At 40.7% G+C, this 110853-nt stretch overlaps 10 protein-coding genes and 1 long non-coding RNA gene across 18 annotated transcripts; 7 read left to right on the forward strand and 4 right to left on the reverse strand.

Moving 5' to 3' along the window:
* The first annotated feature begins 1078 nt into the window (after positions 1-1078).
* LOC133842625 (paired box protein Pax-3-B) lies at positions 1079-11987 on the forward strand. 2 transcript variants are annotated; one of them, XM_062275808.1, is made up of 6 exons: positions 1079-1838; positions 5607-5858; positions 9414-9554; positions 10502-10891; positions 10954-11138; positions 11325-11787. In XM_062275808.1, exons 1-6 carry the CDS (start codon positions 1532-1534, stop codon positions 11643-11645), a joined length of 1596 nt encoding a protein of 531 aa, XP_062131792.1. In that variant the 5' UTR covers positions 1079-1531; the 3' UTR covers positions 11646-11787. The 2 variants fall into 2 exon arrangements, with proteins under 2 accessions (XP_062131792.1, XP_062131791.1); XM_062275807.1 differs by having other exon boundaries at positions 1081-1838; positions 11308-11987.
* A 6480-nt stretch (positions 11988-18467) lies between these two features.
* Positions 18468-21602, forward strand: LOC133842278 (ADP-ribosylation factor GTPase-activating protein 1). 2 transcript variants are annotated; one of them, XM_062275316.1, is made up of 5 exons: positions 18469-18851; positions 19366-19949; positions 20011-20215; positions 20661-20720; positions 20817-21602. In XM_062275316.1, exons 1-5 carry the CDS (start codon positions 18792-18794, stop codon positions 21336-21338), a joined length of 1431 nt encoding a protein of 476 aa, XP_062131300.1. In that variant the 5' UTR covers positions 18469-18791; the 3' UTR covers positions 21339-21602. The 2 variants fall into 2 exon arrangements, with proteins under 2 accessions (XP_062131301.1, XP_062131300.1); XM_062275317.1 differs by lacking the exon at positions 20661-20720 and having other exon boundaries at positions 18468-18851.
* A 618-nt stretch (positions 21603-22220) lies between these two features.
* LOC133846000 (mitochondrial adenyl nucleotide antiporter SLC25A23) lies at positions 22221-34450 on the forward strand. Its single transcript, XM_062280699.1, is given in 11 exon segments — positions 22221-22368; positions 23170-23956; positions 24655-24781; positions 24841-24928; positions 24997-25108; positions 32344-32412; positions 32582-32740; positions 32805-32912; positions 32914-33108; positions 33110-33380; positions 33445-34450. Coding segments are annotated over 10 exon segments (1887 nt in total). The 5' UTR covers positions 22221-22368; positions 23170-23434; the 3' UTR covers positions 33681-34450.
* Positions 34451-35990: 1540 nt separating this feature from the next.
* On the forward strand, positions 35991-38420 carry LOC133845999 (SET and MYND domain-containing protein 4). Its single transcript, XM_062280698.1, has 4 exons — positions 35991-36765; positions 36824-37175; positions 37232-37990; positions 38046-38420. The coding sequence occupies exons 1-4, from the start codon at positions 36192-36194 to the stop codon at positions 38353-38355; spliced, it is 1995 nt and encodes a 664-aa protein (XP_062136682.1). The 5' UTR covers positions 35991-36191; the 3' UTR covers positions 38356-38420.
* An 88-nt stretch (positions 38421-38508) lies between these two features.
* Positions 38509-43786, forward strand: LOC133845998 (RNA polymerase II-associated protein 1). The gene is made up of 14 exons (XM_062280697.1): positions 38509-38716; positions 38784-39067; positions 39125-39362; positions 39421-39838; positions 39895-40368; positions 40423-40586; positions 40649-40809; positions 40881-40966; positions 41742-41976; positions 42043-42200; positions 42278-42815; positions 42875-43013; positions 43078-43490; positions 43548-43786. The coding sequence occupies exons 1-14, from the start codon at positions 38590-38592 to the stop codon at positions 43719-43721; spliced, it is 3609 nt and encodes a 1202-aa protein (XP_062136681.1). The 5' UTR covers positions 38509-38589; the 3' UTR covers positions 43722-43786.
* On the reverse strand, positions 40773-41744 carry LOC133846003 (general odorant-binding protein 69a). The gene is made up of 4 exons (XM_062280700.1): positions 41439-41744; positions 41290-41378; positions 41122-41224; positions 40773-41063 (listed from the first exon to the last, which is right to left on the reverse strand). The coding sequence occupies exons 1-4, from the start codon at positions 41605-41607 to the stop codon at positions 40963-40965; spliced, it is 462 nt and encodes a 153-aa protein (XP_062136684.1). The 5' UTR covers positions 41608-41744; the 3' UTR covers positions 40773-40962.
* Positions 43787-46772: 2986 nt separating the features above from the next.
* LOC133845911 (bumetanide-sensitive sodium-(potassium)-chloride cotransporter) lies at positions 46773-90914 on the forward strand. Of its 6 annotated transcripts, none has more exons than XM_062280568.1 (21): positions 46773-46893; positions 47412-47604; positions 57720-58251; positions 60296-60472; positions 60537-60651; positions 61803-62061; positions 62121-62374; positions 62443-62557; positions 62619-62746; positions 62810-62978; positions 63057-63199; positions 63261-63370; positions 63966-64101; positions 64162-64755; positions 64825-65053; positions 65258-65308; positions 65776-65832; positions 66593-66690; positions 66758-66987; positions 67397-67620; positions 67688-73468. In XM_062280568.1, the coding sequence occupies exons 3-21, from the start codon at positions 57995-57997 to the stop codon at positions 67930-67932; spliced, it is 3591 nt and encodes a 1196-aa protein (XP_062136552.1). In that variant the 5' UTR covers positions 46773-46893; positions 47412-47604; positions 57720-57994; the 3' UTR covers positions 67933-73468. The 6 variants fall into 6 exon arrangements, with proteins under 6 accessions (XP_062136552.1, XP_062136553.1, XP_062136551.1 ...); XM_062280569.1 differs by having other exon boundaries at positions 46812-46986; XM_062280567.1 differs by having other exon boundaries at positions 46812-46971.
* On the reverse strand, positions 72844-73638 carry LOC133845916 (uncharacterized). Its single transcript, XR_009894828.1, has 2 exons — positions 73354-73638; positions 72844-73080 (listed from the first exon to the last, which is right to left on the reverse strand). It is a non-coding gene; the product is annotated as an uncharacterized LOC133845916 (long non-coding RNA).
* Positions 90915-91009: 95 nt separating the features above from the next.
* LOC133845913 (gonadotropin-releasing hormone receptor) lies at positions 91010-101273 on the forward strand. Its single transcript, XM_062280573.1, has 6 exons — positions 91010-91872; positions 97154-97304; positions 98382-98414; positions 98519-98727; positions 99694-99845; positions 99927-101273. Exons 1-6 carry the CDS (start codon positions 91018-91020, stop codon positions 100378-100380), a joined length of 1854 nt encoding a protein of 617 aa, XP_062136557.1. The 5' UTR covers positions 91010-91017; the 3' UTR covers positions 100381-101273.
* A 1401-nt stretch (positions 101274-102674) lies between these two features.
* On the reverse strand, positions 102675-103448 carry LOC133845915 (U6 snRNA-associated Sm-like protein LSm2). Its single transcript, XM_062280576.1, has 3 exons — positions 103298-103448; positions 103170-103237; positions 102675-103089 (listed from the first exon to the last, which is right to left on the reverse strand). Exons 1-3 carry the CDS (start codon positions 103298-103300, stop codon positions 102873-102875), a joined length of 288 nt encoding a protein of 95 aa, XP_062136560.1. The 5' UTR covers positions 103301-103448; the 3' UTR covers positions 102675-102872.
* Positions 103449-103992: 544 nt separating this feature from the next.
* On the reverse strand, positions 103993-110637 carry LOC133845914 (LIM homeobox transcription factor 1-alpha). Its single transcript, XM_062280574.1, has 3 exons — positions 109800-110637; positions 104748-105635; positions 103993-104685 (listed from the first exon to the last, which is right to left on the reverse strand). The coding sequence occupies exons 1-3, from the start codon at positions 110416-110418 to the stop codon at positions 104432-104434; spliced, it is 1761 nt and encodes a 586-aa protein (XP_062136558.1). The 5' UTR covers positions 110419-110637; the 3' UTR covers positions 103993-104431.
* Positions 110638-110853: the final 216 nt, after the last annotated feature.

Consider the following 110853-nt stretch of genomic DNA (forward strand, 5'->3'; position numbering starts at 1 on the left):
AAAGGGGAAATGGAAATGGAAGTGTTGCGGCAATGGGAATATGAACAAATAAATCAATTAGGCGCGTCGCATCGCATCGCCCACAGTCCACCACAGAGTGTCGCAGCTCTCACTCTCCCTCGCTCTCGCTCGCACTTGCTGCGAAACAGTAGCAGAAGCAGTTGTAAGTGTGGACACGTAGCGTCATGATTTTTGCGCACTCGCTTGCGCACTCTCACTCAGCTAGCTGCCTCTCACTCTTGCACATGGTTAGGCAAGCGCGCGCGCATTCTCTCATTGGAGTTGAGTGCTTTGTGGGGTTGGTTTAAGCCTTAATCGGTTACTGTTTGGCCAGTCGCTAGCCAATTCGCTGGCGAATTCTTAACCACCTTTGTTGCTTTTTTTGCGGTATGTTCGTTGCTCGACTTCCCGTTCATGTCGCAGCTCTAATACGTTTTTTGCGCACCCTCGACTAGCCTTTGCCTTTGTGGCGCACAGACAGTGGACAGAGGAAGACAGCCAGCGACCATGAATGCTCTCATATATCATAATCAAAGTGTGCGATTAGCTTCCGTTTCGCCTGAGCAGGCGAGTTATCTGCCGATCCATTTTGCTAGCTACATATTTGTAGCAGATATGTGTGTATTTTTTTGGTTGTTTTTTACAACTTTTACCAAGTCACACATACGCCCCGTATTACAAAACAAAATCACTCATCAATTAAAAGTGGACGAAAAAGTTGTTGAGCTTAGCGGACTCTGCATTGGTAGTCAATTATTTATTGAACTTTTACTACTGTTTGAAAACAGAAACTCGCCGAAGCGCTCAATTGTGCGACGCTCATCGACAGCTAGAGCTCGAGCTCAAAACTACACACGCACAAACTCACACACAAACACACACGCACACATTCAAGCACGTGAACAGACCCCAATGCTCGCTCGATGGCAACCACAGTCACAAGCAGCAGAAACAGCAAAAAAGCAACAACAAGAGCCTCGATCTCAGCGAGGGCGACAACGACAGCGGCAAAGCAACAACGGCAAACGACAAAGGCAAAGCCGAAGAAAAAGCAAACAGCAACAACACTGTGGGCAAAGGCAAAGGCAACGCAGAGCCAGCCAGCAAGCAAGCAGAGACCGAGCCTGAGACTGAGTCCGAGCTCGAGACTGTTTCGCTGTCTCAGTCTCAGTCGGCGTCAGCCAACAGCGTGAGTGAGTGCGCGTCGAACGGGAACGTTTGCCGTTCGCTTTCGTTCGTTACGTTTTGCGTTGTGTTTTGTCTCGTCTCTCGTGTGTTTCGCTCGTCGTTGTGTGAGTGTCAAAGCGCCGACGGTTAAGCACAAATCAAATAAAGAAATTCGCCCAGGCGAATTACGCGTAATTCGCCCTTTTTTTGGCCCTCGTTTTTGCCGTCGCACAACTGCCAAAAATATCAACACAAATAAGTGGCATAAATAAAAATAAAATTCTATAATTAAAAATTGACATACATATATAATTGAAAATAAACACACACGTTGTTGACTCGTTCGATTCTTGTTGTGCGGGGCATGGCGACAACTGCGGCAAGTGCAGCCCCCACAAGGACCACAAGCAAGATAACAACGGTAGCCACATCCCAACTTGCCGCTCCATCATCTGCAACCGATTATACGCCCACAGCAGCAGCAGCAGCAGGAGCAGCAGCATCAGCAATGACATCGGCACAGGTGATGCCCACTGTTAGTTTGCCCCTCGGCATGCCAACGTTGCGTCTGCCGCCACATCTGCCACCGCTGCTGGGCGGCGGCATAGATTATGCGGCGAAAACTGCTGCACAGCCGACGGCAACTGGCGTTTCGCCCACACCCCCCACAGGTGAGTAAGAGAGGGAGAAGGAGGGAAAGACAGGGCAAAAATGACGCATTCTGCCGAAATTCTTTGAATTGACAAGGATACGACGACGAGAGACAATTTGGGCCGCCGCCAAAAAGCCAAGACCAAAAGGCAGTCTCAAGCTGAGCTGCTGATCGAGTCAAGTCGTAGTCTCAGTCGGAGTCCGAGGGGCAGCGCATAGGAAAAGCGCAATGATTTGGAAATTTCAACAACAGCAACCAACGACAACAACTTTGGCTGAGTTGCAGCGCTGGCAACGCTGGCAACTGCCAACTGTTTTGGTCTTTCGCACATCAGTGGCAATTTGTTTTGCACAAGTATGGGTTGTCAAATAAAATTAGTTCACGTCGTCCCAGGCCAAAGCAACCATCGAGTTGGCCATGTCGAGATGCGACTCGATGCCACAGTCTAGGGGATGGGGGAGCAGAAGGGGGGGCGAAGTAGAGGAGAACAGCACAACACAGACTAAAGCTTTGACTTGTCTCTAAAAGGTGTTGGAAGTTGCACAATAAATAAATAATTATAAAAAAGTGGTAAGGGGGCCAAAACCAACACACACAGTGAGTGAAAGAGAGAGCAAGAGAGGGCATAAGAGGAGAGGGGAGGGAGGGGAGCATACATGGAAGTTTAAGCACTGGGCAGAAACCATACTTAAGGGTCTCGGGTTTCGTGGTGCGTGTACGTGTTGTATATATTCGCATTATTCTTAGAAAGCCGACCGTATAAAAGGTGTCCACAATGATTTTCAAGTGCTCCTCTTGCTCTCTTGGCCACATTGCCGTCGCCTCGATTGAGCCATTGCCGTGCCATAACTTAACTGTAGTCGTTTCATATGTATGTATTATGCCCCTTATGTGGATCAACAGCCAAATTTGGTGCAGTCCGGAAATCAGCTATTCACGCCCTTGACGTTGACGTTGGCGTCGACGTTTCAAGTAATGCAAGTCACATTAGAAATACGCGAGGATATCACTTAAAATTAGCCACAGTCGAGTGTGCACGATAGCCAAATACCTGCTGTTGTTATGCCACATATCAAATTCATTTGATAGTCTTAATTAATATTCGAAATTTGGCTGTGGTAAGATCTTGAGCTATTGCAAACGCTTAGGCGTATGGCTATTTAGCTAGTGGTTCTTTATAGGATCTGAAACACATATGTAGTGGGTATTGCATTACAAAGGTACCCTGTAAAATGTAGTGTAGATCTATTGTAATAAACACTTTTTATACAATACTGTGATTAAATAAAATAGGAAAGCTTATAAAGAGCTACTTTCTATATTGCACTTAAGAGATTTAATATTGAAATTCATCTTATTCTTCAACAAGCTTTCTATAAATAAAATTCTAAGATTATTATTTCGAAACATTTATTTTTAATCTATTCAATTTGACTCTTGAATGCGTTTTTAATTTTATAGACATCTAAGTCTAGTTTGATACTTAATAGATACAAGACTCTGTTCCTTAAATTATAGTCCAAGTAAAAAAAAAATAACAATCGTTCATGCCCCAACAAATGAACAGAACAAATATTATATTTTTTGAGTTAGGTATGCAAAAATATTATAAATTTCTAGCTAAGAAGGTGTTGCCTTTTTAATATACGTCTTTTATAGAATATATTTATACCGCTCCAGATTAAAGAAACATTTGAAATAGCAAATAGCCGCCCCTTTTGTAGCCGAAGTATGTTAGTTAGATTAAGTGCAGTTTCTGTTTAGGAAGCATGATGAGCAAATTACGTCGGTTAAGCCAACTTAATTGCCTAGTCGTGCATACCCAAAATGGAGTGAAAATCACAAGATTACGCATTGAAAACCAGAAGCCCCTAGACAACGTCTAAATGGGCTGCGCGCGACAAACAAGATCAGCGAGCACGCGGTTTGCTGCTGCGGGTTCGGTTCGATTCAGCTCGAGCGGGAGCCAAAGAAGACAGAGGAAGAGCGTTGCAAAAAAAAAAATAAATAAATAAAATAAAAAGCGTTCAAGTTTAATTTATATGCAGTGCTGCTGGCAAGGCTGGCAGCAAGGGGCACAAAAACTCACCGGTAGCAATAAATCAAACTATCAATTGAATTCCGAGGCGATCATCACTTGTGCCAGACATTCGCATTGGACGGCGATCTGGATCTGGATCTCGCGCTCTCTCTCTCTCTCTTGACTGTGGTTGGAGCTGTGGCGGCGTCGCTTCTTGTTATAAGTCGCACGGTGACGTGCGAGTGCGTCGACGGCAAGCAGACAGTGTGGCGGACTCTTGTGGCGGCCTCAACAGCTGCCTCTTCTTCATCGGCCACTCTCAAGAAGACTGCGCCAAGTCGTGCGATTTTAAGCCGATTTTGCAATTGACTGAGGTTCGTCGTGAGCGCAGCCGGAGCTGTCGCATTGCCCGGCCAGAGAGGTAGTAAATCATCGCTGGACTACCGAGTACCGACCGATTCCACGACTCTCTGCAACATTCTGTGGCAAGCAGCGCGGTTGACATCCGTGGCATAAGCGCAGCCAGCGAACTACTCCGATGTGAACGTCAATTGTGTGTGGAGCGCGCGGCATAAATCAGGCATAACCATAACCATAACCACGACCACAACAGCGACTTCAACTGCCACTGCAACTGCAACAATTGGTGCAACATGCGGCTGCAACAAATTGTCGACTACCGCGCGAAGCGGCAGCTACCGCAACGCTTTTAATTAGCGCGAAAGCAAAGGGTCGCGATGAGGTCAAGTGCATACCAAAGCATCCCGCTGATCAGGATGATGAACAGAGAATCAGGAAGGCAACGAAACGAAGGGAGAGCAAGTTTGGGAGGCATCAAAGAAGTGAGAGGGCGGCAGGAAGACAATAAAAGAGTTAAAGACGGTCAGAGAGGGAGGGAAAATGTAAGAGGAAGTCTTAGGAAGCGAGGGAAGCAGCTGAAGATTCTCAGGAAGTAAGGGAGGAGGACAGCTAAAGAGTGACAAGGAGTCAGGGCAACTGGCTAAGGAGTGACAAGGAGTTAGTGAGGTTGCTAAAGAGTGACAGGGAGTCAGGGAGGCAACGCAAGATTCAGCGACCAAAAAAGAGGTGTTAAAATGTGTGCAGTTCTCGCGATCAGATAAAATGTCAAAATGAACATAAAAGCTTCTACATCTGAGGAATTGGTAATCGCTGCCACAACAAACAATCCGAGAGTCCAGTTGCACCATGGTTCGAGAGGCCGATGTGCGCGATCTCGTCGAGATCCCAGCAACAAATTGCCTTGCGAGACATCAGGAATTTCATAAATTCCAGCTCAAATTAGCAGTTGGCACTCGGCACTTGGCTTGGGCACAACTGATTCACGACGACGACAACTTCCACGATTGCGGACAACTGCGACTACCGTCTTCGACGGTAATGGACCACACCACGACCACGACCACTTGACACGCCATTATGACCATAAACGTTGACACTTCCGCCAGCAGCTTGTTGTTGTTGTTGTTCCCGTCGTCGTCACTTGGCTTCAATGTCTTCGTCTCTGATCAGCGTCTGTTGTCGATCAAAAACAGACCGAAATTTGTCCAATCATCAACTGCTTCCCCCTCTACCGAACTCAACTCTCTGACCTTAGCTACCTTCGGGGAGCTACAAATTTCTTGGTGTTTGCGTGCCATGCGTGGAATGCTGGCAGCAGCTTCGTTTAAATTCCAATTGACATTTAATGATTCTCTCCCCATCTCTGTCACACAATAACACCTCTCTTTGCCTCTTCTTTATGCGCAGCTCTTACGCACAGTCACTGCTCGCCCAACTCGTTGGCTCCAGGCACACCACCCGCTCCCACGTTGGGCCTCTTTGGCGGTGGTGGTCCCGGGGCAGGCAGCGGTAATGGACCTCCGGGATCGGCTGCTGCAACCAATCTGAGCGCCCTGGCCTCGCAGCATCGGCTGCTGGAACTGTCACGCTTTGGACTGCGAGGATACGATCTGGCGCAGCATATGCTCTCCCAACAAGGCGCGGTCTCCAAGCTGCTGGGTAAGTGCGAGTCTTTGATTTGAAACCGCGCTTAGGCTGATTGGACAGCGAAAAGGGCAAATTGACTAGGCGTGAATAGAAAAGGTACTGCACTTGAAGGCGAAGGGAAAGAAGCGTTTAAAAGTAAAATAACATGAATGCGGCAAGCTATAGAAATCAACATAAAAGGCATTACACTATGGTTACTCTTCCATCGACAACAGGACACTTGGAATAGCGCAAGGAATAAGGGACTTAAATGAGTTTTATGTGCGAATCGAATTAGCGAACAAAAGTGTTAACAAGTTACAGACTTGTCTAAGCAAAACTAGGGGTTAGTGAAGGGAGAGATATAGTGAGGTGCTAAGTGAAAGGTAATTTAAGGGTTGTCGACTATATAATGCCGTTGATAAGGGAACTTAAACGGAAAGAATAACACAAGAAAACCACGCTGGATAATGTATTCACTAGATTAAGTGAGTAGATTAGTGAATGTAGATAATATAATCGTCTAGAATTTTTTTATAGAGAGGGCTCTTTAAATGGCATATGAATAAAAATTATAGTATGTGTTAAACTCTATATACATTTTATTGCGATGTAAGTTTAGCCTGAAGAGCTACGTATTACATTTGCCTAGGAGGACTACGTTTCAAGGAAAGAATTGATTGAACCTTGGAGCTCACATTACAAATTATTTGTGTTCTAAGAGCTTTCCGGTGAATTAAATGAAGTGATCACTCTGTTGCCTCCAGGTTTTAAAAAAAAAGACCAGAGTAGAAGGATAGGTTAAAGGTATGTGGAAGGATACGTTCAATAAACTACTATAATGAAATTTTCTAATGCAAATAGTTATGGAAGTAGGTAAGTTATATAAAGCGTTAGATAAGAGCTTTGCGGCTTGCTTTACTCATTGGCTAGCAATGTTAGCTCAGCCTGACCAATGTAATCAGCGCTTGCGACATCTTTTTGCATAACGCGGAACCACAAAACACGCGCTCCAAATGCAATTGCCATGTGTCCCGCCAAATTAGGGGCTCAAGCGTCCGTAATCGATTTGAACTGCAACTGCAACTGTAAGTCCGCGTTTGAATGCGAGGCCAAGGTTACGTATACACGACAAATCGATTGCACCTTACCATGCCCAAAGTGACACCTGGCCAAACTCCATGCACAAATGTAATTCCAGCGTGTGCAATTGAGGCTGCTCTCAATACCTGAACACCTGTTGCCATCCAAGACAAATCTTTTCGCTCCAAATTGCAATTCTGCGCACTCGCCGAGGCGTAGTAACAAACAAATTTCTAAGGGGAGAGAAAAATAGAGGAGAAAATAGCAAAGTAAGTTATGGAATGTTTAGGGGAGCAACTTAAGAAGGTAGTCAGAAAAGTGCGAAACGAAGCGATAAGATAAGAAACGAAAAAATAGAGAGACAGAAGGAAGAAACAGAGAAGTGACCGAAAAAAGGGTATAAAATACCTTAAAATGATTCCATTAAAGACTTGAAAAGATAACTCTGAAGAATGCTAATTCAAAGTTTATTCCAAATGCAAATACATTATATATTTATAACCCATCATTTAAATAAACGAAATTGAAACGTTATTTTATGATTATAACTTATATTGTTGTTGATCTTTCAATTCAGAAAGAAATTATCTAACCAAGTGTCACCATTAGGCATCAATTCAGTTCTTTGATCTTGAATAAATTTGCTTTATTGTGAATTTCCATTTATCTTTTATATATTTGCTTCTACTCTATAATGCGTAATATATATACTTCTTCGCAATCTATGAATTAAATAATTTAAATTATATTCGATAGTTATTCATACAGAATTTTAAATTTAATTTACAACATGGTATATTAGATACCATCCATGTTCGAGTAGCATTTTAATTTATAATCCGAATACACAACTTTAAATTTTTCTGTTAGCTATACACTCAATTTTTAGGCCTGTAAGATTAACGGTCAATGCAGTAAAGAAAACTATATAATTTGAAAAAATCTCAGTTTCAGTCAGACAAAAGCAAATAGTTTATAAGCTTAAGTTCCACATACCCTATAAATCATTACTTAATTCTTATCTTTCTGTTAAAAGCTACTATAGAAATATTAAAAACAATTGAATTTGAAAATTGCGCATACCTTGATCTGTCTAACTAGTTGATTTACTGAGTGCAGTTGATTGTTGAGCACAGCTCAATTCGGTCACCGACACAACAACAGTAACAACAGCAATAACAACAAGAACAACATCCATTCATTGGGTTATCTTTGAATCATACTCACAAATTGTTCTGATCTGTGCGCAGCCATTACGACGGCAATTCATTCACTCTCAACGTAGGCTTGCCTTTAGGCCAAGTGGGGAGCAGTTTGACGCTGGTTAATTTAAACTGTGTAAATGTACAAATAATTTCCGTTTTGCGCAAAATTCAATTTACATAAGTTCGCACAAACAGAGAGAGATACTTATACCTGTACCTGTGCAATTAAAGCGACAATTGCAAATACTGACCTGTAAGGTATACACTGAGAGAAACATTGAATTGAGATGACTAAGAAGGTATCGATTAAAATCAATTAAATGAAATACATACATCAAATACATTAAATTTGAACTCTAGATTTTAAGTATTCATATATTAGATCATAGATCAAATCAATGAAGTATACGCAATATAACACATACGTATTTATAAGTTGTATATTACATAAAAATATTTACAAACCCAGTTTAAGAATTCTAAAAGCAAATAAAATAGTGGATCATAAACTTAATTCATGCAAATCAGAATATTAAATATAGTTAATTAAATTTGATATGCTAGAAATTAATGCGTTAGCATACCAACCATTATTCAACCTAAAAATACCATAGTAAAGAGTCGCTAGTCAATAATTTAATTTAATATTAAAATGATTGATTTTCTATATGCAAAACTTGTATAATTAATCGACTAGAGAAGATCGACTGCAATGAAATATATGTCTAGGAGTTCGTCTGAAATATATTTGTTTACATCGCAGGTTGAAACTAACAATGATCTGAGTGTAAGATACGATATGGGTCGATAGTTATGCCGCCAAGTGTGCCCCCAGCTCGATGCCTAATTCACAAGATAAACAGCATACGCCTGTCAGTTGCTTCCGACAAATTATCATTCAAGCTGGGCTGAGGCTGAGTCTGGAGCTTAGAGCTGACATTGTATGTGGAGAGTTGACGTTGTTGTATTTGTTTTGTGGCATTTTGAAATATTCAAATTAACCCGCCATAGAATAGTGAAACGCGAGTTCAATTGTTTAGCTCAGCAGTCAGACAGTCAGTCAGTCAGTCATTCATTCATTCAGTTAGTTAGACAGGTAGCCAGCGGGCTTTTGACCTGTTGAAAACGCCCACACGGCCCCAACTCAACACAACTCAACCGGGAGCTGCGATTGATAATGCGAAAATTATGCAAACTCACAGTAGGGGCCAGGGGAGAGGTCAGAGGTCGCACCTATGAATGAAAATGTTTGTTTTTGGGAATTACGATAAATCAATTTGATTCGATTTCTATTTTGCAGGCACACTGCGTCCACCGGGTTTAATTGGTGGCTCCAAACCGAAGGTGGCCACGCCAACAGTTGTCTCCAAGATCGAGCAATACAAACGCGAGAATCCGACGATATTCGCGTGGGAAATACGCGAGAGACTGATTACTGAAGGTGAGTAAAACTCTTTTATTTTATTTGGTTTAAATGAGAACAATGAGTACAATGAAAGGGAAGTGCAGATTGCTTGGCAGATTAGGGTTAATGTCTGCCAACTTTGCAGCGGGGTCAACTAATTAAATTGAACTGATGACAAAAGCCCCCCAAAAGCGAAATTGCAGCAGCCATTGACAGAACGTCAGCAATCAATGGTTCGTCGAGTGCGTTGCCTCTGGGCGGGCACAGAGCGCCAGCTCCATCTTCAACTTAAACTCCAAGTCCATCTACAATTCCATCTCCAGCTTCGTCTCTCCAGCTGGCTGACAGCAAGGAGTCCGATTAGCTGGCTGCATCTGCGTCTTGTTGTTGATGTGTTTATGGTGCCCGCAGCTTTGGTAATACGAATTAGCCAAGTACGAGACTGTGCCGCAGTTCTGGCCAACTTTGTGCCTCATTTAATGTTGTAAGTTTTTCTCTCTCTCGCTCGCTCGCTCGTGTCTTGTATTGTTTCTCGTTGCGATCGCAAGATTTATCGATTGGCTAATTTATGAACATCCGCTGCAGGCTTAGTCCAATTGATATGTAAATGTGCTCACATTTGTGTCACTCACAGCGAGGGATGCCCTCTCCATACTCCCTGACTCTCCTGACTTATTCTTCTGACTCCCTGACTCTCCTGACTTTCCCTGACTGCCAGACTTTCGGGGGGCCTTTTGCTTACCTGGCGCTGAGCGATGAATCGTCCGATTGCCATCGCTCACATGAGCTGCGCGGACACACAACAAGAGCTAGCTCGCAGACTCCAAACTGACTAACTGCCTGACTGACTGCGACTACCAGTCGAACTGCGTCTCGAAGACAGATCTAAATCGCAACTCGGCTGCTCATTACAGTCAATCTAATTTGTGTCAGTCGCACTGCATCCGGTTAACCTCGTTCTCCTGCTCTTCTTCTCCCCGCAGGTGTCTGCACGAATGCCACGGCTCCTTCGGTGAGCAGCATCAATCGCATATTGAGAAATCGCGCTGCTGAGCGAGCGGCAGCAGAGTTTGCCCGAGCTGCAACCTATGGTTATGCATTGCATCCCACGCATCCGCATCCACACACACATCCTTACACGAGCTTTCCCACCTGGCCAGCAACTTTACCGGGTCATCATCCGCTCTGGAGTGCGGTGCCTTTGCCTGGCAGTGGCGCTTTACCTGGGAGCAGCTATAGCAACTCTGATGGCAGCTCCAATCCGACTACAAACAATCACAGCTCAAGTGCCAGCTTATCGCTGCCAGCGCTCTCTCCAGGATCGGGCAGCAGGGACAGTCAATCACCGGATGTGGATGCCAATCGCATGATTGGTAAGTCGAGGAATAATTCCCAAAATAAATTTTAAGGCTTATCAACTGAATAACGCTTGCAGATATTGAGGGCGAGGACAGCGACTCGGAGGACAGTGATCAGCCGAAGTTTCGTCGCAATCGCACAACGTTCAGTCCCGAGCAGCTGGACGAACTGGAGAAGGAGTTCGAGAAGTCGCATTATCCCTGCGTGAGCACAAGGGAGAAGCTAGCGTCGCGCACTACGCTGAGCGAAGCGAGAGTTCAGGTGAGTTCAGAAGTTTTACACCGGACTGTGCTTTTGCTTTTATGCCTACTAACCAGTTAGACTAAGACCTCGATTAGGACTGATCGACTACTTCGACTTGGACTCGTGGTCGCCCTTACTCGTTTTTTGTTAAACTAACAAATTATCTCTCCGTCGATTGATCAATTAGGTTTGGTTTTCCAACAGACGTGCGAAATGGCGTCGCCATCAACGGGTCAATCTTCTGAAGCAACGCGATTCGGCCTCAATCTCGGGTTCCACCTCCCCGACGCCACCCGCCGCTGCAGTGAGGGAGGAGCTCAGCCCATCGACAGTCAGCTACCCCTATGCACCCCAAGCCGTCGGCTACGAGGCAGCAGGGAGCAACAGCAGCATCCGGAGAAGCCCTACGGACCGCGACCCCGAAGCGGGGATAGCAATAGCTCCGGCTCCGGTTCCGGCGTCAGCTCCACCACCGCTGCCGCCTGCCTCACACACAGCATCAGTTCCATTATTAATGGGCGGTGAGCATAGCGCCTTTCATGCCGCTGTTGGATCGGCAGCAGTTCCCGGCTCTGCCTCCTCCGCCGCCGCCTTTGCTCTCAATTTTGCGCGTCAATACATCTGGCGTCACATGGCGCCCCCAACGAATGTGGAACGTGCTCAGTCCGAGCACGAGGAGGATGAGATCAATGTGGATGCTGAGACGGAAACCGAATCGGAGGCTAACTAACATTAACGAAGAACGACGACCTGAAGAAGAAGGCAGTGCAATCAAGATCGAGCATCCGCATCCTCAAGAAGCTGAGCTGTCTGTTCCAATTTTCCTAAAGCAATTTTTAGTGCAATTTACAAACGTAATTTATTCATTTTCTTTATAAAATAAAAATAAACAAATAAAATGATTACATAATAGAAAATTACAATTTTATGAGTACAAATAAAGGTTGAATCGATAAAGTTAGAAGGAATTAATGAAGATAGAGAAAGGGAAGCGTTTTGTTGAAGATTTATTGGGTTGTTTTTTACAATTATATCAATAAATATAAACCTTTGGATTTAGACATCTAATAAACAAAGAATGGATGTTAAAGAAACCGTGTGCATAACTGATCATTTATTTATTTCAACTAAATAAATTATTTTCTTTGTTTAGAGTAATTTTAAAATACACTTAAATAAATAAATAATACATTTATCATATTTAAATAAACTCTTAAGTATTCATTTTTATGTTTTTGATTCATTTTAATATATAACTAAATAGTATTTTAATCAAAATGAAATAAAATACTTATGTAGGATATGTTTGACATTTTGATGAGTACAAGAATGATTCAAAGCAGAAAGAAGAGAAAAAGAGAGAGAGAGAGAGAGAGAGCGAGAGAAGCGTGTGTAGAACAAAGATTGAGAAATTCTCACGGGTTTTGTATAATTGGTCGGGAATTCAAGAGTTGACACCCATTGACAGAGCGAGAGGGGGCGCAACAAGGGGACAGAGGAGACAGAGAGGCGACTGAGGATGCTCGACGCGCATTCGAAAATAACTCAAGTGGACAAATCTGACAATTTTGTGGCTACCAAGCGAGGCAAACACACACACACACATACACACAAGCTCAAACACATAGAGAGAAAGACAGAGCTGAAGTGCCTGCGACTGGAATTGGGACTTCGAGCCCGAAAAAAACAGTGTTCGACGAGCCTGACTTCGACTTCTACTTGGAGTCCAACTTCGAGTCGATCTCTGGGCTGGATGATTAATGTGGCTTTAATTACATGCGCTGAGGAGTCGTCGTCGTCAATGTGTATGCTCGGATGGATCACTATAATTATATAGATGGCCGAATTAAATTTTAATTTAACGCCTGTCAAATCAGAAAACCACTTGTATAATCGTTCGCTTAGGCCACAGCTCTCTGACACTCTCAGTATCCACACAATACGCTGCGTACACATTGTACTCATCATCATCCACAACGGCAGCCGAAAGCACAGTTATTCATTACACTCGAACGGCGTAATCGATGGGTAAAGAGCGTAATATGTTCGTGGCATTGTAGGTAACATTCAATTGGAAGCAACTTGATATATAGCAAGTAAAGTTATTCAACTGTGTTAATATTCATAAATCTGATATGGCTATAATAATTAATTAATTTATTGTTGAATGAAATAACAGAATATTCGTTGATCACATTCCTCTACTGCACATTTTATGTATTATAAATCTTTTCTTATTGAAAGACTAACCTATTAGAACAAATTTGGTACAGCTGCCTCATTATTTAAAGTTATTTTTACTTCAGTTTTCTTATTTAATAAAATATTTATTTCAATTGGAAAAAACTAATATAAAGCTACAATACAAAGTCACACGCTCGTATTAAATTTCAATAACGAGTAATCAAATGTCGAGCACACACTCAAGAGCAGCTTTCTCATTTGTTTCATTTACTGTCCGACTGCTCGAAAGAATTGAAAACTGAAACATGAATTGAATGGTATTGAAGTGAATTGAATTGAAAGAATCAATGCGTAGAGTGCGCCACAGCGGCTATTATTGATTGTAATGAGCCACCGAAGGCGTCAACTTCATCATCAGCGCATCATCGGCAGCACAATCATGCCAGACAGTGTACATCACATGCCATGTTGTAGTAGTAGGAGAAGGAGTAGCAAATGGAGATGGAGTTGGAGTTGGAGTTAGAGTTGAAGTGGACCCCATGGGCTTGGCTCAGGTCAGAGTGAAAACAATTGAAACCATGAAATTTACATACCTGCGTGCGGGTTTCTTTTTTGATGAGTCGCTGAATAGAGCAACATCAACAGCAGCAGCACCAGCAGCACCAGCAGCAGCAGCCACTGCTGGAAAGTATCAACGGGGAGTGGAGAATGTGAAGACATGGCGCTTTGCCCCTTCCCCCTTCCCTTTGTGAGCTGACTTAGGAATGCCTTGCAGCTCGTTCCACATCCTTGTGGCTCTTAATTGCCAAAGGCGTTAGTATTAAGTGGTTTTCGTGCTTATTATAAATATCTCTTAATTTTTGCCAGCTTCAGCAGACGGCACCCTTCGCCGGCCAGAATCTTGAAATGGCAATCACCGACTCGACTACAGTTCCACTCGCAGTTCCAGTCTCTCTGCCTCATCTGCTGTTTCGACTTCAGTCTCTTCTCAGTGTCCCAACAAGCGCAAGACAAGTGGAGCTGCTGTCGTCGGCTTTGTTGTCATTATGTTGTGTTATTTGGCACGATTTGTTGAACCAGAAGGAGCAACAGTTGTCCCCTGGCAGCAGCAGCAGCAGCAGCAGGGATTGAGCTGCAGACTCCAGACTGCAACTGTGACTGCGACTGTAACTGCGACTGAGGTTGTGCGCGGTTGCATGATGCTGCCGAACGATTGAAAATCGATCAGCAAACGATCGGCGACTGGCAAAAGGCAAAGAAAACAGTTTCTACACCAAGAGAAAAGTTATATACCTGAAATTCAGACTAAGATACTTTAAATATCCAGCACAGATTTGTGATGAATGCTATAAACTTAAATTTCTGATTAAGATGTTGAAAAGATTATAATAAATGTATTAATATAGAATTTGGAGTTTTTCTTATAGATCAATTTTTACTTCGAATTGTTTGTATGAATCAAAATAAATAAATGTATTTAACATTTATTCTAATTATTTGAGCTTAATTCTATATCAAGATACATTAATCCCAATCTATATTAAAAAGATTCAAGCTAATAAAATTGTACTCCGAATTAGGGATTTTTAAATAGAACAATATATACAATAAATTCTACAAAATTTAATTTAAAACATATTATTTTCTCTATGTGTAACAACAATAGTTGTGGCAGTAGCTCGAGTAGCTGCAACTGCAACTGTAAGTGTAAAGTGGCATCCTTGACTTGCGAGTGGAGCATTTGAAGCTGCCGCTGCGAGGTGGATGGAAACTGGGAAGCTGGGAACTGGGAGCCAAGTTGGCGTCGCTCAGCGCATATAATTGTCGCATGCAACATCGGCGTTGCCACGTTGCCACAAACACGGCATCGTTGCGTCGCTGCGACGCGTCGTCTGGATGAAACAAGGAACAGGTACAGGGACATGAAAGGTAACGCATTGGCGACGAGAATAAGTAATTCACTTAACGCTTTAATATCGCTGATAAATGCGAAGCGATGCCACAGCAAAGCACAGCACAACACAGCCACAGCCACAGAGTCGATCTGCCATCGTCGATCGACGATCCTCGAGTCCAGTCGAGTCGAGTCGGCACGGCATACATTGCCACTTAATTGGTGCAATTTTCAACGATTTTGTTTTATTTGCATTCCCTTTTCGGGGGAGATCGCTCTTTGCAGACTCTCTGGCAGCGGCGTGCGAACTTCGCACTCTCATTTGCATAAATCGCCGACTGCCACAAGATAGATGTATGTATATAACATACATGCTATACATATGGAGACTACTCATGATGTATGTGCGATGTACACACCGGATGCCATGGCACACAAAAGGTGCACATGCTCAGATTCAGTCGCAGTCTCTGTGGTCAGAGCTTAACCTTCTCTCGCTCTCGCTCTGTCTATGCGAGTTTAATGCCCAGGCTAAGCCTATAATTTGATCATATCCACACAATAACTCAGCTGATGAGGCTGGTGCAAAATGGCCAGTGGCAAATGGCAAACAGAGAGCAGAAGGAAGCGGCATTAAGAGCCAGCTCGCAGCAGGAGGAGGCGTTGCAATGACAGCGCATGGATAATGAATGCGCAGCAATGCCATTTTTGGCAGCTTTGGGGAGTGCACAGCGGCTTCTGATAAGACCACCACCGGCGGCAGCAACCGCAGACTCACCATGCCCAGTTCTCAGTTACCTCCCCATTGCACACAGAGAGAAAACTAATGAATATATTTTGGCGACACGATTCCTTAATATAAAATAAGGATTGTTAGATCGAAAAAATTTACATGTTGAACATATAAAATTCAGCCTCAAAATTCTACGTTATTTTGTGTAATACGCATTCTTTTTAATTTTTTGTAGTTCGAATTTGATTAAAGCATTGTTTCTTTAACCCATTTTGCAAATATAATATAATATAACCCAATTAATTTCTTATAGGTATTCTTTCTTAAAATAAATCTTGAAATTTTAATTCATTTCAAATTTTTATATAGGTTTATTAATTAAGTTTTTATATCAAAACTTGCAAAGAATAAGTAAGCTGAGCAAATTTAAGCTAATGCCATTGCGTTGTATTTTTTTTTGGAGATCTTTTGTACTTATGTAGTATTTTATTACAGATTACAAATATTAAAGCTAAATATACTACGGGAAACTTGGTGTGATTTTTATTTGTCCTTTTTTTTTAGATTTATTAATTAGCAAGCATAACTAGTAATAGAGTAGACCAATTCAATTATAAATATATATGAATATATAATATATGCATTTTGTATGAAACCCTATTCAACTATCCTAGTAAATTTCTTTGAGTCTTGAATTCAAAACTTAAATGCCTTAATAAACTGTGTATCATTCGGCAACATAGCAAAGCAAGAATAATAGCTAATTATTAATGCGAGCTTGTGACTTTTCTCTCAGTGCAGTCGCGTTGGATCTGCAGTAGTTGTTGAAAGCGTCGAGTGGTCAGCGAGTCAAGCTAACCGCGCTCACTTAGCAGCCATGGCTCATAACTCAGCCGCAGACTGGGCGACTGGTCGACTGGGAGATGGGATTGGCAATGGGACTGGCGACTGGCGACTTGCGACTTGCGAATCGATCGGATTACCCGCCAGGCATTTCAATTCAACACATCCTTTTTTGACCAATTATACGCCCCGCCCCACCGCGAAATTATATGTAGCAATGCGACTGACTTAAATAAATGCGCAAGTTTCGAAATGGCAAATTGAAAAGAAATTAACCAAACGAGGGGCAAAAGTGCGATTGCCATCTCCATCTCCATTTCCATCTGTGGTGGATGTGGAATGGCAAAAATATTGTGCATAATTATATGCTAATGCTGCAGATTGAATTCCATATTTATGGCCACGTTCTCCGCCCCCCTTAAGGGTCACTTCTTTGGCGAGGAAATGCTCCCGGCGCCAGCTCTCGCCTTTTCACTTCTCAACGGGGCCACACGCGATCTCTTCTTGATCGTATTATGAGGGGCAGGGGTAAATCGCTCATGTAGCTTCACTGTTTGTCTGTTAGATATCCACCGACGGGATTGATTACTGTAAAAGAGTGTGATAAATCTCTGTTTTTTATTAACTTTCGGCATGACGAGGCGAAAAATTGCAGACAGTCGGAAGAACATGAATGAAATTACATATTACGAAAATCAGATCAGCATGATTAGTGATAATTTGTAAGACTCGTCATCGATACCCCAACAACATCAACAAAAAAATAAATAATTAATTACATTTGCTTCACTTCACTTCGCTTCAACGGCAGAGAAGGCAAAAATGAATTACTAATGCTAGTAATGGAAATTTAACAAATTAAATTAATATTGGACTCAATTTCCGATTTCCAACAAAGCTAACAATGTGCTACTATAAGAACTAGCACCCCAAATTCAATACAATGATGATACGCGTTGTTAAATCGATTTCTAATCTTAGTAATTTAGCGATTAAGTTAGACCTAATATTAAATATTACAAATTAGGATTGTCAGTGGCGAGACCATTGAATCTTTTAATAGCAGTGGAAAACTTACTAAGAATCTTAAAACCTGAGTTCTAAACCAATGCTTCGAAGAAATTAGATATGATCTATTGATAAGCCAAATATTGTTGTAAGCTTAAAATAATCTGCTTAACTCTTTTTAGAATTTAATTAACCGTTGCCAACATAAATTATATTTCAAATTCCCAATTTTTTTTGTTTTATTTCTAAAAAATTACATTAAATTAATTGAATTCTTTCAAGCAGAAAGAGTATCTTCTATAAACGACACCACTGTGTATTCTATTTAATAGTAAATCCTTTAATTTTGGGTTGGGTGGCTCATTGATTTGAGATACCACTGTGTGCACCATTGTCGAGCTTCTCGTACTAGACGATAGTGGCGCTAGTGTACACTAACTATAAATAATGCTATAATAGCAGCCATAAAAAGCCAGAGTAACCACAACCATAGAAAAGAATCGTTTTTTGTCATTAATTGCACAACTTTTGTACAATCACAAAAAGTACAAACAAATTAATACGCACGTTCACATTCTAATCATATATGAAGTGAATTTTAATATGTTTTCTGATTGTTAATTTTTATTTGACAAGTGGTTAAACAAGTGCCCACACGCAGAAAGGTACGTATTTTGGCACTTGCTCGCTGCGGTCACACTGATTATGAGCATTCCAAGTTGAACATTGCATTAAAATCTATTTTATTTTGTCAATTAATTTTTAAGCGTGCGCTCAAGGCAGTGGCAACAGATGCACAACGCGATTAAATGTGTTAATTCAGGTGCAACAAGTTAATGTTTAGTGATCGCAGTTCCATGAATGTCGTGTTGCAGTGAACAACAACAAAAGATTGCAGAACTACGTCGACGTCAGCAAAAAGTTTATACGCCAAAATACTAACGCAAATTTGTTGTGTTAACAAACAAAAAAGAAAAAAAAACCCGTTTGTTAGCCGTCAGCTGTTACCATGGCTAGCCCAAGAACACGCCGTGTGCTACAGGAACTAAAGCCCCAAGACGACAATTCGGTAAGGTTAAAGCTATGTTTAATACCCGCTACGCACACGGATTAAAGGGTATAGCCGTTTAGTGGTCAAGTAATATCCATCCGTCTGTCTGTCCATGTACACAAAAGGCTATATTTTAAAGATTAGATAAGCAAGAGTCTCTGAACTTAGTGCGAATATACGTTTAATTAGGTTTGAATTAGAAAAAATTTATTTGCAAATATAAATTCGATTTTATGTTGCTACACATAATAATAAACTTATTCTCAATGAATTCTGAAAATGCCATTACTATTAAAAAATACGCTCACCAGTTATTCGAAGAAACAACTGGAAATATTGTAACGAGATTTTGCGAATTCCATTATGTTTGAATAATAATGTTAAAACATATGTTTCCAACTCTGATGTTAAGTATTAATGCACTTCCTTGAAATTGAAATCGCAGTCGATCATTTTTGATTTCTAGCTTTCTTAATAGATTTGTCTGCTTCCGCTTAATTATTTAATTGTTATAATTATTTCCACACATCAGAAATGCTTTGAATGTGGCACCCACAATCCTCAATGGGTCTCAGTCACCTACGGCATTTGGATCTGTCTCGAATGCTCGGGCAAACATCGCAGTCTGGGCGTACATCTGTCGTTTGTGCGCTCCGTGACCATGGACAAATGGAAGGACATCGAGCTGGAGAAGATGAAGGTCGGCGGCAATCGCAATGCACGCGAATTTCTCGAAGACGAGGACGATTGGAATGAGAAGGCGCCAATTACGCAACGCTACAATTGCAAAGCGGCGGCTCTCTATCGTGATAAGATATCAACGCTGGCACAGGGCAAGAACTGGACTCGTAAGGAGGCGGAATCGCGTCTGAGCAGTAGCAACTCCTATAGCTCAATTCCAAGTGGAGGCAACAGCAGCTCGCAATCCCGCTCAAATGCAACAAGTTATGGTGGCAATGCTGGAGGCAATGTCGGGGGTGGCGGAGGAGGCTATCAGAATGGCGGAGGCACCTACAATGAGGCGGGTGGATATCAGCAGTTCCAGACACAGGAGTTCAAGGATCAGAAGGAAGAGTTCTTTAGCCGTCGCCAAATGGAAAATGCTTCGCGGCCTGAGTAAGTAGGAGAAGTAATTCAAATTGAAATCGGTAATATAAATCAAATACTTTTATGACAGAAACTTGCCACCAAATCAGGGCGGCAAATATGCTGGCTTTGGCTTCACAAGAGATCCACCACCGAAAACACAATCTCAGGAGCTCATCGACTCCACGCTAACCACTTTGGCATCCGGCTGGAGTCTATTCTCATCGAATGCCTCCAAGCTGGCCAATACAGCCAAGGAGAAGGCCGTGACCACTGTTAACTTGGCTTCAACTAAGGTATGTCTTATTGTCTTTGTGTCTATCTAAACTACTCAATCTTAGATACTGTAAGAGCTGGAGACACCAAATTTCTTAACAAACGAGTATTGCTCATAAGCTAATCAAGTTTGTTAGCAAGCATGAATCAATTAAAATGACGGACGTAATTTTAAAGATTAAAATATTTAGCACCCTTCCATAATATCCACACACATATTTTTTCTGAATTCTTTATGATAGTTGAAAATCACTACTTAAGTATTATATTTCATAGTTTTTTTATTTTCTTGAACTACTTGTAATTTCATTTTTGTAAAAAGTTTATTTTCCCCATATTCAAGCTACCAGGTATCTATGAGTCGATCACCCACGACTGTAGCTTGATCACTTGTTACTTTTTCTTTCTTTGTTTTGTTTTGTTTATTTATCTTGGTTTTTATTTCTTATTTCGTTTTGTTTGTAGATTAAAGAAGGAACTTTGCTAGAGTCTGTGCAGAGTGGCGTCACAGATGTTGCCTACAAGGTCTGTAGTTATTTATTTAATTTTATCACTTAAAAGTTTTTTTTTGTATTAACAACTACAATTGAAATTATTAAACACTCATTTGTTGCTTGGCAGGTGTCGGACATTGGCAAGCGTGGCTGGAACAACTTGTCCGGCTCGAGTTCAACGGGTCAAGGAGGCGGCTACAACGATCCCAGCCAGGAGGATAATTCATACCAGCGCTCGCATTCGGTGGGCGGTAATTTGGCTGGCGGCTTGGGACAACAGAGCGGCGCAACTGATAGCGATTGGGGTGGTTGGCAGGACAATGCCAACAATAAATCGCACTTAACCAGCTCTAGCTCATATCAAAATCAACTGGGCAGCAGCGGCGGCACAGCTAGCAGCGGATTGACCCACGATGATGATTGGTCTGGCTTCAACACGTCCAGTTACCAGAATGCCGAGACCTCGTATCAGAATGCACCGTCAGGTGGTCAGACAGCTCGCCGCAACATGAAGCTACAGGAGACATCGCACAAGTTGAGCGAAGGCTTTGACAATCTGGATGTGAAAAATGTCAAGGCTAAATCCACAACAGCATCGAGTGGCAAAGCAAGCGCCGAAGATGATGCCTGGAATTTGTTAATGAACTAAAACTTAAACAAAGAGGCGACAAAAAGTGTAATTTGATCAGTTAATTCAATTTGTTTTGTATGATCTTTTGTTGTTGTCCTTTTGTTAATGAGATCCCCTGCAATTTATTTTGTAAACGCATTTAATGTATTTCAAACGGATATTAAGTTCACAACTTTGTTTCGTGCTGAATTTCAGCAAACCATTTCACAGGCTAGACCAATTTTTAATGAAAATATTGCAAAACGAATTAATTAGCCAAAATATATCTATAAATGGAAACCATTTTGTTGTTTTGTTATGGTATAAATTTTGTAAGTTGAAACTAAGTATTGTACAGATTCAAATATAAATTTATGCGGTAAACTGGAATCAAGCGAGCTGGCAACGCGACCAATATACAATATACTGTATCTACTAAAATACGTCCAAACTGCAAAAATTGCTTCACACCTATTCATATGGAAAAATGCCGTTACTGGTTCTTTGATATTGAATTTTTCTGAAAAGTGTTATTTTTCGACTGTTCAGTAAGAAAAGGATACTTCGGTGTAGCAAACAAATTTTCTAGATTAGATCACGATTTTTCTAAAAACACGAAACTAAAATGCTTTTTGAATTGACGCGCCAATTTATAAGCGTTCTGCAATATATCGAAATCGGTATGACAATGTAACCTCTATTTCGGTATATACCAACGGCCTTCAAGAATTTTCTATGGCCACATTCTCTCAAATAAAATTGTTTAAAAAACTAAAATTTTAATTTATTCTCTAAAAATCTAAATTAGTTCGTAATATTATCGTTTGGCTGCAAAAAAATAATAAACATTACTAGTTTTCAAAAATTTTCAAATCGGTTATCGATAGACAGTGCAATCGGTGGCGCACAGTTTTAGTTAGTTGTTTTTTTATCACAAGCGAGCTCGCTGCTGGTCGTGTTCTTCCGTTCGTTCCGCAATAAATTGAAAAGTGTATTATAAAACACGGATATATCTATATAGACGACGTCTTAAGGGACAGGCGCAACTGAACAAAAGGAAATTTGGACCGTACGTAACGCCCCAAGAGAGCCACTTTCTGGTGGTTCATATCTTTCTTTTTTTGGGTATCCAATTCCGCCGTCGTGTATCAGCGTGCCCTTGTATGAATGTGTGCGTGCGTTTGTGTGAGCAAAGAAAAAAGCGTTCGCAGAAATTGAAATTTGCCAAATTGGCAAAGTGTAATTAACGTGTGCAACGTGAGAGAGGCGAGGTGCTGTTAAGTGAAAATATCCAGATGCTTATCGACAAATTTAGTCTGTGCCCGATTTTGAGTGTGTGAGCTATTTGGATAAAAGAAAGTTCCAGCATCGTGTCCTGCATGCAGCCGCCCCCACACCCTGTATAGGATACGCTGGTGTGTGTGGCTCTGTGCGTGTGCCTGCGTTTGTGTGAGTGTGTGAGTGCGGGGAGTTGTCAATTTTCACGGCTTCTGTTTCTTCCGGGAAAACGAGCATAAAAATCAATGCGAATGCGATTGCCCAGCTGGCAGCCAAAAAACTCACTGAAAACGCTGAAGAAAAAAAGAAAAATGCAAGAGAAAGTCAGCAATGACTTCATTATTTCCATGACATCAAAAACGGGTTCCGCGTTCCAGCAGCTGATTCGCTGTTCGTAATTCGCTGCTTGAAGCCAGAGCGGAATGAGGGAATTGGAATTGAAATTATGCTAGCGAGAGAAATTTCAAACAATGCTTTCAGATATAATATAAACTGTAGATACACGATTAGACATACATAAAACATACATATATTTACGAATTTCTTCTGTGTGTGAATAAACAGCGAACCGTTCAATTTCTTTTATTTATAGACCTTCTTCACGCGATACGACGACGGGGATCGAGACAGCAAATACAATAACAATAGCAACAGTTCAGTTTCAGTTACCCGAGCCCAACAATCAAAATGTGCCAGCCATAAAGCATAGTGCTCCACGTCGACATAGAAAACTCCACTTAGAAAAGGATTAAAGATCGATCCTCGATCTGCGCCAAAAAAAAAAAGACAAGACGACATTTTTTTGACGACAGCAAAAGCAAGTAATACTTGATACAACGTTAAGACGAGTCTGGAGAATGGTTAAAAAGCAAGTCGATTTTGACAACAACGCGTCCTTAGTATTAAGTCAGCAGCAGAAGCAGCTTGAACAGCAGCCACAGCAACAACATCAGCAGCCGCAGCAGCATCAAGATCAACAGGAGGCATCGCAACGCATCGATATTGACTTGACGCCGCAAGGGGTGCAAGAGGAGCAAAGCTTCAATTACGCACAGCAAGCAAATGCGATATATGCACCGTCATTGAGATCAGCAGCAGCCAACTATGAGAAACTTGTGCCGCATCAGCTGCATCTGCAACAGCACCATGCAACTGCAACGCCATACAATCTCAACATTGTGCCGCCACAGACACACCTCGCCATCGACGACGTTTCTGGCGTGCCCATCTCCATTATGCCCAACGAGATACCGGCCGAGGATGAGGAGCGACTCGAGCGCATCTTCAATCAATTGGATCGCGATGGCGATGGCAAGATCGACATACACGATCTCTCAGCGGCCCTCCACGAGTTTGGTCTCTCGAGCGTTTATGCGGTGGTGAGTGGCAACAACAACTGGGCAGGGGCCACATCTAGGTGCTTAGATTCAACTATGAATAGAAACTATATAGCCAATAGGCATGGTATAGAAGCAGGCATCTTAGACCCTATATGCAGTATGCTTGATCAGCGAAAATAATAGCGTCATGTCCGTTTTGTTATCACAAATGCACTGAAGCTGAAACTAAAGCAAATATAGTTTATTTTAGAAGTAGGTCAACTAAACCGCTTTGTGTGCGTCATTGAAAAATTATAGACATAAAATTTGTAACACATAGCAAATTACACAATGTAAATTATTTTTGAAAATTTAGTTAAACTCGTGCAATAAACTAAACTCACACAAATAAATTTCATAGGACGAGTCAGTTTGGTGCACCAACTATTTAGAATGCTTTAAAATAAAGTACCGAGTGTCTTAACGCCGAAGACACTCGTCGACTTTGGTCTCGCGGCATGGCAAAAATGTGGCAATTTATTTCTAAGGTGCGCATTTACATAGATATATCGATCTAGTTGCGCAATGAACTGTCGACTCATAACGTTGTTTGCCAGCTTATTTTATATTTTTGACAATTGCTTGGGTTGGGTTGGCTAGGCCAAGGTTACGCCCAAAATTGACGGGGTCAGCCAAGCATTTAATGACTATAAACATGCTTATTATAATGGCATTACGTATTACGTACGCTTTCACAGAAATTCCTGCAGCAGTCGGACAAGGATCAAAGCGGTAATGTGGGATTTGCCGAGTTCCTTACCTATGTGCGGGAGCACGAGAAGAATTTGTGCCTGCAGTTCTCGCACCTGGATAAGAATCGTGATGGTAAGCAAACTACTATTCAATTATTTTGATATATGAAAGTAATATTTTGTGTTTTGCAGGCAAAGTGGACTTGGAGGAATTGATATCAGCATTCAAGGATCTGGGCCTGGACGTGGACGTCGATGAAGCTCGCAAACTTCTCGGCAGGTTGGCAAAAAAAAATATTAAATCATTTATAGATCAATTACTAATGCACTTACATTTCCTCTGCTTAGAATGGACAAGGATGGCAGCCTGAATATAAGCTTTAATGAGTGGCGCGACTTTATGCTGTTGGCGCCCTCAACGGACATTCATGATCTAATCAAATTTTGGCGGCACTCTACTGTAAGTTCTAATGCATAAATTGCTGACGCTGCTTTACGTAGAAGTAGATATTTCTCTTTTGTATACATTGCTTTGTTGTGTGGTCAGAAGTTTGTACAGACTGCCCGACTGTTTGTTTGGATTGTAAACGGAGCCTGTGCAAACTTTGGCAGCTGTTTAAGTTTCAGTTTCAGTTGCAGTTCGAGTCTGTACTCTGTTGCTCTCTCCTCTGTATAAATAGACTTGTAGTCTAGACATAGTTTTGTTTATTTTCATATATCGTATTCGTATTGCATTTATAACTAATTGTTCAACCTTTTTCTCCAACCCACCCTGTTTCGTTTTGCGCCCATATAAACAAAAAACAAACATCTCTTAACACAACTATGCGTACTATATTCGCTTTAATGTAGTACCTGCATACACACAACTCCTGACTAACTGAGGAAGATCTCAAGGTACATATATATTCAAAAAGTCAAAGCTAAAAAAACCTATTAAAATTACCATTCATAACTGTAAACGTAGTTAGGTTCTTCACACTATTCATTGCTCGATTTCCCAGTCGTTCTCCTTGCGGCCGGCCATTAAACTACATTACTATTCATTCACCCCACTCAATCTCACACACTAGTTGCATTAACTTAAGTCACGGGATATCCCCCAAGCAATATCAAGCAATGACCCATTGCTGCACTAAGAGCTCGCGAAAGCTCAAAAAGCTCTGCTCAAAGCTCGCTCCGATCTCTCTATTTACAGATCCCCCAACGCTCTCGCTCTCTTGCGGCTGACGTAAGCGAGTCGCTTTAATTTCATCATACTTTTAGTTTACATTGCGCTCTCTCTCTCTCTCTCTGTCTAGGCGACTGATCTAGCTGATCGCACTCTTATCACAATATTTCAGCTATCTAACGATGCGTTGGCACGTCGTTGTTGCTGCAGCTGCTTCGGCGGCTTTATCAATTTGGGGGACTCTGACACTTTCATTCATTTTATCGGCTTTGTTGTCTGTGCATAATCATTCTGTTTACATTTCGCTCTCTTCTTTGTTGTTGTTGTCCAATTCATTCATTTCAATTATTTTGAATTTTCGCATGTAATGATTGTATTATGGCATATTATAATTTAACGATTATCCTCGAGGGAATGCACCCAAAAACGCTCCTTAGTTGACAGTGACTCAAACTCCAGACTGCATTTATTTTTGGTTTTGCGACATATTGAATATTCATTAGCTAAACCAGTTCGAAATGTCTGCGAAAATACAAGATACTATATCTGTCGGATACCTGTCTGGCAGCTGAATATTCGTTTCGTTGCTACGCAACCTTTTTGCATTCTATTCCTCATTAGTCTAATGAAATGTCAAACTCGAATTTCGCATAAGAAAAGCCAAAGCATTAATAGATTAATTCAGACGACGCTCGTTTGGGGGCTCGTTTAATTAGACAACACTGTACGTAATTAAATTCAAATTTTTGGGATTAGTTGTTTCGAAGAATGGGAAATGGGGCGCATGATTTTGCTTGATTTGCCAAAACAACTGCAATTAACAGTGGGCAACAAATGTTGAATTATAAACTGATTTCCAATATGCAAAATGTTCTCAGTATTCTTGTGGATTCCCTTTAACCTTGACCACTTTTTGCATCTGTTTTACTTTATCAGTACGGATGCAATTCTCAGAGGGTTTTCTCTGAGCAGAAATGACGCAAAATGGGTTTTTTTCTTCTCTTTTCTCTTGCTCATTTTACGATTACTGCTTTGCATTGTCACATTTATAAATTATGTGTTGCTTAGTGTAATTGGTAGCTGATAAAAGTTTTTGTTTTTGTTGTTCAACGATGTGCAAAATATTTACGGTAGAAAACCGTTTGTCATTGTCAATAATAATAGGAGAACGATGTTTATTAATGTCAAGTATCTCATAATTCCTGTCTAGAAAGTGCTTTTGAGTGCATTCAATAATTGTCAACAATTTGGAGATAATTTACCATTTTAGTGATAATTTAAAATAGATCAACTTTCTGTATCTATTTTTAGGTGGGAAGCGTAATTGTATTAGCAAAATATTTACTTTTTCAGACTCATAACATGTGTTAAATGGCAAAAAATTTGCGTGGTACTATTTTTAGAAGTGTTTTTTAGCTTTCCATTGAATTTGGTGGTGTTAGTGGTTAAGCTTTTGTTAAGGAATAAAATATGAATAATGTCTAGCTAGTTAACATGAGGCAAACCTTGGGATAAAGGTCTAGTTTTATCTTAACTAGAAATGAGAACAATAGAATAAATGACTTGACTTACCGTTGTCTGGTTTTAACCCACGTTGAACTCAAGATAATCAATATCAATTGTTGTCGTTGCTTTTGTTTTCCCCCTGAAACTGGATCCGTTGAAGGTATTTCAAGTAACAGTATTAGCTGTTGTTTATTTGATAGCTCGATTACTTTCTGTTGTAAGCTCATTGTGACTGCATCCCCCACAAATGCCATAAACATTCCAATTGTATTCCAATGTACGATATTTATTTGTGTCATAAATTAATTAAAACCATTGGCTGAGTTATTGCAACCCGTTGGGAAGTTGACTAAACCATTTCCCACTGACAATAAATGGGTGTGTCAAATGTATTTTTTGTACGTTCCTGGAACTTTCCACCTCATGATGATAGATTATAGAATTTGCTCGTATGTATTTCAAATGCTTATTTCCAAGCAGGATTCTATAGTACACATACTACAGTGATAACGAACAGGCAATTGACTTGTGTGCTGTATACCTAGTAAGCAGAGGCTAATAGGGTATGCCACGCGTAAACAGCTAATCAGATGGAGGCTTGTAAACAAGCAATAAAGCAATCTATATTTAGACTGGACTTTGCAATACTATTTGTCAATAATTTAAATATGATCAGATCACAGGAATGGAATATTGATTGTTTACTAGTAAAAACTAGTTTTGTAAATATAATATTTGAAATTAGGATAAAATTAATTTCAAAATTTTGTTAAACCACAAAAAAATTCACCATTTGAAAGGAAAAATAATATGCAAAAAATACTTAAATGATGTTCGTTTATAAACTAAAAATTAAACTTATCTAATTGCTTAGCCTTGAGAGTGTTTAAATGTTCTTTATTTATTTTAACAATTATAACAATTATGTATAAAAATATGGAGTTTTTCTGATGCACGATTCATCTGCATAGGATATCTAGAAGTATTGTCACCAAACTTGGTATCTTTAGTTCTCATAGTCTCTCTGAGTTAGAGTTGTTTATATGACTAGACAGACAGATAAACGTATACCCTTCTACCGTATAGCGTGTATAAGTAAAATGCTCTCTGGTATTTGTAATGTCAATTTGGACATTATGTAGAAAAGTTAGCGTTGTGACGTTAAATTGCAATCTGTAAAATTTCCATAGACCGGCAGATAAATTGCAAGCCCGCCTGAAATTTCGTTGTAAACATTAGAAGTGCTACGACGCAGTAGCTATAGAGTCGGAGACGGGGCGACAGTCCAGTCTCAGTCATACGCCCGTCATGTGGCTATCAACAAAGCTTTCCCGGTTTGCCCCGCCAGCCACTTGACGCTGTTTTCGGGTGGGGTGAGGAGGGGTGCCCTTGATTAAGTGCGAAATCGGTGCGAACCGGTTAAGCATGCGAAAATTGAGTCTGCCATAATGATAGCGAAAAGAAATCAGTAGTAAACAGGGCAATAGCATAATATATACAGCTCGTGATACATCGGCCAGACTGTCTGGAATGGAGACGTCGATAAAGACAAAAGATATCGTAAATATCAATATTTGGCATTCGTAGTATTGCCATGAATTCCTGCATAACAAATTTTTTGGTGTTTCTTTCGTACATCTCTCAGCTTGCGCATTTGAGCGGCTAATTGGACATTATTCATTGTGTTATTTGCCCACTACAACTATTTCTTTGATAATTGTGGCGGGGCGGAGAGGGGAATGCTTGTTGTTTTGCGACTGAAGCGCAGAGGCCATCTACGCTCTCAGCGGTCGACGGATGCAAGCGGGAGGGAGAGAGCCACGCGCCAGCTGTTTTGATAAACGCAGAAGCGGAGCAAGCGAAACACAGCGCGACGTTTTGTACTTTGACGTTGATAGTCGACGTTGACGTTGGACGTTAGCAGCGACAGCGACAGCGACGATCGCTGTTGCTCTTGCTCTCAGTCTTGTGGCAGCTGGCTCACGCGTAGGTTGTGTGCGCGCGTTAAAAAATATTGAATATTCAATCCGCTCCTCGTAGCATTATTATATAATCTTACTGAAGCGAAGACGTCTCTTTATTGCATTCTTTCGTTGCAAGTGTAAACGCGAATTTAAACTTAACGACGCGTTTCGTGTGCGAATCAAGCAAAAGATACCCTCGCTATATACTCAATTAACTCATTAAGCAGAGAGACTGACAAATGCCGCATAATACAATTTTGTAACAGTGAAAGTTTTTGCAATTGTTTCAACACAGACTGCAACACAAAATTAGTGAAAGCAACATACAACAAAACAAAAGATATTCACGTGCCGCACAAGCGGAAATCGGGAATTATACATCCATAATTGATAGTGACTCGCACATCGCACAAGTTGGCGGGTGCGATTAAAAGCTAATTAAATACAAATAAAAACCACAGATACCCATAAATCTATCGATATGTTGCGAAACGGCACCTATCAATACAATTTGCCAGTCGATTACCATAACATTCAACAAATGGCAGTCGCTGGCGACATGATGGAGGATTTCGTAGTCATATTCCGTGACATGATGGGACGGGTAGGTGTCTAACTGTCTGTCTCTCACAGACAACTTGGTTAATTCTCATTACGCGGAAATTTACCCACGCTTAGCTTTGGTTTTTCCCATTCATTTCCCCAACCCTCGTGAAATCACATTCGCAGACTCATTCCAGTTGATTGGAAGTTGACTGAGTCATCAATAAGCACATTTATCTTATCGTTTCACTAGCTGTACTCTCCTATAGAGAGCAGCGCATAATCTGCCAATCGCTTCTAAAAATACCCTAGAAATTGCTAGCGTTGCACATTCCAATGCACAGCATACACACACTCCATCTCACTCTCTCGCATAACTTTTGCAGCAGTGTTGCATTTGTGCTCTCCTTCGCACGTGTGGTGGCATCTTTGACTCGACTTCAGCTTGACTTCGCATTCGCTTCACGTTGTGTTGCGTAGACACGCGTGGGGAGAGGAAAGCGCGGAAGAGGGGCGCATGGCAACAGCGTGCTTTTGCCAAGTACTGTTGCTGCTGCTGATATGGGGAACCGGTCGATCCCCCCATCCACCGTCCGCCATAAAAGTCGACCTCCCTATTGCCCTAGTCTTCGGCTGTGCGACTTCGTCTTCGTCTTTGTCGATCGTCGAAAACGTGTCGACGACATACTTTACCACACAAACACATAGACAAGCACTCAACACTTGTACTCCCAGCTGATTTGGAGCTCTTTGTCTCTCTTGCTCTCTCACTTTGGCAAGTTGGCGCCTTGAGGGGTTTCATTAGCCGTATTGCTCTGTTGCTATGCTGTTGTTGCTCTGCGACGTCATTCATTATGCTGTGTGCAAACTCTTTATCCAAGTATGGCGCTGAGTCATGTGCATCGCTCGCTCGGTCGCTCTCTCTCAGACATTTGTGTGCGTAAGGAATTGTTTATAAACTTGTTGAGCTAATGCCTGCTTACATTGTTTTTCCCCATTCATATTTGTTTACTTGGGGCAAACACGTCTTTTGCTCTCGACACGTCTCTTGACGTCAGCGTGTGATGGAGTATGATCGTTGATCCACAAATGTGCTTGTGACTCAAATGATTAAGCAATTTTCATTTATCTGGTTTGTAGCGAGTGACGTTGCAGGTGCTGCCACCCTGCTGTGGCAGCGCTGCCCCTCGCTTTGTTAGGCCTGCTAACTGCGCTTACCTTCAAGCCTTTGCATTGATTGCCTAACCTTCCCACTTGGCCTTGGCTTCGGGTTTCCAAAACGTGTCTCTCGTTATGGTGCTGCCTAACAATCTATTGAAGTTGTAAGCCATCGTGGCCAACAAGTTAGTTAATTGTAATGGCTCCGCTTTTGTTCGTTGCAATGCGGATTCGTTTTCTATAAAAGAGCTTCGCTGCGAGCGAGCGAGCGATAAAAATGCGAAAGAGTGTAAAAATAGACCCAATTCATAGAAAATATTTTTCGTTTTTAGTACAGACACATACATATTTCTCTTGTCATGTGCTTCCGTTGTTGGCCGAGCAATCAAGACAAGGCAAATAATACTCGTTGATTTGGCAAACGAAAAAAGTGGGCAAGTCAATGCCCATTCAACTGAATGTCAGTGCCAAAAATGCCAAATAAATGAATGCTTTTATGCATATTGCAAATACAAACAGCATATAAAATAATTAAATTATACTATACTATACACAGCTTTTGTTTGTCATACACTAGACAAGAACATATATGTATATTCCTTTTAGTTTTTATTAGCTGCATTTGCTTTAGCTTATTTTAACTTTTATTTGCTGTTAGCCTTTTGGCTTTTGCCTTATTATTATGATTACTGCATGCTCGTTGACTTCAAAAGCTATTCGCTCGCTTGTTGACGAGGCAAATGAACTCTCGAAAATTATCATAATTGTTTTCATTGGTTTCACCTTGCAATAGCATTAAAATAAATTTAAATATTCACGAAGGTTTTTCCAGTGAAAAGTTTGAAGAAGATGATGCTCAGCTCGCTGATGAGAACACAAGACCCATCTTGAGCTTATCACCTTCAGACAGCTTTGCATTATCAGCTCAATGTTTTGTGTCTTATCAACGTCTCTGAAATATATACGCTTTAAATTCACTGGCTAATTTAAAATGCTGTGTGTTGTACGTTCCCCGGGTTCAAAGAGCACTAATTCCAATGCGCTTGCCAAATTACGCAATTACGAAGGGAGGCACGTCTGGGATAAACAGAAATCACGCAAATTAGTTTTAGTTGCCGCCTCTCGCGTGTGCGAATGATATAATATATTGTTGTGGTATAATGTTTTCTTATTATAGAACAAAACAGAAGCAACACACACACACATCACACTCTTTAGTCTTCCGCATTTCTGCTTTTGCTTTGGCTTTCTCGCCATTTGTGGGAAAGCTTAATTCGATTACCTGTTCGCGATGTTGCAACAGGATGACAACTAACGCAATCCCTTATTTAACCCTTAATCTACCTCCCCCAGGCAGGTGTGCAAAGCTGGCTAATCTCGGTGATGTTGCTCGGTCGCAAGAATTCCATGAATAAAGATGTGGTCAGCATATATATTTATTTTTATTTCTTTATTTTGTCATATCATATTAATTACGTTCCCTCTCCCCGTAGCCCCTCAATATACCATAGTTACTGTAGTTTAGCTAATGCTGTTGCAATTTGTAATTGTTTATATTATTAATTTGACATTTGTCTTGCTCCTTTTGCAGTACCTCGACATTGGCGAGGATATGAATGTACCTGATGACTTTACGCAAAAGGAAATGCAGACAGGTCTCTGGTGGCGACACCTGGTGGCCGGTGGCATCGCTGGCGCAGTGTCACGCACTTGCACAGCTCCGCTGGACAGAGTTAAAGTGTTCCTCCAGGTAAGACTTTACCTTAATTAACTTTTAATTCAATTACGCTACAATTATGTTTAATCCACTTTAGGTGCAAACTTGCAGAATGGGAATCTCAGAGTGCATGAAAATACTGCTAAAGGAGGGCGGTTTTCGCAGCATGTGGCGAGGCAATGGCATTAATGTGCTCAAGATTGCCCCCCGAGACAGCGCTCAAGTTTGCCGCCTACGAGCAAATGAAGCGTTTGATTCGCGGCAGTGACACCACACGACAGATGACAATCGCCGAGCGTTTCTATGCTGGCGCAGCAGCTGGCGGCATCTCACAGACGATTATCTACCCCATGGAAGTATTAAAGACACGTCTGGCGCTACGCAAGACGGGACAATACGCGGGGCATTGGCGATGCGGCAGTAAAGATCTTTAAGCACGAAGGTGCGCGCAGCTTCTATCGCGGCTATGTGCCCAATATGCTGGGCATTCTGCCCTATGCTGGCATCGATTTGGCCGTGTATGAAACCCTCAAGCGTCGCTATATTGCCAGCCACGACAACAACGAGCAGCCTAGTTTCCTGGTGCTGCTGGCTTGCGGCAGCACATCGAGTGCGCTGGGTCAACTCTGCTCCTATCCATTGGCGTTGGTGCGAACTCGGCTGCAGGCACAATGTAAGTTAGCCACGACTTTCGATGCTCCCTGCACTTTGCTAATTGTATTACTTTTCCATTGCAGCTGCCGAGACAATTTCTGGCCAGATACGGAAAACACAGATTCCCATGAAGAGCAGCGATGCGCACAGCGGCGAGGAGACAATGGTGGGACTGTTCCGCAAGATTGTGCGACAAGAAGGACTCACAGGACTGTATCGCGGCATCACGCCCAACTTCCTCAAGGTGTTGCCCGCCGTTTCCATCAGCTACGTCGTCTACGAATATTCAAGTCGAGCGCTGGGCATTAAGATGTCGTGATTTGTTTGCACACTGACGCTTATGTACAGCTGCGCTGGCGATGTGGCATGTGGCGGCCGTCTGCAGTGCGGATGGCGACGTTTTGTTATGGTGTGTGATGTGTTGTGCAGTTGTGCGGTTGTGCTGGCTGGGCAGATGGGATTGCACCACTTTGTACAGTAAAAATAGTAGGGGATAGGTGTAAGGTGTGGTTATGGCATGCCCCAGCCCCGAGATGCGCTCTCTCTCTATCTCACTTTTCGCTGCAAACGCCAATATGTCGACGACGACGAAGAGAACGAGGCCGACGATGACGACGACGTTGAGAACGAAAATGAGAACGAGGACAGATCCTTCTCAAGAGAAGCAAAGGACAACTGACGTGGACTAGCTGCTTTCCTTAAGGTGTAGAACAAGAACAAGTCTCTTCCATGCTCTTGGTGTATATTTCTTTATAATTTATAGTTAAATTAGTTTTGGTTACTTTCTAAAAATACAAATTAAGTGATACTACGGCTAATTTATTTATAAACTAAAACAAAACAAATGCAAACAACAATGATGTTATAATTAGGCATGTGTGTGTTGTGTGTTGTAAGGACGTAAATATGGACAAAGATACAAGCAAAAAACCGCAAGATCCTACAAAGAAACACAATAGGCGCAGGCCGTTATAACTTTAAGTGCTTATTTATTTATGTTACATAGGCTACAAACCGAGACAATTTGCAATCGCAGAATGTTTAGACTAGTGGAGCTATAAAATACCAAAAAAAAATGAAAAAAGTAAATCGGCTAATAGCGAATGAAAGCAACTAAAATCTAAACTTTGAAAACGGGTGGGGTGTAGAAATGAAAAAGGAATGAAACGAATACAAAATAAATACTTAGGAGCGTTTTAAGCTTGTACACAGAAAAGACATAAAAACTAAAGAAACTACTCGTATTTGTTTAGCATAAAATTACAAGAACATAACTTAACGTTTTGAAATGTGATGATAATAGTTTATAATATATTTACACATCTACATACATACACAACACGGACACACTCACTTTCACACACACACACATACATATTATACCGACCTATGCGCTTGTAAAAAACACAGTCGCAGTTTTGTTCGACGGCGAGGCTGAAAACTTTTTGTAGCATTTTATTTGTTTAGTTTTAGGTGACATTTAATTCTTAGATCGTAACGCAAGTGAAGCCAACGAGATTAATTGTGACTAAAGCAAAACGGAAAAACAAAATTATCTTATTTATTTTCATCCAATATCAAACCATAAAAACTGTAAATTCTAATTCTGGGATTTTTATTATTATTATTACTATAATTATGATATCATTATTACTATATGTATGTCATATTTACACTTAATTAGCCAATTGAATTTTTTACTGTACATTTTTAGTGAAAATAGTACTACAAACTATTTGTGAATTCTCTTAACTATTATTACTTACGCATTTTTTGTAAAACTGTAATTAAAACTGCAACTGAAACTGAAACTGAAAACTGCAAGTTGAAAGAAGCATCATGTTCAGTTTTGGGAGAGAAACATGAAACAGAAAAATAAAAAGAAAACGAACACTCATCCATTGAAAACAAAGACAAGATCAACGCATAAATAATAAAATCAAATTTTTAACTACAATTTGACTACCTTTTTCTGTTAATTGGTATTTGCTGTTATAAGCATGCTTAATTCTAGTCATAGCAAAGAGATGTTAAGCTAAAACAAACAACAAAACTATATCCACTGATAACTGAGCTGTGAGTTATGCTCAATTCGGTTTATCTCTCTGAACTATACTCTCTGACTCTCTATCTCTTGTAATACTTATGTCTTTTCCAAAATAGTTGCAACAACCGAATTAAATGTTAAATATATAAAATATACCAGTCTACAATTGAATATTTATACAGTAAATATATATATTTAATGAAGATATTCCATTGATAATTGAATTCAATACAATACGATAACTCGATTTAATATACGAATATAAGTATAGCTGCATATATGTATGTATGTATGTGTGCATATATTTATATATTGTTATATTTTTGTACGTTTAGCTAATTTTTAAATAAATTATTTAATGTGATTTATATGCCCTACTCAAGTTAAACATATAAACGACATTTAACTTAATAAATGCAAAGCATACTTCCTAAAATATTTGGTTTTACTCTGGCGTACATGGCGTATGCGCAACATGCGCTCTCATTGCACTCGAGCGCACTCTGGCGACGAACAGCAGAACATTCAAGTGGGATTTCTATAGGAAAATGAACGAACGAAATTATTTTTAACGTGGCGATCCAAGCGATCGGTTGGTTTGGGGTTCTATTTTTGGAGCCCGCCACAGACTCGACACAGCTGTTTCCAATAGTTTCGAGGAAAAATAAAAGAAAACCGAACGAACGTATACGAGATTTTTCATCGTTCCGCTGCATTTGCAATCAGATTGCATTCTTTTTTACATAATTAGCATTGTGCGTTGTTGTTGGCTGGATCAAAATAATGGAGTACGATACAAACTATCATCAGGTATGCTCGACGCGCACCGTGCAGTCGGATAAGAAGGGTTTCTTCAACGAGTTCTATGTGGATGTGAAAGACGCGTGTGGCGACAAGTGGCTGCAGAACTATTTCGGCAAACTCAAATCGAATGCGGCACGCATTTTGTCCATATTCAGTGATCGTGAGGTCTGCGATCCAGTGCTCGGTGTACTGGAGCATGTGCAGCCTGTCTACAAGCAGAAGGATGTTCTCTTGTCCTCGCAACGACGCGCCCAGGCAGACAAGTTCTATCTGATGAGTTGCAGCTCCAAAATACCAGACGAGCGCAAGGAACTGCTGCAGCAGGCGTTGGGTCACGCCAATTTGGCAGTGATGCGAGCGCCGGGTCCACAAGTGGATACGGCCATTGATAATGGTCTTTCGTTGGCGATGGCTTATCGCACGCGTGCCACGATCCTTATTACCATGGGGGAGGGCGAGGCGGCCTTAAGTGACCTCAAGCTGGCCACGAACTTCGGGCTGGAGACCAAGGAGAGCGTGGACTACTATTGCAAGATGGCCAAGGCTTATGCAGGTAAGATGCCATAGAGAAACTTCTTCTAAGTTACTTAATAACTTCAGTTTTCTATTAGTAATGGGCGAGAAGGCGCGTGCTGAGATCTCTTTGAAAATTGCTGAGAAGCTGGCGGGCGCAGACTCTGCATTGATTGCTGCCTGCCGGAAGGAGGTGGCTGCTGCGCAGCACGCTAAGCCTGAGCGTGCACCGCACAAGGAAGCCGTGGTCCCAGCTTTAACTCATGGTGAGAATCCAGCGCTTAGTGGCGCTGCCAATGTGGTCAAGCTGGTGGATACAAAGGAGAAGGGTCGCTTTGTGGTGGCTAATGAAGGCATCAAGACTGGCGATGTGGTGCTCTGTGAGAATCCCGTTGCTGCCTGTCTGCTGCCCAGTTTCTTTGGCACCAATTGCCATCATTGCTTCAAAAGGTGAGTATGAATATATGAAATTAAAAAGAGATAATGTAGCTATGTTCAATCAATAGGCTACGCACTCCGGTTGCCTGTCTGCACTGCTCCGGCATCGCCTTCTGCTCCGCGCAGTGCATGGGTGAGGCCTGCGAGAGTTATCATCGTTTCGAGTGCCAGTTTATGGACTTGTTCATTGGCTCCGGTATGTCCATACTCTGCTTCATTGCATTGCGCGTCTTCACGCAGGCGTCGAGCTTGGATGATGGTCTAACCACGGCTAATCTTCTGTTTGAGCACTTGTGCTCGCATCAGGATGAACGGCAGGCCGATGATCATTTGCAGCGTTCACTCATGGCGGGCTTCCTTATGCGTGTGCTGCAGAAGGCTCAGTACTTTGGACGTCGCAAAACCGAGGGCGTCAATCCCACGGCAGTGGAACTGCAGGTGGCCACCGCCTTGTTGGGCTTGCTCCAGGTGCTGCAGTACAATGCCCACGAGATCTATCATACAATGGTGACGGACGAGCATTGCTTCGAGGGCTGCCGCGTGATCTATTTGGGTGCTGGATTATATGGAACTGGCTCCTACTTCAATCACGAGTGCTGTCCCAGCGTAGCTGGTTATTATGTTGGTAAGAAGTTGGTGCTGGCGGCGACGAAGCCGCATCGTCCCAACGAAACTGTTGCGGTCAACTATGGACCCATCTTTACCAAGATGAATCTGAAAGAGCGACAGCGTTCCTTGCGTGGTCGCTATGCGTTTAGTTGCAACTGCATGACGTGCCAGGAAAATTGGCCTCTGCTCCAGAAGATCGACAAGCAGGTGCGATTCTGGTATGTATATCAAATCAGTCCTAATTTCTTGTACTCAATCCTTGGTTACTTTTAGGTGCACTTCTGCCAATTGCGTGAATCTTCTACGTTTCCCCAAGGATCTGGCTAAGGATGTGCGCTGTCCACGTTGTCGCAAGAATATCTCATTGAAGGAGAGCGTGGTGAGGCTCATTAAAGTGGAAGAACAATATCGCGAGGCTGCCGAAGCGATGCAGGCGCAAAAAACCAACGAGGCAATTGATCTCTTCAAGGAGGCAATTGATGCATTTTTCCAGATTGCTGCTCTACCGCACAAGGATACTCTCATTGCGCAGCAATCGCTGCTCAAGTGCTTGGCCGACACGGGCTCCACATTTAAAAAGTAATACTTGGATTTTATAAAAAAAAATTAACAATCATTTTAAAAATTAAATTTTGTTTTTGCAAAAAACCGTTGAAATTAGTGTTGGTTAACGGGCATAAATGTGGCGGAGGTCGATAAGATGCTAATCGATTTATGTGTGCTGTTATCGCTGTCAGTATTTCTACCAGCTGTTTTGCGCGTTGTGCCAAGCGGCATTTCATTTATTTTTGTTTATATTTTAAAAAAGCGCTGCACAATGTTTAATAAACTTAAACCAGGCGAAAGTGAAGAGGATGTGCTGCGCATGGCTGCAGAGTTTAATGCCGAGCGCCAGAAGAACCCAAATTTCCAGCCAGCAGCAACAGTTGTTCGAGTGGAAAAACGTGAGTTTCGTATTCTTTTTGACTTATTAGAAAGAATTTCAAATTAATTTCAAATTTTTTACAAAAGCTGTGGGAAAATCATTGTTTGCACAAAAGCGAGAGCTAAACAAACTTAATAATAAAAGCAGTTTAAGTGATGTCAAGTCAAATACAGAGCAACAAAATGTCCGAGAAGCAACAGTTGATGCCGGGAAGCAGAAATTTTTGCTCGATGAAATACATGAAAATATGTTAGGAGACATTCGTGGCACCAAAATTAATCACAATCTGATAGACAATGTTCTTGGCGAAATTGTGGAGCGAAAAGAGGGTGGGATACGTCCACCAATTGAATTCCAGCAGCCGAAGCAAGTAGGTTGGAATATAATAAAACGTTTATTTCATTCATTAATACATTTAATTTCAAAGGAGAGCGGCAAAAGTCTTTTTGCTCGAAAGTTTATGGCAAAGGAATCTGCTGGAAATACAAATAGTCCCCCAAAACCACCAGCGATTGACAATCCAAGTGAGACAACCGCTGGCTACAGCGCTATAGTCCAGGATCCAAAACTTACTCAGGAAATCCACGCGGAAAACTTGAATCTACTCAATCAAATGCGTGAAGAAGACATTTTGGCGGAGCAGCAAAAGTTGCTGAATTCTTTGGGTGGGTTTACTTCTTAAGCAGTTGATTTCCCATATTTGAAATATATGCTCATTAACAGATCCGGCGCTGATAAAGCTTCTTGCGCAAAAACGTGAAAAACAAAAGAATCGATTAGCTACTCCGAAGACTCCTAAAGTCGAACTTATTGAGCCACAAGAGCTGCCAACGTCGAGTAATGAAGCCCTATCTGAAGATAATCCTGCACAGCAGCTTCTACAACAAAGTGATGAAGGAAATTGGCTTAATTTTAATTTAATTGAAGAGCACAAGCTCGCATGGATGCGTGATATACCCGCCAAGATGGCCCAGCTTAAGCCAGGAGAACAGTTCAATGCACGCTTCGATTGGAAAGGTGTGTTGTTGCCACACAACACAGAGGAAATGCCACAAAATGTGGACGAACGTGAATTATACTTACATGGGGAGGAACCCGATCGACCAGGATATTCACTGCAAGAACTCTTTCGCTTGGCGCGGTAAGTGCAGAATACATTTTTAGAAACAACTAAGTATACAAAAAGTATTCTTGCAGTTCAACAGTGTTGCAGCAACGTATTTCAGCTTTTGGTTCCATCGCTGGTATCTTGAGCATCTACAATCAGGGTTTCTATGATCAGGTTTTATCGCTACCAGTTTCCAAAATATTCTTTCTGCTGCGTTTTGGATTAGATGACAATGCACCTGCTCAGCTGGAGGTTGTGAGCCGAGCACTGGCTCGTCTTTTCTACAACGAAACGGATGAAGTGCTGCTGGATCACATATATGAGAATGCCTATTGTCATTGGCAGCCAACGCTGCAGGTATTGGTAGACAACGATGAGAGTGGAGATTCCACATCCTTTGCCTTCTTGCAACGTTACATGGCACTATTGCGCACGAATTCAAAAGCTTTTAATGCAGATGTGGAGGAGGAGACGGATACTCGCCTGTCAATGGATGATTTTCAGTTGGCTGAAACAGATTTAATGAGCTGCTTGCTGCGCACAAATATTTTACAGCGTATCTGGTAAATTGTTGCTTCGAATTGCTTTATATTAATATACTAATATCGTGTTCCCAGTTTTATATTGCGCTCAGTGAAGCCTGAAAATAGCACTGTCGAATCCTGTTTAAAGGTGCTCATACGTATAGCTCGCACTAATGTGCAAACAGCCAAGCAAGTCGTAGAAGAACACGATCTTATAAACGTGATACTTACTAACTTTTTGCCTCAAATAACGCCAGGTAAATGACAACTTTATACTGGTTTAAATCATGTATAGTTTACGCCTATTTTCTCATATCAGCAAGTGCAACCAGCACTTTATTCTATGGACAACCTCAGTATCTGGCCCTCAAATTAATTCGCGTGCTGATTTGCCAGCACTTGGACATTGCCAAACAATTGGCAACGGAAACGTTCATCGAAAGCTTGAAACACTTTTTATTTTATCGTGATGACATTAAGGTTTGACAATTGCATACAAATTTGAGGAACTAATGACTGTGATTAACACTCGTTTATTATTGCAATTACAGGGTAAATTAATACGCGTTCAAATTGAGGCGTTGCGCATCGTACGTTGTCTGCTGTTATTGGGAGTTCTGGATCGAGACTTGTTCAAGTAAGCATATCCTCAACAGACTTCTTGATAAAGGGTCCGTCCGTATCAATGTAACACTGTACAGTTAACAGAACAGTGTCGCAGCCATCTGTGCCTGCTGTTGTATGAAAAGGAGGCTATAAAATGATCGTACTAAGTATTTGATTCTTACTTACTTTGTGTGCCACATTTCTCGCTCAAGCCAAGAATCTTGGCGTGCAGCTCTTCTGGCACCACTTCAACTAAGGCATCCAAGTGCATGATGTTCTGGCTGTCGATCTAAAGAAATTTGAAGGAATTCCATTAATTATATAAATATGTGATTCTAACAAATGCAAATTTACCAGCCCGAAAATATCGAACATGCAGTGCAGAAAACATTTAAAGGCTGGATCCTTTGGCAGAACTCCCGAGTGCGCCAATGCAATTATGTCTGCAAGCAAAGAATTCCTATGAATATACTCATTTTATTTACATTTTATCATATGCTCACCTTCAGTGACGCCAGTTTTATTCACGCAGCGAACATGTACTTTTTTCACCTGTTTCTTCACAACATCAGGGAAAGTGAATTGTTGCGCCGTTACTGTGGCATTCTGTAGCTCGATGAACATGTATAGAAACAGCGTTACGAGGATACAACTCAAGGGTTTGTTGTACATGATTTTTTTAAGTGAATTGCGGGTAGTGCAAAGCAAAAGTTGTCGCGCCTCCAACTGAGCGATGTCTGTGACAAAAACTTACTTTTATATAGCTGTCAAACATGGCCCTATACTCTTAATGATATATGTTATAGGCAATTGTTGCCGGCGCTCAGGCAGATGCTCGACTGGCACTATAATCATTGCGTTTTCGATGTGGGCGGTCCGGCATTGATTCGTCAGCACGCAGCTGCCCTGCTTGTTGCCATTGTGGCCAGCGGCGAGAGCGGCGTTTGCGACATTGAGGCACAGAAGCTGTTGCTGGAGCCATTGCATAACTGCTGCTGCAGCTGGACGCACAGGGCGACGCGTGCCAATGCCCTAAAGGATGTGAGTTAGCAAATCAAATTTGCATTTCCCACACTAATTTGCATAAATAAATGTGTTTAAATGCAGTACACACAGTTGACGCTGCTAAGTGCTGTGCTCTATGCTGTTAACTGGTTTGCCCGACATGGTTATCTAGGTGCGACATCCTTTCGACAGTTTCTGCATAATATTCTGCCGGATTTTGTGAGATCTGCAGGCTTTATTGCCTGCGTGCAGCAGCTGACGTAAGTGTACAGCGATTACTTAAGTGGCAATTAAACAACTTTTAATTACTAACTCTCTTGATTTTAACTTTCAACAGCCGCGGGTCTATAATTTTACGTCGCTTCAGCGATCGACGCAATTCGCATGCTCCGTTGCCAAATGTGGGCGCTGTCTTAATGCACGACTTGGGGCCACAGTTGGTCGTCAGCGATACGTATCCGGTGCAGTTGTTAAGTAACCTCTGGGCATTTGTCGAGACTCCGCTAGAGGATGGTCAAAAACAGCTGCTGCAGGCTCTTATGCAGCCTGCTGTGCTGGAGCCGTTGGGTGAATACCTGAAGGAGTTGAGTCAGCATTTGAATCGCTTCCTGGCCAGCAATTTTTTTGCTCGCAGCGAACTAAAATTGGTGCATCAACTACTCAGTACTGATGGCATTGAAACATATCTAACGAATACGCAGCTACTGCAGCTTGTCTATAGCTATCTGTGCTGTTTGTCGACTGCTCAAGCCAGGCAAATGAAGAGCATATTTGAGAGGTACATCTTCAGTGACAAGTACGTTCAGTTGGATGAAAAGTCTTTGGAGCTGCTGCAAACTTCCTGCATGGAAATTGTGTACACGCACTTTATAGCAGTAAGTTGAGCAAAAGGAAATGTCGAGCGGCCTTTTAACTCTACTTTGTTAACAAACAGGACAACAAAGAACCCAATTTGACATTGTGCTACACTCAGGCACCAGTTTTGCCGTCAGATTGGCCTTATTTTCAACTGCGTCTTATACTCAACAACTACTTGCAAAATGTGCAACAGCATCCGGCTGTCATCTACTCAGGTAAACATAATAAAATTCTTTTGCAAAGCAAGTACTAGGTTTATAACGAATTTTTTCCCGTCAGAGAATCAAGTAGTACGCATGACCTTGACGTTTGTGGAGCAGCTGGAGCAGCAGGGACTGCAAATTGTCTCACCACTGGAGAAGCTTATGTACTTGATGATATCTTTCATGGGTCCCGACAGTCAGTTCTTGGATCCGGAGTTGCACAAGCTCTTGCATGGTCAACTGCTTCAGTTTTACGCTCAAAACGCAACACACACTTTCAATTTTGAGGCCACGCACGAGGACAAGGGCAACTTTGAGCCGCTTTACTATCTGTTTGTTAATCACTTTGAAGCAGCCAGCTATGGTGACGAGCTCTTCAGTTCCCTGGTGTTGCTCCCATTGGCCCAGAAGTACGATAACAAGTGGCGGCGACGTATTTGGTCAGAGCACGTCCAGGCAATGCGTTTCTTGAACTGCGACGAGAGTTTGGTGAGTTCCTTGTTTATTGTCTTTGTGGGTTTGACTCTAATTAGTTTCTTTGTTTAGTTGATTGGCGGTCTGGCTGCCTATCTAGAGCCCGTAGAGCAGGAGCCATCGCTGGTGCAGCTTTACGGCGATGCATTGCAGCAAAAGCTAGTGCGACCTGGCAGCATTGCTCACAAGATTGCGCGACATCATTTTAACAACTCGACGGCAATTAAAAAGACAACATCATTTTGAAAACATGAAGATTGGAGTTTGTGCTTGTGATATCACTTGTAATTAAGTCAAAATAAATATGTTTAATTGAAAACAGTTTATGGGTTTTACTCGCTTATGTGCTTGGATTGCGATTGTAGGGCAAAGGCGCAATTGATTACACATGATTCAATTAATATTGTGGCTTATTTTGTTTTTATACGTGTGTATATATTATTGTGTCTCGTCTCGGATGCCAGTTTAATTATTTGCTTGAGTGAAACTCATGTATTCTTATATAAGAATATGTTGAATATGTATGCGCATTAAAAATATGTCATTCTTAATTGCATGTGAGTTAACTGCTTTTAGCAGGTTGGCTGCCAGTTGCAGAGCATTTTCACTATCACCCTCAATTAATTAACATCACTTGACTTATTGACAACCGCCACACATGAGTCGCTGTCGCTACCGCTACCGCTAACGTTGCTGGCTACGACTGCTGATAAAATATATGTAATTATAATGAACGCAATTGAAAGGCCAGTGCTAATTAAATTATACGCCATACGCCATCCAAAATACGCCATACGCTTTTGTTTTCTTCTTTTGCCAACGAGTATGTGTGTGCATGTTTGCTGTGGTTTGCATATGTGTGTGTGTGTGTGCACTCACACAACTACATGTGCTTCGCCCACAATTCTACAGTCAAATGTCAAGTCATAAGGTCTTTCGTGTGGCATGTGGCGTATGAGTAATGTACCTACCGCAAAGTGCGCTGTGCCACTAACAATTTGTCGGACCTAAGCATGTATGCATTAAATACACAAAATGGACAGACGGAGTTCTCTCTCATCTTTCGTCATAAATCAGAACTGAAGTTGCCTAATTTCAAGGGGCTTAAGTAGACTACTGTCTGTATACTTAATATTTTTGTTGGGGTCACCAATATTTAATTAGGTCAGAGCATACAATATTGGTCCTTTTGCGTTTATTCAATTCGAAGTCCTGCATTTGCATAAGCTGAAAGCATTCTGTCGGCCACCTTTCTTTCAATGGCATTTTCAAACGTACGTGAATGTTTGTTTTATGCGCATTCCAATGAAATATAGTACGAGTTCGTATCTTATCCACCCAACTTCACTCCAATCAACCTCGACACGCGGGAGTTTTCAAAATTATATTATACAAAATTTAGTCAGCTTCACCGCACTTTTTTGCACGCCTCTTTTTTGTGTTTTTTTTTTTTGGGTCTGTTCAAAAACATACTCGTGCATGATAGATGTATTCACATATCTTGTGGGCATGATTGCCGTTGCCGAGTGTTGCTTGCAGCATGGTTGGGGCACGTGCACCAGTTGGGTCTTTTGCCCAGTGATTTGAATTTTGGACAGAATTACATTCATGCTCATATTCATGTTGCTATATGGATATAAGTACGAGTATGAATATACAATTTCAGTTTGATTTATTACCAATTTATTTGTTTTTGTTTTAAAAAGAAACTTTTTATGTAACGTTCTGTCGTCATGCCGCAAATTCGAGGACGCGAATTGCCTTCAGCTGCTATTAACCGGCTTGTTCTGCATTTGCCACTGTCATTAAATACTGTTGTACGTTATCTACGGTTGAAGATAAGCAAGCAAACGAAGTAAGGACTTGGAAGCATTATTACCACAACGTTTGAAATTAAATATTGTACCGGAAAGTAAAGTTTAAATGCACGTGAATAGAATACAGCTTTACGCAGGTGATTACAAATAATGGGAAGCAATTGAACAATCCATTAAAATATTATTTATTTAAAATATCTTGCATATACATTTTCTTTTGTTTTTTTTTAATATTACCATTAGTGAAATTAAATATTCAAGCCATTACCTATTTTTTTAAATTCTAATACAACTATTTTTTTATTGTTGTCGAAATATTTGGCATGTTTGCCCTTAGAGCTGAGCACTGTGCATGTGTTAGTTGCCAGTGGATTATCATGTTGTTACACAAATTATATTGCATATTTATTAGTAGCAAATATTCAGTAATGGAAAATGTGACAATCATAGTGCAGCCCAAATAATATTTGCAATTAGGCACAAAACTGCATTTACCTATGGGCAATAATTTATCGGGCGTGTTATCGCATTTTACAATATAATATTTACATTTTCCCCTGCAACTCTGTGCCATAATTGAAGTTGCTGAATAAATGAACAAGCCCCTTAGCAAGTTATACAATTACGAGTATTTTGTTTATATTCCTTGCATAGTTAATTAATTAATTTAAAGTGCAATAATAGTAGCACTGTTGCAAATGTCAATTTCCTCATAATATTTACCAAATGGTTATCTTTGTTTACTCTATGTGTATCACTTGCAGAGATTCATATGAAATTCTGTGAAAATTAAATAAAATCCCCATTTTTAAATACTCGTATGCATTGCAGATTAAATCTTGTTAATGTATTTAGAGTGTAATAATAATTTGAAATGTATGTTCAACTTGTAGTATGTTAATGTACTTATGAATTTATGTTCATTAAGTTAATAATGCACTCTCCCAGGCAACATTAAGCGAATCCTCTATGAGGGCATTAAAAAACTAACCACCCTTACTGCCTCAGCCTTTGGGCACCAGAAGTGGCAGACAAACAGTCAGACGGACAGAACGACAAACAGGCAGTCAGCAGAGCCGGCAGTGACATCGGTAACTGAATTGTGAACAACTTTGTGCGATACGCACACAGATGCAAACGCACACGCATTAAAACGCATAGCACACACACAAATACAGATGTTCTCCCTAGTATGTGCAGACTTGAAGTTCTCCGCTCATAACTCCACGTTCGTTGAGTGGAATTTTTATATTACTCGCGCTTCAGCTATGTTATTTGTCATCGATCACGTCACAGCTTTGAGCGCAAAGGGGAAGCGCTTGGCTCTATGTGCACACACACACATTCACACACATACATGCTACATAAATATATGTGCAAGTTCAAGTCAATATCTGAGTGTGTGTGCATTTTGGGTTCGTCGTCGCTTGGCGGGCTCGTCGTCGTCGGGTTTGCTGTCGCTGCTTTCAGTATTTTTGTGCTGATCGCGCGAACCGTTCGTTTTCAGTTTCTCTTTGGCTCTCTGCACGTGCGGTACCGTTTTGGATTGCCTTCCGCAACTCGTCAATATTTTAGGCGCGCAGGGTGCTGTTGAAGTCGAAGTACTTTTTCCATTCCCAACAAAATTTCTCAAGTGGCGCACAGATAATATAAATACAATACGATACAGTTTATTTTCGGTACTACATAAAAAAGTAGCTATTTACATATTGATTCACAAAAGAATTGAAATACTTCCCCGTCGAGTTTTGTGTTGTGGTGCATTGGCCACAGCTGATCAGCATACTATATCAGCCTTTTCGAAATGCATTCTCCGGGGCATAACTAAATAGTGCTGTGCTTTAAGTTTAAACAAAATACGTACAAAATACATTAAAAGTTTCTTCGAATTAAAACAAATCATACACGTGTTGGCCACGTGTATACACTTGCATTAACCCACATTATTGTTGTTATAAAATTACAAATAAATAAATATTTAGATTTGAAAATATAAATATTGTGTGGCAGTAAAAATTCCCTTTCTTCTGCTCTTGTGCTGATAATAAACATTGGTCGGTATTGAATTGTGTGTTTTGTTTTCTAAAAATTTTTGTGTGCTCTTTTGTTTTCCGTGTAGATAAAAGAACTGTTTGCATATTTGCTTGGTTGACTAATGCCCGATGGCAGAACGAGCGTATTTATCATACCAATTGTTGGCCAAATATTAAGTCTCAAACCGATGAACATTTAAATTAAAATTCAACTCTTGCATATCCGTCCACCAAAAAGCTTGGCTCTTAATAGGATTTAATTTATGTTCAAAAAATCTGGTAAGTACTTAAATCTCCCAGTAAAATCTGTTAAATAAATAACTATTAATGCAACAGCATTAAATTAAATAAGTATTTTATTTGCTGCCAATTCGCTTCTTTTTTTGGGCATCCGGTGTAAAACTCAAAATGAATTTTAATATTTTACTACGTAGCTACACTTTTTTGTGCATTTGGTTTTGTTTGCGTTAAGCAATTAATACATGCTGATTTTGTTTTAGGTATTAAATGTTTGTTTTTTACAATTGGCCACGACCTCAAAAAGTTTTACTAAATCAGCGAATTTTACGTATACTGCTATTTAAATTTATTTCAATATGTAAAGAGGTATTTGCTGAGTGCAGCATTTAAAACAAAGTACGATGCACAAATTTGTTTTTCTACTTCAAGTGTCTCTCAGTTAAAATGCACATGAACTTGAAATCTGTAATTGTTATCTACATAGACCGGGAGTCCAGATCTCGAGCATCGCTTATACAAGTACTTACTGTACTTTTCTTTTATTTTGCCTTCCTTGTTAGGCAGTCGCCTTAGTCGTTGCTCTGCCCACTTTCGTTTGGATCGTTTAGCGTTTGCAATGAATGACCGTGACAGGAGTGGGGAGCTTAAGTGTTTCTACTATGTACAAATGTGGAATAACCCGATCTTTCGGGTATAGCTTACATACATACTTACACTCTGGTGCAATGCACAAAACATTGTAAACGGCAACAAGTCATCACGTATCTAGTTACATTTTGACGTGCAGCAAGTGTTGATATCATATCTACATTTCTTGTAACTTGTAATTATCGCTTGAGTAATCGAAGCACTTTGAATCGTTTTGTTACATTTTGGCAATACATTGTTCTCTTTATCAACGAAACATAAAGTGGAGCTTACACTCATTAAAAATTATCTTTCTTTGATTGCATACAAAGTATAGACAATAATTATTGAGTTGAAGAATGTTTATGTGATTGGAACTTATCTAACTCTTCAATGAAGAATTCAAGAAATATGAAGAAATATGAAATATTAATGGAATATTTTAAAAGTTTCTTGAATTTGACCTCACTTTTGAATTTCAGAAAATAATAATTACAGTGAATTTCCATTATTTTCCATATGGAAGAATTTCTATATTTAAATATAGTTATTCAATTTTAATCATACACATTTCATAGTTATGCTGCAAAGTGTTTTATAAATAAACTCTTCAAAATACTTTACATAATATGAACTCACAGGGCTGTCCTTTAGAGTTCTATATGAAACTGATATGGAGGCAGGTGCTCGAATTCCCAGAATGTTTGCCGGAGTATCGACTTTCTGAGCATGACCAACTGCATCTGCTATCAAGTGAGCTGCACATGCGCTCCACAGTAGCAGCAGACATTCAACCCTTGGCTGACAGCAGCAACACATCCCTTCCCTACCCGCCCTTTCGCATGGCAACAAGAGAGAACACCCAAAAAAAAAAAAAAAAAAGAAATTGAGAACTAGGGCAACGAAAAGCGAGTAAGTCGTTAAGAGAGGGTTGCTTTATGTTGTAGTCGAGTAGTTTGCTTGCAGCTGATTGGAATGCGCGACTCTGGCGGATGGACACGCGCTAGTACTTAAATGTCAGCAGCAATTTCGATGTGCATTCATCAATCTAGCAGGGGAAAATGACACAGTAACGAACAACATAACAATAATAATAATAATAAAATGCAAAAAAACATACAGCAAATGGACTAATAGCTTCTGACTTGACATGGCATGACTCTCGGAGACTCAGCACGGGAATTCTGCGAACAAGTGGCGCTTGGCGTTGGGTTGACTGGCTGACTGGTCGACAGTCGAGCTGGCTCACCGAAAGGCTTTTCATGTCAGCAACGCGAACAGACAATAAATAAAAGGAAAATGGAAAAGAAAATGACACTGTGTGACAGGCAAAGTCAATGCGAAATGTGTAGACAAAGAAATGACATAGCAATGTGTACAAGTTGAAAAGAAATCTTGGCGACACACACATTGCAAAGCCGAGAAACTAAACTATTAAATCATTGACCTTGCGAACCTTGACAAACCGAGAAAAAGAGAGAAAGAGAGACTAAGCGATGACTGTCTGGCCACTGAAGCAGATTGAGATTCAGACTGCACCCGCCGATAAGTGAACTGTTATGGAATGGGATGGGATGAGGGTGGGGTGTGTTCTCCTTTGTCTTTATGTGTGTGTGGGGCACAACGGAAATAATCGTACGTAAAGCCACGAAAGCGACGTGCAAATTATGCAAAGTCGTTGAAAGCAGCACGAAAATAGCAATCGTCTCTCTCACTGAAACGCGGACAATTTTCACCTTTTTGCCACATTTTCCGCTTTTAATCAAGATTTATGGCAATTGACGGAATGACAGAGACCAGAGCTAAAGACGACGCGAACCAGAGCGTGGGCCTCACAGTTTTGTATTCTCAGCTTTGGCAAGAAGCAGACAGAGGGCGAAACACACACAAAACAGACAGAGACACAGACACAAAACCTTTTGCATACGCGGTCAGAACAAGAAGCAAGCGAGCCAAGACTCGCGTTCTGCTAATCAAAGCGATTTTCGTCTTGTCGGACCCATAAACCAAAATCTTGCGGTAGCAGCTATTAATTGAATACGCCTTTAATTAAAATCGCGCTACCCTCGAAACGGCATTCGCAAACGTTGAAGCCGGAGTTGATTGTGAAGGCTACTTGAAGATTAGAATTTCTCGCTTTGATGTGTGTGCTCGGTTATGGGTCGGAATGGTTAGGGTGAGGGTCAACCCAAAACTCATAAATTCCATCTGAAAACCAAAAAAAAAAACCAACTTGAAATTACAAACAAATTGAATAAGCTGCCTAATCCTGGTAAAGCTTTCGAGTGTATGTGAACATTTAAAATTCATAAATGAAATTTGAAAACTGGGTACGTAATCACAGCACAAAGAATATTATGTGAACTATATTGTGTATATGCTGAACAATCTGTGCTCTGACCCGTGAAATGATGTGAACTAGTATTTCCATACTGATTCACACATTTAACAGAGATCGAGGGAAGAGAGACGCGCCCATAATCACCTGGAGGCAAGGCCGACTAAAGGTGCCTATGTGTTTTTTTTTGTTTTTGGCTATATTTAGGCATTTGCTGAAGCACTCAAACCTAAGGCGCTTATGGCCACGAGACTCTAATATTATCAGTTTCCTTGAATTTGACTAAGCTCTCGGTGAAACAATTCTTTCCAAATTGTTTCCGCCATATAAACAATTTAATATTAATTGTTTTTTGAGGTGCCATCACGTGTAGGCTATGATGCTAAACACTCTGCAAATGTTTAGAAAAGTTCTTGATTAGCTTCGATTTTAGTGAATTCGTTTAACAAGTTTGCCCATTGCTTTCATCGTACTATTCATAATAAGCATGTTCCATGTTTTCTTGCTTTTGCGTGTCTTAATGCAGTTTCCGTTCTCCCTCTATACAGCTATTAGTTTGCTTCTTTATGAAACTTTTCATGGCATGCCGGGCATTTAACAACTAATCAGCATACAAGTATTTTGCCTTATTATAATTAAGTAATAAAAAGCCGATGGGAATGGGAAATTAGGGGCTAAAAGGAACTGCGGATTGTAATAAGTATTACGGGAATATGACAAACTTGAACTTGCCAGGCGAATCTTTTACTCTCTATTAAGGTTAACTGTGTTGCATATTAAGTATACGACAGGTAGGAGCATTTACATGCAAAATTTAACACCTTTAAACAGATGTATAGTTGCTGTAATTTTAATAATCATGAGCGTCACATGACTTGCTTCATTATTTGCATTGAATGTTCAAAATTCTACAGAATTCACACAGCACGCGGCTTTATGAAATCGTACCTGGAACGGAGTTCAAATGTGGATATTATGCATGAAAAAATGCAAGTTGAGTGAAATTACGTGTGTGCTCGCGTATAAAAAAAAATATTTTCATATATTTTTTTTTGTATGTTGGCATAACATTCTTTACTGCCGTTTTTCGTTAATGATTTTTTAAGCAGTTGGCAAAAAAGAGTGTCAAGAGTCGCTCTCACATGATCGTTATTAAATTGGGACTTGGTACAGCCGCGGGCTCACAACATCATAGAAATTGAGTCAATCGGCACGAATTTTCAAGTGGCACAACTGGCAAAAACAATATGGGTTAAAGCTGTCGCGCGTATACGTAATAAATAGTATATAGTATTTATTGTTTAACTTTTATTTGCAGCAATTTTAGTTTGTTTAATGATGAAAAGCTTCTGAGGGAGTAAGGGCACCTGATTCGCTTCCTTTTTTATGGTTTCGTATGAATTTCGTTAAAATCCCTCGCATTTTCTGCTCAGCAAGTTTATTTATTGCGAGGCGACAGCAAAGCAATGCGAAGCGAAAGCAAAAGCGAAAGCAAGGCAATGAGAATCAGTTTTCGAAGCGTGGGAAGTGACCATAAAACGGAGCCGGCCAAATGGCATTGATTTTGTCAAAACAATTTTCCTTATGCTCGTAATACATTTTTATTGACCTTTTAATGCTGGCAGCATTGTTTCGCCTCACGGGCATACATACAAATATATGTATATATTTATTTATTTGATGCGAGTACTCTTATTCGTATTTGTATTCGTATTCGTATGTATATTTTTTTGTGGACACATATATTTGTTTTTGTAGATTTTTGCACTTAATTTATGCTGCCGCAAATGAAGCAAATAAAAGCTGCAGTCAGAGCATGCGAACTGCGAGCTCCGAGCTGCGAACTGTGAACTGTCGTTTGCGAACCTGGCTGGCGAAGAGCGACGTCCGGGGACAGCCGGCTGGCTCCGGGTACTTACCGACGAATGCCATTCCATTTCTGGGTCGTAAATTTATGCTGCCACAAATTTACGACTTTAAATCATAAAAAAAACATCGCTTATTGGAATTCGGCTATATGTACCAAAAGAAGGCACAACTCCGGATACCCCGATATGCTATGCTACGAGCATAGTATACCCTTATAACCCTCCTAACTCCGACACTCAATGCAAAAAGTGCGTAACATGTTCGAGTACAATCCAAAAGGCGACTTGTGGCTGCCACTCAGCTCTCAGCTCTCGGCGCTCGTCTTTCGTCGCTTGCTTCACACAGATTTCCCGTTTGCCACATAAAAACTCGCGAAATAATATTTATGGCACTTTTCAATGCAAATTTACAGCCAAAAAATAATATGAAATACTCGTTGTCGTCTCACTCTTCTCAAGCCTCTCTCACCTCTCGAGTCGAGTCTACCGCGTAAAAGAGCGTATTACACTTGAACTTGTCGGCGGCTTGAAGTGTTTAAAGATTTTTATGTACTCTGACAGTTCTCTTGAAGATGTGAAACTTCAATAGCGACAACTCAGTCAACCACATTTTATAGGATTCATTAGCTAGTAATAATAATAATTTACTCAAAATATTCAACATGAATGAATCAGATTTTATGGTATAAGGGCTTTTTATAGTCTATAGTCTATAGTATAGTATTTTTTGTGGTCATTTATGAACACAAGTGGAGAATTAAAATGCGTAAATATTCCGCTACTATTTTAATAAACTGTTGCTTTGTTTAATATTCCAGTTGAAACCTGTTGAACTTATACTGGTTTTTTTCGGTGAGAATTTTGTGAATTTCTTCTTAAAATATTTCGTTGGGGTTTTGTTACCGTGTAGCCCAAACTATTTCAAAGTAAAAACATAAATAATAAAAGTTTGAAAAGGCGGAAAAAGTATCGAAATTACGAAGAGACTTTGACCTTTATTAGCAGATGCATTGGATTGCTCTTTTTGTCATGCTGCAAGCGGAAGCAACTTTACAGCAAACTTGTCTAACAATTAAAAACTTTAAGAATGATGGCAATGAGGAAAAAATGATGTGCAACTTTTTAGTGATTTTTTGCATATATACTTTGTTATTTAGCCACTATTTTATCTTTGATTCTTTCCAAAACTCTCATTGATGCTTGTTTTTTTATGAATATTCAAAGTTTGAAATTTTCTTCTTTGAATATATTTCGGTCGAGTAACTTTTAAATTTACTTCACTGCATTTTAAAGCCGCTTTATTTTTATTAGCTCAACTGGTTGCCCAGCTTAATGTTTGACACTTCACATATTTTATTATCTAATTTAGTTTTTAGATATATTTTCTTGCTTCAGCATCTCATAAATACATTTTCAAAAGTAAATTAACTTTGCTGTAAATTTTATTTCCGGAAATACTTTTAGAAGATTTTTCTCACAGCTCATTCCACTTTAAATTTTCCACTTCGTAATATGTATGTTTTTAGATGGATCTTAATTTTATGTAGTTACATTTTCTACATTCATATTTAAATTTGCTGTAAATTTCATTTGGCATTTTTAAATTTCCTTTAAAGATAGTTCATTTTCTGTAAACTCCTCTCATTCCACTTTGAATTTTCCGCATCATAAAATATATTTATTAAGATAAATTTTATTTTCATGTAGATTTATTTTCGACATTCTTTTTATGCTTAAAGTTGCCTGTAGATTTTTGTTTGGCAGTTGCTCAAGATGCTTGTTTTGAGCACATTTTAACGCTTAATCAACTTAGATCTTAAAGATACTTGCTTTTGCTTATGGTAAATACATTTTGTTTCACAGCCTTGTTTTATATTAAAGCTGCCTGTCTTTTATTAGCTGTTGGCATCTCTGCGATATTGTGCGTCCATTAGTTGTCTTTATGCCTGGCTATTTAATATTAAACAGTTTGTGTTTTCTACTTTGAGCATTAGTTTGGCTCGTAGTTGATTGTGTTAGGCTCGGGCCAATGTAATACTCAGCGGATCAGCACACGCTTGACTTGTTGTAACTTTTGTTGTATGTTTTTGACACTTTTTTTTGCCTTGCTGTCAGTTCCTATGTAACCTCTGACCCCACTCCTTGGCCTCCGTCTCTTCTCGTTTCGGCTTGTTAATCAGCTTTGATGCGCGTGTCTATTCCTGTGTCTGTGTGTGTGAGTGTGTGTTTCGTATATAGTGCTAGACCTGCTTTCAGTTTTGCTACTCACCGCCTTCTGTCATGCATTGATGGACATCCAGCATTTTGTGTGGCAACATGGCTTAGATACAGCTGGCAGAGGGAGGAAAAAGACATGACCAAACACAGGAGGCGAAAGTTTTGTTTGTGTGCGTGCTTTTTTGCTGATTACTGTTTAGACATGTATCGCTTCGCATCTTGTAGAAAAACGATTGATATCAATATTGGGGTCATAAACTTTGCCCATCAAGCAGCGTGTGTCGCTTGACACTTGGTCAGCACGTCCAGGTCCACGTCCACGTTATCCATGGTCTGGCTTTCTGTTACATGTTACGTTATTTCATCGATGTGTTGTCATTAAGAGCCGCTGCATCAGCATTGCCCCACCTCCACCAAAAAATAAACACCACAAATACCAACATATTTTATTGTTCTATTTTTTGCATGGGTTCTTGTGAGTAATTGAGGTCATGTCATAAAATATTTGTAGGTATACTATATAACATATACATATATTGTAGAATTCCAATTAAATGTGTCTTGTGTCGTGGTGCGAATTGCTGTTGATGTTAAGAATGTTATTACTGTACTTGTATGACGCGATACTCTTTTGCTCTCAACTCTTTACGAGCCAGACACAAAGTTGAATTTATCTTTGAAGCCATTAAGAAGGCAGCTTTGCTCAGGGCACCACATTTAATTCGCCCATATAGCACAAAAGGCCTATGCGGTATAAAGGGAATGAGGACCAGATCTCAAAGACCACCAAAGTAGTAAAATTCTTATTTTATTGTGGCAATTGAAATGCGAATGGGCGTTGAATTGGGCAATGAAAAGAAAGCAGTAGCAAACGCTTAAATACGCATACTCACATCGACAACGACAACAACAATAACAACAACGAAATTCCCATAGTCAAATTGTAGAGTCGTGGAACCAAATGCGGAATCACCAACGGGAGCAATTGGCCCATTGTAGGGCCATTAAAGTGATCCCCTCCCTAACCCACTAACTCGTAGGATCTAGGGCCGCTGCCGCCGTCTTCCTTTTTGGGCTTGGACAATGGCAACAATTATTCAGATAAGTTTTTTACAACTTTTTGTGCGTTGTTTATGTCATGCCTTTTAGCAGCTGTCAAGCCAGCCCATCGAGGGGACACCAAGCAACCAAATGGTGCTGTTCTCTAAGATAAATACGAGTTGCAAAAAGAAAAAATCAATGTGTCCTATGTAGAACCACCTGAGCATGAACATGGCGTAGATACGGTGACAGAATGCGAATGAATTTGTTTATGACACAATTAATCAAATTCAAGGCCAGGCCTGATCATAAATCAGACATCTCGTCCTGATGCCATCATCATCATTATCGTTTTCATTATTATTATTATTGCCATCATCATCCCAGTGTTGTTATTACAAAATGGTTTAATTTTAAAAAGTACTCTCATAACCCCTCCAGCTTTGGGGGCGGCTTAACAAGTTTCGCCTCACCTGACCAAGCCAAAGACAAGGCCAGTCCGGAGGTCAATGTCTGGCCTCTTAACGTGTCATTCTCGTTGACTGTCTATGGCCGATAAGCGAAAGGCCAAAAAGTTTTCTGTGTGTCTGCCATCTACAAGTAGCAAGCAAGCAAGCAAGCACTTGTTGCCTTTCCCATACTCACAGTGCACAGAGTCCCATACTCGTTCCTCATTGAATTAAGTTCTTAATTGCTGTCATCAATTTGTGCAATTTTTTTGATGTTGCACACACGTTGCACTTTGCAGTTCCCACATATTCCATATGGTACTGGAAACGTGGAGAAATGTCATAATTGGCGTAATTATCTCGCGCTTTCATTTAGTAGGTCGGTTGCTTCGCGTCTGTTTTCGAGTATCTGCCGGTTGTTATGCTAATTGCTTTTCTGTTTGTCTTCAGCATTCGTCGAGCTAAACTTGACCCAGTAAATGCGAGGTCTCTCTTCTCTACGAGAAGAATAATATAATATAATACCTTTCGCGACGACTGTGACAAATTGCCGCCGCTTTGCAATCAATTCTTGTAATTCCTTTGGGGTTTAAGCGACTGCCACCTTTGCATACACTGCTTCAAAATTCATAACGTATACGCCAGGTGCGCTCGATGGAGTGGTGAAAATCCACTTGACACATACACATACATACGAAAGAGCGCAGACACTCACACACACAGGCACACATGGTGCCTTGGTTACCCCGGGAGCAACCCTCGTTACCCTCCATAGGGATCAGAGAGACTCGGCTAATCATGATTAATTTGCATCAATTTACTTGTGCCATTTTTAGCAACCGATTTATGCACAAATTTCAACTGAAATTACTCAATTTGCGGCAAGCGCACTTTTTAAAATCTATTTACTCATAGTTCTTATATCATAAGTAGTTCCCTCGATGGTTTTTCTTTTGGGGGCCCAAGTAAATATTTATTTATAAACAAAACAGAAAAGAAACCTTTTGTTAAGCATCCTTTGAGGAGATATCTATACATATATTTGTATGTAGGGCAATTGCTGTTATGGCAACTTGAGTAATTTGAGACGAACTTCGGCGGCAAAGCCTTGTTAATTGCAGCTAATGAAAGCCGTAATACATAACTTGGCTTATGGAGCACATCAGCGAAGAGAGACAGCACAACTCCGATAAAGTATTCCGTAATCAGGATTAAGTCATGCTATTGTCTAATTGGCTTCCTTCAGCAGAAAGTCCTTAAGCCCCATTGAGAATATCCCAACTAATTGCTTCACGTTTCAAGTGCGAAATTAAAGATATATAGGGTTTTATATAAGAAAAAGTTGCGAACTGAATCCATAGTTTGCCATGAAAAAATAACGAAATTACAACGGAATTTGGTAAAGTAATGTTATATAATGTTTACAATCATTTATTTTTCTTATTATCCAAATTATGCAGTATAATGGAATCACTTTGATAAGTATGTACTTGACTGCCTTTTAATATTGATTTCTCCCAACTGTTGAACAAACATAATAAAAGCTATTATTATACTAGCTTAATTGACATTCAATTTCATTTATGAATTCGTATTATTTTCTTTCATTTACAGCAACACATTTGCAGAGCAGCGGGAAACCATTTGACGTAAATAGAAAATAAAATATAGACAGAAGAAAAGGAGCTTGCTTTTGTTTTTGTCTGCAGGAAAAAGGAAATACTCGTAGATAAAAGAAATTAATGCAACTGATTTAATATACACAACAATAGCAACAACACGTGCATGAAGGGCTTAAAACAGGATACGCTGCTACCGAAATCTTGTTTGCATTAGCTGCCCACAGATATCCAAAAAGTTTTTCGGACCCTTCGCAACAAACACACGAGATGTCGGATACGGCATCGTTTGAAATGGGGTCGGTGGATCGACCGAATCGCTTCCAAGTGAATCCCGTAAACCATCAAAAGAACAACAATGAGAACAACGAAAACCGCAAATCACACGCCCTCCCCCCAACCGACCCAGACTCGGATGGTACCCACGAAGTTTACCGCCGGCTGACCAACATCGATGGTGACCTCCTCGAGGACGACACTTTCGATGCGACACAGTTGCTGAACAAACAACAGCCCCGGCAACAGAGGTGAGTCTCCTTCCCTCCACTTCTATTCCTTCTTCCCCATTTCCATCGCTGACCTTGTCTGGTCGTATCTCTGTGTTTTTCCATTCACCGCAAAGTTTTTCGCATCTTTTTACATTCTGTTAATTGTTTTGCTTGCGCGTCAACCATTATTATCCCATGTATTTCTTTGTTTCCTGTCCTTGTTCGACCTTATTTTCAATTCCTCGTTCCGTTCCGGTTGTATATTATTTGTTAAAAGCATTCATGTTTGAAAGGGCTCATTTCACAGAGTTCCTTGACACTTAAATACCCACTGACTTGACAGCAGGTTGGGGCATATTTGTCTACAATAATCAAAGTTTATTAAAGTATTTTCTGAGAAGTGTGTCACACAATTTGTCTAATTAAATTTATTTCGGGCTTATTCTATAAATAAGTACCATGGTTTTATATAAAATTGATTGAAGTAATAATTCCTCATACTAGGAATAAAGTTACTTTCCGTAAAGAGAATTGATTAAATTAAGTTCTGCTGTTCAGATACAATTAGCTAAATGGTTTTATTTTAAAATGAATTTATTAGGTGAAGAAAATAGAAGCTAATATTCCATTAGCGCTTTTGATTTGATTTCGCATTTAATGTAAAACTTAAAAGTATATGAAACAATTGTAACTAAATTTAGTTTAGGATATGATCCACCATATCTCTTAGTCGCATATTTCACTCACTGCGTTCACACTTTCATTTGAGTGAGCACAGGTTCCACTTGCAATCGCACTCGCACATTTATTAAAAATGCCAAATTTAAAATTGACTGAACACGATGCATCTATCAAATTCATTTAAGGTTTGTCGACCCGCTCTTAGCTGTCCATCCGTCTGTCTATCAGTCTGTTTGTGCTGTAGGTTCAACAAACAGGGTCTCCATCTTATCACACGCTCTGTCGCGCTGTCGAGAGCAAAGCAGTAAAGCAGCTGCCCCACGAGACTTTGTACTGAGAACGAGATGCAAGAGATCGTGAGAGGGGTCAAAGGAAGGCCAGTGTAATAGAAGTCGACAATAAATCCAATCAGAGCAAAAAGAAATAACAATAATTTGGATTTGTGTTCAATGAATGCAGCCAGCCCACAACAACTACAAGGAATGAGTCTCGGCTTGGTTTACAATGTGTATTAGCCACAATCGATTGCAGACAATGTTTGCATGTTATTTTTTGTGTGGATTGGAAATGAAACTACTTTGCAATTTTCTTTATTGTCTGCATTTGAATTTTCCACTCGCATTGTTTTGAACTTGTACAATGTTGCATTTGATTTGTTGGCTCTGTGTAAAGTGAAGGGCAAATGCAAAATACGTTTATGACCAATTAATTAACTGGGCTTTGATGAAACAAAGAGCACACACCACATCACATCATAACAAATAGCTCCAAATAGGCAACAAATTGTAACACAAGCCGTAATTGCCACTCAATAATGCGAATACAAATAAGTATTTATGAGTATATATCGTATACATTACACTCTAGCAAACGCTCACGGCGCTCGGCGCTCGGCACTCCTGCAACAAGCTCGACTAGACACTCGCATTCATATATACTCGAAACAAATGTATGTGAGTGAGTTATGAGTGTATCTGTGTGTGTGGTTGCTTGGTATGTTGTGGCTTCGGGCTGTGTTTGGTTAAAGTCAATTGTTCAAATCAGTCATAGCACACATCGTCAAGAGTGAGACTCACTCGCCGTGGTCGTTCTCTTAAAGCTTTGTTCTGTCTACGCGTGGAGGCGTGTCCTGGGGCTGTTCGGCACGAGAACCAAGATAGCTTGACTCGCAACAGAATATTACTTGTGGTTCAGCTTGAAATTCTCCATAACGCTTAAGTTACTTAATTAGCCCAAAGTTTGCAGAAGCAACCCAACCGCATGTCCACTTGTCTTTATTCCCCCTAAAATATGAGTGCAACATGTTCTCTTAAGTAATTAAACATGTACTCAACTTTGCCGCCAAGGGCAATGCTCACAGCTAAATTCATCTTTTTTTTCTGCTCTCTTTCACATTTTATAGGCAGTCCATCAAGAGCAGTTTTCGGGACAAGGATAAGCCGTCACGCTTCAAAGATCTGCAGACAACGACGCGCTTTCAAGTGGAACCCCAAAATGAGGAGTCCGATTCAAATGACTCTCAGGAGGATCGCGAACTGCTCGAGAATGAATACGACACAAAGTATGGCAAGAGCTTTAGGTGAGTCACAAGCAGTTGGTATGAAATTTACGATTAAAGATTAAACGAATTATCTTTGCTTTAGGCACTTTACGCGTGAGGCGTTGCCACGCCTCGATAACTATCGCAACATGATGTCCATACAGGCGGCCTATCGGCCAACGCTCGACGAGCTGCATAATGCAACGCTTGTGGGCAAGGTAAGTGGCCTTAAGTTTTAATTAAAGTTAATGCCAGGCAAAGATAATATTTGTTGACGAAAGCAGATATGCAGCAGCACAATTTTTCTGTGCTGTGCAAAAGCAATTTCCAACGTCGTCGAACCGTTCTCACAAACTGAGACTGCGACTGTCAGCAGTCAATCATGGCCCAGAGCTGAGGTCATTAGCATAGCGTCAGCTGCAGTTGTCGAGCTCCTCTGCTTTGTTCTGCTGCTGTTCGTAAGGAAACTGTGTAAAATGGCCGCTAATAAACATACGTACCCGACAACAACGACAACGGCAGCGACATATAATCAAGTGCAGCTGTCGTGATTTTAATTGCACTTTCAAAAACTTTTACCGTATTCATTGTCAGTGCTCAATTGCTGTTTTGCTGCAGAGGGCCGCGACCTTTACACCCACGCTTCAGTCACTTTTCGATAGCGGCCACTGACTTTTCAATTGACTTTTCTCACTTTGAGTTTTCCTCCCTACACACTCACAAGCGCTTCCATTTGCGAGTGGGCGTGAGGCGTTGCAAATACAATTTGTAACACAATCAATTGTCACTAATTGATTTTCCATTTTGAAAATTGTGTTTTGCGGCTTTTTATTTTTGTTCTGTGACAAGCTGAAGTGAACTTGACAGAAATGGGGAGTGTATAAATCGTAGAAATGCTGTAAATAGCTAAAAAGCTAGCAGTAGGAGCAGCTAAGCTACCCATTCTTAAGTTCTACAGGGTATAATAAATGCGTCAATAAATGCGAGAGAGAATGACACAATTCTTTTAGCTATTGTTGTTACAAGTTTCCGTTATATATCTATGACATGTCAGGGTAAAAACGTCCTGTTTTTTTTTTATTTTGCGACGCACCATAAAAGTTATTTTTGCGGTGGCGTATGATTAATTTGCTGAGCAAGCTCGCAACGAGCTTAACTGTGACATGTTGTAGGGCCAGCTGATCTGGCTTTTTTATTTGATGGCAAATTAAAGTCAGAGACTTTAAAAATAGCTGGCTGCAAGTAGTGGAGTGAGTTGCCCCATTTATGGGAGGCGCATCATTTATCAACGCTAGACAGCTTTATTGAAAATTGCACAGCACTCAGCGTGAATCATGTTTGACTTTTGCTCTTCGCTCTTCACGCACAGAATACGCACAGCTTACAACGCAATCAGGATTTGGAGGCGGGCAATATGAATGGTATGCTGAAATTCGGTTGGATCAAAGGTGTGCTCATTCGATGCCTGCTCAACATATGGGGAGTGATGCTCTTTCTCCGCCTCAGCTGGGTGGTCGGCCAGGCCGGCATCATCGAGGGCTTTATATTAATACTGACAACGACTGCTGTCACGACTATCACGGCGCTGTCAATGTCAGCGATAAGCACCAATGGCGTCATTAAAGGAGGTGAGACACTGCTTCTCATTTTTTTTGTGAATATTTTTTAATGCCTCATCATGTTGTAGGTGGCACTTACTACATGATATCCCGCTCGCTTGGCCCCGAATTCGGGGGCTCCATTGGCCTGATTTTCTCGCTGGCAAATGTCGTCGCCTGTGCCATGTATGTGGTTGGTTTCTGTGAGTCCATGCAGGCCATGATGTCGAGCATGGGCTGGTATATTGTCGATGCTGGTCTCACGGACGTGCGCATTGTGGGCAGCATCACAATACTGCTGCTGCTCATCATCGTTGTGGTGGGCATGGAATGGGAGGCCAAGGTGCGTATGATTAATTTTAACAATTTCACTCAATTTAGAAAGGTGTTTTTTTGTTTGTTGTTGCTTAGGCACAAATCGGACTACTTGTCATTTTGTTGGCTGCCATTGCGGACTTTCTTGTTGGCAGTTTCATTGGACCCAAGAGCACAGAGGAAGAGGCCAAGGGTTTCTTAGGCTACAATGGTGAGTCTTTGCGTCGAATTGGCTTCCATTCGTTGCAGGTTTTTAATCAAATTGTTCGCAGCTACGTTACTCCAAACGAATCTATTTGCGGACTATCGGGACGACAATGATTTCTTCTCCGTTTTTGCCATATTCTTCCCAGCTGCTACTGGCATTCTGGCGGGTGCCAACATTTCTGGTGACTTGAAGGTGAGTAAGAGTCTTTTTGGTGCTGACAATGTGCCATTACGATTCGCTTTTATTTCGCTGTAGGATCCACAAAAGTCCATACCCAAGGGCACCATCTTGGCCATAGTCATCACCACCGGCACTTATCTGCTGATGGTTGTCGTCTGCGGCAGCACCGTGGCCCGAGATGCCACTGGCAATTTGACGGACATTGTCAACGGTTCCTATGCGTTTCTGCAGAACTGCTCATCGGGTAAGTGTGTGTGTGTGTGTGGTATGCGAAAGGGAAACACTTGCGTTTGTGGACACTAATTAAGTTGCGTCAACTCAGTCAAGTGCGACTATGGACTGCAGAATTCATTCCAGGTAATTGAGTTGGTCTCTGGCTTTGGGCCGCTCATCTATGCGGGTTGTTTTGCCGCCACGCTCTCCTCGGCATTGGCTAGCTTGGTCTCGGCTCCAAAGGTGTTTCAGGTGGGTAAAGGAGTGCCAAAGATACCGAATGATAATTCTGATGAGACACAATTACTTCCAGGCTCTATGCAAGGACGAGCTGTACCCAAAGATTGTGTGGTTCGCCAAAGGCTACGGCAAGAACAATGAGCCAGTGCGGGGCTACATCTTGACTTTTGTCATTGCCACAGCGTAAGTGTTAATAGCTTTCAAGTCATTACTGATACTGTTAGTTAAATACTGCACTAATTGGCTGAGGTTTTAATAAAATTTTCTGGATAGAAGAATACTAAATTGATAGAATTTTCATTTTTAATTTTTTGCTTGTGCTTGTAATAAAAATATGTCTTATTACTACACAAAGACAAAATATTGTACTATACAATTGCAATACACTGAAATTGGTGACAATTGCATCTTTTCAAATTGTTTTGATTGATTTTAAATGTTTGACAATCATTGAACAATTAAACGAGTGTTATAATGCTTAATTGTTTCTTTATTACAATAAACTAAATTTGTATTATAATTGTTTTTATATTTTGAACAACAATTATTAACACCATATTTTATGTATTCACATAAATTCAATGTAAACGTTTTCTGTAAAAATAACAAAACAATACTGAACAGCATTGTAGCAGGATAAGTAGCATATTTTAATATTGACCTTAAATAAATTTCTAACTATTTCTGTTAATATAAAAAATATGAATGAAAATTAATTTGTCTCTTTCTATATAAACAATATTATATAATGTATACCATATTTATTATCTATTGCCAGCTTCATACTCATAGGCAGGCTCAACCTGATTGCGCCGCTCATCTCGAACTTCTTTCTGGCTGCCTACATGTTGATCAACTTCAGCACATTCCACGCCAGCTTGGCTAAACCTGTTGGCTGGCGACCAACCTTTAAGGTATGATACAACTTTGCCTTCTATAATATTGTGTCACAAACATTCCTTTCTCGTCTTTAGTATTACAACATGTGGCTGAGTCTGCTGGGCGCCGTGCTCTGTGTGGCTGTGATGTTCCTGATTTCCTGGGCTACAGCGCTTATCACGTTCTGTGTGGTGCTGGCATTGTACTTAATTGTCGCCTATCGCAAGCCTGACGTCAACTGGGGCTCCACCACACAAGCGCAGACCTACAAGAATGCGCTGATGTCGGTGCAGCAGCTGAATAATGTAGAGGACCATGTCAAGAACTATCGTCCCCAGATATTGGTGCTCTCAGGGCTGCCCAATGCACGACCTGTGCTGGTTGACTTTGCCTACATGTTGACCAAGAATCTATCACTATTAGTTTGTGGTCATGTGCTGCGCGGATCTGGCTCGCAGAAGTATCGCAACTATCTAAAGGATCGGGCATCCAACTGGTTCAGAAAGCATCGTGTTAAGGGTTTCTACGCATTGGTTGATGGTGAGGATTTTGAGTCGGGCACGAGGGCGTTGATGCAGGCCACAGGCATTGGCAAGCTGAAGCCGAATATTATTCTAATGGGTTACAAGACGGACTGGCAAACCTGTGACCGCAAGGAGCTCGTGCAATATTTCAATGTCATGCACAAGGTGAGTGACATGACGAGCTGACTGTGATAGCAAGCAAAGCTTATGCTTCTATTCTCTCTTCTCTGACAGGCTTTGGACATGTATCTGTCTGTGGCCATATTGCGTGTGCCGCAAGGCTTGGACTGCTCTCAGCTGCTGGGTTCACCGGAGGGTGGTTGGACGACAGCCAACTACAATCTGGAAGTGCCACGCACGCTGCAACCCAACGAGAGCTCTGGTGACTTGCAGGCAACGGAGCACAATGCCCGGAATCCACTCAGTGGCAGCGTCGACTCGCTAAGTCGCAATGTATCGCAAGGTGAGTTGGGGTTTGGATTTGGGTTGGACGCAGCTGAGGCCAGTCTAGCTTTAGCTAACTGATTAATCTTCTTTTGTCAATTATTTTTGCATGTCCTTCAACAAATTGCACTTGTGCACAATCAAAACAAAACAAAACAAATCACTCGACACCACCTACAAATTAATCTTGCACAAAACTCAATCTTTCAATCGACACTTAAAGATGCCGCCAACAACACGGGCCGCAATGAGAAGGGCCTGAAGTTAGCCAAATGTAAGTAGCATGATTTTAGTTAAGTGATAAGTGATTACTCATTACTGATCACACTATAATTAGAAATGATTTCACACTTCTGTGTATTCTTTTGCTGTTACTTTTGTTAGTTGGTTCTCATTGGCACTAATTTTCACATATAATATTTCAGAGAGTACAAATTTGTTTCACATTTTATAGGTCTAACCTAATATGGTAGCTTAAAAAACTATTGTTGTTTTGTATACATATTCATGATTCATCATTAATCTCTACTGATTACAGATTACAGTTCTGTCTTTGGTTTAATTATTCTTCAAGAAAGTTCCATCCTTAAAAAATTAATGTATTTTGTCAAAATGAATGGAATATTTTCAAGCCAAACTAAATTAATTTTTAGTCTGTGAATTACAAGAATATATACAAAATATATGAAAATTTGTGCCATCGGAATACGTATATTTATAGTTTGTTCTTGTTTCTCTTAGTGCGTTTCCAGCAAGGCCTGCGCAGAATACGCTCTTGGCCAGCTGTGGAATTTGAGTGTAAGATCTATTTTGCGTGTCTTAAGCTACATACTTGATTGTTATAGGGTTACCTCTGCCAGTAGGTAAATACTATATACGATATGTACGAATATTGAGCAGACCAACCCTTCCTCTTCCCCTCTTTTTAACTCTCAGCACTCTTTGCATGAATTACCTTAATGCTGGGCTCTGATTAGGCCAGCGAATTAATCTTCTCGCTCGCATGAAACTAATTCCAAAACTAACTGTCGAACTGAAGTGTGAACTTCTAAGGTCTCAACTCAAGCAGTGACAATGGGACTGAGAGGATTGCGGAGCATTGAGGATGCTTTGGGTTTGTTCGACAGATGTGGCAAGAACCTTTTGGCCAATTTGTGTGTGTGCCCAAATTAATAAACGCTCGTAAATTTGAATTTAAATTTATGCAATGTCCCCGAAAAGACCTTGTCCAAGTTGTATGTTGTAACTTTGGCCACGATTTCCTCAAGCAGCAGGACGAGGCACAGCACGTGCATGTTTTTTGGGTTCCCAATGTTTTGCATACTACATTTGCCTCGAAAATATTTGAGAATGAGTGTGTAAATGGGCAACAAAAAAGAGGGTTAGAATTTCGTTCATATTTATTGTGTTTAATGAAATAATTATGAGAGCAAGGCATGGGCATGAAGCATGTCTTAATTTAATAGTTCAATAGCATGCCTTTCGAATGTGAATCAAAAGATTACAGTACCAATTACTTATGTATATATTTACTTATGTATTGCTATTGTGTGTACAGCTTCTAGCACCAGTGACTTATCCTTTACTCCCGGCAATCAGACGAAGGATGTCTCGGGCATGCCCGATCCACTCGATGTAAAATCTCCCTTCGAACAGGTGAGATGCCTTGAAGCACTTGATCGGGCAGAATAATAAAATATAGAATGAATTTAATTTGCCGCAGCCGAATACAATCAGGAAATCGAAGCAGAAACACGATGATCCAGTCTCGCTCTATAGAGGTCCTGGCGGCGTCGAGTTGCCCAAGGACGTGCTGGCTGACTTGACGCAATTTACGCGTAAACGCAGCCATGCCATCATCGATGTCTGGTGGTTATACGACGACGGTGGCCTCACCTTGCTCTTGCCTTACATCATAAGTACGCGGCGCACCTGGCAATCATGCAAATTGAGGTGAGTACACAAGTGTGGGAGAGAAGCTGGGTAACACAAAGGCAAGCAACAGCATCCCAGAGGTGCGTAAACAGAGACTCAGACTTCTGCACAATAATGTGCCTTAGCCGCTTTATTTAGTAGGAATTGAATTTGAATTTAGTATAAGAGTAAGCCAGCTTCAACGCTTTCCAACCAGATGTTGTGTGCTGTGTGTTGTGTGTGTTGATTTCATGTGAAAGGCAATGGACCGACAGCTGACTGACGGAATGATTTCCTTAGACATAACCAGCCGAAGGATGCAGCGAAGCGTTAAGTATAGTAGTCTGTGGCAGGGCAAGTGATGCGAGTAATTCGACTTCTTGTTTTGAGCAAGTTTAAATTGGATTCAACCTGATGCATATTGGCCTACTTCTATCTAAATCCACAGAGTCTACGCGTTGGCCAACAAGAAAGCAGAGTTGGAGTTCGAGCAGCGCTCTATGGCCAGTTTGCTGTCAAAGTTTCGCATTGATTACTCGGACTTGACGCTGATACCGGACATTACCAAGAAGCCGCAGGAGTCATCTACGCAGTTCTTCAATGAGCTGATCAAGGACTTTGTGGTGGTCGACAAGGAGAATGGCAGCAAAGCGACGCTCAATGAGGATGAAGGTGCGACAACTAAACTAATTCAAGAAAAGAAATTTATTTCTTTATTATTTTCTTTTTTACTCTTTAGCTCTTATTAGCGAGGATGATCTGCTTGCTGTGGTGGACAAAACGAATCGGTATTTGCGTCTGCGGGAATATCTTCACGAGCAGTCGACGAAGTCGGATCTGGTTGTGATGACGCTGCCGATGCCCCGCAAAAATATTGTCTCAGCTCCATTGTACATGGCCTGGCTGGAGAGTCTCAGTCGAGATATGCCGCCATTCCTCTTTGTGAGAGGCAACCAGACGAGCGTTCTTACATTCTATTCGTAGTCAGCAGGATTCGTGTCTTTTTTTATGTACCCAATTTATGATTGGTTCTATTTATATATACTGTTGGCCAAAACTCACTTCGTAGTTGAAATGAGCACAAGATTTTTACCATTATTCTAGTTTGTACTATAAATGTATTTGTATTTATATTTGTATTTATATTTATATAGGCTGACCGAATCCCTCTCTATCTCTCTCTCTCTCTCTCTACACTTCACACGCAAACCGAATCCCAAACGCACGCGAGAAACATTAAATGTTATACAGAGTTGAATTTCTTTTTTTGTTTGGCATTTATTTGAGGAATTGTTTTGACTTTCATTGCATGTTCCGATTACAAATGACCTTTGTCTAATCTCACTTTCGGGGGCGCAACAACTCGTTGATATTGTCGACTTTCAGGCAGCTCACGTCTCACGTTTTCCTCTTTCGATTGCATTGGCGTGTAATTGAAATAATGTCGACCACGACCTAAAGGAACATTTTGTGGCCCAATGCTTGGGATTTTCCTGTTTGCCAGTCGGCATATTAATTTCTTCATTTGGCTTTTAACTGCTCTGCTGCTGGCCGCTTTCGATTGAATGGGCATGATAGTCCTGTTCGGTTTGGTTACGAGTCGTAAACTCGCAATTCAATTTATTACAAAGTAATTTAGTTTCATTTTTTAATTGCTGCTACGTTTCCGGTTCAATAAACTTTATGCCGTTGTCTGGAGTCGGTGGGTTTAACAAGCTTGACTGAAGACCGATACCTTTTACTTAGTTAGCCGTGTCTGACTTTCAGTTAAAGGAAAGGGATGTCCGAAAAGGAAGATGGAATTATATCATGATCCCTTAAATCATCCATTTTACAGCACAAATATTAGTATGGTAAGAAACTGCCCTCAAGCTTACTTGTTGAATTTTCTTTTCCATTCTGCGAATTATTTTCTTTTTCGTGTTTATCCAACTGAATGAGTCAGTCGCAGTGTATTATCATTTCATTGGCCGGATTTCAGAGCATTAATGTCAAAGCCTATTGTAAATAAATGCAATTCTCGTCTGACACTTTAATCAGGTCGTAAACCCTCCGAGAGTTTGTGGCTGAGAACTGCAGAAAATTACATTTAAATTGTATAATTAATGTGAGCGATTGTAATTGACAGTAAATATAAATTAATGCAATTTAATGTAGAGTAAAATATACCACATTTTAATTAATAATATTGCTTTCAATTTGGTCAGTAATCTTCAGGTTGTCTGTGAGATTTTCTCCCTTACACATAAATAAATATTTAATGTGTAAGCGCACAGTTACCAAGAGGAGACAAACATTGTTTGTTTTTTGTCCTGGGGGTCAAGACTCGTTTTGGGGCAGACGCTTGACCAGTTTTCAGTTTCTTGCACCTAGTGTCAATTTCCTTTCGGAGCTGATAACTTTGTTTGTTTACTACGTTTATTGTTTACCAATTTTCTCTTCTTCTCGTACACGCACACACGCATGGCTATGTATTTTCTTTTGATTGAATTTTGTCGTCGAAGCAACTTTAACATTGCGTATACGTAATATAACTTGTCTTGGCTCGCATTGCGGGTGACGGTGAAAAATTGCCGACATTGCGTTGAAAGGCAATTAACAGCGAGTGTGTAGAATGTTAAGACGCGCTTGAGCTAACTCACATGCATATGCATAAACATGAAACTTGTACTTAGTATGTGCGCCTCAAAGTATGCAGCACTAATAAATTCAGATACACCTACGCAAAGCAGAAGCTTTATTATTGTGTATAGGAGTGCGGGTGTGTGTATGTGTGCGTGAGTTGGTGTGTGTGTGTGTGCTAAAGCGTGTAATGGACTAAGTTTCACATGCGAGCGGTCGTTGGTTAAATCAATTAAGTTTTTGTTAGAGATGGAGGCCAACGCGAAGTGAACTCGTGCGTGTCGAAAGTGTTTGGCAGCGGATGCTGCAAAGGCAACGACGCATCAGCCCATCAGGACATCAGCCCATTTCAGGCCATCATCATCATGTTCGGCAGAACAAAACACTTTGGCAGCCGTTTAAACACTATACGTGATGTATTTGTCGCCGCTTTTGTACTGTTAAAGTTCTGCCAACCACAAAGCAAGAGACAGGCTGAACTTTGTTATTTGATTGCCCAACTCTAAGTTGCTTACCCCCGCTTACACTCTTTGTCTGGTTGTCGTTTCGCATTGTCACTACACTTGACAGCGATAAAACCCTCTGTCTGAGCAAAGTAACCAAGAAAATATCATTCTGTTGCTAGTGAAACTTGAAGAACAAAGTCAAACTGGCTCCACACTAGCGATAAATTGAAGAGATTGATTCCACGGAAAAATACAACTTGGTGGATCAATCCTTTCAATTTCAAATAAGTTTGTCGAATTTCAGCCCAATTTCAGTTGCTAAAGTGTGTGAGTGCGTGGAAAACTCTTTATTGTTGCTCTTGTATTTATTTCACGCTAAGGCAATTGCTGTTCTCCTTCTGCCTCGTAAATCGCATCGAATTGTTCTTGCTGCTTAATTTAAACGTGTTGTACACATGTCTATGACCGAATGACTTTGTTGTTGTGCCACACACTCACACACACACAGACGTTCCCACATCCGTTTTACGAACAACACATATGTGCCTCGAGCACATGAGGGGAGGATTTCATTAAAATTATATGGGAAAAGTTGTCGAGTATCGCAGTGGCAGTTACAGACAGAGGAAATTACTTACTTGGGTTCAGTTGGAGAAAGTGCTGCTGCTGCTGCTTTGGGCGGATTGGCTAATTGCGCTTTCATACTCGTAAATCGCACTGAGACACTCCGGAGACTTTGGGGTTTGAGTTATTCCCTTGGCATCGGCACATAAATATTTTGGCTATTAGAAAGCCGCTTAGCTCTTGAAGATGTCCTTAAATTGTCTATTTTTGTTGATTTTTAATCTTTTTATTGTCACAAAATTGTTTGATAAGCCGCTCTCAAATACTTGTTAATGCCGAAAGTACAAATTTGCCACGCATCGTAATTTTCATAAAACTGCGACGCAATTGCCTTACACTCATTTATAGTCCTCCAATCTTGAATTAATCCAGTGTCATAAGCCTTTTTGTTTCGACTTCGTGAGCTTGCAGCGGCAAAGTCAGTTTTGATTGGGGATTTAAAATTTGAGTGCGAAAATCGATCATAAAACTTAATCCAATTAGACATTTTAAGAGCAAAGTACTTTCTCTGCTGAGCTTATCAAGTAGAAGACTTCTTCTCGATTTCGTATTATTATCGAAATTGTTGAATTGCCACTCGAACAGCAGCAGCAGCAGTAGCGGCAGCCGAAACATTGTCCATTGAATGCTGGGGCTGTCTCGCATGACTGATCAAGAGGTTGAGAGGACTTGACAAATGAATCGACGAGCAAAAGTGTAACTGTTTTGGCCCCGCATCGAGAGTCTGACCTGTATCAATAATTCAGTTATGTGTTCGACACGGTAATTAAAAATTGAGAGCACGCAGAAAAAGTGCTGCCTACTTTTAGGCGTGGGCATAAATCACACGGATCCGCCAAAACACGTGCGGGTCGTAAAGGCTACCGACACACATTAAGCTGTCAGCACGACGCGGGCATAATTACAAATTCCAGGCCACACATTATAGTCCTAAATCAAATGCCATTGCGGAAACGTTAATGTGGTCGCAATTGCATGAAATTATCACGCACCAACAGCAGCAGCAACGCAGACGATAACATGAACTAGGTTTTGGTTACCTTAGGGATCTAGGGAACTGTGGGGAGCCGAATGTCATTAGCTTGCAGTAAACTAACATTGGCACGATAACATGCGGCGTATACGTAACGCGCGACACGCTTTAACTGCTGGCGACGGACAGTCTGCAAAGTTGCAAGTGCAAATGTGGGCAATGAATTGGCCAGAATCTTGCGTGAAACCCAACAAAGTTTTGAATAATTGCACAACGCTGACACAGCGGTATTTCAACAGTCGTTTTCGGTGAGTCGACTAAACGCGAATGCTAAATTAAAGGGCCGATAGACAATCGCTTTAAAAAAACCAAACGAAAATGAAATAGCGTAAACATTCGCGTGAAGGCAAATAAACAAATTCTTTTTTAACAAGAATTTATGTACCCTCAACCCATCGGGAACGAAGACGGAGATGGAGACTCTGCTACCCAAATAGAAGTCTCTGAGATGCCTTAAAACGACGGTGTTGCCCTTGCGCTCGACCAAACATAGGGGAAGGAAACTTTACATAGCTGATCCTTGTGCTAGCCTCGTGCAGGATTTTATATTCGTACTGTTGGTTCGCAGTTGCTTTCCCACTCGTGGCATTATGTTTCTAAAATTATATTTGACACGCGTTTATCGCATAAATACTGCGCGTGTATCTCTGGTCTGTAAACTCAACGCACTACATGCGCCAGTCTATCTGTGTGTGTGTGGGTTTCTGTGTATACGTGCACTCGCATGTGCCGAGTAGGAAAAGCTCTCCATCCACTTCTGATTTTGCTCCCTGTCCACTCAAGTGGTTGTCCATAAACGCGCCCATATTTACTGCCGCATCATCGTCATCATCATCATCGAAGCTGTAGCTGTAGCTGAAGCTGAAGCTGAAGAAACGTCGCGTTTGCTCTCTAACCTTTTGTATCACAACATTGGCGGGGTCCAGGCACCATGTCCTGTCTTGGAATTTGGGTCGACAAGGAGAAAGATGTAGCTTACGAGGTATGCTTCGAGTGCTGTTACTGCTGCTGGTTTTTTGGCTCATAAAGTGAGCAAGCGTAGTTTGTTTGCCAGGCTTTAAGCATGGCCTCTAACAAGGACTTCTAAATTATTTACTAAGCATTTATATATACAGCAGGACGCTCCACGCGCTCCTCTGTGTATATATGACAAGACTTTCGCGACTGGCCTCGGGAATAAAGCACTAAACATTTTTAATGAAGCTGCAAATCGAAAGTTTCCGTTTAAATGTCTCCTGCCATCCAAGTCGCGGCTGCCTTCGGGGAGCGTCAATGAACAAAAATCCAAAGACTGTGACAATTGCAATATTTGGTCCGTCACGTGTATACAATAAAATACTTCAACCGCCAGCCAAGATGCAAAGACAAGGCGAAGACGAAGACGAAGAACTCGGCAACAGGCGTTGGCTAAAAAAAAGTAGGGAGAGATGAAAATTGTCAGAGTTTTTCTGTACTTTTCAAAGCTTAAATTTTTTGTTTGTCTCTAGCTCGCATGGGACGTGAAATGAAAAAGTTATAGCTGGCATTAGCTAAAAGTTACGGCAAATTAGCAAGATGCTGACACAATTCTCGCCACGCATTTCCTCATCAGATGTGAACTCGCTGTTATATATATGTATATATGCATTCATAAGCAGGAATTATACGAGTATTTGCTGCTGCTTTTCTACGCCTGCTTACACTTCTTATTTATCTTTTCATTTGGCGTACAGCTTCCTCAATCTCGGGCTCTCGCAAAAAATATGCACATCTTTAAGATACATTTGCCTTTTTTAGTAATTTTTGTAATGCAACTTTGGCAATTTAAAAACTCTTACAAAACAAAATAATTTACATTTCGAGCTGGCAGTAAACAATCTCGCTGTCAGTTTTGGATTTGGTTTTGAAATGTTAAATGCTTAGGTTTCATGGAAGTACAAATTAGAGTGCATATATGTAAAGACTTTTGCCAGCTTGATAATTGCATTTATATGCCCTAAACAACATTGTTTGTTGACTGCTTAATTAAACTCCTGACACAAATATTATATTTATTTCTTGCAAGTAATATAAATATCAGCAAATGGCGCGGATTATAGCAAGAAAATGAGAGCTGTTGAATGTTGAACTGCAGCTTGCTAACAGTCTTTCGTGATTTAAGTCCCAAAAGGTAAAATGTTCATTTAGATTCATTAAAGCCTCTTATTTATTTAGTTAGGGGGTTTCAGTGGCGCTTGTTTGATGTGTTAATAAAGCAAGCTGTATATATGAAATGTTACTAGCGAAAGGATTTATTTAAGGCATAAATAATGTATACTCTTTTTTATGGCACATCTACTCGAAGCTAATTACCAGTTGTCACGTCAAAATAAGTCGAATGCTTCGCAAGTGCTGCTCTATTCATATCAGAGAAAACAACGACCACAAAATTCAACATCAGCATGAAAACAACATTAACAAACTGTGTGGCATTTTTGTTGCTGGTTTTTCGGGCTGTTTGCTTAATTTAATTTAATTTAATCGTCTGCCGTAAATGAAGACGCTTCCGAGTGGCACTTAAGGCGTGTCCGAAAAACCACGGTCCTTCATTTCATTTCGAAACGCCAACCAAATTGCAAACATTGCCCATACGCCGTGTGTGCAGATGTTAGGCCAACGGTCGAGTGCTCCCTTGTGCAATTTGTTATAAAAATAATGTAAATTAATTGCCTTTGGCGGGAGGGAGAGAAAGTACAAGAGAAAACTGTGACCAGATCTGTTTTCACTTCTGTTCTTTCTTTGTGCTAAAAGTGTAATAACAATTTGCATTGCATTGTCTGGCAGTTAATGCTTCTAGTTGTGTGTGGTGTTGGCATCTTAATTTCCCCTGTCCTCAAGGTGTGAATTATTTCTATTATTATTGCTCTATGCTCTGCCTTCATTCCATCTAGTCCTCCCTCTCTCTGAGTCACTAACTTGGTCCACTCTTTAAATGGATGGTAATATTATCAAGCAGGTGCTGTTTCTTGGAACTGGCTGACAACGAGCGTACTCTTTGTCGAGTTATTTAAATAATTTTCATTAAGGATAAATCTAAAGGACACAGACGAGGTGGAGAAGGAGGAAAAAGTTCAAAAGTTCAAGAAATTTTTGGCAAACAAGTCACGTTGCCCTCTGCAAAAAGTTACTGTATGGCATTTGTTGGATTTTTATTTGTTTTAATTCCACATTCGACGTACCACAACCTCAACAACAAAAAAGTTGCTACACTCACATATTAAAAGTTGTTGCTTGCCATATCTGTATGTTATTCCTTTTGGGCTTTTGGCAGAATGTGTTGTCACTTGTTTTGTATTTGAACAGCCCTGGAGCAAAGCTTATGTAGTTGGGCGTACGTAACGAGAATGTTGAGGATATTTACTCTTTATGTATTCAATTAGCAATTAGCATTGTCTTTGACATTAAATGAGTGGACCGGGCATAAATCACGCCTACCCAATGTTGCAGTCTGTTGCAGACAGCCACAATGTATTTATTAGCTTTTTAACTAAATGCCACTAATTACCACAAGTGGCTTTAACCAAGCAGGCGGCCAACAAGCAAAGCCACCGACCAAGCTACTTTTCTTCTTGGCTGGCATTGCCTACATTTTTATAACGCATAAAATATTTATGACCAGGCCAGGCTAATAAAATGCTCCAATGTTTTTGTTGGGGGCCTACACTTGTCCAAATACTCTCTCTCACTCGGTCGTAAACTCATAAAACCTTTACCGAAACCAAAACCAAAACCAATGCCAGCCAATGTCCAAGGCGTAAGCTGCTCCCGAATTGGGCGTGTTTCTTTTCTGTGTTTTTTGTGGGCGTGTCTCGCCAGCTATTCTTGTCTCGGACTCAGACTACTTGGTATGCGTCACGTTGTCGCTGTTTTGTTTGCAATAAATGTTTAAATTCTGCATAACTTCTTAATAATTAAGCAATGTCCATAAATCAGGGTCGCAAAATCGCAGGACAGCCGCAGAGACAGCTGCAGGGCCAGGCATTCCATTAATTAAATCACAGTATTAAATATATTATTGCGTATTGTGTGTGTTGTATTTTGTGTGTCATTTTACATTTCGCTTTTGGTTTATTTATGAGCTGTACTAATTGCCCTGGAGGTGCTAATCAAAATGTTTCCGCCGAAACATGGCCCCAAAAACGCACCGCTTACATTGAATTTATGTTCGAGTACAGCTAAATTCCACTCACTCTGTCTTGGTTTGTTCGGAGTGCCAACATCTGGCTGGCTGACTGGCTAGGACGATGCTTGGTTGGCTGTGTAAATGGCACTAAATGAGTATTGCAGTGACTGCTCAGGCTCTTGGGGTATACTCAGCTTAGCCACAATTTATGGCTGAGCAGTGTGATCCGCATATGTAAGAGAAACCTCAGCCCTTTGACAAACCGCTAACCTTGCAGCTGTTTGTCTAACTTTCCTTCTCTCTCTTTATCAGTGTGTGTGTGTAGCTCGCAATGTCTAAAAGGAACAGAAACATAAACAACAAGCTGTTTGAGCAAAGCCTCAAGTTCAACAACAACAGCAACAACAATATTGACAACAACATCGTGTACGACTCGCCAGTGAACAACATAAACATCGAGTTGAAGCAGCATGAAGCAGCCAGCACCGCACAGCGTGTTTTTCTCTCTCTTTCGGCTTTGTTTGTGGCACCTGTAGACATTGCCAGTCACCGGGAAAAACGCCTGCGGCTTGCTGTTTTGTCAGGTGACGAATGGGTTTCTTAACCCTTTCACATTTTTGTGTATTTATTGTGCCAAGCAAATGGCCGTCAAATGCTCTTGTTTTATTCGTAACATACTTTTGGGCGCATGCCATCGATTGAATGAAGCTGTCAGAATGGAAATTTAATATGCCCAACCATTTATTTTCATAATGTATCTATTTCTGCATTTAGCTATAAATATATTTGGGTCAATTATCCAGATTATTTATGAATTTGCAAATTTTCGAGGATTGCTTTTTGACATTGTAGAAAACAAATTGGTTTAATTAAAATGATATGCCTGTTTTAGATATTTATTATGTATAATGATTTTGCCATAAAACACATAAATCAATTGACTAAATTACTCATTAAACATGCTCCCAATAGACAGCAAATTGTGCCACTGAATTTAATTGAATTAAATAAAAGCAACTCGCAGAGGATTCACATATCGAGTTAAGATACTCCACTGCAGTCGACACTCACTCCTTAGCCTTAGAGCTTAACGATTTTTTTGTCGTTTTTTGTGTTTATCGCGAACTTGAACTCAAGTTTCTTGAACCAAACGACCAGTTCAAGGGACAGACCAAAATACACAGAACTGCCGAAGAGAAAAGTGTCTGAGTCTCTGAGGCACACCTTTTCACACCGAAAGCGACGCTTTCATTGAGAGACAGCAAAAAAAGGAAAAACAAAATTGATTTTTACATATGCGTGTAAACACTCGGTACATATATTAATATGGCTTTATTTATTTGCTACCTCTTCCAAGCCATTTATATGCCAGACTCGACTGGTCTTCATTGCTCTCAGCTACCGGATGCTGACTCGAGAGTCTGTTTACCAACAGCTCTGTACGAAAGAAAGAAGTCTTCTATCCACCTCTCTGCAATCTGAGCAACAACATCAACATAGAAATTCATTCACATACTCTCGCATGGATTCACTTACTCACAGACGGACGCCGTCAATCACCGGACATAATGGTCGCTCTGGGCCAAGAGCTTTTCACTCTGCTGACCGAAAAGTGTTTTATTAGTGTGTTTATTTTCTTGGCTTTGGCAGTTCGTTTTGATTTAACACCTTTGCAAGGTGCTTTCACTCATTTGTAGACAAATTCTCGGCCCCCCAAAACCGCAGCTAAGTGCCTGAGGTTTGTTTAATTATCTTGATTCCTAATTCAATGAAATCACAGCGGGGGAAACTGTCAAACATCCTTGAGTACAAATTAGTAGTCTACCAGTAAGAGGGTTTTTTGTGAGTATCCTTTCAATATCTATACAAATTATGAGTGTGTTGGTGAGTAGCTTTAGCTTAGTGTCAAATTCTGAGTAAAATGTCGGCGGTTGAAAAGTTAAAAGCTGCTGCAGTTGACACAATAAACGAGCTTTAGCGAGTGTAAGCAGTTTGTTGGCTTTTTTATTCAGTGGAATTAATTCAAAGAGGCACTTCGAGTTCGATTTATTGCGAAACGCCATTAATTTATTTTTCTTTTCACAGCCATTTTCTTTGATTTGCGAGATGTTTTTGCTTCGACGAAAGTGAAATTTAAGTGGTTTTCAATTGATTTATTTGCTGTGTTGCCAATTGCCAGTTGCCAGTTTGTCGATTGCCAATCGCCCTTTTGTAAATTGCTTTAAAGTCAAGAGGAGATATAGATACAAAGTGTTTGGCCACATTCAAACCGATAGTCAGTTATTCAATTAGTGATTTGTTATGTTCCCAGAATCGTTGCGATGAATGCCTTTGGATAAGTCACACTTTAGTTTTCGCTTGAAGAAAAACAGCCACATTTATTGGGTCAATTGGCTTAAAGGTTAAGTTTCCTTGGCCTATATATAGATATAGAATAGGGTATAATGCACAGAGCATAGTCTTAAGCACAAGCCCTATTGAAAAACTGAAGTGGGTTGGCCTTTGTTCAACTCAATGTCTTACTTCTAAAAGCCGATTACAAGTGTATATTCGTTTGCTTAGAGTCTTAGTTAACACATGTCCGTGTCTCACCTTTAACCTGATGCTGCTGTTCGGGACACCTGGGAGAGGCAGAGTCTTAGACTAACTTCTGGCTCGATGGGCCTTTTGAAAGCTTAGACACAAAGTGTTAAACATATTAATGATTACTTGCCACATTGTTGTTAGTTTTGCTGTTTCGTGAGCCGCATCACTTTTAAGCGCATTAAAGGCTATTGCTGAGAAGTCTTTAGTCTATAGGATGGTATAAGAATAGAGTAGATACCCTTTGCTTTAAAAATAAGTGTTCATGCATTTAGTATTCTCTAAGTTATAAGTTTAACAGATTTTACTTAATATTAAATTTGCTACTTTTTATTTTAATAAACTCGATTTGTAAATTCTAAATTTATTTTTTTCAATTTCTGTTTTTTCTAAATTTTATCATTAGTCGTGCATTCCCCTCAAAAATTGTGATTCAAACAATACATGTACTTGATATTAGTTTTTGGCTGTGGGCCTATAAAATTTTATATGCACTTGCCTCAGCTGTCTCGCCCACTCCCTCTATCTATCTATCTATCTCTCTCTGAGCTCCCTGCTGCACAACCGTCTTATTGAAATGTCGATGCGATTGTTAAATCTCAAGAGGAGGAGCTGAGGGTATCGAAGTTTTTACCCGTCAGCTGGCATTGTCATTGTTATTGTTGTTCATTGTTAGTGTTAGTGTTGCTGTTGCTTTTGTCATTTCGGTTTCGGTTCATTTTGTGCCCAATTCCCGGTGTCCGCTTTAGCCAAGCACTGACGCACAATTTTCGCCACATTGGGCAGCACGTGATGCGTGCGCTGCGTTGCCGCAGCCACAGACCACGCCCCAACGCTCCAACGCCCCAAAAGCCCAAACAGAACCCAACCCAACCAAAAAAAATAACAACTAAGCCATCCGTTCGTCGGCAGAGAACAAAAGATGCTGGAAAGGCGGCAAAGTGCCTGCCATATGCACGTCGGCCTCTAATGCCGCGTAAGTCCTGCGAAATTGTTGCGTTAGTTGTGTCCGACTTGTGATGAAAAGGGAAGGCAGCTTTGGGAGCTCCATTGGGCAGGAAAATCAATACACAACCTGGACGAGTGTGATGAAGAATGAGATATTCGAGCTGAGATAGAGGCTACTCAATAATTGAGCATTGAAATGCTGGCAGTTGGAGCCAGCAGCTCTCGGCTTGGCTTGGCTTGGGTCTTAGGTCTTAGGCCTTAGTTCTTAGGCTATTGCTGTCACAGCTAATTCTTTATTCATTCGGCCTTTCATTGAATTCGTACTGCCGGGAAGTGGGCGAGAGCGAGAGAGGGAAAGAAATAGAGAGAGTGAGTGAGTGGCCATTTTGTAGGCTCGTGTTTGGCTTTCATACTTACTTAAAGGCACACGTGTGCGTCTGTGTGTATGCATGTGTGTGCAAGTCTGTGAGTGTATTTGTGTGTTTTTGTTGCGTCTCAGATTTGTGTAACTATGGCACGCATTCAATTATGCATGATACCCGCCCCGGGTGCCTCACCTTGTGCGAGTACGAGTTATGTCGCATGCCAAGCATAGAAGCACCCCGAGGAGCATATAAAAAAACCACATCAGGACGATAGGACGACACGACGAGAGCCAGCCGCAAAAGGAATGTGGCCTAAATGTGACACCCATTCACGTTTTGGCTTAATTAATACACATGACCGGGGGCGGCTTATTAATACGCCGTAATTGACGAAATTGTTCTCGTCCGTTTGCCGCCAGTTCAGCGATTTACTCTTGTCCGCCTCTCAGCAGAGGAATGTGTGTTTGTCCTTTCCTCCCACTTCAAAGGTGGCAAAGGGGCGTCATTAGAGCGCGCGTTAAATAATTGTTATTTATTATTGAGCCGTAAACTGCTTAAGTTCGTGCCACCATTAAGTGTCAAATACGCTTTCTGCTCCACTGACAAGTGGCCCATAATTACCAGCAGGTAATCTGCGTGTGTATTGTGCTTAGGCGAGTTTGGGTGAATGATTAGAGCCTGTCCCCAGCACCTGACAGCCAGCCATGAGGTGCGGTTCCTGATTGTGATGGCTTCCCACATTACTCGCATTAATAGTTGCACGAAAAATAAATATGAACACAAAAAAACGAAACCACAACGAAAACAAGACCGAGAAGTGTTGACCTCAAAGGAAATGCGGCTGTCTACGACATGCAGGGCACTTTGTCGGATGCTTGTTAACAGTTTGCGTGATTTTTGCTGTAAGCTCAAGTATGTTTTTCTACCAGAAACACACAAACACAAAAGACCATGGAGAGACAGAGAGCCACAGCAAGACAGAGTGGCAAAAACATAACATAACACAACACAACATAACACAAAAGGCAAAGTCTGAAGCTTATTTATCGGCATCCACAGCAAGGAGCACCTTGGCGGCATCTTGGCTGTTCTTGGCAGGTGGCACAAGCCACCTCCTGATTTTACATACAGCAGGCAGGCAGACAGACACGACGCGACGACTCGGATATCCTCTGTGCGATTCGTGGGCTGTTCATTTTGAACTGTTTTTTGCTAACCGCTTTTGTTTGCTTTTTTCGGCCAAGTGTTTGCGCTTGATTCAATATCAATTTAAGCACACCCGGTGACGCGTCGCCTGATCACAGTTTAAACACGGTGCGTATGATTAATGTGCTGACTGTTCTCCCATGAATGATGATTAGCGTGCGCTTTTGTTATCATCGCTCTTGTCATGGAAATGTCTTAATTTATTAAACTCGTATATGCTAAGTAGCTGCAGAATCGGTTTCATTCTCAGTTATGCTAGATTTAAAGCCGCTTCGAAAATTGACAGCTTGCTCCACATCCTTATTAAATTAAAGCATTTGCCAATCAAATTTGGCACTTTGCCTTGAAATAGATTGACCCTGCGATGCGATACGGAGTGAGTGGACCAATGTGATTTACACTTTTGCAGCTGTTGTCTGTTGTCGAACCCTTTTTGGCGCCCAATGTTGTTGGCTGTTTTTTGTTTTCACAGAGAAAGGTCAACTCGACCTAACGATGACGATGGCAGACAGAAATTATGAATGCGAAATTGTCAATTGCTTAGACGTGACATATAATTTGCCGGCTATTGACTGATGTAGGTTAGTTTGACGCATTCACCGAGGAGGGTTGATTGACCGACCAGACAGCCCATAGAAGGAAGCACACTCAATGTGTTTTGATGCCAGCAGAACTGAGCTTAAAGCCAAAATACATTGTCGGAGAAGCACTTGCAATCTGGGCACGCACTCCAATTGCTGTGTGAACGACATCAAAATGGTATATGCCCGTCGTTTATGACAGTTTTATTCGACGGTCATTAAAAACGTTTAATTAGCGCTTGCTAAGTAATTCTCTGCTGGGGCATTAACGACAGTATACCAAAAAGGAGCACAGCAACTGCAAGGGAAGGAATAATATGATATGATTTATTATGATGAACACTAAGTATGAGTTATAGTTGTAGTGAAGCTAAGTAGAACAGTGAAGAAGTAAAACACTAATGAAGTGTTCTAAATATATGAAACTAAATTTGGTTAAAGAGTAATGAAGATGTCCTACTTATAGTGTATTTAACAGACGTATATCCCGGCAAACAGAAATATTTTTTAATTATGTATGTGAGCAGCGTTGAGTTGTTAAAAGCTTAATTGCATATTTAAAGCACGCTAATTCGAGAGCAAGTGATTGTGCTTCATAAACACAGCTTTAATTCCTTATGAGAGACACGCATACCTTACATTTATATATACTATATTTATTTACCCAGACTCGCACCTTGTAAAGTGTATTCGTTGGCCAATTTACACAGTAATCGAAAAAGACTATATTACTTTTGTGCGTTTATTCAGCTGAAAAAAGAATGCTCTTTGATAGTTACTCAGTATTCGGCCTTGTTGACATCACATTGACCTGCTGCCAATTTAAGAGATTGTCCGTCTGCATGCCTTTGCTTTTACCTTTGCCTTGAGTGAGTACACTTAATTTTCATTAAAAATAAACTCATTGAAAATGGCTTCACCACTTAAACATAATACAATATACATGGCAACCAACTGGAATTCTTTCAGGAGAATGTATTTCGTATCAACAAATTAATGCGAGAATGTTTTTATCCCAAAGAAAATAAAAAATTCTAACTGAATTGAAGCAACGAAAAACAAAGCTAAAGCAAATGCTTTAGGTATTTTCGGTTTTTAGCTTGAACTAAATTGGAAATGATTATGTTAGAAAAATAAATGTAATCTTTTTTTTCAGAAATTTGCAGGATCCAATTATGAACCAATTAAAATTCAATTTAAATGCAAACAACAACAAATTTAGTGACCATTTTATATTGTTAACTCCTTTCACTATTGTCTTATCACAATGTGACAATTTTAATACGATTTAAGTTTTCCAAACTTTACAGCTAAGCAATTTATTACCAATTAAAATCAACAATTTGATTCAAATTGTTTTGGTCTAATTTGCATCGTTCAAAATGATGAGATTAACTCAACAAAACAAATTAAAATACTTTCATTGAATGGAATTCAGAAATTGATTGGCAAAATTGTTATTTTCTGCTTAATTTCTTGCCTCTATTTCCAAGTAAGATATGCAAAAGTTTATGAAATCAATAAATATGAATTTTTGATAATTTTCCCACGCAGCTTAAATGAATATTTTGTAGCTAGATTTTTTGCATGAAACAACAGCATAAACTTTAGTTTAATTTTAATATCTGTGAGCTGGGACCAAGTACGTTCGCCAACCCATAACAGTTGAGTATACATTTTTAACGTTAAGAAAGAGAAGAACAGTGAGAGAGAGAAGAAATGAAGTGCGTGAAAGGGACAGGAAAAGGGCAGTAAACGGCCGTGAATTTCAGTTTTTGGCATGTGGATGGAGTTGGCAGGACTTTAAAGCCGGTCGGTCGGCACTTCAAACAAACAGTCATCCAAATAAAGTAGTTTGAAGCTGAACCTGAAGCACCGATGCCACAGCAAGAAGCGCAAGAAGAGATTCCTTAGACACAGCGACGGCACAAATGGAAACAAAGTGAGCCCACGCCTGAGCAGCATATAAAAATATGTTTGAAATACTTAAGAAAATGAGGAGCGCTTTCTGAACGCAGGAATGCCAAGCGGACGGACGGACGAACGGACAGACGGACGGACAGACGGACGGACGCAAAGGCAAACGGTAAAAGAAAATGGCGAAAGCAATAGCATAATGAAAGGAAGACCGAAATGAAAATCATTGCTTACTCAATGCAGGAATGCGGCCAACCTCGTTCCCTCCTTCGAGGCAAATGTCCGAGATGCTCGAGTCGACGTGGCTCGTGGCTCGACTCGAAGGTTACCCAAAGGCTAACTAACTTATTGTTGGGCTGGCTCATTCAGCGCGGTGAAATCAATTTGTAGCTCCTAAAATAGGCAACAATTGAGAACGGAGATGGGGTAGAGAACACGTGTTTAACGCCTGTCAATTTTGACTATCGATGCTGTCCACGAACTACGGAAATAGCAAACAATCAGCTTGTAACTTGCCCATAATTAAAGTCAGTTTAACAAAAGTTGATGATGATGGTGATGTTGCTGTTGATGTTGATGTTGATGCTGATGATGTTGTCATCAGCTGCGTGCATGTAAGCATTATTATATAAATATGCAAATATATAATCACAAGTATGATTTACATGAACTCTCGATAGATTACGCAACTTGCAGAACTTTTTTGTGTTTGCCGCACACGCATCCTCTCTCTAGGCTCAGGCAAAGCAATAATCTAGCGCCAAGTCCAAGTCAAGTGCTGTGTCAACTTTGTCCAAAAAAGAAATAAATCACCCGAGAAATTGGAGGAGCCTGGGTGCTGCTCCTGTGCCGTAATTTTCTATGCCAAATTATGCATTTGTCCGCGACACAGAAACAAGAATTGGACCCAAGCACAGACACAGGCACATGCTCAGGACCAACACACAAACACAAAACGAATATACACACATGACAGAGGGTTTCCTTTGTGGCAGGAATTTGCGAAGAGAGTTTTGTATCAGGGCTGCTGCTGCTGCTTTAAACTTAAGCCATGAAATTGAAATTGGAATTAGGATGTGGACGTGAATGTAAACGTGGATGTGGATAAAGATATGAACAGAGGTCGATACGGAAGTGGCTTCATCCCAGACACATGCGGATGTGGTATAGAAGAATGTTGTGTTCGGATGTTCTGCGAAAAACTAAACAGAGCGCGTGCCATCGTCAGAGCAAGTGTTTATATTTTTACATAATCATGCAAATTAAATTGAGCTTTTTGCCGCAGAATAGTTTTGGTTTTCTCATACGAATGCTCGCTTTAGGGGCAAGGTGGCCCCGCCCTTCTGTCGACCGACAAGGACACAAAAGGATTAGTGGAACAACTTAGCTACAGGCTGTCAGCTCACTATCAAAGTGACGCTGCTGTGTTTGACATGAGTCTAACCAACTGGCAACAGCTTCCCTCCAAATGATAACGATAGCGGTTGCTCACACAAATGTCCTTCCATTATGTCTCTGCCATTCTCTTTCTTTCGCTTACTTTTGTGCGAGAGGATGTGATTGTGGATGTGGATATGGAGATGGACTCGGGCTGACAGAGCCGTTCATCATTTGTCAACTCGGCGTGTGACAAGAAAAAATTAACTCTTACGAATTGTGATTCCGTATCCATAACTGTGCTCCAAAAATGATATCCTTACAAGCAATATTTTCTCATTTTCACATTTAAATTAGTTTTGATTGATACCAGCTAATGAAACCCTACTTGTTGCTGTCCATTTCAAAGCAAATTCAAAAAACCTAATCGATTTGTCAAATTAAATCTGCCTTCTGAACGAAAATACTTTTTTTTGTGCTGGCCAACATAATAATATTAAATATTGATTCATAATATAGAAGCTTTGGGGTGTGAAATTTCATGTAAGTGATCCCACTGGCTTTCCTTCAGCATACGCACAAAAATGTATATAATATAAACATTTTGCATAAATACGACAGCATTTCGTTGATACACTGTTCAATTTCCTGCCTGCTGGCTTGAGTGCTGCATAAAATTCAATGTCTTCTCTGTGCTTAGAGACTGCCTTCTAACACACTACTTATTTATATAACATATATATAAATAAATGCACGCGTTCAAGCGGCTGGTGACGGTATTTTTATAGTCGTTACATATTTCTCAGTTATTACTTAACTGGCCTTGGGCGAAAAGGGAAAAATAAACATTTTATTACCTGTCGTAAAAAATCACTTACCTATGATAGATAGTTTGCCTACAATGTTGATTGATTTTCTAAGACAAACAAACAAGTGCTGCTTTAATTAAAATTATATTTGTATCTGAGAATAGCGACGACTCATTTACTTCATAATTGAGACGCAAGTTGAATCATAAAAAGATAAATTCAATTGAGTTCCAATTCATTAAAATTATATTTGTACAATTTAAGATAAATTTCTATACATTCACCTCAAAAATATAAAATTGTTCATTAATTATTCTTCTTATATTTGTGTCTTCCAACGGTTTTCTTTAGCATGTGAAATCAAGGTCATGATAAATCAAGGTCAAATGTGCAAAACTTTGATTTCGAAGCAAATTAATCAGTCAGGCTGTCATATTTGCTTTCCGCGGTCTGCAGAAAGGATCAAAGTCCGTGTGTTGGCAGACTCGCAATTCCCCAATGTTTTCGCAAAACATGATTGAGCCTCGAGCTCTGCTTTTGGGCTAAGGGAAAGTAGATCAACAAATTTATTACACTCACCTGTCGAGTATTTTCACTCTTCAGCGCACATTAAGCGCTCTGTTTGTCTTGGCTGGATTTCGGTAATTAATTTGAATAAGCAAGCATGTGAGAGCCGAGGATTGTAGTATGCGAGTTGATGTAGCGCTTTAATTAGCTGACTAAAATATGTTTCTCTCAAACTAAACTAATGCCATAGCAACAACAAAAACAACAACAACTGTTGAAGTTATAGACAATTAAATAGTTTGCTTTGTTACGAAATGATTTGGAAAGAAAGAAAAGCAAAGCAATGCAAAGAAAAAGCAACTTATTGCCTGTCGCACACAACACAGAGAAGAGCTAACTTCTAGTGTTTAACGAGACAAGAATCCAACAGAGGCGAGTGAGTGGAATGCACGACAAAGCCAAACAGTTAGTTTTGTCTAACAGGAAGTTTGACATTGAATGGCGGACAATGTGCTGGCGCTGGCACACTGTGCGTATACGTTATGATTGCCGAACATTGCCCTCTGGCTTTAAGAAAGCGCGCGCAAACATGTTGCATGTTCCATCCTCCATTGAGGTGGGAGAATTCCTGCAGCCTCTGCCACACCACTGAACGAGACTTTATGAATGAAAAACTCGTCGCAAGCGAATCGTGCGACTCGTGTCGTGTTGTACGAACTTGTATGAACACGCAGAGTCTTTTGTCCGAGACTCGAGCACAGAGCAGAGCAGCGAAACAGTTCGCAACGAACAACTAAACTTAACGGAACGAAGCGGACGGAACGTGCCAGTTGCTAGAACTTGACGTGGGGCTGCGGTTGTGAGTTTCTGAACCACGGCAGATCAAATACTCGTCGTACTTATAATGAATATACCCCTCTTGGAGGTATCAAAGTGATACACGACAGCGACTTCGGGCAATTTTGAAATTGGCAGCAGTAGCAGCAACAGCAGCAACGGCAGCAAAAAAAGCAGAAGCTGAAACGAACCAAAGTGATAAGATAAGATTCGAAAAGTGCCAATAAAGAAAAAGAAAAGTGAAAGCCGTCAATAAATGTTGTGAATTTATTCAAATTTCGAGCAGTTCATTTTCTGAAGTGTTACAATTTAGCTGCGAAAATTGCAAGTGAAATAAAATTCATAATTACATTCAAGAGAATAAAATGTAAATATCATAAGGTCGTCTGATGTGTATGTGTGTGCTAAACAATCTCGATAGCAATTTGCCTAATGGCAGATATGAAAGAACATTACGTGTAATTAAAGACTAATCTTGTTCCTCTATTCTGGCGAATCGACTCTCGCAATCGCCTTCGCACTCGCACTCACAGTCCCTCCTCTGCTTGTTGTGCTTATTAACTCAACTGTTAATAATAATTAAAAATAACAAATTATAGGAATACACACAGCAACAACAACCACAACAGCAGCATCGATAAAATATAAAAATTCTCGACCAAAAAACAAAGGCAAGTAGCTCAAAGGCTCGTCGGATTACCTATGAAATTGGCATTAAGAAGTAATTTGTGCACCTTTCGAATTTCGCTGAGTGGATAGCAGGTGGCAGGTGTGTGTGTAGCGAACGTACTTAGCTAGTCAAAAATGGGATTCATATATGGATTCATATTCGCCTCGGGGCGGCCCACGCGAAGTTCAGCAAACAAAATTGTGCAAATAATTGAGAAAAAATTCCAAATAAATGTGCTTTGATACTCGAATGTCAAAAAATTGCGCTGCGAATTGATAGAAGCCTGCTGCTGTTTGCTGTTTCACAGTTTGGCGCTGCCAAAAAAAAAATATTCGATACATATACACATATGCGTCTATTATGATATGTTAATATTTAAATTGAAAACACACGTCCAAGTTGATCTAACACCGGTAATACTTACTCAAGTTCATCATACATTGCTCGCTCGTTGAAAAAGAGTACAGAAGCTGTTCAAGACAGAGACATGTGTTGGTGCTCGAGGCTTAACAACTGTGCAAATACTCGACTATTTCGGCTTAGACAAAGCCTAAGAAAGCTTCGAAAAAAATGAATGTGTTATACAACAGACGATCAGAATACAATATGTATACACAAGCAAATAAATGGACTGGCTGAAACTTTGCGCCTTTTACGTATTCAGAGAGTGTTTCTGCCTGTCTGTGGCAGTTTCTTTGTTGTTTGCCAACAGACTCTTTTTGTCAGTGTACACAGAAACAGATCTTTTTCTTTCTTTTCAGTACACTTTTGCCTGAACTTTTTTAGAAATTTCGTTCTGCAATTAGGAAGAACAAATGGTGTTGTACTCGTAAATGAACTCAATTTCAGCAAATGAGCAAAGTTTTTGGAGGCAGGCAAAATATTTAGTAGACAATGGCAAAGTGAATTGACAAATATAAAGTTTTTGCTCTGACAATACCCTGTATTAAGTGATAGATGCTGATGTCTTTATTTTAATATAAATGAAAATATTTGATGTAATTTATAGACTATTTTTTTGTGGTTGATTGCGGCTATAATTCTCTCTCGCCTCACTCTACAGGGTATTATCAACCATTGATAGGCAGACAATGGCCATAATAATGCTCACCATTTGAAGAATATATATTGGGCCAAGAACAAAACGAAAAGCATGTTCGCGAGAGTGGCCAACAGATAATCATCATTTCAAATGGCCTGTGGCCAAACCATTAACAATGCCAATATCAATGTTGTTGATGCTGTTGATGTAGCTGTGGCCAATGTCAATGCCAACAATGGCCAACGGCGCGAAGGAAGAAAGTTTAAAAGCTGCGTTGTCTGCACAAAGAAACCACTTAAACAATTCGCATTGTCAATTTGAACAATTAAGTTGCGTATACGCCGCGTGGCTCACCTACAATCTATGTGCCAGCAGGAGCTATAGCAATTCTGCGGTAGGCCCACAACTTTTCGGCAATCTCGTGAAATATTTAGCATTATATGATGAGGCTAGCTGGCAATAATCACTCAAGAAGCACCACGCAAAGCATAAACAAGGGTCGTCTAGACGTTTTTCGGGTCAGGTCTCTTGAATTTTTGATACATCATATGCAAATCAATCAAAAGAACTCGGGATGTCAGTCAGATGTGCAGTTTGGCAGTTTCGCTACTTTGCCGCTTTGTTGCCTTTGGGTGGCGATCAATCAAATACGCATTTGAGAATTAATCGCACTGATTAAGCAGCCAAAGAATTGAAAACTTTTACTGAGAGACATGCGGGTTCCTTCCAATTAGTGGGTGAATGAATAAATGGGCAATCAAAGCAATTTTCGCATATACTCGAAGCACACACATAAAAATGATAAAACTGGCGATTAAGCAGCAAACGGCAATTGCAAACCGGCAATCTGTCAATGCGATTGTTATTAATAATCGAACCGAGCAAATCAGCGAGTAATTGATCTTAGCTATAGAGTTCAATTCAGTTCAGTTAATTACTGAATACTTGTTTAATTGAAACCTATGCTAACAATAATTACATGTGTTGACATTGTTATATTAAACATTCAATTTATTGTTGTCTTCTCCAATAAATCGCAAGCTTAGGGGGCTCAGCACATGTGGCGTATGCTTGATTTTCGGTTTGGTTTTGGACTCTGTTTGATTTCGTTGAACTGGTTTCATTGTTTACCCATTGTGCGTCGCCACAGGCGAAATAACAATCTTAACCAAGCGTTCAATTTAATTTATGTTCATAAATTAATTTTGAAAATGAAATTTTATGGAATTTTACTTTGAACTTGCACTGCAAATCAGCAGCAGTCGCATAACAAACCGAATGACTGCCCAGTCGGGCCTAACAATGCCACTGACTTCAGTCGCAAAGTCGACAGTCGGCAGTCGCATTATCCATTAAAGCTAATTTCGCCGGCTTTGTACTGAATTTAAGAGTATGCCAGTTTTAACATTCAGCGAGTGAGAGAGAGAGACAGCGAAGAAGTGCGAGAGAGAGGCAAATGTGCTTTTGCTGTGGAATCGAGCGAATTTAATCCCGGCACTCGTGTAATTACGGAAGTCTAATTGTACTCGCATGGCAAAGGTCAATGGCGGGGGGCATCGATGTTGCAATGATACTTATTCAAATCGACTGCAACGATATCAAACAGTGCGGAAAATAAGGCCAATAGTGTGCAAATTGAAGCCGCGACTCATTTACATTTATACCTGTGCATTTGCAATTGTTTTAATCGTTAAACTTGTTAGCCAATCAGACAAGACAGATATCTGCTAATTAAACCACAACTAGTTATTTGCCAGTTTAATAGTTAAGCCATAAAGTTTAGTTGTTCGACTCAAGTTTTGACAACAGCTTTAAATCAACATAAAATTTCCCGGGGAATTCGCTGATAAAAAGAGACACAAAATTCGCAGTGAAGTTTGTGGAAATTGTGTTTAGAAAAGTTAACTAACTCATACTCGATAACTTTTGCATTCACAAATTATGTTCAATATTTGCTACACGTTCGCCTGCGATTCCCCGAAGTTTTTCTAGCTATTTGAAGAACTTTTTACTTAACTCGTGTCTCCAATCAGTTGCTATCATAAATCAAAGAAAAAGAGATTTGTTTTAATACTCGCAGTGTTTGTTACTAAGCTACAAATATTTCTTTTTCTCCCTCCCATAGCTGAAAAACAAAACTAATTGGATTATCTACTACTATATTGCAGGGAAAAGTGAAGTGAATATTTAACTGACAAGCAGCTTACCTCAGCATGGACTTTAACGAATTTACAAATTGAGGAAAAACCACAGAGCATTTTCAACATGCCAACCAGTTAATGTGTGCTGGCAACCACGAAACGAAACCACACACAAAATTCTAACGCTTAAATACGAAATTTCCAATCAAATCGCAAAACAATGGATGCTTTTGAGGATTCCAGCAATGGACTGCAAAATTTGGCTAGCAATGACAGCACACTGGAGCTGCTGGAGAACAACTCGTTCAATGACACTGACTCACGCTGGTCCACAGTGGCGAACTTTACGCGACTATTCGCATCGGCCGCTAGGAAAGCTGCTCCCAAAATTGCCAACTTCACATTCGACATGCTGGACGTGGGTCTATCGCTGGCCACCGAAGCCACCGATGCAGTGACTGCACCCACTCCCAGTGGGTCAGTGCCAATAACAACCAGAGCCACCGAGACTGCTTTTGCCATCATGACCAACACACAGCTGAACGGCTCGACGACGCTGGGACAACACATTACCGGAATGCATGACACATCGCCGCTTGCTGAGCAGGTGCCGGAGCATGTGATGGATCATGCCCCACAGCTGTCGCGATCGGGTCTGCTCAAGGTCTATGTGCTGGCCGTGATGGCGCTGTTCTCGCTGCTAGGCAACTTGCTGACCATATGGAACATCTATAAGACGCGCATCTCGCGTCGCAACTCACGGCACACCTGGAGTGCCATCTACTCGCTGATGTTTCATCTCTCGATTGCCGATGTGCTCGTCACGGGCTTCTGTCTGATTGGCGAGGCAGCCTGGTGCTATACGGTGCAGTGGCTGGCCAATGAACTCACCTGCAAGCTGGTGAAACTTTTTCAGATGTTTAGCTTGTATCTATCGACTTATGTGCTCGTGTTGATTGGCGTCGATCGCTGGATTGCTGTCAAGTATCCGATGAAATCGCTGAACATGGCAAAGCGTTGCCATCGTCTGCTAGGGGGCACTTACATTCTCTCGCTGGTGCTCAGTTTGCCTCAGGTAAGTGCTGTGCACTTTAGTTAATGCCAAAGTGGCACAAAGTGCGATGTGCATACGGTGAAATCAATTCAAATTGCTTTGTTTTTCCAACGTTGAACAGTTGCCAAATTTCGGCAACAATTTGTCGCCTGCCATTAAGTCAAGACCCGGTCCGATGTCGATGTGGATGTCGATGCCTGGGGCCAGCTCCTCGTGCGTGCCGCAGTTGGCGTAATATGTTTGCTTTATGACACGCATACGCCCCGTTGTCCCGTTGCCCCGCTGGTTTGTGGCGTTGTAGCGTGTAGCGTGTGGCTGGTGGCGCGTGGCCTTTTGGCCCCCGTGGCAGCACGTAAATAGTCCTAAAAAGGCGTCGGTGCGTGCGCGGGCATTAAAAGTGATTGCTTTCTGCATAAGAGCTCACTAAACGCAGCATTCGATATTTGCCAACCTTTGCGATCTGCACGCCAAATAAACTTCTGTAGCTGCAAAAGGGTTGTCCACCAAAAAAAAAGAGAATGGAAGAAAGTGAGCGAGGTTCTTGAGCAGTTGTAAATGTTGCCGCTGACGACAGACATGAAATATTTATATTCCTGGCATATTTTCAGGCATTCTCAGTTGGCTTTGCGAGTTTCTTCTTCTACTACCGTATACTTATGTCCCACTTTCGTCCGCTGGAGGCTGCTTATCTGCTTGGCATCCTTTTGCCATTCGCCCTCGCCATCTTTAATCATAAAGGCAACACCCAACATTTGACCATTTTTTTCCGCTATAATCCTTTATTTTCACACGTTTATTGCATTATTTATGTGAGTGTTTTTCTGTGTGTGTGTGTGCAAGTGTGTTCCGTGTAGGTTTTTGTGTCCAAACGATTGTATACATATATAATTGAGTTGCCCTGCAGATTTATGGCCTAGCAGCAAACAATTTTAATAGTCTCTGCCTAGGGAGCGGCGGCTTACCGCGATTAACAGATTACTTTGCCGAGTGCCATTGACTGCATTAAAGGCTGACAATTTAATTTATTATTACACAACACAGCAATTGTCTTGTCTCTGCTACACTTGACTAGATGCTCTAAATGAAATGCCGTTGGTTTTATTCACGCAATTTCTATGCTCTATGTTAATCATCACCATTTTCGGGGATTTTTCCACGTTATTCAAAAATAGAAAGTCAAATATTACAACAGCTGAATTAAGTCAAGACAGCAGCTTGCGTCAACAGTAGTTGAGATTGAATAGCTGAGAAGTGGCAAGGTTGATGACACTCGGGAGGGTTAACAACTACAACTTGAATAAATGGGAAATGAATACATTGCAAATGCATTGTATTAGACAGTTTGCAGATTAAAGCACTAAATTATCTGTCATTTGAATGTATGAAGTTGATTTGGTGTAGACAGAGAGTTCTTTGGCACTTTCAGTGTCTGTGGGGAGCTCTTAAGCGGTATTCAATACAGCTTCCCTTCGGCATTGTTAGCAAAGGTTAAATTTATGCAAAATGTAACCTTTTCTGTCTCCTCTTTTGATTTCCGTTCGTTGCTGTCAGGCAATCTGCATATGGATGTGGATTTGAAATGTGGGATGTGGGCTGCTTTGATACATTTCCCACATTTGCACAACTTTGGGCAACTAGCTTATCATTTTTCTTCCTACAAAAAAAAAAATATTTCGCTGGCTTGCAGTTTTTCGGCAATTTGAATAGTTGCTGTGGGTAGCTCGTTTCCCATCCTTTTTGCATTAGCATATTGCTTGCATTAAGTACAGCAGTTAAGGCAAAAAGTTGCGCTGAAATGTATGCTACGTTTCCTTGTATAATTCAGCACATTTAATTACGCGAATCTGCGCAATTATGCGCATGGTTTAGATTTACCTGGCAGCACTCGGCTCCTTTGCTTATCTCTTATCAGCGCCTTCACTCACTTAAAAAGAGGATGGGCGATGATTGTGTTTGCATACGAGCATAATTAGGTTGCGCTGCTGTTGCTTGCGTGTTAATGTGGGGAGCGTGGCGTCGCTTCGCACGCATCGTGTTTCCTTGTCAACTTATTTATATAATAAAATAAATATTTAGAATAATTACGGTGTTATCTTGACTTGTTAAAAATAGACTTTGATAAAGCGTTTTTTCCAACGCAGTGAAAAATGGCAGAGAAAGTATATTATTTTACTTTTATATTAAGCTATGAGTTTGTTAAGAAGAGTGTGTTTCATCATAGGAAATAAATAAATTTCTAACGTTGTTCTTTTTTCCGCGTATATATTTACATCCAATTTTAAAGAATAATAAATTGAAATTAAATGAACACTTTTGTATACATACATATGTTTGCAGGCAATATGCAATTTACTTTGCTTCAGCTTTGAAACTTTTCGCGCTCCACACACTGTTCTTTTTATCATGCGAAACTTTATCACTAACGGGCTTACAAAAATATTCATATTTTTTCAACAAGTGTGCGCACGTTCCTATGTACAGAAATTCTTTTGATTGGAGTGTGTTGTTTGGGTTTTACAAATTGGACGCTGACCCTTTACATATTCGATTGCTCACTTTTTATAGCGAGCGCTGTAATTCCTGGTATTGTGACTGATAAAAATCTTTGCTTAAGCCCTTTCCAATTAAAGCAGACACGGATAACTATTAGCTATATTTGCAGGAATCAGCGCTGTCAATTCCAGCTTCAATTTCAGATGTGCAACTTTCTAAGATAATTAGTTTATGCTTACCACCAGCAAATGTGGCTTATTCCGTCTATCATAATTACACCTTCAAATCGCTTCAAATCGCTTTAAGCAGCTCTTTAATCAACTGTACTTGAATATAGCACCGGGTGCACTGCTGCATGTAACTTACAAAATTGCATGGCTGTCAGCCAGCACAATTGGCTGCCAATTGCAAGAGTTCCTTTCATTTGCCCAGCTCTAGAAAGTTTACTAAATTCTGGGACTTGCAATCAGAAACTTGCCCTAACAATCAAAATTGCGTATACGTAATATAGTTTCCAACGAAATTATGAAAGTGAAGTCTGGTTGAAATGCAAGTTTTTTAAGCCACACTTTCTATACTTTGTTGATTTTTAATCCTGCTTTCAAGCATACTTTGATTGCGCGCTACTCGGAAAAGAGCTGTGAGACTTAAGTCTTTAACAACTAAGTGCACTTTTTCGTTCTTTTACTTTTCCGTTCACTTAATTACAGCGCAATAAGTTTCGAAAGTGAGAATGTCAGCGCCAATTAAAGGACCTTTTTGCAATTATGTCGCAGCTAACAGCTCGTTTTGTTTTGCAACCTGACAGCCCAAGTTGAGAGTCCTCACAATGTTGTTGTTGCGGCGGCGTGTGTCTGTGGCCCCAAGGTGATACTTTGTTCATTTGGTTTTATCGAATATGCCACATAAAACTCATGCGGCATTTAAACGTGACACTTGAGTCGCTTCAACTTCATGGGATGGTATGCTATTGGTTGCCATTTGATGCCATCGCTGCGATGTGATGCGAAGCGATTGCATAATTCGAAAACTTCATTCGCAATATTTGCCGCACATTTTTGCTTGAGCACTGAAGCACTCTTCAGTCGTCGCCGTCGCCTTGTCGATAATCAATAGCCATCGTATCAAATTCAATATACTCGTCCTGCTGCTGCTGCCTCACATGGTGCGCCATGCTGCCGCTGCTGCTGTTGCTGTTGCTGTGTGTCGCAGCCTGTTCTCCATTTCACGCGTCTCAAATAATAAAACAAAATGAAAATTTACTTCCTTTGGCAATAAACAACAAATGTTGATCCCGTCCCAATGTGACTTCTTCTCTTCGTCTCTTCCACTCTTTGTTCTCCTTCTGTTTCTTGGCATTTGTACGTTTATATTACACTATGCAACAGTATTTTTCTCTCTCTCTTTTTGAGGCATGTGGCTGGTGCTGCTGGTGGCAAACCGAAATTCTTTTTCACATTTTACGTTCTATGTTAAAAGTGAAATTCGAAAGCATTTCCTTTTATTGGGACACTTTCACTTTTGGCATAAACATGCTCACATTATTACGCACACACAGACACACACTCATACACACACATACATATTCATACGCACATGTAGATGAACATACTTATTGTCGGATTGAGGATATAAACTTGACAAATTGTTCTGATAAGTGCACAAGTTTGAATGAAGTCTGACATATTTCATTTTTCACAAAAATTCTTGTAGTACTATTGATGAAGATTGTTCATGATTGAAAATGTGTTGGTGCCAAATCGATTTCCTCTTTCTTATTCGTAGTTAAGCTTAATTAAAGTTCGCTAACATGATATTCTGAATTATTTCGTTGTATTTACCCTATTTTGCTGTGTAGCGTAGTTTTTTTTATTTGTTTCTCCTTACGAGCAGTACAGTAACAATTCAATTGCTCGGAAGTTATAAATGTGAGAAATTAATAAAAATCAGTCTTAACACGTTGTGGGGTTATTCGTGGCCCTCGTTCTTCTCCATTTTAGTGCTTTAGTTTTACTACTTTGCGCTCAGCCAAGCATTTCAGATGTCTTTCGAGTCGCGCCATCTGTTGACACACACAGTGGCCCCCAAAAGTGGGCGACCGAGACTGAGACCGAGAAAAACTCATAAAATGTGCAAATGAAAGGACTTTTAATGTATTAGTTATAATCACAACTGTTCCTCGAGGGGTCAACAAGGACGACGACGACGACGACTTTGATTATGACCACAGCAGCACTTTAGCTAGATTTATCGACATCGTGCTGGGATATAACTCGAAGAATTTTAATGCGTTGCTGCAATGTGGAAGATATGTCGGAATAAAAATCCGCTTATTTCCAGTGGATTAAGTGCAGATTGTGGCTAATAAAGAGCAGCAGGTAATGTGTGTATTCGATGCACTTTGCTCGACTTAAAAAGAATTTGCAATTGCAAATGAGAAATTCGCTTGCCTAATGGAAACTTTCAACGTAGCAACAACAAAGCATTTCAAGATTGTTGCCAAGCTGCAGAGCTGGCAACTGTGATTACAATCAATAATCAAGCCAGCACTCACACACACTCGAACATTCATTCATTCACACACATTCATCCGGAGATACATTCAAGTCTGTAGATGGGGAAAACGCAAGTTTAAACATTGGTTTCCTTTGACTCGTTTGTTGGGCCATTCAGCGGAACTGATAAACATATTCAATCAAATACTCGCTCACATGTTTGTAAACGAATTTAATCAAACTGCTTGTGTCATCCTTTTAACGCTTTCTCCCATTTCCTTCTCTCTTTCTCACACACATCTTTGCACCCGCAGTTCTTTATTTTCCATGTGGCACGCGGTCCATTCGTCGAGGAGTTCTATCAGTGTGTGACTCACGGATTCTACACCGCAGACTGGCAGGAGCAGATGTATGCCACGTTCACGCTCGTCTTCACCTTCCTGCTGCCCCTTTGCATACTCTTTGGTAAGTTCTTTTGCATACTAAACTGAGCTAAGAGGTGACCAAGCGTATAAAAGCTTCTGGCTCTAAAAATAAAACTAACCTTGCTTATTGTGGGACTGAAATGTAGATTTAGTAGTTGGCACTAAAAAGAGCATAAGCTGGGGTAACTGCATCTAAAAAAACAACTTACAAATAATAGATTTTAATTACTTAAAAGAACATAACTCTGAGCTCTTAATGAAAACATTATAAATATATAATCAAACCCAGAAATAGTTTGGACATTTCTTGTAGTATTGTTTTAAGTTTACTGGTTCACTTGTTTTTATGTTATTTTACTTTGTTAACCCATCATAAAAGATGAAATAAATAACGAATTTCTTTAATGAATGTATCTTTCAACTCTTGAAGAAATTATTACATATGAAGAATTTAATTAAAAAATCCTCCTTAACTTTTTTTGCAGAACTTTTTAATTCACTTATTCATTTGCTTTTATTTAGAATTTTAAATTTTAAAACTATGTAAAAAAGAAAACAAAACTCTTAAAATACAAAGTTTTGACCTCTTGAAGAAATAATTACAAATGCTTAATTTCATTTAGAAATACTTTTTACTTGCAAATTAAAATGTTTTTATTCATTTGTTTTTAGCTACATCCATAAAGAACAAATAAATAAGTAATTGATAACTTTAACAACTTTCGAAGAACTATATCCAAATGTCTAACTTAAATTAGAAATTCTTTATAGATGTTTTGACTACATTTAAATCTAAATTTACTGATTCCTTTTTACTAGATATTTATTAAATACGTTTATTTAATTTAAGTTAAAATTGCCATAGTATTCAATTTTAAATCAAGAGTCAGAAAAAAACTCTTTTTGACTTCCATTAAAGCCATAAATAAATGAATTATTTATTATTTGACAATAATAGTAGGTTGTCACTTTATAATTGTGTTGGAATTATGCATCATGAAATTCATATATAGACTAATTTAATATACATTGTCTACCCTTAATCAAGTGTGGGTTTATATTGTGCATCCTCGAACTATGTTATGTTTACTAATGCAAGCTAATTTAAATATTTCAGGCACCTACATGTCAACATTCCGCACCATTTCAAGTGAGTTTCCAGCAATTCGTTGCTCTCGGAACGCAGCTGCATAGTTAACATACCATTCCTCTCTGCCTCTATTTTTTGTTGTTGTTTATTCTTGTGTTTCACAGGCAGCGAAAAAATGTTCCAGGGCTCGAAGCTGGCCAACTACTCGACAACGAAACAGCTGCCGACGCAGACGAACCGTCAGCGCTTGATACACAAGGCAAAAATGAAATCATTGCGCATCTCTGTGGTCATCATCATAGCGTTCCTCATTTGCTGGACACCCTACTACGTCATGATGATTATCTTCATGTTCTGGAATCCAGATAAAAGGGCAAGTATGCTAAGATTGCGTGGGCGCACAGCCAGCCAGTTTTTCTACTAGACCACGGCTCATAGACCTTTTGGCCCGTTAGACCCATGCGCGTGGGCGTGGAGCGTTCAATGTCGTTTACAGCATAGGCGCAAGTGCCAATTTAAAAGGGTTGTTATTCTTCTAGATTTCGCTCTAATGCTTCCCATTCCTGTTCCTGAGATTGGCCTCGTGTGAGAGACATAAAGCGCATCCAATGGATAAAGCTATTCGTCGAGTTTCTTATATCAATTGTGCAACTGAAGTTTCACTTTTGGTTATATATTTAGTCAGCGCAGTTACTTTAAATACTCCCTCTGTAGGGGGGTTAAAAGAAACATTTAACATTTAGGTGTAACTTTTTTAGGAGCACATCAATCAGAGGCAGCGCCATGCTGTGAATCGTGGTGGGGGAACTCGGTGATTCCCCTTTGTTGTTTTGTTTGACGTGTCTAATATTACGGCTTGTGTCGGCTGTAAAATGAGCATATACTCTAACCCACACTCCGACTAAGCGAAGATAAGTGAGGAGGAAGGGGAATTGAATCAGTTGGCAGCTGTTCGCTAAATCCTTTTTACGGCTGGAATCTTTTCTTTTCTTCTCCCTTTTTTTTTGTGTGTTTATTTTAGCGGGTCAAAGCGCTTTTCTTTTTGGGGGTGTGAGTGGGGAAGCACATAAGAATTATTTCTTATGGCAATTTTTTAATTAATGGCAGCACTCCATCCACCCACATTACATTGTTGACTTGGTTACGCACAGAGAGAGAGCTTTAGGCCTGAAATTGCCATTGCTAGCAGATAATGAAAATCCACACAAAAAGGTAGCGAAACGAAATGGCGACTCAAGCTGCGGCACAAAAACACAAAAACTAAGCCACAAAGAAAGAGAGAATGAAATATATTGGGTAGGACTTGAAATTAATTTGAATTTTACTGGATTACTTGCAGCTGGGCGATGAATTGCAGGATGCCATCTTCTTCTTTGGCATGTCGAACAGCCTCGTTAACCCGCTCATCTACGGCGCCTTTCATCTCTGCCCCGGCAAGGGCAACAAATCCGGCACTGGCGGCGGCAACAACAACGCCTACAGTCTAAACAGGTAGTACACACACACACAGGAGGAGGCGCACTTTACAACCACAATTACTTCACACACTCCCACTATTTATATCCTTCGCAGAGGTGACTCGCAACGCACTCCCTCGATGCTGACAGCGGTGACCCAGGTGGATGCTGCTGGAGGCAGTGCACGGCAAATGCGAACCTTTCGCCAGCAGAGCTATTATCGCAGCTCGAGCAACGGAGCGGGCGGTGCACCGTTCAAGGAGCAGGTGGGACTGCTGCAGGTGGGCAACACGGTGACGCCACAGCTGATGAGGAAGAGCTCGTCGGTGCGCAGCCCTCATCCCAATCACAGTGCAGCGATTGTGGCTCGGCACTCGGGTGCATGCTTGAGGGAGCAGCAGCAGTTGCTGTTGCAGACGCCGCCGCCGTCGACGCTGGTGCTCAACTATGATAGTCAGCGTGGGGGTGTCGGTGTGGGCGTGGCCAATGGGCTGAAACTGATGACGGGTGGCGGCGGTGGCGGCCTCGGTGGCATGGGACTCAACGATGAGCACGTGTCGAGTGTGTGAGCAGAGCTGGCGGCGATGGTGGCGGTCGAGGCAGGAGTGGGTGCAATGATGCGTGTGGCAGAGGATGAATGCTCGTGCTGCCGCTGCCTGAGCCAGGAACTAGTGCGACGCCAGCAGGGACTCGTAGAGACACCCAACATGGTAACACACTAAAAAATTGAAGAGGTTGTTTTTCGTTTGTGTTTGATTGTTTGTGGGAAGCGATGATCAGATCATCGAAGCGCATAACATTTGATTAGTGCAACTAATTGAGAATTAAGTCTTTGAGAACACTGTTCGTGTGCTTAGTGTTAGTTTGTAAATGTAATTGTAATTTTTTTTAGACTTTAACGTGTAGTGCGATAGATCGCAGTTGAATCCTAAATATGTGTATGTGTAGGCAGCAAAACTAATTGTAATGAAAATTGCCGATTACAGAGAATCTAGAGCAATCTACACAGGTTAATTACTTTGAGTAAATCCCGCCCTCTTCCTACTTAAGCAACTCGTACTTAACTTTTATACCCAATATAATATGTGTGCCGTACACACTGCGTATACTTACTTTGCCATTTGCCAAAATGAATGTCCATGAAGAAGGAAATCGAGTTGACAACACGTGAGCAAATGCCTTGGGCACTTGCAATGAATTTCAAATTCAATTCAAATACCAAATTGTACACGATTTGTAAATAAATGAATAATTAACAAACCCAACACAATACTTCTATGCTTGCTTGTCACCCACACATACACACGTACACAAGTACCATATAAGATTTATGTATTTGTGTGGGTGTGTGTGCTTGGACTCATCCTATGTATGTACTATATTTCGTAGATTTAAGGATAATCTCTGTAAAATTTGTATAGTTTATTTTTTAATAAAAACTGAATGAGCATTGCAAAAAAAAGAAGAGAAAAGCGTAGAATTTACGACGCAACTTTTACGCACCACGCACAAAACTCAACATGTTGATGAACTACCGTCAACAAATGCCTATTGGCCTATGCATCGTAAATCCGGCATGGCTCAAACCCCGAGCCCATTATACTTTTTATGCACGGCACCATCGACCAAAAAAGAGACACCGCTACATATTTTTTTACAACTGGCAAAGTTCGTGTTCAAATGCAAAACAAAACGAGGCCCAAAACGGCGCCCAAATATGTGCTACACATTTTTTGTTTTGCGTTCGGCTGCTGCGCAACCAATTTACCAAAATAATGGAAAACGTGAATGGCCCAACGAGGCAAGGGGAGTGAAGGGCGAGCCACACTTGACGCTTAATACTTGACCGAAGTCGCTTTTTATTCGCGAGCAGTTTTGAAGGCGCGCCAGGAGGTCGATTCAAACTGCCCCAAAAGTGACCACGTTCGTGCCCCCATCGTTACTCTCGCCCCCTCCCGCCCCTTGTCGCAATTATGCGCAGTCAGACGACCAGCGAACTGAGTGACACGTTCATCATTTTGGTGGCTGGCTGGGGGCACATGATTGTGCAGCAAAAGTAATTCCCAAAATGGGCATTTCTTTGGTATTTAGAAAGTGCTGCTGCCTCCTTGACAATTGTAAATACGTGAATTTAAATTTAAATGCCATAAAGTGTTCAGCCTAAATGTGCGACTCTCGATTCCTGGCTGTCTCTCTTTTATTATGCAATACTCTGACATAGGTGCACGTCCTTTGCTGAGAAACAACAAAACAAATTCGAGGAGCCTCTTTACGAGCACTTTGAATACATATTGTACTTGCTATTGCTTAAAATTAAACGTATTCCGCTTGCCTACCCTGTTTTAATGATGATTCAATGCCAGAGGTCAAAGTGGAGTCGTTGTTGTTGTTATTGTCGTTGATGTCCTGGCTGCCTGTTCAACGACGTGTAACTGAAACTGACAGCGGGAATGCTGCTGATCAAATGTAATAATAATAAAAATCTGCGGCATATAAATAGAATCGCTTCATAGACGTCTCGAAAGTCCTCAACTATTCCCTGCTACAATAATTTATGTGTATGTGACTCTAACAGTGCCTTTGACCTATATACATTTGATTTTGTTGTTGCTTCCATTAGTCGACGACCGCCTTTTATGATAAGTAGCATTCACAAACGATTAATGCCATTCAAGCGTAGACCTATAATGATTTGGCATCGCATCAAAACAAAAACATAAAAATAGACATGCAGACATCATATGTAGCTCCTTTGGCTCCTTTTGCTTATGGCTGTCCATAGTGACTCATCAGAAATTTATGAGCCGTAATACGTCCAATGATAAATGGATTGCATTTGCTTCAATTATACAAAAAGCTCTCATTTGATTTTCATCTTTTCAATCGAATTTTCTTGGCTGGCTTTAACAGATTGGTTCACTTAGACGTAGTTTACATATTGTACTACTACATTGCTAAGTGTAAACATTATTTCATGAACGTACGTTTTGGAATTCGGCTTAAATTACATTAAAAATGCGTTGACGAGGAGTCCATTTCATCACTTCATCCAACTTCATCACTATCTCGTGCTCACCACGGCTTCCTTGCGCGCCGCATCTTGCAGTAGTTGCGTATCCACCTCGTCGCCGGGCAGCTGCACATATCTCACCACAGAGCCGCGAATGAAGCAATTCTTGACGCTCAGCATATGCGGATATTTGTCTGGATCTGTGACACTGATGTCTGTCAGCTTAATGTTGAGATACTGGTCCACCGAGTGCAGAGTGCCGCAAATGCTGCAAGAATTGTAAACGTTTACATTGTAATTGTAGATTTCCCGGCTTTAGCACGCGCCAAAAGCGTCGCACGCACTCACCTGAGGTCATTTTTCAACTCAACCACGACTTCCTTGCCCACGAGGGATTTGAAGAATGAATAAAAGAGCTGCAAGGTAACCACAATTAGATATGAAACACCAGTTTGGTTTATTTATTGCTTGCTTACCATCACAAATCAAAAGTTTCCTACTGTTTCATTAAAATTGTTTATTTCTTGAGCTGCAACTCTAGACAGTGTGACCACATGATGAATTTTAAAATATACCATGTCACTGCGCAAAAAATATACCAATCTATTGCTATTTGCAATTTTGCCTTTCGTATGAATGAAAAACTATTAATCTGTAAACTGCAATAATATTTAGGCAAAAAAACTTTACAATGTAATGTTATAATTTTGAGGGCTACACAATATTAAATCAGCTGTTTTGTGCGTTTAAAATTATACCAGGGCTGCAGCGAAAGAACGTTGTTGGATAATTCACGACTGCTTGTGAGGAGCAATATGGCGCCATCTGTTGTTAGGTAGATAGCAACTATCGCAGAATTCACCACACGTGAGGTTGGCTGCGCGCAATTTTGCGACTATGGTGAAATTGTCTAATTTAAATTTGAAAATTACTGCTGCAATTTGACATTCTCCATAAAGCCGCAGCCAATAAAGCAATATGCCATTAAAATTGTGAACGTGTGGCACAGGTTTTAACTTACAGCTTTCGGAAAAGCTTTGAGATATTAATATCGAATCCCTAATTCATTTTATTGATCATGAGTGGAAGGGAGATATTTCGACCATAAAGAGTGGCGGCTTATATCCATTTTTTAACCCCTCTCAGTAAAACACACAAGAAATGCACTTGCTAATACATAATTTAATGACTGTTTTTTCTTTTTTAATTTAAGTTACATTTTTATAACAATTGTTTTGGGTCTAAAACTATATACAAACATAGGCTCATGTGGATTTAACCTTTGGGTAGTGCTACTTACTCAGTTCAAACTAACAATATATCTCGTACATACTGTGTGTGCATTACGTCTCGTTTATATCGAGCTAATGCACGTAATGCGAATTCCCTTAAAAACTTCGTTTAGCTTAAAAATCACATTTTATATATATATTTTTTTTGGTTTTTGGTTTTTTTTTGTTTTCTTGTTCTTAAAATCGCTCAACTTTTGATGTTGCGTGTTTGCCGAATATTCAAACCGTTCAAACTGACGTTGCGACGCTCTAAACACTAATAAATTCGTATAGACTACGAGATGCCGATGCCAGCAAAGAAATGCAATGTGCTGCTGTTTAATGATCGGAGCTAAAGTACGAGTTCTGCATGAGATACAGCTTGTCGATGGGATTGATAAGGCTCGTGTTCAGATTGGCCAGCATATCGTGCGGATTCGAGTGTTGATTGTGATTTCCCGACGAGCTGGTCGATTGCAGTTCCAAATTGTTCAGCGACAACGAGTCGGCATCATCATCCAGCTGATCAAAGTTGCTTCCATCGAGCGATAGATCTGAGCTGCAGAAACTGTCATTCGAATTGGCTGGATAGTCTAGAAAAAGAGAAGAAGAATTAGTTTCTGCATAAAGAAAGAGTGCAGTCTTTAGTACTTACCATCGGGTGAGAAGGGCAAGTTGGGATTCAGCGGCTGACTGGCAAAGGCGCTGTCCATGCCGCCCAAGAAGCTCACATTGTCTACGCCATGCTCCTGCTTGACGCACTTCTCTTCCTTCTCGCTGGCATCCTTGTCATCGGAGGCACTTGCGCTGCCATTGCCATTGCCGCTACGTCCATTGCCCGATGCACCGGATGAGCTGCCATTCTGCTTCGCCTTGCGCTGTATCTTCTTCATCTTAGCCCGTTGATTTTGGAACCAAACCTGCACCACACGCACCGACAATCCCGTGTCCTTGGCCAGCGCCTCGCGTACCTTGCGACACGGCTTCGGTGACTGATCAAACGAGGCCTTGAACTGTTTGCGCTGCTGCGATGTCAGAATGGTGCGTGGTCGCTTGGGACCACGTCTCCCATCGCGTGGCCGAAGCAAATCCTCCTCATCCAGACCCACAAAGCCGCAATGCTGTGCCGCAGCTGCCGCTAGAAACATCTCCTTCTCGAGGTCATGGCGAAAGCAGAAGAGCTGCCCATCGCGCAGCATGAACTGCTCGCCCTTCTGCAGCGGCAATCGGCAAGCGTAGCAAACGAAGCAGGGCAAATGGAATACGTAGTTGGGTATGGGACGCATGACCAGCTCCTGGGGCAAAATGGCATGACAGCAGGCGGCGCATTTGACACCAAACAGTCGATCGTAGTCCAGTTTGCAATAGAGCTTTGAGTTGCGTACGTAGCACGTGTGATGCAGTTGCATGCCACAATAGCAGCAGGCTAGGCATTGTTCATGCCAATTGGCATCGCCCACATTCATCAGATAGCGATCATGGATCTTCTGTCCGCAACCCTCGCACAGCTCATAGTTCTTCTCGCACTTGATGTGGCCCACTTCTAAAAAAAAAGAGGAAAAGAGAATGGATTAGTAAACGTTGCAACATGTGTGGCATGTGTGAAGAGTCGCAAAATCTGTTGTTGTTGTTGTTCTTGTTGTCTGTCTCTGTTTTTGCCACAGCGCTTACGAAATTATCTGTCGCCGTGTGTAACAGCTTGTATTGATAGCTCCTTGATGCGTAATTGAAACGTAAAGTTCGCAGTGCCAGACTGACTGACTGCTCGACTAATCTCTGCACACACTCCACTCCACACTCCAACATACACACAGACATACAACACACACATATTCGCTGAAGAGTTTTGTAAAGCAGTCATAAAAAGTAGTACCCCGAAAATATGGGCAAAAGCTGCAGTAAACATAAAAAATATATATGACGACCACGACGACGATGAGAATTGGTTGGCAGCAACTGAAAAATGACTGCTGCCGGTTTTCTGGGGAAGGAGAAAGACGAGGGGGAGTGAGAAGTGAGTCGTTATATGACTGCTGGCAGAAAAATGTACATGATTTATGGCTGCCACAATAGCGAGGGAGTCGCGCTGACTGCCGTTAGAGCTAAGCGAAACAGCTTAAACCCCATACACAAAGTGCTGTTCATGGGCGTCAGTATGTGTGTGGGCGTGGCTAAAAGCTGCTGGCTCTATGTGTGTTAAGCCAGTGCAGCGTAAAAGTTGACAATGGCAGCAGCAGCATCAACATCAACGCGTTGCGCGATGCGCCCCAAAAAGTATGCTACAAAAAAGCAAAGCTAAGCTTGCGTGTTCTGTTTGAGTGTGTGTGTGAGTGTGTTGGCAGTGTGTTGGTGTATTGCAGACTGCAATCGCATTGCAGCTAACAGTTTTTTGCTGTGCGGGGGTCTAAGGATCATTTGATAAGTCTTGTTTTGAAGTTGAAATAGCAGCCATATTTTTTTGGGTTTTTTAGTTGTAGTTGCATTGTCCGGTGTCCTGCGTCTATTGTGAATGCGTTATTGTGGCACAGTATCAAAGCGTTTGCTGCTATCCATTTACACTACGCTTTGTGTAATCTAATCGAAATTTATGGCATTGGGGCTGCAGTTTTATGAAGACTCTTTTTTTGTTGTCTATTTTGCTGCAGCCATTGGCAACGCTCCACACAAAAGGACAAAGTCAGAGAAGGGTGTGAGTGAGTGTGAATCAGCTTGCGCAGTTGGAGTGTGATAATTTTGAAATATGTATTTGCGTTGTTTTGCTCGTTTTGCTCGAATTCAATTCAGCAGCAACCAAATAACACAGAAGTCGTTGCACAGAAGTGTGTGCTGATTGATAATCAGGTGAAAAAAAAACAAAAACAACAATGTTGAATGGCAAACTGAACACAACAAGTGCGGCGGCACACACACTCATGTCAGTCACGACAAAAAATCGTCAAATAGTCCGATTAAACAGCAGATAATTCCAAAATCAACTAAAACTCGACTCGATAAAACTCTCGCGGACAAACTATAAAATACAACCAGATAATGGGACAAAACAGCGCTGTCTGCTGTTATCAACACACAACAGAATACAACGCCTTATCGTGTGCTTATCAATGGACGACGACGACGCTCTCTCTGATTAGCAGCATTATTCAGCACTCCCTTCACCGCGAAACACCTCAACACGACATCCCACGCTTTATAGCGCATTTATTGACACATTGACAGGCAAGCGCAGGTCTATGAAGATAAATTGACAGGCAGCCGAAAAAGTTGTGGCATAAATTTCAGACCCTCTCCATCTTCCTCCCCCTCGCTCCACTCCCTGCTCTGTGCTGCCACGGAGATTTCAGAGAGATGACAGAATCGTGATGGGAAGGCTTTAATTACAGCGACGATGTCGACGCGATGGACGCAATTTAAAGGCGAAAGTGACAATATAGCATTGCATATGGCACATGCACAGTTTCACCTTCGATTGACTGTCTAACTAAATATTTATTACACACATACAACGCACAAATTTAGCAGAGAAAACTGTGTGTGTGTGAGATTTCCTGAGTGTGTTCATTTCCCGACTGCAATGCCTTCAAAATTCCTTATTTGCAGTTTGACTTTTTGGATTTTGGCGTTGAATTCGAATTCAAATTCAAATTCAAATCATACTCAAGTAAAGTGATTGGCAAGCTGAGACGATAAATGCTAGCTCTAACCAAACTCAAACTAAAACTGAAACTGCAAAGGAAACGGAAACTATTTGCTGCCATTTTGGCCATTAATAGATATTTCATATGCAAATACAGCAAGCGAGCGAGAGCTATAAAGCTTCACTTCCAAAGCGCTCAACCTGTGGTTGTTCTGCGTGTGTGTGTGGGAGTGTGGCGAAATATTTGCGTGCTTGACAGAGCTCGCCCCAGTTCGGGGTGCGGGGTTTGGGGCTCGGGTAACTGGGTTCTGGGCTCCGGGTTCGCATATGCATCACACATTGTTTGCACACTTTGCATTTTGGCCAGAAATTTCGTAAAGTTTGCTAGCAACACTTTCGTTGCAGCTGCTAAAAACCGTTGCCTACTTTCCGGCTGCATGCAGTCTGAGTGAGGGTGTATGAGTGTGTGTTGGTGTGTGGGTGTGTGCGGGCGTGTATGTGTGTGTTGACTGCTTTGCTCTTTTGCCTGCCTTTAATCGCCTTTTATTGGTGTGCCAGTTGGGTTCATTGTCAAAATTATTTTGTGGTCAACTTGTGTTCATATTTTTGGCCAAATACTATTCATGCGAATGCGAGAGTGCGTTTACGAATGCAAATGTGAGTACTCGATTCTTCTGCCTTTCCGTCGGCAAAATTTCCATAATTTATACTGAGCTTATTCGACTGCAAATCAATTGAAATTTATTTGGTCGACTTTTTGGCCACAGTTTCTGGCATTAATTTCATGCTCTCTGCAAAAGTCGAACAAATTGCGTACATCATAATTGTTGTTTATTTTAAGGCATCAGTTTATTTGCCATAAGCAAAACAAATCAGTTGTCAAAACTTTGAGGTAAAAAGAAAAATTTTGATAACATATTCAGCGAAATACTTGAAGAAAATAGAATTAAATATTTATGATATAAAAAAAAATGCAATTGTTCGATATATTGAAAAAAAAAATATTATATCGAGAAAACAAATTCGGAATAGCAGTTAAAAAATTCAAAAATTAAAAATTGTAAAATTGACTGATATTAATTTTATATATGTTGAACAATAAGTATAATGAGCATCACAACGAGCCTTGTAAACTATGTATATTTATGGTATTAATAGTGGCCTAAAAATTATCAATTATTTTTTTGTAATAAAATTAAATAATATATTTTATAATCAAATATTTGTAATAACACAAAAATCTTATATTTTATTTATATTTTAAAATTGAACTTTAATAAAAATATAATATAATATCCTATTTTTATTTCTTTACAAATATTAATAAAACTTGTAATTAGTAATGCGTAATCTTTAATTTTTGGTGGTGAAATTTTGAAATGTTTAAAGTTCCTTAGTTGTTTAAAAAAAATACGTAAAAAAACGTGTAAAGGTGTCATCTACATTTTTCTGAAATAGTTTACTCCAAATATTAGCAATTCAATTGAATGCAAGTATAGTGCAACAAATCAATAACATCGATCACTCTTAAAGTATTGCCTTGCAATTAAACAAAACTCGAAATTCAATTCGGATAACTATCTATTATTTATAAACAAATATTTATCAACTTCTGTCACGCAAATCAAGTCACAATTGCCTCAAGTCATTATCAAAATATTCAGCTCAAGAAACATTGCACTGTTGAGTGCCCCGCAGCGAAATTAAAGCAGCAGAAGCGAAGGTAGCTTGCCACATTAGCGGTAAATTCGGCATGAAGCCCCAAAACCTAGAATATCACACGCAAATTGCAAAAATAATTTGGGCCAACTTTAAGGGGGCAGCAACACGATGCAAACTAGCCGTAAGTCCTGGCGATGTGCCTTTCCCCCGGCCCCTCTCAATTCACGGTAAGGACTACGGACGTCGCAGGCCGCACGCACACACAACTATGCCAAAAACGAAAAACGTGGAAGCCCCAGAAACGGAAAGGAAAGGAAAGGCAAGCAGTGGGAGCGAGGGCGGCGAGAGGGGAGCGAAGTGTGTAGCCGGTAAATGCCTCAACTGCCGGTGCAAAATACTTTTGGAACATACCTGTGCGTCCACTGCAATCAGCAGACAATTTCGATGCCGATGCTGATGCCGAAGCCGATGCTGACGTCGCTGTCGCCGTCGTTGCCGTGGCTCCAACTCCAGGCGCCGCTGCCGATGCTGCTGCTGATGCTGCTGTTGATGATGTTGGGGCAGAGACTGCTGCTGTTGCCGTTCCTGCGGCAGCAGCAGCTGTTAATGTGTTGCAGGCAGAGTTTTGGTTCTTGTTGCTGTTGCTGTTGTTATTGTTGTTGTTGCTGGGACTGAGACTGTGATTGTGACTGAGACTCAGACTATGACCTGTGGGCGTTGGGCAGCTGTTAATTGGCGCTGGCGAGACCGCGTGTTGATGTTGTTGCTGCTGCTGCTGCTGCGAGGAAATTACAGCAGCCGTTAATGAAGCTGTTGCTATCGAATTGTTGTTTCCGGCAATGTTGCTGTTGCTGTTGTTATTATTGTGATTGCTGTTGGACAAGCAGGCGGATGTCATGTTGCTGTTTACATTGGCGCCCGTTGCACTCGGACTGTCCAGGAAACGTGCACCGCCATGATTCTGTTGCAGCGAGTACAAACTGCTACCGACTTGATTCAGGTTCGTGGGCATTGGATAAAACTCCAACATTGTATTGACACAATTTTAGGCACAATTTCACTGTTTGCGTCGAGTTCAGTTTATTTAGCTTTTTGTTCAAATATTCACGCTTAAACACGTTACGATATACAAAAATGACGAGCACGATTTTAAAGACGATTTCGGTTTTGTTTTTAAGGGAATTGATTTCAAAGCGCGCTGACAACCAGCTGAGTCCGCTGTCAGTTTGCGTGTGATCGAACAATCAGCGAAATCAAAGCATTTCACTTTGCCTCGACTGCCAGGCAAGCACACAAAAAAAGTCCCAGTCTCGAAATGTACCCCCGCACACACACACACACACACAAGCCCATACACATACGATATGTGTACTCTTTCACTCACCCTTTGTGTGCACTGCGCCTGCGCATGTTTACAAAAGCAAACGGCAACAACAACGCGTCAATTGAATGACAAAATTTCCCA

The sequence above is a fragment of the Drosophila sulfurigaster genome, chromosome 3 (assembly GCF_023558435.1).
Source record: "Drosophila sulfurigaster albostrigata strain 15112-1811.04 chromosome 3, ASM2355843v2, whole genome shotgun sequence".
In the NCBI taxonomy this organism is placed as follows: Eukaryota; Metazoa; Arthropoda; class Insecta; order Diptera; family Drosophilidae; genus Drosophila; species Drosophila sulfurigaster.

Excerpts from the sequence above, each read along its gene's own strand:
- LOC133842625 (XM_062275807.1), top strand. The coding sequence starts at position 1,532 with ATGGCGACAACTGCGGCAAGTGCAGCCCCCACAAGGACCACAAGCAAG. Across the intron at positions 1,839-5,606 it reads TTCGCCCACACCCCCCACAG|CTCTTACGCACAGTCACTGC; the intron begins GTGAGTAAGAGA and ends CTTTATGCGCAG. Across the intron at positions 5,859-9,413 it reads CGCGGTCTCCAAGCTGCTGG|GCACACTGCGTCCACCGGGT; the intron begins GTAAGTGCGAGT and ends TCTATTTTGCAG.
- LOC133842278 (XM_062275316.1), top strand. The coding sequence starts at position 18,792 with ATGGCTAGCCCAAGAACACGCCGTGTGCTACAGGAACTAAAGCCCCAA. Across the intron at positions 18,852-19,365 it reads AGCCCCAAGACGACAATTCG|AAATGCTTTGAATGTGGCAC; the intron begins GTAAGGTTAAAG and ends TCCACACATCAG. Across the intron at positions 20,721-20,816 it reads TCACAGATGTTGCCTACAAG|GTGTCGGACATTGGCAAGCG; the intron begins GTCTGTAGTTAT and ends GTTGCTTGGCAG.
- LOC133845999 (XM_062280698.1), top strand. The coding sequence starts at position 36,192 with ATGGAGTACGATACAAACTATCATCAGGTATGCTCGACGCGCACCGTG. Across the intron at positions 36,766-36,823 it reads GATGGCCAAGGCTTATGCAG|TAATGGGCGAGAAGGCGCGT; the intron begins GTAAGATGCCAT and ends GTTTTCTATTAG. Across the intron at positions 37,991-38,045 it reads GACAAGCAGGTGCGATTCTG|GTGCACTTCTGCCAATTGCG; the intron begins GTATGTATATCA and ends GGTTACTTTTAG.
- LOC133845998 (XM_062280697.1), top strand. The coding sequence starts at position 38,590 with ATGTTTAATAAACTTAAACCAGGCGAAAGTGAAGAGGATGTGCTGCGC. Across the intron at positions 38,717-38,783 it reads AGTTGTTCGAGTGGAAAAAC|CTGTGGGAAAATCATTGTTT; the intron begins GTGAGTTTCGTA and ends TTTTTACAAAAG. Across the intron at positions 43,014-43,077 it reads TCCGGCTGTCATCTACTCAG|AGAATCAAGTAGTACGCATG; the intron begins GTAAACATAATA and ends TTTTCCCGTCAG.
- LOC133846003 (XM_062280700.1), bottom strand. The coding sequence starts at position 41,607 with ATGTACAACAAACCCTTGAGTTGTATCCTCGTAACGCTGTTTCTATAC. Across the intron at positions 41,379-41,438 it reads TAAAACTGGCGTCACTGAAG|ACATAATTGCATTGGCGCAC; the intron begins GTGAGCATATGA and ends CTTTGCTTGCAG. Across the intron at positions 41,064-41,121 it reads CGAGAAATGTGGCACACAAA|CAGGCACAGATGGCTGCGAC; the intron begins GTAAGTAAGAAT and ends TTCATACAACAG.
- LOC133845911 (XM_062280568.1), top strand. The coding sequence starts at position 57,995 with ATGTCGGATACGGCATCGTTTGAAATGGGGTCGGTGGATCGACCGAAT. Across the intron at positions 60,473-60,536 it reads AAGTATGGCAAGAGCTTTAG|GCACTTTACGCGTGAGGCGT; the intron begins GTGAGTCACAAG and ends TCTTTGCTTTAG. Across the intron at positions 62,747-62,809 it reads ACATTTCTGGTGACTTGAAG|GATCCACAAAAGTCCATACC; the intron begins GTGAGTAAGAGT and ends ATTTCGCTGTAG.
- LOC133845913 (XM_062280573.1), top strand. The coding sequence starts at position 91,018 with ATGGATGCTTTTGAGGATTCCAGCAATGGACTGCAAAATTTGGCTAGC. Across the intron at positions 98,728-99,693 it reads TCTGGAATCCAGATAAAAGG|CTGGGCGATGAATTGCAGGA; the intron begins GCAAGTATGCTA and ends GATTACTTGCAG. Across the intron at positions 99,846-99,926 it reads AACGCCTACAGTCTAAACAG|AGGTGACTCGCAACGCACTC; the intron begins GTAGTACACACA and ends TATCCTTCGCAG.
- LOC133845915 (XM_062280576.1), bottom strand. Across the intron at positions 103,090-103,169 it reads GAGTTGAAAAATGACCTCAG|CATTTGCGGCACTCTGCACT; the intron begins GTGAGTGCGTGC and ends CAATTCTTGCAG.
- LOC133845914 (XM_062280574.1), bottom strand. The coding sequence starts at position 110,418 with ATGTTGGAGTTTTATCCAATGCCCACGAACCTGAATCAAGTCGGTAGC. Across the intron at positions 105,636-109,799 it reads TGATTGCAGTGGACGCACAG|AAGTGGGCCACATCAAGTGC; the intron begins GTATGTTCCAAA and ends CTTTTTTTTTAG. Across the intron at positions 104,686-104,747 it reads CTTGCCCTTCTCACCCGATG|ACTATCCAGCCAATTCGAAT; the intron begins GTAAGTACTAAA and ends CTCTTTTTCTAG.